The sequence below is a fragment of the Symphodus melops genome, assembly GCF_947650265.1.
Source record: "Symphodus melops genome assembly, chromosome: 3".
NCBI classification, from domain to species: Eukaryota; Metazoa; Chordata; class Actinopteri; order Labriformes; family Labridae; genus Symphodus; species Symphodus melops.
In genome coordinates, this window is record NC_136693.1 from 14,939,135 (window position 1) to 15,082,580 (window position 143,446).

At 40.1% G+C, this 143,446-nt stretch overlaps 7 protein-coding genes across 11 annotated transcripts; 5 read left to right on the forward strand and 2 right to left on the reverse strand.

Moving 5' to 3' along the window:
- Window positions 1–6,129: 6,129 nt before the first annotated feature.
- On the reverse strand, window positions 6,130–17,995 carry kif7 (kinesin family member 7). Of its 2 annotated transcripts, none has more exons than XM_079340111.1 (21): window positions 17,895–17,995; window positions 17,657–17,802; window positions 16,531–16,914; window positions 16,185–16,382; window positions 15,682–16,081; window positions 15,239–15,586; window positions 14,076–14,268; window positions 13,789–13,956; window positions 13,527–13,685; window positions 12,415–12,551; window positions 12,186–12,307; window positions 11,385–11,540; window positions 11,077–11,282; window positions 10,715–10,912; window positions 10,140–10,265; window positions 9,757–9,933; window positions 9,464–9,679; window positions 9,028–9,234; window positions 8,667–8,865; window positions 8,241–8,402; window positions 6,130–6,828 (listed from the first exon to the last, which is right to left on the reverse strand). In XM_079340111.1, exons 3-21 carry the CDS (start codon window positions 16,859–16,861, stop codon window positions 6,437–6,439), a joined length of 4,095 nt encoding a protein of 1,364 aa, XP_079196237.1. In that variant the 5' UTR covers window positions 16,862–16,914; window positions 17,657–17,802; window positions 17,895–17,995; the 3' UTR covers window positions 6,130–6,436. The 2 variants fall into 2 exon arrangements, with proteins under 2 accessions (XP_079196237.1, XP_079196238.1); XM_079340112.1 differs by having other exon boundaries at window positions 17,657–17,727; window positions 17,895–17,987.
- A 75-nt stretch (window positions 17,996–18,070) lies between these two features.
- Window positions 18,071–21,931, forward strand: LOC306821601 (arylamine N-acetyltransferase, pineal gland isozyme NAT-10-like). The gene is made up of 3 exons (XM_079340121.1): window positions 18,071–18,203; window positions 19,844–20,020; window positions 20,145–21,931. The coding sequence occupies exon 3, from the start codon at window positions 20,150–20,152 to the stop codon at window positions 21,020–21,022; it is 873 nt and encodes a 290-aa protein (XP_079196247.1). The 5' UTR covers window positions 18,071–18,203; window positions 19,844–20,020; window positions 20,145–20,149; the 3' UTR covers window positions 21,023–21,931.
- Window positions 21,932–22,070: 139 nt separating this feature from the next.
- cnep1r1 (CTD nuclear envelope phosphatase 1 regulatory subunit 1) lies at window positions 22,071–24,394 on the forward strand. Its single transcript, XM_079340122.1, has 6 exons — window positions 22,071–22,202; window positions 22,633–22,704; window positions 22,933–23,006; window positions 23,623–23,732; window positions 23,918–23,972; window positions 24,080–24,394. Exons 1-6 carry the CDS (start codon window positions 22,118–22,120, stop codon window positions 24,119–24,121), a joined length of 438 nt encoding a protein of 145 aa, XP_079196248.1. The 5' UTR covers window positions 22,071–22,117; the 3' UTR covers window positions 24,122–24,394.
- A 97-nt stretch (window positions 24,395–24,491) lies between these two features.
- heatr3 (HEAT repeat containing 3) lies at window positions 24,492–38,076 on the forward strand. Its single transcript, XM_079340119.1, has 15 exons — window positions 24,492–24,815; window positions 25,148–25,320; window positions 27,232–27,319; window positions 27,582–27,658; window positions 27,776–27,885; window positions 29,092–29,232; window positions 29,379–29,668; window positions 31,031–31,121; window positions 31,428–31,582; window positions 31,861–31,943; window positions 32,045–32,181; window positions 32,396–32,484; window positions 36,396–36,539; window positions 36,607–36,783; window positions 36,950–38,076. Exons 1-15 carry the CDS (start codon window positions 24,675–24,677, stop codon window positions 37,061–37,063), a joined length of 2,010 nt encoding a protein of 669 aa, XP_079196245.1. The 5' UTR covers window positions 24,492–24,674; the 3' UTR covers window positions 37,064–38,076.
- Window positions 38,077–38,810: 734 nt separating this feature from the next.
- tent4b (terminal nucleotidyltransferase 4B) lies at window positions 38,811–57,393 on the forward strand. Its single transcript, XM_079340118.1, has 12 exons — window positions 38,811–39,773; window positions 48,639–48,762; window positions 51,203–51,249; window positions 52,050–52,170; window positions 52,319–52,426; window positions 52,927–53,055; window positions 53,431–53,644; window positions 53,768–53,894; window positions 54,056–54,159; window positions 54,347–54,570; window positions 54,695–54,841; window positions 55,071–57,393. Exons 1-12 carry the CDS (start codon window positions 39,208–39,210, stop codon window positions 55,227–55,229), a joined length of 2,070 nt encoding a protein of 689 aa, XP_079196244.1. The 5' UTR covers window positions 38,811–39,207; the 3' UTR covers window positions 55,230–57,393.
- Window positions 57,394–57,481: 88 nt separating this feature from the next.
- On the forward strand, window positions 57,482–107,750 carry adcy7 (adenylate cyclase 7). Of its 4 annotated transcripts, none has more exons than XM_079340113.1 (27): window positions 57,482–57,674; window positions 79,521–80,288; window positions 85,374–85,571; window positions 85,971–86,135; window positions 86,493–86,642; window positions 92,007–92,167; window positions 94,376–94,487; window positions 94,626–94,753; window positions 95,163–95,321; window positions 95,977–96,109; window positions 96,731–96,910; window positions 97,274–97,317; window positions 97,561–97,620; window positions 98,538–98,615; window positions 99,400–99,469; window positions 99,575–99,672; window positions 99,761–99,845; window positions 100,955–101,092; window positions 101,233–101,340; window positions 102,321–102,520; window positions 102,687–102,798; window positions 103,141–103,299; window positions 103,486–103,632; window positions 103,765–103,872; window positions 104,037–104,151; window positions 106,191–106,315; window positions 106,678–107,750. In XM_079340113.1, the coding sequence occupies exons 2-27, from the start codon at window positions 80,124–80,126 to the stop codon at window positions 106,822–106,824; spliced, it is 3,345 nt and encodes a 1,114-aa protein (XP_079196239.1). In that variant the 5' UTR covers window positions 57,482–57,674; window positions 79,521–80,123; the 3' UTR covers window positions 106,825–107,750. The 4 variants fall into 4 exon arrangements, with proteins under 4 accessions (XP_079196239.1, XP_079196241.1, XP_079196242.1 ...); XM_079340115.1 differs by having other exon boundaries at window positions 79,624–80,288; XM_079340114.1 differs by lacking the exon at window positions 57,482–57,674 and adding an exon at window positions 57,689–57,821.
- Window positions 107,751–107,776: 26 nt separating this feature from the next.
- On the reverse strand, window positions 107,777–115,901 carry brd7 (bromodomain containing 7). The gene is made up of 17 exons (XM_079340120.1): window positions 115,762–115,901; window positions 115,203–115,396; window positions 115,031–115,118; window positions 114,883–114,940; window positions 114,621–114,765; window positions 114,005–114,115; window positions 112,899–113,071; window positions 112,092–112,206; window positions 111,748–111,823; window positions 111,210–111,317; window positions 110,995–111,130; window positions 110,240–110,351; window positions 110,083–110,127; window positions 109,272–109,359; window positions 108,653–108,796; window positions 108,043–108,183; window positions 107,777–107,949 (listed from the first exon to the last, which is right to left on the reverse strand). Exons 1-17 carry the CDS (start codon window positions 115,808–115,810, stop codon window positions 107,882–107,884), a joined length of 1,851 nt encoding a protein of 616 aa, XP_079196246.1. The 5' UTR covers window positions 115,811–115,901; the 3' UTR covers window positions 107,777–107,881.
- Between the last annotated feature and the right edge of the window lie 27,545 nt (window positions 115,902–143,446).

Genomic DNA, 143,446 nt, shown 5'->3' on the forward strand with positions numbered 1-143,446 from the left:
AAGACAGGCCTCTACAGATTAAGGCTAACATTAATATATTTTAGACTGACTCATAAATTTATTGGTTAAAGAAACAGCGTTGTTTTGTGTTTCTTCGTTGTTTTCTTTCTTTCTTTCTTTCTAGCACGTGTTACAATAACACGTGCTATTGAAGGCCGGATCTTTTGACCTCTAATACTGTCAAAATTAAATCTCAAAATAAAACGTCAGATCTAAGTTTGACTTTTTGATTGAAGGTGTTGTCGAAGACTGAAGTGTAGGCCTACTCTGAGGCTTTTTTGAAACAGGCACTTGTGTCTTTTTAGACTGCACCGCAAATAAGAGTGTTTTAATGATTTATGTTATTCCTGTACTAGGATGTGTTCAGTTATTTAATTTATAATAACACATTTAAGTAATGAACGTGTTTATTCATTTAATCATTTGTTTTTAACTGTCTAGCTTTTTTTAATCAATCATTTATATAATCGATTTTGGCATAACGGATTATTCAGTTTACTTTTGTCCAGAGAAAATGACATGTATCGCCTTCATTTTATTTTTTCATGCATTTGATACATTTACAATAATACTGGTTTAACAAGGATTTAAATGTTGGATATTATTTTTCATTGCTTTTATTTTTTCATGAAATCTTGCAGTTGATGTTTCTGTAAACTTGAGGTCATCAGACTGTCTGTATATGACATCCTTAGATTTCAGAGGTTTTCAGTTCTTAAGCTCCAGCTGCTTTGCTGTAATTGAATATCAGATCAACTACCACTTAATTGCTAAAGTTATCATTCTCTGTTGAACTGTACACATATGTTTCATGATTAAAGACCAGACAAATGGCAGTGATATGACTTCAGAGAAGAGCTGCAGGAGCACCAAGATGATGTGAATTGATGACAGATTGATGACAGTTTGACAAAAAACTAGAAATGGAACAATTAATGTCGTCACTTTGTGCCAACAACTATTTTACAGGCAGCAGGAGATTCTGGCAAGGTGGCCTCATCAAAAAGGAAAAGGAGTCTGCAAGAGCTTTTTCTATGCGTTTTTAACTCCTCCAAACTTGAACAAATAACAAACATGATCAGTCCGTAATAATCCTTGAATCTGCACATAACATTTGTGTAATTAAAATTGATTTTTTTCTTTAAAAAATGATTAATCGTTTAAATGAAACGTGAAAAAGCCATATATGTTTCATGTAAGTGTTTATCTGGAGGACAGGATGGAGAAACTCAGAGTCCACATCGACCGGATTCTTTTGCAAAGGCTGCTAAAGAGGAATACAATTTATTCATGTTCAATTTAAAAAAATAATAAAATAAAAAATAAATAAATGACGGACAAACTAATGATTTGAATTATTCAAATAAAGAGGTGGAAGTGCTTTAGATTCAGTGTTATCAAGGGACAATAGGCACACTAAGTGGGAGAATAATATTTAAAAGTTGAAGGTTTGATCTGACACTTCAGTGAAGAAACAACTCTTGAATGGTCTATTACCTTTTGAAATTCTCTTTTTATAAAGAGAAGCTGTCATCAAAACTCTTCATGTTTCATAGGGATGTGAAGTTAGTTGCTATTGCTATTTAACTCTTAAATGTGGTTAAAATATAGAGCAAAGAAAATATCAGAGCTTCTTTTCTGGCCTTTTAGTTGGGCAAACTGGACAGACTGAGTATATACAATTATTTCATTATAATAAGTAATAGTAGTAGTCAAACAATAATTATTATAACATAAGTTGATAACATTAAGAAACCAAATTAGATATTTAATACAACTGCAAACGTGTTTATTAAAGACACTGAAATTTTATGTGTATGATGCAAAGATTTTTATTTATTGATTGAGCGAAATAAGTAAAGATATTCCCAGAGCAAATATAATCAAGCTTGACTATATATATATATATATATATATATATATATATATATATATATATATATATATATATATATATATATATATATATATATGTACACACACACACACACAGTATCTTCCGATGCTGAACTGTCACCTCTTTTGACATATTTTGAGAAATGAAAACTTTTCAATTTTCCATAACCCACCTTTTTTGCATTTTTCGTTCGTTTCGAGTCTTGTCCATGCAGGCAGTAGAAGGTTTTGGAGTTAATTCCTACTTTCGGTTATCTAGCTTTATGACGGACAGTTAACACTCATACAGCTAGATAACCAAAGACAGGAACAGGCTCCAGTGTTTGCTGTGACAGCTGAAGGTAACTCTGAAGAAACCTGTAAAGAAAACAGCACATTTCCTTTTAGATTCTTATAAAACACTCACCAGTTTTGATGTTCTCAATATTTTTCCATCAAAATTTTAAATTTAATGATTTGTGTCACTCAAAAAGACTTTAAAGTCTACATATGTATTTAAGTAATCCCACTAACAGGCATACAACAGGCCCTCTAATTATTGTGAATGCTCACTGTATAGTTTATGGCTTTCGCCCTCATACCTTTGCAACTACCATAAAATCTTCCCCAAATATTATTTAATTTAACATTTTAACATGTAACCAGCTCAGCAGTATGTTTTTTCTATTTATTAAATTGTATACATTGTTCAGTTGTGTGACATAGTCTCTGTTACTCATGCCCTCTTTTATGTATTAAATCAGATTTTCTGTATTCTGTTTCACATTTACACAATGCTTTAATATTTTAATTTGATTGTTTGACCAAGATAGTCCTTTGGGGTCACTTAGATATTTTGTTAATTTTTTCCTTTAAGTACACTATGTCATATTTCAACAAGAAAACTGCTTTGTAAAACAAATAATATCCGTAGCTTTACTGTCTTTTTTTCTCATCTCTTATTAAACTAATAATTACCTAATGATGAAATCACGCTTGTCTTTGTCAGTGCGTCTGACGTCAGATGTTTTAATTGCGGAGTAGCTGCTCTGACAGGCTGTAAGTCACTTTCTCATAGGCCTATATGTGGGAGGAAATTGTCATATTTTACTGTGATTACCAGAACATTTTTTTAAATAACACAGAATCGTTTTCAGAGTTTGTCTGCAGCATGTATAGACGGTTACACAAGCAGTCCATAAATAGAGCTCTCATTAAAGGTGTGAACTCTACTATAGTGTCTCATTGCTAGAACTGTAAAGGCCTGTGCACACTGCACATTCAAGCTCATAAACTCACTTAACGATGTCTTTATCGAGAAGGTAAAAGCTCATTCAAGTATCCCATGTGCGATTTTAATATTAAAAAAAATAGCCCATATGATTTTTTAAATCGTAAGATATCCTATAATAAACCTTTTTAAATATCAGAGTTGAATGGGACACATTTAAATAAAGTCACACTGTTCACAACCCCCTCTTCATAAAATACAATTATGCCCTTGCATCTTCAGGATGACAATGGATGCACTTTACACATTCACACGTGTAGATGATACAAAACGCTCTGATCTTTGTAAACTAATAACTGAACCCAAAGCACTCACTATGACATTGTGTAAGGAGCCTCCTGCGACCATAGAGGCTGAACACATCCACATGGACGATCCGTAGCACGGTTCAGGCTCCAGATATGCACGAGGACACCCGAGTTTGTGTGCTGCTTCGCTCTCACTAACAGGTGAGCTTGCGTGGAACGGATCGATATATCCCACGCTTTCCACCTCAGGGCTTGGAGTCCGCGGGGTGCTGCGGTGGATGAAGTATCCTTGTTGAACAGTTGGTTTTTATCCGTGATGAGGAGGCTGCTGTTTCCAGCTTCAAGCACCTCCAGACGAGCAGAATGGCCTAAATGTGTGCTGAGCTCGTGAGGATGCGTGGTGTCCTCTTACTCAGCCTCCAGTGGTCTCCTCTCTCCTCCCTGCCGTTTTTCTAAACGCCTCATCCTCCCATCCGGATGTGATGACGTCATAGCGACGGCAAGATGCCCACAGCCAATCACATTGGGTCGTTGAGTTAACTAACGTGTATTTTTGGGGTTGTACAGAAGATACAAAGAAGTTACACTGTTTCGTTACAGTGTCAGTTATTTTTCTGACACTCATATGAAACTTGCACTGTTTTATGTTGGTATTTATTTATTCATAAGGAATAAGAACTCTTTTTTCAAATCATCAAAACATAAATTAGGCTTCAGTGCATAGTACAGATCAATGCATTAACTGTCCAGCATATCAATGTTGTAGGCCTACATAAGTTTTAAAATTGTTATTTTCTTTTAGTTTTTAGTTTTGACTAATGTATATATAAAAAAAACAGCAGTAAATTTTTGAAGTCAGCTTTTTTATTTTTATTTTTTTTTTACCACCAAGGCCTATCTGTAAAAAGTACATTAAAAAGGCTTTGCTGAACTGTTTTAATTGTCGGGTTTTGGCGCCTCCTTGCGGGTGATAAAAAAAATACAATGAATTTTAATCTGCGGAGTGTGCGTGGTCGAACCATGTTTTAAATGTTTAAAAGTTTTCTTTTTCCTTTTTGTTATCACATCCTGTCACTGGTTCGTATATTGCACACCATAGCAGCTGATGATTGTTTACATTACAGCCGTCCTGTTTGAGATAATGGATAAAACACGATATGGTGCTCTCAGAGCACTTGTTTTTAATGTCTCTGGAAGCTTGTTCATTAATGGCTAAAGCTAATCTTCTCACTGTACACAGTTGGTATATTTCTGCAGAAAGGAGATTAAAAATAACAGATATGCCTGACAGCTAGGCCAAAATAAAATAAATGTTTTCAAAATAATAAGTGTAGAGAGAGGTTGTGAAGAAGTTATTGTCCATAAATAAACAAAATGTCACTTGTTCTATGGACTATTTAAATCCAGATATATCATTATTACCTGTGCAGTCTCATCAAAACACTACGGATATAGCGCCCTCTGCTGCTCACAGTATATCCTGCAATGGCGCAAAGTCTTGTGCTCCACTGCAAGGAGAATGTGGGTTAAAGAAAAAAAAAATCAGTTTGATAAGGATTTTACTTTTATTAATTATATGTAACAGAACTGAGTGCACTATTTTCATTAGACAAAGAACCAGGGATATTTTGAAGCAACAAATGGAGGGAAAAAATGAAATGAGGCTTAACATAAATGCAGATGAGAAAGCCTGAGATAGAAGCGCATGTCAGAAAAAAAATCATTTGCTGTTCCAAAATGTCAATAATGATGTTCTGCTTTGACAGCTTGTTGCATTAGGTAGGCCTATGTTACAAATGTGGTAGTAACTGTCCATTTTATTCTTAGTCAAATTGAATTTAAATGTTAGAATTTGGCCAGCCCTATTTTTATAAACATAACTAAAGCTCTTAAAACTTGTGGACTTTGGGGATGTAAAAAAGTATTTTAAACTTGCCATGAGGTCAGCGAGTTGGCAGTGAGCTCGGTGCCCGTTTAAGAAAATAGGTTTAGTGCAAAAGCTAAGTCAGTTAAGCCTGAAATAAAGGAAACTCTGGATTTTCCGTTTCAAAGAGGAAGGTCACTAAACCCGAAAAATAGGCCTATTCAAGAGAGGGAGGTAGGCCTAACATTAGCTCTAAATCAGTTACTATGGTTACTAAAATATGAATAAACTAACTTTTTATGGCTATTGGTTGTGCTGGTAATAATAGGTTTACACCCATGACATAATATATCATAACACCATTAATTGTTACTAATTGTAGTAATGATGATGGTGGCAATAATGATAATGATATTGTGGATGAATGTTAATACAATTTTTTTAAATTAATTTTAATTGGGCATTATTTCTTTTCCTCTATCTCCCTATTCTCATTTTTGGCGCAATCCCCCCCGAACACGCCTGTCACACGGAGAGCCGACGGGGAGGGGGAGGTTGCGCGATTTCCGTCTACCAGTTGAGAAAACTGCTTTTAAAATATCTATACAATTATACAGAAATTTTATTTCACTTGTCTCTTTTAAACAGTTTATATATTATGCCCACAGAGGAAAGTGTGTATCACTACTTGGTTTCACTAATCTGACATGTTACAGCAGCTTTCACGCCTCTGTATACCATCCATCATCATAACATCCAACAATTGTTGAAGAAATTCGAGCCTCAGGTGAATATTTTTTTGAAAAACCACCTTTACTTGAATATTAACAGTAACACCAGTCAGATGAATATGAAAGGCAAAAATCTTTTTAATAAAAAAACATTGTTGAAGGTGAAACACTACATGATTAGAAAGCTAGAGAACCTCATTTTGTATCGATATCCGTCTTGGTGGGTAACACCACATACCTACTGAATACTGCATGAAATGGAGAAATAAACCTGACCTAATTCAAAGTGCTTCATGTAAAAATCAGTGGGTGTCCTTTTTTCATTAAAAAAAACAAAAACAAAAACATTATATACAAGTACAAAAACAAGCTAAAAGTGGATAAAAAACTTGAATGAACGCTTCAAAGAAACATAACAAATGTAGTTTCACACAGGGTTCTTCCGCACATCAATGAGTGCAGTGGTTGAAGTCAGTGGTCCGACGTTGAGGCTGGAGCGGCGGGATTCACGTCGAGATTTCACAACAGGCAGTGACATTGTCCCACTGAAGGACCCCCCAGTTTGAACCACACGGTTAGCTTGAACATCACCTGCTGCTTGAAGCCACAGCTCCTCCATGACAGCAGGTTCCTCTGTTGGCAGAGAGGAGCGTCTCCACGTGGATGGGAGAGGGGTGTTCACTAGTTCACGCATTTCCTCCCTGGATCTGGGAGGTTTGTCAGGCGTCCCTGACCTCCTGCCTCCTCCCAGGCTGTCCTCAGGGCAGCGGGCCAGCTTCTCCATGCTGCTCATCCCTGCTGGTTTATCTTCAGATGCAACTGGAAGACAATAGGACTTTTCAAACATTGGAAGATGAAGCCAGATGTCCAGGCATCTATGTGTGTGTGTGTTAAGGAGGGAGCAGGAAGACCCAGGGCAAAGGGAATTAAATGTACTGCTTGGTCATCATTTCCTGTTGGCAAAACTACTCTCTCTCATTCCATCTCTTAAGTTCATTTTACAAATCAAGCACCAGAAAAAATGTCCTAACGGTCCTATATAATGCTTTTTCTGTGTATACATACTCCTCTAACATCCTCCTGCAGTAGCATTAGCTGCATGAAACACTCGGTCCCTCGTGCCCCTTGCTAAAAATTGAAGTGTGATATCACACTGCGATGATGTCACTGATCCAAGCCTATTGTAGCTCATGTTGCTCCGCTCAGAGCAACAATCTGCATTCCCAATATGGTAAAAGGGGCGTTACATTAATGAGAACCGTGCGGAACAACTGATGAATTACAACAGAGCAGATCGGACAACTAATCAGATCAGACTTGGGTCTTGTGGGGACCAGGGTCCCCACGTACGATGAAACTGACTGCATGGAGCGGCAGTACACAAAAAGACTTTTGAGCATGTTATCACTTTGGACTTCATTCCCAAAAATCTTCTACAGATTTTTCTTTAAAGATTCCAAAGAAACGTTGTGTTGGATTCATGCTGTGTTCTAAAACAGCAGCATTGTTCACTCCTGTGTTCTTAAATGAATAAATGCCATCGTCTCAAAGTAAAGCTTATGCATATGAGCACAAATAAGACGTCAGAAGTCAAGAGACGTTTGGTATGCCCAAATCAAAATCTTTAAATGTTTGCATACTGGACAGCAATATACAAATACTGATATAGTGGATGAAATAGTACGTCATTTGATGATACATAGTAGTGTCAGTAGTGGATACAAATATACACAACAAACAAATCAGATTATATTCCTGGCTCCACAACCCAAGATCCAGAGGCTGTGGAGAATAGGTGGAGCCATCGTTTGGTACTTTAATGTACAAAGGGCAAATCAAATCTCTTGCAGAGTCTAACATCGCTACAGTGAGTAATGTAATGTTTTTAGTTAACTTTTTCCCCAGCTTGTTCATAATAGAAGTGTTCATAGATTTATTTTTATTGTTAACTGAGTGTATTTGGGCTTTAAACGAATATAAAATAATTGTTCTTTGCAGCTATAATGTGGTGTGGTTATCTCACGTTAGGTACAAATGTTTCCCTCTTCGTCAGCATTTTGTGTCGTTGTGTAAACATGATTTGCAAGGACACTTTCTCTGGCAAAAATCAAAGTATAGCTTTTTGACATGCCTTTCTAAAGAGACCTGGCTGCAAAATGTAAATAAAATGATCATACATACATCTCATAGATATAAAAAATAAAACAGTTTTGATCTGAATATAGATTTACCTTTAGTCGGCTCTTTTGGGTGGCTGACTGAACCACAGACCTCCCTCAGTCTGTAGCTCAGTTCCACATTTGCTGCCTTATAGTGGTTCAGCTCCTTGCTGAGGTTATGGATCCATCCCTCAAACTGCCGCTGCCTTCCTGCCAGACCCTCGTCAATTTGCTCTGAGGAGACAGGAGGACACAAACACATTACAGCATGCAAACACTTAAAAGGCTTATTTTCAAAATAATGTTATGCAAAACATGAAGTTAAAAGGACATGCTTGAGTTAAATCTATGTCCATATCAAGGGCCTACTTTTTGGTATTATTAACTTAAAACCACCTGTATTGTATCTGTAAACTATGAACGTACACAAATGAGTGAGATGCCACCTTTTAGTGTTGGGCGGTACTTTATTTCTAAAATAGTCCATGTGATAAGCACCTCTACACTGCTGCAGTAGGAGCTGAACGCTCCTCTCATGTTCCCTCTGCTGCTGTGTGAGCCGGCGATCTGTGTCGAGTTGTGTGCGATCGAGGGCGTTCTCCAACCACTGCACCAGCTTCTGCTGCTCATCCAGCTGCATCTCCAGCTCAGCCAGAGCGAGTTGTAGCTTCCGTTCTTCCTCACGCAGAGACACCACCTACAGGACAGTGCACAGTGTCAATCTTCAATGAAACGTGAGCGATAAAAAGCGTTCACACTGCTAAGCTTTCCTGTTGCTATAACTTAGAAAAAAATCACAAATACTTATTTCTGTTGCGTGGCCAAGTAGTTACAATCTTAAGTTGAGCATTGCACTTACCTTGTCAAAGTACTTGCACAGCAGAGCTCTGGTCTCAGAGGCAGAAAGGTAACTGAGTTTGGCCATCAGGTTCATCTCCCACTGAGAGAGCATACTGGCAGACGCTCTCAGCTGTCTCTGTCTCTGAGTGATGGCCTCGTTCTTGTACTCGATGGCCGCATCAAGAGCCTCGATCGCCTCGTCGAATTGGAAAAGTGTTCGCTCCTCCTGAAAATATCCGAGAACAGACGGAATCCAATCGCAAACGAAAGAATTTTAAGAGAAGACTTGACAAATACTCGGACGGTTGTGATCATTGCCATTTGAGAATTTAATCTCAGAACAGAAATATATCTGCTACTTTGAGATATTTGCCACAAAACAAGCCAGTCTATCCAGTGTTATAAAAACCCTAAAAAGACATCCAATATTTGTCATCTCCAGAGTAATATCTGACCTCAGGTGAGAGAAGGTTTCCCTGCCGCAGCTTATCGTCCAGCTCCACTCTCTGTTTCAGCAGGGAATCTTTTTCCTGACGCAGGTTGGAGATCTCCTGGCGAATCTGTTGTGAGTCTTGAGCACTGCCGCTGCGCAGTAGACCGTTCCTCTCACTGAGTTCTTGCTCAAGTGACTCTATGCGACCTGTTAGCATCACAAGGTCCTTACTCAGGGCCTTGTGGGGAAATGAAGACGCATTAGTATTTGCTGCTCTTCATCCCCTTGAGTTCAGGTGTTAGCTTTTGTTAGTACCTGACTGGAGCGTAGCCTCTTGGTCTCCAGTCCACTGCGTTCCTGTAGCAGGGCTTCTTTCTTGGCGAGTATTTCCTCTCGTTTAGTCAGCTCTCCCTCCAGATCTTCCAGCCCTTTCCTCTGCTCCAGCACCCGCTCCATTTCCTCATCCAGCCAACGTTTTTGCTCCTCAATCTTCTGCTCACACAGAGTTGAGACAAAAGCCCCAGAGAACATACAGAAAATAGAGAAAGACAAACATAGTGAGGCTGCAGGTAAGTGACTGTCCCACAAGGCAAATACATTCACCTTACAAAAATGACTGAATCTTACAGGGTTTAAAGGCAGTTTGTATCTGTGAATTATAGGTGGAAATAATTATATCCTTGAGGTCCTCATCCCACCTGTTGCTCTTCCAATGAGATGACGGAGCCGTTGCTGCCGCTGCGTCTTTGCCTCTGGAAGGCAGCAATCTCCTCCGTCTTTATTTTCAGGATCTTTTGCTGCTGCTCGTTCTTTATCTCCAGCTCCTACAGATCGGGAGAGGAGGACAAGGATAAATAGACAATCGAAAGACTTATATAGAGCAGAATTATCACCACCTTGGTGCTCATAGAGCATCGAGATGTGTGTTGTTTAAATCACTGCCAAAGACGTTTTGCTTTCGATGGGTAGCAGGAACATTACTTCAACTACTGCAAAAGACTTAAAGAGTCAATAGTTGCCTATGGCAAATTAAGATTGAGCTTTTCTTTATATGAAAAATCAAAGCGGCTCTTTGTAACAAACAACTTGACTTTGAATTCACTCATTTAGTGTCGACCTTTTTAAGATGAACACAAATCAAATGGAATTGAATGATGTCTTCGCTTCACTCATTTTCTAAGGGGAGACTTTAGTAGTATACTTAAGAGCTCCATCATTAAATATTTTTTGGCATACTGTATTGTTGGCGTCCTGCTGTATTGTGCTGAGGTACCTTGACCCTGTGGGTTCTACGCTGCATCTCGGTCTCCAGACGCCGTTTCTGCTGGCTCTCCTGCCGCAGACGCTTCTGCAGCTGCTCCTGCTGCTGCCTCATACTTTGAACACTTCGCTCCAGCTCCAACACACGTCGCTCACTCTGCGCTGGAAGGTTAGCCAGACGAGCAGTGTCCCTCTGACGCTGACTAAGAACCTAATAATGAAAAAAAAAGATGAAAGACTTTGTAAAGACATGAAGTAAGAACCAATGTGAAATAATGTCTTCTGCAAAAAAGTATTAGTTCAGATAAATCCGAATCACTGTTTATTCTGTTGTCTTTAAAATAAGGCAGATATTCAGAGGTGTAACAGTCTGACCTGAACTTTGCTCTGAGCAGCAGCTATCTTCCGGCGACACTCCTGTGCTCTGGTCTTGTCTGAGGCGCTGATCTCTCTCTCTTGCCTCTCCAGATCCTGCAGCTGCCGCTGAGCTTCCTGGAGCTCCTGGCGAGCCTGTGAAGCTTCACTCTCCAGAGCTGTGATCTTATGGCTGTACTGCTTGTTTAGGGCCTGAGCATCTTTACCTGGAGACAAAAGTCCAAACAAAAAGTTTACAAAAACAGAGGAGAAATCCTGCTTCTTGAACAGATGCAGTGAGGGAAGGCTAACTAGACGGAGTCTGCTACCTGTTTTGACTAGCTCTTTGATGAGTTCTTCCTTCATGCGGATGGTGACCGACAGCTCCCTGATCTTCTGCTGTGCCTGATGAAGTCCCCACTCAGTGACACCTTCAAAACTTTTCAGACTTTCCCGCACAGATGTTTCACCGGTGCTGGCATTGGCTGCACGAAGGTAAAAAAAGAGCACACAAGAGATTAATAAGCAAGTGGACAGCACCTCTAAAGACAAGTTAACCTCTAAGGTTAAAGCCCCCATGTTTGACCTTCCTAGAAAACCTGCTCTCACCCTGGATATGTGCATAAACCGGGTATATCAACAAAGGACCACAACATAAGGTGTTTGTTTGTTCTTTAAAATTAGATCCAAAGAGTTTTCTGTGTGAACAAAAATAATCCAGAGTGTCTCAAACCTGGAAACAGACATGCACTGTCTGGCAGAGGAATACACACACACACACAAAGCAAACAAACAACTTTTATATAAACAGAGGGTGAGTGTGACAAAAGAACATCCCAGCCTAAAACTCATTTCACTTATTCTATGAATTAGAATCACAGTGTGAATGTTTCTTTATGGGTGAACCATAACCAAAACATTTAATTCCATATATGTGTTAATGCATAGAAATCAATGGTTAAATGTTTCTAATGTGTAAAAAACACGTGTATAGACTTGATTAGCAGAGCCACAAAACAACTTCAATGACTTTTATGAATATTTGACCTTACTTAGCTTCTAAGCCATCACTTAAATCCTAATTCAATCTAGTTTTAGCATGTAGGAGCACATCTGGTTGTTTAACTTACATGCTTTTCTGGCTAAGCAGGGGTGCTGCTCTAGATCAGGCAGATGAGACATGAGGCCTCTACCAGCAGCTGTTAGTCCTCCTGACATCATGTCCCTCCTGGTCCAAGTCAGGTTATCCTGCCTGTAAGAAATATAACAAAAGAATCAGAAATGTTTTCGTTTGATAGGTCCGTGCTGTGTGCAGTTCCCCTGAATTAAACAAGCAGAGATTTTACAAACGTCACATACCTGCGCCTCTCCCGGCTCAGATTTGAGTGCCCTCCCTCTTCTTCCCTGTCCTGTGTTTCTGCTCCTCCTTGGAAACCGTGCTCCTCATAGAAGCCCCCATTCTGATCGCAAAGCCCAAGATAGCCAACGGGACTGACCTGTAAGTACACACATATGAACCCATTAAGACCAAACGTTTGAATGCTTAAACTCTTGACTTTAACTCTAAATTGAAATTGTCTTTGCACTTTAGGCCATTATTGTTATAAAAAAATATATAAAAAAATCATCAAAATAAAACAAGAGGGGAACGCAGGCGTTGCGTCACATCTTAAAGATAGAAGCACCGCAGCGTCTCATCGGCTCTAAATGAGTTATTACTCACTAGCAAACACTTTTAACTGACCTATCTTTATTAATATGTACATTTATATTTTGCCCATATTGGGAAGGACAGCTAAAGAGAGACAGGAGATGTTGGGGAGAGAGAGAGTGGGGAGATGACATGCAGCAAAGGGCTGGGGTCATATTTGAACCCATGGCCGCTGCAATGAGGACGACAACCTTCAACATAACCACAACCCCATATACGGTAGTTATATGTAGTTTTTGTACCTGTACCATTATAATACTGCCATCGTGACAAGCTCTGTTTATAATTAAAGTTATAATTAAAGTATTCTATTATTGTAGATAATTGTGTGTTTTTATTTTCTGTTTCCCATGCAATAAAGCCCTTTGGAAATGAACTGAACTGATATTATAGATAACATTTTGAATCCGATGCATCCACAACAAGTGACTGTGCTTGTTCTTTTGCAGAACTAATACTCTGGGTTTGATGCAATATTACTTCATGCTATAGTCCCATAAGACACAACCTTCCTTTCTGATATCTTTATTCCATTTCAAAAATATAATCTGCATCATCTGACTTTTTTTTATTCTCTCCCCAACACTCCGGGGCTTCGTGCCTTCAGAAGAAGCATTTAGGAATACAAAGACTTCTAGTATTTAAATGCAGCTTTAAACGAATAGTGAAGTTTGTTCTGACTTATGAGCTATTGGACACTCCTGAGTTTCAAAGGATGAATACAGTTTTTATCTATCTGTCTATAACACACTCTTGTTACCTGTCTGTGTGTGCCTCCATTCTGACTGTGTTGCATGGAGCCCATGGGTGCTGTGTGCGGGCGCAGTCTCAAGTTGAGTCCGAGGCCCATCATTCCTGGAGCAGGCAGGTGACACTGCAGCTCTGCTATCAGGTCCTGTTGCTCTTGCAGCTTATCACTCTGAAGAAAAACCCAGGAGGAGAACAATCACATGTCACGCTTGGAGGGACGAGTATCGTTTACGTTATCTTGAAACCCTTTGGTTGTGATTGCTGCATCTCACCTGCTGCTTGTATTGCTCCATAGCATCTTCAAGAGCAGCTAAGAAGTCGGTGTTCTCTCTCTCCAAACGCTGGATCTGTGCTTGAAGCTGAACACTACTATCCTCTTTTTCTCCATCTTTCTCACTGACATGCTCATGGCTCCACCTTTCCTCCGCAGCCTCTGGATCCTTGGGTGATACAACATGCAAAACAAACACTTTCATCAAACACAATCCCAAAATATCCCTGAAAACATTTCTAGATGTTTTTTTTTTTTTTGTTGTTCTTGAGTATTAAAGAGACGAACCTGGTTTCTCACAGAAGGCCTCCCTCTCCTTAAAGCGACACTGTCCTCGGTGGAGCTGTTCTCGATGCCGCTGTCGGGTCCTGAGGCTGTTGTGAGTCCGCTCCGTTCCTCCTCCACCGAGCACAGCCACTCCTTCACTCTCAGACTCTGTTCTGCAGTCAGAGCCCCTTCACACTGCAGCTCCCTCAGCAACCTGGGACATATCAGTGACAAGAAACTTAAAGAATATATCAATAATTGCTACCGTGAATCAGTACAGAAGCCCTCGGCCCGGTCTCCTGTGATAATTCCAGTTTTCTCTAGATCTTGGCAAGTTAATCTCATTATATCGAGGGGACAAAGCTTGATTCTCATGATGACAGGTCAATTTTCTCGTGATCCAGGAATCAAAACAATAGGTTTGGTCACTGCAATCAGCCAGACTACGACATACCATGCTGCCATTGCCCAAAAGTACGAGCTAAGTTAACCTATGTATCACTATGTTTGTTTTGTGCTTTTGTAATGAAAGGGGAAACTTCATAAACAAGTCAAGATCACTGAGAAAATAACTCAGAAATGAGTCGTTATCCCTGGAAAATGGAGTAAATAAACTGTATGGATGCATCTCTGCTGAAGGCTTCTGTAAATGAGAGCTGGTCAAGACCCTGCGGTAATTCCTAAAGCTTTGTGCTGACACACTCCTTTGTTTACCAGAGAGTGTGTCAAGTATTCTTCCCTGTTCCTTAAGTTAAAAAAACAAGTTTGAACACAGAGATGTGTTCTCAAGCATGACTTCTGTTCTGTTCTATACAGTTTACTCTGATTGGTTTAGATGATGAAGGTTCTCATGTTGTCAGATTTTATTTTATTTTAGTACTTGTTATTTTAGCCTTGTTTTATCTTTCGCACCAATACACCAAGATAAATTCCTTGTATATGTTCATGTACTTGGCAATAAAAAACGAGTCCGATTCTGATCATGAACTGACACAATGGAGGATAAGTGTCACGAACATAGATGCCTGGATTAATGCACATGGCACCAATAGCTTATACATAGCCCGTAACAAAGATTCAGAGTCGTATTTAATATAGCTGGTCATGGTAAAATGAATTCTAGCACCCTCACAGCACATTTAAAAATCCCGCAATCACAAGTGATTCACCCAATGCGCTCTTACCTGTAAGCAGTGTCGGTGCACGTCCTGTAGTGGGCGCTCTGTGCCTGCAGTCTGCTGATCTCTCCCTCTCCCAGGCGAGGTCTCCTGTTTGGATCAGCGTGAGAAATGATGCGCGTCTCTGAGCGCTGGCGGTTCTCCAGGGCCCTTCGGAGGGCATTGATTTGTTGCTCCAGCCCTTCTACCCGATCCGGCTCGCGCTTACAGTTGACTGTCGCCCGGTTCTGGATGTTTCTAGCCCTCGTCGCATAGTTGAGCGTATTGAGACTCTCATCAAAGTCCGAGGAGGACGGGCTGATGCAGGCAATCATGAGTGTTTTCGAATTTCCTCCTAAAGAGTCTTTAAGGATCCTGGGAAAACACAGATTCAATAATTAATCCAAACTAATATTACTCATTTATTGATAGACTGGTATATTTTAGATTTTTATATATAAAAAAAAAACCTTGTGATTTTAGAATCTCTGTATGGTATATGAGAGCCTTTCCTCTTGGGATCCCCCAGTGCCCCAATAACATTTCCCAGAGCCAGGAGACCGCTGTTAATCTGAATGCTCTCTTTCAGTCTCTCTCCAGTGTTCCCCGTCTTTAAGATGCGCTCTGACCCCGCCAGGTCCACAAAATGGAACTTGGAAGATAACATTTGTGGTCCAGAGCTCGTAGCTGTCCCATAAAGCCGAGAGCTTCCCCGGCGCTGGTCCATGTACACAGTGAAAATGGTGTGTGACCTGCTGGAGTTTGGATTCATCTGGGTCGAACCAGTGTGTCTGGCTGTGTTTCCCGACTCCAGCAAACTCAACACCTCATCAAGACCCTCCACCTCGCACTCCTTCACGCCAAACAAAACTAAAAAGTAGCACAGAAAGTGCAGATCATTAAATGCTGCTTAACATTTCACATCACAGACAGAAAGCATGCTTAAAGACCAATAAGGTTGTTAATTCCATACCTATGTTGCCTTTATCCTCCCTGATGTGGATGTCTTTGCTGGCTGTTTCCACCTCCAGTAGGTCTTTGAACTCCTCCTTGTATACTTCCAGATAGGAGACTCGAACAGAGAAGTCTGTGAGGTCATTTTCATCGAGCAGCCTGAAGATATCTGCGACAGCTCGGGGGATGATGCCGTGCTCCTCGTCTCTAAAGGAACCTTTGAAAACAAATAACACAATTAACTCACACATGCAACACTCGCACAGTACATAATACCACTGAGGTTTACAGCAGAAGCTATCTGATTACAACTCAAGTTCAAGAAAAGAAAGTGAAAGAGAGAATACATAACACACATGACTTACAAATGTTTGCTTCTCCAATGGTGTAAGTCTTGCCTGAGCCAGTCTGTCCATATGCAAAGACTGTGGCATTAAAACCTTGAAAGAAGGCGTCTATAAGCGGTAGTACAGACACCGAGTAGACCTCGTCTTGACAGCAGGTTTCCTCAAATAGGTAGTCGCAAAGAAAGTGTCTGTCATGGCCCAGGGTTACACGGCACAGCTGTGAGTCCACGGTGATACAGCTCTCGTGGCAGTGGAGGAGCTCTTTAGGCAGTAGGGGACGCACTCGAACAGCTACTTGCACCGCAGAAAAATCCCCTCTGGATTGGCCACTGGGCACTTTGGGAGACATTTCTGGTGCAGCGTTTGGTCTACTTCTGTTATGTGTGGATCATCTTCGGGCGGCTGGAGGAGGGAGAAAACAATCATTCAGCAAAAGATGTTAATTTCAAAGGACATGTGAGACCACTTTGTAGAACTGAAAGCTATAGCAGAAAGTTCAGGTTAAAAAACATACAATCAATGTATAATGCATAAATAACTAGAAAGGACTATCTGACTTCAGCCAAACAAAACAAATGTATTCAAATATCTTTAATAAAAAGAGCCTTTTTAATAATAATAATAATATTAATAATTTATAATAAGAGTACATTTTAAATACCAGGGGACATAAATGATCACACATGAATAAGACTTATCAAATATTACAACATCATGTTGTTTTTGTTACATATATTTAATAATGGCCCTTCAGACAGTAAAGTGTGCTCACTTTTAACATTTTAATAGTGTGAGAAGAACCAAATATATTATAAATGCAAATAAATATATATTATAAATTCTCAGCTGCAAAAGGGTTTGGATGCTTGCATAACTTGTTGAGTCAATCTTATATAGCTCTTTTATTCTTGAACTATCTAGCCTGTTTTTTTTCAGTAAAATATCTTATCCCTATAAAAAAACGTTTTAAACACAACAGTACTTTTAAATGGGGTATGCATTATCTCCACCATGTTAGCCACACGACGTTAGCTAGCCAACTTCACCGCTGTTACATCAGTAAAAGTCTTTGAGTAAGTTTTCTGTTTATTCCAAAGAAAACCTTCACATTTCTAAACACTTGTATAACAAAAGGTTTACTGACTTCCACGCGCCAGACTCTGTCGCCCGTTTCCAATAAATCCTCGGTTAAGCTAAAGTTAGCCTCCTAGCCATCTGCAGTCGGGACAACAAAATCAAAACATGAGGATGAGGTTTGATGTCGGTCTCAAGGAGAGATAAATCCTCTACCTGGAAGAAAAACACGAACTTTAAATGAAGTCTAATCACATGCAATGAGTGGTTGGATTCTTTTTAGTGATGTACACTGGAGAATAACGTACTTTAATACAGCAGAAGTTACACCATGGATTGGGAATAAATCTGGAGTGAGTTTGGAAGTTGAAGAGCAGTTCGGGGGAGGAGCCAGAAGAAAAGTTTGGGAAAGGGTTCCGCCCATAGAACCGGACGGCACATGTGGGAGGATCTGCAGGACATATGGTGCATTCAAAGACTGTCGGATTTACTTCCATAAACAAAACTCATAACAGAGACATTCATGGTCTTCGTTGCACCCATGCTTTTTTTTAGTTTTTTTTCTCCAAAGAGAAATCACGAGAACGCACTGAAGACGAACAGTGTTTTGTTTAAAGGTAAGAATGTCTTTATTAATTAAAATAGTGCACGTCAACATAGATATTTCATTTAGTTGTTGTCGACATTTGTGACCTAGGGAGTAGACGATTATTATTTTATAACATCAGAGTGGTATTTAACCCTTAAAACAAGCAAATTACGTTTGCTAAAGCAATATTTTAGACTGGTTAGAATTAAGCCTTGGTTAAAAAGTTAGGTAATGTTAAACATTCACTTTCCCATCTTGGAGAATTAATGCATTACTAGACCACTCAGATATCAATATGGAACATGCTATCAAGTTAAAAATATAAAATGCTATGTGGCACAGATGACGTAAACTTCATCTGAAAAGGTCTCAGTACAGCATGTATTTTGCGGTGTGTTTCCATGTGTGTACTTGATGACTTGACATAATGACCAAGCATGGTGCTTCAGAGTCGGTTTTTAGGTTATGGCCAAGTAGCCTACTTCTGCATTGACACATTCCTTGTTGCACTTGGCAATAATAACCGATTCTATAAACGATTGTGAAACACTACATGCTTGCTTACTTAAGACTTTGAATGGCACAACGTGTTTATTGTTGCTTTCAGAAATGGATGTGGTCATAAGTTTGTATTTGGATTGATAGCCAGTTCGTGTATTTTGTTGTTTTAGTCATATTTAGTTATCTTTATTTCATTATCTAAATTCTATGGTGAAATTCCCATTAGTGTCGTCAAACACGTTTTTAATGTTTTGCATTACACAATCTGCTTGCTAGTCATCTCTGGTCTTTGTCATTCATTTTCCTGTTTCCTGTAGCCTGTAGGCCTACTATGAGTACAGAAACATGCACACCTCATCTTGGTCTTCAGTTCAGCTTTCACTGGCTGTCTCATTCTCTTTCTTTGGACTCAAAAATGATCTTCATCTTATTTGTTTGGGTATTGTGGTTGATGGTTCCAGTGTCTTTTGTTGTTCACATTGGATATTCAATATTTTAAAGGGGACTCTTTAAGGGTACAGGAAATCCACATAACTAATTAATTCTTTGGTGTTTTTTATTTCTTTGCAAGTTGTTTTTAGCTGTCCCAATACTTCATGCAAAGCAAAATCAATATCAAGCTCCCAATTTGTTTCGCTGGGTCTAGGTGGGCATAATGTCCCAAAACATTCTGTTTAATATTTAGTCTGTTAAAAAGTACGAGTGCCTAAATATAATGATATACTGTGATCCTCCCTCCAAACACAAACAGAAACTTTAGTTCCATTGTAATTTTGGATTTTTAGCCTATCGGAGAAGCTGATGATACATAATTTCATAACTTGTGCTTCATACACACATTTTATAGTCCTAACTATCCATGACTGTAACTCATTCAGTTCTTTAGTCCTTTTCAAAGATTTAAAGTGTGCTTGTTAATTGAGATTAAATAAACTATGCAAAACAAATCGACAAAAGGTTTTTGTGCATGTAAATCAAGCTAACAATTCAAGCAAATTATAATTATTCAAGCAAAAATATTGTATATTATAATATTTTCGGGCTGAAACAGTGACAATACAGAAACCTTTCAACATTTGAACTGTGAAAACATCACAATAAACTAATAAGAGAAATATGAGAGGTGTTAAGTTTGTCATCTGCTGTTCCCTGTACTTTGTCCTACAGAAGAAAAGAACATCTACGACTGATTAACCAGTGACCTCCCGTCTGGTTTCATTTCCTGAAAAAATCCCTCCTCTTTTACTCTGAGTTGCCTTGGATAAACTTGCATAACCATTCCAGTGGAGACTTTGGCTATACGAGAAACTGCATCCTCAGAATACATTATTTCTCCAAGAAACGGTAAATTTAAACAATTTTAATGTTTAATTTGAGAAAGTGTATCTTGAAATTTAATTATGTGCTTTAACATATTGGACATCTGCTGATTAAGATATTCTTTTATGCAAAATGCTTAACTTTACAGGCAAGATGACTTTGGAGGAATACTTCAGAAGAATCGGTTTCCATGGTTCATTTGAAAAGCCAGATCTTGAAACACTAAAGTTGATCCACAAACAACACACCATGTCAGTGCCGTTTGAAAACCTGAGCATTCACTGTGGTGAGAGGATTGTCTTGGACCTGGAGGTCATCTTTGAAAAGATCGTGAGGAACAGCCGTGGGGGTTGGTGCATGGAGAGCAACTTCCTGTTTGGCTGGGTGCTGAGAGAAATGGGCTTTGACACTTTCACCTGTGGCTCCAGAGTTTTCAACAGTTCACTCAATGACTTTCAGACAATTGAATCTCATCTTATCCACATTGTCACCATTATGGGAAAGCGTTATTTAGCAGACGTAAGCTTTGGGGTGTCTTCCCAAATTTGGGAACCCCTGGAGCTTGTCTCTGGGAAGGATCAACCTCAAGCAGCGGGTGTGTTTTGTCTCAAAGAAAATGGGGGCTTTTGGGTGCTAGAGAAGACTGCAAGAAAACCAGAGGTTCTCAATATGGCCTTTGCTAAATCAAGCCTTGTGAACAAGACAAAAGTACATCTGATCTACGGCTTCAGACTGGAGCCTCGGGAGATCAATACTTTCTTTGAGACCAACAACAGTCTCCAGACCAACCCTGCTTCATTGTTCACCAATAAATCCATATGCTCTTTGCAAACTCCAACAGGATTCAGAGCACTTATTGGTTGGACATACAGTGAGGTCACCTATAAACCTGAGAAAGGTGTTGATGTCTTTGACATGAGAGACATAAAAGATGATGAGATCGAGCCACTTCTTAGGGAAAAGTTCAACATAAAACTGCTAAACAAACTGCAGCCTGCTTCAAAAAAGGCATCCTATACACTTTGAAAATAATCTCTCATAATGAGTAGAGACATACAAATAATCACCTCCCAATATTGATGTATTCTGTTTGCAGAATAAGAGTTGTGAGGTAAGCAAGTATGCTGTAATCAGAGCCTAAGATGAATAAAGCATGTACAAAAATATCCTTTGTACAACATTACATCACTTAATAACATCCAGATTAAATTAAATCACAGCGGATATGAAAAGGTGCCTCTTCAGCGGCATTTAAAACATCCCAAGGAGCTGCAGAGTGTATGTGTATGGGAAGAGAGTTCCAAAGTGTTGGAGCCACAAATGAAAATGATCACAAATTTGGTTTTCAGTCTAACATGAGTAACACAAGTAGACTGGTCAGAAGACCTAATTGGCCTATACCGCTGATTCAGGGATGGATCTGGACAGAGATATAAACAGGTGCCTGATCATGCAGGGCTTCATAACTAAAGCAAGAATTTCAAAATGAAGTCTGAGATAAAATGACTGTAATGTGGGCCTAATTAAAAATGTTTTATCTGCATTTTGAATCATTTGTAAACTGTTCAGGAAGGATTTCTTGAGGCAGGTGAAAAAGAGTTATTTTATTCATGTCTGACAGACACAAACCAGACGTAAAGAAATTATTTACTTTTAATAGTTGTTGACTTACAATGATCAAAATGTAATTTACACAACATTTTATGAACTATTATACACTGTTGTTTAATTAACTATTACCTTAACATTGCTAAGCATTATTCAACATATCAAGCATTGATGTGATTAGTCTAATATGGTTATATCAATCTGTATAACCCTGAATAAATGTATCCACAATAAAGATAAACATTTTTAATCTGTTAAGAGGACATGTTTAATGAGCACTAATGTTGCATTGCCCCCTTTTTATTTTAATAAACTAAGTGTATTCATTTCTGTTCGGATCTGTTCTTCAAAATGTTTGCCAGGGTCAGGTCAGGTTACCACGAAATCATGAATCCCTAAACCCGTCGGTACCAGGACGTCATTAGACAAGGTGCTAGGGGGCGGAGGTATTTATACCGCCCATCCCAGTCATTGTCTATTACCCAATCACGTTAAGGCTGAGCATAACAGCTAATGTGGATTGGTCAGTACGTCCTGTCTATCAGCCGAGGGGAAGCAGGAGCAGCAGACATCATGAACTCCTTGGAACAGGCCGAAGGTAACTAATACCAAAATAATCGTAATGTACCTCGTTATAAAAAAGACACTTCTCTGATGTGTGTTAGCCTCGCCGACACAATATCAAGCAGGATTCAAACAAATAATATTTGATTTCAAAGCTTGGTGGGGCAATGAATAAAGCTGGCTAACTGTCTGCTTAGCATGTTGGCTAGCTCAACAGAGATGAGAGCAGACATATTCAACCTCAACACATTATCTGTTTGTTTTATAATTCTCAGAGTGTTGCTAAAAAGTCAGCAATCTTCTTTGAGCTTATTGAAATTATTCCAAACGTGTGGGCATGAAACAGCAGCCAGACTGTCCTGTCTGCGTTTATCCTATCTGAGTATTTCACGTTAGTCAAGTTTACATTTTTTTATAATAGACTAAGTTCAAATGATTAATAAGGAGCCTGTTTTTTGTTTTAGACCTGAAGGCTTTTGAGAGAAGACTGACAGAGTATGTCTCCTGTTTGCAGCCTGCTACAGGCAGGTGGAGAAGTAAGTATCTGTTCATTTGAACATGTTAACTTTGTCAGGTATCAGGTAAACCCTCTGTTTATCTAAACTTAGAAGTCATACAAAGAATCATGAGTAGCTCTTACAGACATGAAAACAATGAGTCAGTTATAATCACCATTAAAGATTTGCAATATATTATCACAAATATTAATATAAAACTGTTGCATGTTTTTTTTTTTTTAACTACATTTTTTTCTCCTGTTTCAGTGATTCTGATTGTGGTGTCGGTGTGTACGGCCACTGGGGCTTGGAACTGGTTAATTGATCCAGACACTCAGAAGGCAAGTATTGGTGGTTAAATTACTTTAATCTTGTTGCTTCTGGTTAAAAATAAACTTGGTTTATCTTATCATTTAGTCATGTAGCCACCAGCAGTGCACATGATCTTGCACTAGAATCACATCATTGAGTCTTTTAATGACTTAATAAGCTGACACATAGTTTTTATATTCAGAGGGATAAAATGTACAAACAATCCAGTATTTGGCATAAATGTTTCTGTTTTTTAAAGTATCTGTCCATACAATTCATTGAAAGCACTTGTTAGGATTATCTTTTTAAATATAGTCTGGAAAAAAGATGATAGATGATTTTGGAAGCACTCTAAAAGGAAGTAAATCTGACAGATTTTGTGTCATATAAAACCAAATAATTTGTTTAGAGAATTTACGCTAGCTTGTAAGATATTAAATACTGTGATCATTCTTAATCCTTGATTTTTATTCTGTGGTAAAGTAGAGTGTGTGAAAGATGTGTCCTTTAAGGTTCGGTCTCCTATTAACCACATTTGTACTTGACACAGACACTTTAAAGATATATTAAACTTGCCTTTTGTCTTCCTTGCTAGTTTAACTGTAAATTGAATAATTCATGTTGCCTTTCTTCTGTTGCCTACAGGTTTCTTTCTTTTCATCACTCTGGAATCATCCCTTCTTTACCATCAGCTGCATCACTCTTATAGCTCTCTTCTTCGCTGGTATACACAAACGGGTCGTGGCACCATCAATGTATCCTTTTCTGCTGCTGTTGATATGAGGGAGTGTGTGGAAAGGTTTTGTCAGTCTGAGATAAATCATTTTAGCTGTTGACAGAAAACTGTAAGAACTTTGTTAAACTTTTTTGGTTTTAGTTGATTCCTTTATGTTACGGTTTTTATCTTTTCGGTCTACATCTTTAACCTCTGCTCCTTTAGTATTGCTGCTCGTTGTCGGACAGTTTTAGCAGAATACAACATGTCCTGTGATGATGTAAGTCAACACATTAAAATTGGGACTTTAACTCTGGTTAGTGTGTTTTTTTCTTCTTCTTTGTTTTTGTAAAAATCTTTAAACTTGTTTTGTCTTTCTTCTTACAGACTGGGAAACTTATTCTCAAGCCCAGACCAAACATCCAGTAACCAATAGCTTGAATGTGGAGGTCAGATAATGGACCTGCTTTTTGTCGGCCACTGGTCTGTCCGTGTCTATCATCCTTGAGGTGGTTCAAACAAGAGAAACCGAACTGAAGAAATGAACTGAAGGGGCCTTTTTAACTGTGTTGCTGGTGGATCGCACAGTGGCAGAAGCTCATCTGTTTTTGATATGTTTATTTCTGATGCTGAGCATGTATTTTATCAAAATGTTTCTATTTTTTAAAGTTATTTACCTAATAAATACTTAAAATGTGCAAACCTGTCCGATTTATCTCTACATGTTAACAAATTGTCTATGCTTATTGGGGGCTCCTTATAAAAATCCTCATGAGCTGAAATGTTCGTGTTTGGTTGTGCACTTAGTTGGTTTTGCGACAGCTTACGTGCTTTCTGTTAGAACCGATCACTTTACGGCAGGGTGCAATCTTCCACATGGCCTCCAACTAGACAGGAGCCGGAATGATCGTATGAGGTTTGGTCAGATAACTAAAAGAAAAATCACTGTATATGCGCAGCTAGCACTTTAAAATAGATAACGATGGGTAAAAGTAAAACGACTAAATTTAAACGTCCGCAATTTAATGCTGTCGGGCTGCCGGTGAACGCTGTGAAGGAGGAAGACCCTGCAGAGGAACAGCACGATGAAGACTGCTGTCCAGCTGCGGAGTTACTGGAGAAAGTATAAACACTGACTGATCCTTTTTTCAGTAGAAACACTGGCTGACATATTCTTTGTGTTTAACTTTATGGTAAAAAAAATATTTAGAGATAATAAGGGAGACACATGTCACACTCGTGCTCAAACGAAACTGTCCACGGGACTAGTAAGTCCTCTTATGAGGATTTAAAAATGTCTGTCAACTTTCAAGACTCGTGTCGTTTTGTTCAGAGCGATTCAGTCTAAATAGACTTCTTTGAGACATGCAGCATTATGGATATTTATTTCAAAGTGTAAATCAAACCTGTTTGTTGGAAAGTTGATGTTTATTTAGTCTACCTGTATTCTCATAGCTGCAGAGTCCCAGTGCAGACGTGCGAGAGTTTGCATGTGCCAGCATCTCTCGGGTGGTGCAGCAGAGTCAGACCATCCCAGGTTTCCTTCAGAGGGATGCTGTGAGGCGCCTCGGGCCCATGTTACTGGACAGTAGCCTGGCTGTCAGGGAGACTGCCACTGGGGCTCTCAGGTGAGTCTGTAGTGTCGTGGTGTGGACTGCACCCACAGATGCACTGTCGGCCACATGTTTGAATCAAAGCTGGATCATTCTTCCAAAACCATCTTGAGTCCTGTCCTCCGAAGTGAGTTTCACATATCCAGGGTCTCTTTGGGTGATCTGGCTTCACCAACACTGACATAAGAGATCGTGCTTCACCGTCCTACGAAGCTGTTTATCAACCTGATAGGTCAACCCAGAGTTGACAAGAGCACATTCACATTAAAAAGCAGACTTAGCTTTATTTAACCAATCACAATCATCACTGCGTCTGCCATCAGCAGACCTTCATATCTACAAACTCTGATGAAACTATATTAACAATACTTTTAAGACAAACAAGCTCCCAAAGAATAAAGTTGCACAGCTGTAAGAACAAATTATAATATAAAAATATAATATAAATATAAATATAAAAATACAATTTAAAGCCACAAGAAGATATTTGTAATTGTACATTTTCAACAAAAATGCTCCGTCGCTTTTTCAGTCTCTGTTGAAGGATGAAGGATGTCAGTGAAAAATAATCATTAACTTAACGGATCTAATGTAAAATCATGTGGGACACATGAATTGTCCTCTCCCTCTCGATCAGCTCTGGGAGCTCCATGATCTAAAGATCTGATTGGTCAGTAGGCGGAGATTTTCATAGTTTGATCTCTTATCTTCAGGTTATGTGTAAGTTACCATGCCAATATACCCAGGTGAGAAGTAAACGACCCCCGTAGGACTAAAAACCCACAGTTAGCCTAAAGCTGCTTCAGGCCCCTGGTTTCATCGTAGTATAAGTTCCTCTTTTAAAATGGCCCCCTGCCCACGACAGGTTTGTGGCAACGATGTATAGTTTGTGATTAACGTCATCAACATCTGTCTATGCCACTCTTTAAATTTAATAAACAGATTAATGGGCTACCTACTTGACAAACTGTGTTAATATTAAATAGATTCTTCTCACAACCAACATTTTGACCAGAGGATGTCACCAGAGCTCAGACACTGACCGAAATATTTTTAGCTTCTGGTCAAACAGCGGTATAAGAAGACAGCCTTGATGGTAACAGAGCTGACTAATATTATGTAGCTAATTGGAAACATGAAATATATCCAAAGCTGTCTTTTAGGTGTTAATTCAACCTGTGCAACTATCATGTAGGCAAACTTGTAATTTATTGTTCATACAGCTTGAAAGTGTTGGCAAAGATTCTGACATTACTTTCTGTATTTGTAATGACTAATGCCTAAAAGATGCTTGAGTCTCAATGTATACGTTTAGTTACCAGTAAAGTAAACTTTCATAGAGTTTAGATGCAGAGTAAATTATTTAAATTAGCTGTTTTTTTTGAGTGTAGGATGTTTTTGTTATTTTCCCATTTTGATTGAGCTCACACTATGTCTGTAGTAATACTGCATTATGGGGGTACAGAAGTATTTATGTGTCGCCCTAAAATGAAAGGTCTAACTGAAAGGAAAAAGGAGCTCGCATTTTGAGTCTTGTGTTATTGTACTATATTACTTACTGTAGACAATTCAATTTTTCATTCCTCATCTGCATCTTACGTTTGCTCCAGCCAAACCAAAACATTCCTATCCCCCTTCATATTAGAAGAATGTATTCGGTGCCAATGAAATTTGACAACAATTTAAACCTAATACAAGTTAGCGTTATCATCTTCCTTCTCTCAGTCAGTGGCTGTAAGTATGACTGACTGTTGTCCTCCAGTAAACCTTAAATCAACTTCCATCTCCATGTATCAAAATAAAACAGTCCCTCGCAGTTCTCCTTCAAGCTCTACCTCTCACACCCAAACAAGAATCATGTCCAGCGGCGAAACTGCCCAGACAATATGATGAGTGTGTCTGTCTCCTCCCCCTCCCCCCCTACAGGAATCTGAGTGCATGCGGCGGTCAGGAGGTGTGTGAGGACATGGTGAAGCACGACGTCATGACTCCTCTGACAGCACTGCTTAGAGAGGTGAGACTCTGCCACTGCTTTTAGCTCACTGCACCAATTCAAATTCTCCCTATCAGCAGTGCTTTTAGCTTTCTGCAGTCTTTATTCACAAGTCAGGCTTAATTGACAGGCACATAAACAGTATTTGCTATTAGGGAAAAATGTCTGCCTCTTTAACAAACAGCCCCACCAACTTCTTGCATCAAATTGAAGCTCAAAGTCGTCAGTGCTCGAGGCCTAAAGTTGTCATCGACCACAAACCCAGCATGTTACTGTCTTTCAGTGCTGTGCTGGATTTGAGAGCACCACCGCAGTTGACGATGTAGCTAACGAGGCTGTTAACCTATTGTGGAATCTATGGTAAGCCAATTCAACAGTGTTACTGCTACGATTTACCCAGGAATGTTTCAGATGAATAGATGATGCAGAATCTCTTTCTATGTGCATTTGTCTTGTGTGGTTCATGTTGTGTTCCAGTGAGAGCAGCAGCCATGCTCTGTCTGTGTTCAACAAGGCTGGTCTCCTTGATGTGGTTGTCCAGTGCATGGAGAAACACACACACAACATTCAACTGGCCATATCTGCTGGTAGGTTAAATTCATATATTGTCGACCAGTTTTGATACAGGGTTTTATAAAGGGTTGTCTGCATCTTGCTGGACAGGATGTATGGTTCATTGCAATTTATTTTTTGGTCCAAAAAGGAGTAATTGCACAAGGACTCAGAGTTTCAGTCCTTCTGGTTTATTTCCCATTGCCATAAAGTGATTTTTACCCCAAACAGCACCTACATTTAGACTCACAGAATTCTTCATGTGTACAGCATTTAAAGTTTCCTTTTGTAGGTCAATTGTGCGTTCATGTGGTATCGGACACATCGGAAAAATGAGTTTCCGATTTGTAAAATGCACATGAACACCTGCTCAAGTCAGAACAATAATTCAGAAACTGGGAAAGGAATTAGGGGCCTGACTTGACGTCAGAATCGTCATCAAATCGGAGGCAAAATATGGTTTGTGAACATACTTTTTTAATTCACGTATTGCGCATCAACTCTTTGCTCAAAGATAACTTTTAACAGTTACATTTCCAGATCTTCTTCGTAGCATCAGCTCTTTTTTCATGCTGTTGTTACAGCAGTCTGACTTTTTTCCGAACCGAAATCACTTGAACGCACTGAAGTTGGAGGAATGACTTCCTAACTCGTAAACTTGGACCACGCGAGCAGCACATGAATGCAGCAGATGACATGTACTGTAGTAGGGTCATGTCACAATATTCTTGAGATCAACAGGTGGCAGTATTGTTCAATTAAAAGCAGCGGTAACTGTAGACAGTCTGTCAAGAAAAGAGTAACCTTATGAACTCAAATATACACAATGCATTATTAAAGAGAACTTTAACAACAAAGTCAGTTTACATTCAGGGTCTGCCTCTAGCTAACAGTTGGAGTTAGTAACATGAGAGCGGTATTTATATTTTCATTTGACACTCATATAGCTTCAGAATTATGAACAATGATGGCAGGAAATAAAATCAGGAACTAGAAGAAAGCATAGGTGATCTATCTGCATGTGATAGAACTGTTAATACATAGTGTGTGGCCCTGCATAACTTTAGAAGGAATGACAATATGAAGCATAATAATTCTGATTTACAGAAATGTATTTAGACTTTACGATATGCCCTATAGTAGTTTTTTTACTGACTTGTTCAAAATTAAGATTTCAAAATACTGCACATATTGTTTTCTAAAAAGTATTTTAATTTTTCCTCCTCTTTGTGTTGGACCAGCACACTGTCTGCACACGGTGACTGAGGATAACCCAGAGCTGCTCTGCAGCTTGAACACTGCTGTGGTTGGAGTCCTGGAGAACGCACTGTTGTCATCTCAGCCAGGCATGGCACATGTCCTCTTCAGGACATTAGCTGCAGGTACTATTTGTCACTTGTCATTTAATCAAAACATTAAAAATGACAACTTGTTTCCATAACAAGTCTTATAAGCAACATAAAAAATGTCCTTTATGAAGCAGAGGTTGTCTTATTAAAGGGATGCAATCTGCCCACTGTTTCATCAGGGACTCTGTGGAACATGAAAGGAAGTCTGCCGGCTGCCCGTCAGGCTCAGACCCTCAACGCCGTGGTGGCCACCTTGTCACAGTGCCTGGACCTGGATTCGGGTACAGTGATACCTGAACTCAGACAAGCAGAAGATGTGCGTAGCAGAAGCACACCAGCTGCTGACTTGGAAGAGCAGGTGGCAGGAGAGCTGGCAGAGGATGACATGGAAGAGGAGGAGGAAGCACCGAAACACAAGAGGAACGGAAAAGCAGTGAGAGCTGATAACGACTTCTCCGACCTCTTGCCTGTAAGTGGTATTTCTTCTATGGTGCTACATTGGTCTGCTGCTGTTTATGAATGCGACATGTTCAGAGCCCTTCTTGCAATTCACATTGACCTTTGAACACAGTAAAATAATACCGGTACTTGTCCAAGAGATTATGAATCCTGTTTCACTGTTAGCAGCAGTGCTGTATAAGAAGGAGAACGTGTTAAGGGTTAGTTCAGTTAGTTCAGTAGTTTGTTCAGCAGAGAGCATTCAAAGATGATTATTATTATTATCATTACTATAATATTATATCCAAAAGGTCCTGTCTGGTACATATCATTGGAACAAAACTTTAAACAGGTTTTCTTAATATAAGATGTGTAATCATCTGAAGTATTCAATATTTACAAGTAATTATGTTTCCCCATTATTTTCACTTAACTATATTTTTAGCTCTAGTTAAAGAGTGGCCAAAAGAGTTTTATCTTTTATTATTAGCTAGTTTAATATCTTAATAATAATTATAACCTTCTTTATATTAACGCTTGTTGAGTTAATAGATTACATATCTATCCAAGTTTTTAAAGCAGGCACGACAGGACAACTTTGGAGGCTTACGTTTGGCTAAATCACAGCTTGACAGAGGACATAATGAACAGACATTATTAGAGCCCTTATTTCATACTTTGAAATCAGTGCCATGTGGCCTTTGACTTTCTTTTTCTTTTCCACTGAAGGCAAAGTTTAGATCAATTCTTTAGAAATCAAACCTGATCCAGATTTCTCAAGAGATGAACGAGCCACTTTAATCCAAGTTACATGCAAATTCTTAGATAGATTGATTAACATGGAAACATGGTTTGCCTGGCTGTTTTTGGAGAAATGTTACCCTTTGGTTTTTTGGTATTTTTAAGATAGCCTGGGTGTCCGACAGGGTAACAATCAACTTTTGTTTTTTGGAGGCATGCAGTTTTGCCTGGTGAAAGGGATGGTGCATTGGCCAGGGTTATGTGGGGTGCAGCTTTTGGCTTCCACCCACTCATAGTCCTCAGACCAGACCCCAGGAACGGGGAGCTGTCCCTCTTATACCAGTAAAGATTTCTGGTGACATTCCAACACAAACTTATATTATAGCTGAAAACACCAGGTACATTTGTGATCAACAGACTGACTGCTCCCCTTCTATTATGTTATTCAAACCTCATCTTTCTTCCACAAGAACCCTCCTGAAGCAGGTTCTGTGTGCATCACAATTCAAAGGTGGTACCGGTAAGTCTGAACATGTTGTGTAAAAGGAATCTCCACTGTGGCAGACAGCTGAACTCAGACTGGGTGACAACGGTGCTAACAGTCATCATTTTGGTAACTTGTTGACTCACATGGCTGCTTGTTTGTATCCAGAGGGACAAGGAGGAGCTGAGGGAGGCAACGGCCTTGCTGACAGCCCAGCAAACGTCCTTGGAGATCATTGTCAACATGTGCTGCTCTGATGGTGAGTGTTGCGGGCATGGACAGCAGTGCTGACCCCAGGCACTTTTCATCAACATTATGTCCTATGACACCCTACCCAGTATTTGTTTGCTTAGAAAAATGACTTTTATAACAAAATAAGCATGACACAAGTCATTTGAGTTCCTGTAACCCCTCTGTTATTTTTGTGTGTGTGTGTGTATATATATGTGTATGTGTATATATATATATATATATATATATATATATATATATATATATATATATAGTGTGTGTGTGTGTTGTATTTTGCTGATCTATTCTATTCTGTGTTTGTTTCCCTTTTCAGACCCATCTGACGATGAGTGGGAGGAGGAGTCGAGCAGCGATGAAAGCGACTTAGGTCCTGATGGTCTTTGTGACGGAGTGTCAAATCTAATGTCTCCACTGTGTTTGTCAGCTGAGGTTCACACAGCCCTAATCAACCAGAGCATCCCTGAAAAGGCAAAAACCTGTTTGTATCCTCTTAAGCATCTTTCACAAGTGCAGGGGGGGAACAGTTACGAAAGCATGTGAATGTGATTTTACTTTATCTTACTGTCTTTAATTACAAACAGGAAATGGGGTTCTGATTATGTGGTGAACCCCACCTATCTGTTAACACACAGGTTGGACTTATTCAGCGACTTAGACAGTTTGATAGAGCTCTCACATATTTGCTCTTAAACCCCACTTGGTGGTTTAAAGTTTTAGTTATACTTGTTTTTCTTTCTTTTCTTAAGGTCCTCAAAAAGAGTGGATTTCCCAGCAAGGAAGCTGTGGATGTGTGTAAGCAGAACCCTTCCTGGAGAAGCCTTATAAAAAAGTAATCTTTTGCTTTCATCCTTTATCTTTGATCAAAATGTGTTCATGGTCTAGTTCAGAAGGATTTTATCTTAAATGCCCATCTTTTCATCTTTCCCTCAGGATGAAGCGTGTTCAGTCCCGGGCGCTGACCTGCCTCCACAGCATCCTCTCCACCATGGACGCAGAGTCTCTGGGAGGAGCAGCCGCCTTGCAGGAGGCAGCACAGCACCTGTCAACACTCGTCTTTGGGGCACAAGGTTTGACATTTGTGTCAAATCACAATACAAGACAAATGCCACATTTAGAATTTCTCTCATAAGTTTAATTTTTCATTAAAATACACATACACAGGTGAAGGAGTTATCACTATAGATCACAGTAGACGGTGGAAGTGTATTGATAGAATGATAAGGTTTGCAGCATTTTTACATTTTTTAACAAAGAACAATTTCACTTTCTAATTTTTTTCAGAGATACCTAAAGATGAGGAGTTTCTCGAGGCCGTCATCAGTGCCATGCGCTCTCTTTTACAGATGATTGCCTCCAAAAATATCCCCCAGGTACAGAACACACCAGAGCTTCAAACTTTGTTCTGGTCATTTAAAACAAAGAGTTACCTAAAACTATTTGTGTTACATACAAGGTTCAAGGTTCAAGGTTCTTTATTTGTCAATTCCAAAATATGTCAGACATACAGTGAAATCGAAATTACGTTTCCCCCCTCCCCACTGTGCAATGTAGATAAAAAGGGTACGGTAAATAAAATAAGGTAAAAAAGATAAATAATATTTACATTAATAAACCTAAATGTGCAAAAGTACTAAGTTAAATAAAATGGAGTATAAAACAAGATTATAAGAAAAGTGAAACTTGTGCATGCGTGCAATGTGCAATAAGTGACCAGGGTTCTGTTTCAATGTTCAAACAGGAGGAGGTTCCAATGTTCAGTGTTCATGGGGGCAGAGGGGAGGGAAGGGAGGGGAGAGAGGGGAGAGAGTTCAGCTTCCTGACAGCTTGGTGGAAGAAGCTGTTTCTCAGTCTGGTAGAGCCGGCCCGCAGGCTGCGGTACCGTCTCCCCGATGGCAGGAGGCTGAAGAGGCTGTGTGAGGGGTGCAATGCGGGTTGCTTTGCGGGTGAGGCGGGTGCCGTGGAGGTCCAGAAGAGAGGGGAGCGGGACACCGATGATCCGTTCAGCCGCCTTCACTGTGCGCTGCGGGGTCTTGTGGTTGGCAGCAGTGCAGCTCCCCAGCCACACAGTGATGCAGCTGGTCAGGATGCTCTCGATGGTGCCTCTGTAGAAGGAGCACATGATGGGTGGGGGTGCTCGTGCTCTCTTCAGCTTACGGAGGAAGTAGAGGCGCTGCTGGGACTTCTTGGCCAGTGATGTGGTGTTGGCTGTCCAGGAGAGATCCTCACTGATGTGGACCCCCAGGAACTTGGTGCTGCTCACTCTCTCCACAGCAGCACCGTCGATGGTCAGGGGGAGTTTGGGAGTGGGGGCCCTCCGGAAGTCGACAACAACCTCCTTGGTCTTGTCGATATTCACCTTTGCACCACGTGGCCAGTTGGCCCACGTCCATCCTGTAGTGCGTCTCATCGTTGTTGGAGATGAGACCGACCACTGTTGTGTCGTCCGCAAACTTCACAATGTGGTTGCTGCTGAAGGATGGAGTGCAGTCGTGGGTCAGCAGCGTGAAGAGCAGGGGGCTGAACACACAGCCTTGGGGGGCCCCAGTGCTCAGTCTGAGGCCTCTCGCTGAGGAAGTCCAGCAGCCAGTTGCACAGGGAAGTGCTGAGCCCCAGCTGGTCCAGTTTGCCGATCAGCTGCTGAGGGATGATGGTGTTGAATGCTGAGCTGAAGTCTATGAACAGCATTCTGACGTATGAGTTTTTGGAGTCCAGGTGGGTGAGGGCTGGGTGAAGAGCAGAGCAGATTGCATCCTCGGTTGATCTGTTGCCCCGGTATGCAAACTGGTAGGGGTCCAGGGTGGAGGGAAGGGAGGATTTGATGTGGGCCATGACTAATCTTTCAAAGCACTTCATATTGATTGGGGTCAGTGCAACGGGTCTATAGTCATTTAAAGTGGATGGTGATGGCTTCTTTGGAATGGGTATGATGGTGGTCATTTTGAAGCATGTTGGAACAACAGTCTGCCTCAGAGAAGTGTTGAAAATGTCTGTGAAGACATCTTTGAGCTCCTCTGCACAGTCCTTCAGCACACGGCCAGGGATGTTGTCTGGACCTGCAGCCTTGTGGGTGTTGATGTTGGAGAAGGTTCTCTTCACGCTGGCTGCAGTCAGGCACAGGGTCTGGTCGTGGGGAGGAGGGGTGGTCTTCTGTGCGGGCATGCTATTGTTCGCTTCAAACCTGGCAAAGAAGCTGTTTAGGTCGTTCAGCAGAGAGGTGTTGTTGTCACAGGTCTGTGGCTTGGGTTTGTAGTCCGTGATGGTCTGGATACCACGCCACAGGCTCTGCGCGTCTCTGCTGTCCTTGAAGTGTCTGGTTACTTTAAGTGAGTAGCTGTGTTTAGCTTTCCTGATGCCACGGGACAGGTTGGCCCTCGCTGTTCTCAGGCCGACTGCATCCCCAGCTCTGAAGGCGATGTTCCTGGCCCTCAGTAGCCCGCGTACCTCTCCTGTCAGCCATGGCTTCTGGTTAGCCCGGGTGGTGATGGTTCTGGTGGTGGTGACATCATCAATGCATTTGCCGATGTAGGAGGTAACAGTGTCAGAGTACTCCTCAATGTCTGTGTGTTTGTTGTAGGTGGCTGCCTGCTTAAACATCTCCCAGTCTGTGGTTTCAAAGCAGTCCTGAAGTGCAGCAGAAGCCCCCTCTGGCCACACACATACCTGCTTCAGAACTGGTTTGGTGACTTTAACCCTGGGTCTGTAAGCTGGCATTAGCATTACACTGATGTGGTCAGAGTGGCCAATCTGGGGGCACCTTTAACAGATGTGTAAATCATGTCTAAGGTGTTACCTTCTCTTGTGGGGAAGTTCACGTGTTGGTGGAAGTGGGGTAAAACCGTCTTGATATTTGCATGGTTAAAATCCCCCGCGATGATGAAAAATTCGTCTGGGTAGGCTGTCTGTTGCTCACTGATGGCGTTGTAAAGTTCCCAAAGTGCATCGACTCCATCCGCGTTGTTGTTAGTAGGGGGGGATATACACAGCGACGAGCAGGGTCGCTGTAATCTCCCTCGGTTGATAGAAAGGACGGCACTTTACGATCATAAACTCCGCCAGCGGTGAACAGTGTTTACATACCACAGCTGCATCCCGACACCAAGCATCCCTGATGTAGACACAGACTCCACCACCTTTCTTCTTTCCTCCTTTTAATAAGGATTCTGTCCAAACGGTAGCATGTGAATTGTTCAAGCTGAACGGCGGAGTCCGGGATGCGTTCGTTCAGCCATGTCTCTGTGAATATGTACGCACAGCCGTCCCTAACGTGCTATAGTATAAAAGACTATAGCACCTTTAGGTAAAGGAACCTGATGCCATCATGATTGTTTAATAATTAAGTCTTTCAATGAACTTATCCAAAGAATAAATACCACTGTTTTTACACAGTACTGTAACTAGTTCTACCCAGGACAATTTAATGGAACTAGTGTAATATTAGCAGAGAAGCCCTTTAAGACATTTTCACGTTTGTTTACAATGGCTGCGTTTACATGGACACAAATAATCGTAATAACAGCCTGATCAGAATAAACATGCTGCATGTAAACATGTCAATCAGAACAGACTGAAACCTGAGGGGTGGTTTGTGCCGACCGTTGTTTGGATCAGGATCCATGTGCACGCTCGATCTGATCGGGTCTGCCTGACTGGGGTGAAAGGATCCTGACTGCGCAAGTCTACCCCACTAAAGTGACGCGTTTCCATCAGAGCCTCATGTTTACAGTCTATGATCAGAGCGCAGAACTTCATGAATGATTGTTGTGTCATTTGAAAGTTTAGTCTTCACTCTTGATCTGTGACGACTACCCTCTCTCACCAGCCTGGTTTGGATCATATTTGTGTTTTATGTATAAATGTACCTTATTCATGTCTTTCTTAGATACGGTTTCATACGACCTTATTTTATACAAATTACTTAGAGGTTAAAAAAAGTGTCCACTTTGGAGCGATATCTAGCACCTTTCACTTTCAGCTCAGTGAGAGCAGTCTGTGCATGTCAAAATGGTTTGATTATGATTTAATGCCGTTTTCTGAACACGCTTGGCATAATCTGAGCATTTTATTCAGCGTCCAATATAAACAGTAAAATTGGAATCCCCAATTGGAATGATTTTAATCGGATTGAATAAATAGTGCACATGTAAAAGTATCCATTGTGTCTGAGTAAATACAGAGGAAACAAAGAAGCTACACTTTTTATTAACTGCCATCTCACTGAATGCTGCTTAATGTGTATTTTGGAAAGCTTAATTTCTGCCTTGTTGCTTTTGTTTCCCGTTAGTGCATGACCCCCCAGCAGCTGATGAGCCTGAGCGAAGCAGCAACACGCTGTGAAGTTGTTAGTTTGAGGGTCAACGCTGTTGCCATTCTGGGCATCACTGGTAGCACATTAGCCAAAGAGAAAGGCACTGCTGAAACCCTTCAGGTATGATATTTCTCTTATCTTTTCTTTGAATATTGGTTTCATCCTCTAAGAATCTCTGCCTCTACAGATGATTGGAAACGCCTTACTTCAAGTTGCTATGAGGGATGCTGACCTGGTTGTGAATGGAGAAGCTCTGGATGCTTTGTTTGATGTTTTTGCTGATGGAGATGAGGCAGAGATTGCTGCTAAAAACATCCAGTTACTACCTGCATTGAAGGCACTTCAACCTGTCTTTAAGGCAAAGGTACCAAAGCAGTTTGAATTCCCCTTCTATGTTATGGCACAATATACATTGTAAATGAAATAAAATAATCTGTTTCTGTGTTAAGTTGATAAAAATGACAAACATTCTTGTTTTCAAAATGTGACATTTTACATGTGCAGTAAGAATGTATTTTTTTCCCTGTTAGATCCGTAAAGAAGGACGAGGAAAGTACAGCCCTCAGCAGCTGTGTGTGCTCGACAACATCAAAGTTAACCTGAGAAGATTCATTGGTTATCTGGAGAAGGCGGTGAAAAAATAAAGACTTAAAGCTCTTACCATCGGGATGAGTTAAACCTGTGTGGTTCAGAGACATGTTTTATCAGCAACACAACATGAGACACAGTACGGTTTTGAGACCATCAAGTATATCTTGGATGGTTTAGCCTTTGTTTTTGGATTGGTATGTTAATATTATCTATAATTATGTTTTATTTTACAAAGAGATGTGACTTTATGTGTTGTGAAGAAGACATAGTGGTATGACATATTAGTTTTAAGTTACTGCTAAATGCAGTAAAAACAGTTTTTTTCTGCTCTGGCTGATGTGTATCATTCATCTGAGTTGGAGTTGTATATTTTCATACATTTTGAAGTGATTGTTTGTAGAAAGCTGAAACCAGGTTTTGACGCATTTATCCTCACTTTTCCCTAATGCTTCCGTGGGCAAATCAAGTTGCTGCAATGTCAAAGAAGCAGAGCTAGTACAAATAGCAGAGCTAGTACAAATTACGAGCCCTCATGGGAATAAATTATGATTTCAGGTACTTATTGAAAAAGAAGATTTTGTTACAGATTAATTGTAGCAGACTGTTTTGCTGAGAAGGTTACTACGTCTTTTCAGTAATTTACTCATCTGAAAGGGTTTACACTGCCAAGGTTGTAACAGCATGGACATCTAATAAGACATATCTTTAGAAATGCACACATATTCTCTACATCTACCTCTGGGTTAATATTACTGCCCATCATTATGAGGTACCATCCAGAAATATAAATAAATAGGCGTCCCAAACGCAACAATCAATAACCATTAAAATCTCTGTTACAACTGACAGCTCTGTCCTTTGTAAAAGATCCATAATTATGACTGGAGTAACTTACAAAGTTTGCATATTGTGCCATTTTTAAACTTTTAGAATATGGTCTCTGGTTTCCCACAACATTTCTAGTACATATGTAAATGAAATATTGCTATCAAGTAAGAACATTTAGATGAGGATGAACGCATGTCTTAGTGATTCTTTAATAAATCCTGGTTTTTCACAAATTTCATGTCATTTTTCTTTTGCACTGGGTGTTGATGTATTGAAATAGATTTGTGTCCTACTCGGTATCTGAGCTCATACAAATTACATGGTGATAAGTCATGTGGACTGAATGGTTGATATGTCTGTAGATTTAGAGAAAAATCAAAGAACTTCAGGAAACTGATTACATTTTTTTTTTTAAAGTAATCAATTAATTTGAATTCTTTTAAGTCGGCCTGCTTGGTTGCTGTGATCACAGTTTATTTTCTTGTCTCTCTTCCTTATATTCGCTCTTTTTTCTGTTGTTGGCAGAGCTGACAGAAATGTCCATGTCTGTGCAGAACAGGTACTTACTTTCAAGTATATGTTCTATACTATGTCATGTGTTCGTGCTTGTACTGATTTTTTTTATGATTTTTGATTTCTTTCAAAAAATGCCTTTTTTTCTCTTAAGACAATCAAATAAATAGTATTAAAAAATAATAATAATGCCCTCGACCTAGCCTCTCAAATGTAAGAAAATACAGCTTATGTTACAGAATGTACAATTCCTCATCAAAATGACCGAATAGGCGGGTAAAATCGGGGGATATCGCCAATATAAATATCTAATTCAATCATGTGTTTAAATATACTATTGGGTAATAAATTGATTGGGTTGACTTGTACTAACACGTTGATGAGAGAAAGATAAATCAGACTTTGTTATGTAACCACAAACAGTTGTCTGTTGCGTAACACAAATATCAACCCCGCCCACTTTGACATGACGCATGCGCGTTAGCAGCGTACACTCCGCCATTGAGGGAGCCAGGATCAGGAGGAAAGGGTCAGTGAAGCAGCTGCTGCATGTGTGTACTGTCTACAACCTCGAGTTTGGACAGAGATACACATTTGAACACTAGCATTACTCGTGTCTTTTTTTCCTGTGGATGAATGTGGCCGACAGGTGTTCTTGTCGTCGCTGCTTAAGAACGTGTTTTTATTTTTTTACTGGATTGTAGAAGTAACGGAGAACCTCGGCTAGCGGCAGCTATAACGAGGCTATAGCAGGCTAGCTAACGCTAGCTAGCGACCTGGCTAGCCGCACACGAGCTGAGCACTGCTCGTTGGTGGGTTTTGGGGGTGGGGGGCGGTGTGCCTACAGTGTCGTTTGATGGATCCGAGAATCGCCTGGTTTCAACCAGAACAACGTGGACCAGCCAACAACCTGTGGATGCAGATTTGGGAGACGACACAGGGACTCGGGTACTTGCATGTAAATAACAGCTACAGTACTGGATCTCAGAGCACGGCGAGTTTGAAAGCGATCGTGAACGGGGCGTCGGGAGCCGTACTCACCGGCAGAAACGGAGTACTTGACGCAAACACCGGTAGCGGTGAAGCAAGGACTCGGGGGATGTCGACCTTAACGGGGGACGGAGAGATAACGGAACAACGGGACTTTATACCACTGGAAACCAATAGCAACCATAACAACCGATCCGCTGGCAGGGGCGGTGTGGTCGGAGGGGGGCAGCAGCAGGGCAGCGGGGTCGCTGTGCTGTGGAGGGGGCTGACAGACGGACACCCCAACAAAAGAAAAAGAGACAATAAAGCCAGCACTTTCGGATTCAATTCGAGCCTCTTGAACAGTGGCAGCAGCAGCTTGAACACAGGAAGCTGTGACGGCTTCACAGGGACGCCATGGAAAGTTAGGAACTACTCTGAAGGAATCATCGGGTAAGAAAGATTTACACACACACATGAGTCAGTCACTTTGATCCTGAACAGCAAACCTGTTAGAGATGACTTTTTTAAAAGCCCACACTGAAGAAGTGGCTACTCCCTCAGTGTCATCCCCACCCTCTCAATCCACTGTTGGATAACTTAATATAGTTATGTGCAGGGTTGGAGGCTCAATAGCATAAAGCAGATTTATTAAAGTACCACATTTCAATGACTTATTATGCTTTAATATTTCATAAAACTTCTGATACCATTTGAAATCAGAATTATATTCAAGATGAGACTTTTTCACACCACTTTGTGTGGGTGTTTTGTAATGACACGTTTTCTGGCTTGTGTTAATTGAGGATTCTGTAAGCACTCCGCTTCTTTTACTATCTAAAACCAACATTGTGTTTTATGGGGTATCTCTTGTCTGTCAAACCTTTCACAGACTTACTTCAAAAGGAATCATAGGATCATACGTGGTTTGTCCAACATTCACTTAAACGTATCAGGGAGGGCAGGGTATGACGTCAAAAGCAGGAAGTGGTGAAAAGCAACAAAATACCCAATATGAGGCTTTAATGGCAATGTGTGCCTTTTTATTAATATTTCCTTTCATTGGACACAATCACAATATAAAGGCGAAAGCCGATAAAGTAAAACACTGGTTAACAGAAAATATAACCAGGCTGTTATATTATTGGTGTGGAGGGAGCATGGTTATACTGTCTATGGTCTGCATAATATCCAACCCAAAATACTGACCACATCAAAAAAGTAAGGTTGGGAATGAGATAGTTAAGCCACAGTGGATATTTGAATTGTGTCCACTCAGAGTTTTCAGTTCATGAATGAGCTGTTTAATTCAGTGAGATGTTGAATTGAGTCACAAACTAGAGGCTTTATTCCAGTTTGATTCATTACAGAGCGTTCATCTGTGCTTGTCGCTCATTTCAGTCGTATTTAGTCACAAGGTAAATATAATGCAACATAATTACAATGTGAGCTCCTTTCCTCGCCATTTTTTTAAATAACATTATATTCAGAGGAAATAGTTGTGTGTTAAAGACCTTTAAGGTGCAGAGGTTTGCCCCCCCCCCTTGACATGTGTAGACACGCAGAGCACCAGAGAGTGCAGCACTGTGTTTGGCTGATCCACATTATAGTTATGAGGAAGCTCTGCGTTTGCATAAGGACATTCTTTAGTGATTAGCTCTGCTAATACCAGGACCTGAACCTCACAGCCTCGATCTCACTCGCTACCAAAGACTACTCTCTGTGTAACCACACCAAACATTCACAATGCCAAGCCGCTTTCACATATGAACTCCTGAGAATTTCAGCAGGACTACACCCGAAAATCCTCCTGATCTGGTTGTTTACACATGCAGCTCACAGCAGGAGACCATCCCTGTTGTGGGGGGGCGGGGACGGTCTTCTCCTAAATCAAGACGGGATGTAAAAAAGAACAACATGGAAGTAGATGATGTGGATGAGAGTCCACTATGTTGCCCTTTAACTTTACCAAATTTAAAACCATTTTACCTCCAACACAATGTAATGAAAACATTTAACTTAATCACATGATGTTAACTATATTAGCTAAGGAACTTGATTTATAAAGAACCAAGACACGAGGGAGGTAGAACACATATGCTTCTTACAAGCACGCCTGAGCCCACGGCCAGCCCTGTTCTGCCCGGAAACAACGGCAGGTGGACACGGGGCCTCTGCCGAAAATGTGTTTTGGCTTGGAAAGTGCGCAAGAAGGTGATACAGGAAGAAAGAGATGGTTAGGGAAAAACAAATGATGAATAAAAAACGATTTACGACAATGCCAGTAATAACAGAGTATGTGTAACATTAGCAGCAATGACAAAGTATGAAAATTGACTGAAAAGTTTAATATTAACAGAGAGTAAAAGTAGAGAGGTTTTCTGCCTCTTTGTCTCGTGTGGATAAAACACGTGACAAGTTTTACTGAAGAATTGTTATAGTCTATAAATTACTGAAATGATTAGAGATACACTGTTAAGGGAATCTCTTGACTCCATACTGCATATAAATAAATATATTTTTAGGATTAATGGTAAGATTTAAAAGGGTTAGAACAATGTGTGTTTCTTTATTAACCTCCCTACAGTCACATTTAAAAATGAGCAGGTTAGCCAAAACTGCGGTGTGGGAAATCTATCTGCATTTATAACAGGACAGTTGTTTGTTGCTTACTTTAGCGGAGGAGTCATGAGTTGTTTTTTTTGTATTTTACTCTCCTACAGTCTTTTTGAAACAGAACAAGCAGGCAACGCGCCTCATGATGGAAAGGGATCCGTGTTTACATGCTCCACACTTCCACAAAGTCGACCCTCTGAAAGAGACAGTTGAACTCTTCCAGTGTCCGTCCAGTCAGATTAGGAGTACTAAGGGACATTTTCACCGAAGTTTAGGTGGTGTGCAAGTTGTTCATCTTGTACGTATGGGCCAAAGGAAGCTGGAGTGGCCTTAAAACACAGTGTCGGTGGTGTCATCCTGTGTTCGGTTGTAGGTTTTCAGTTGTAGGATAGATGTTCTTCGCCTCTCCACTCACCAGTCGTAATAATGGAACGGAGAGTGAAATATCGCTATGTAACGGAGGGAGGTGATGATATCAGTGAGGTCCGGACCTCAGATTAATTTTTGCTTTTATTTATTATTATTAACTCATATATTTTCATGCATTATTTTCCTTGCACGCTGCTTGAGATGATGTCAGTGAGAGTGAGTAACCATGGCGACTGTCAGCGATGTCCCTCCATCTGTATGAATTAAACTCTTCTTTCAGTAAAACTTTCTTAGACCATGTGCCACTCTGGATCATGATTGAGTCTCCAAGCCAAACTGAAGTGGACCCGTGTCGTGTCATGAACAAATACGGTCTGCAGGGCTAAATAGCACAGACGACTGAAGTCCACATTTTTTTAATGGATGCATCACTGTGTGAAAACGTACCTGATGAACATTAACATGGATTTAAAGACACAAAACAGGACACGGTAATAAAGCATGAATTTGAAGTGGTGCAGAAAACTTTAAAATTGTTCATAAAAGTTGACGAGAAAGATAGAAAACAGAGAGGCAGACCTCCCCTCATGTCCTCACAAAGAGTGGCTGAAGATAAACACATTTTTCGAATATAATACACTCATTAGTTCAGTCGATGTGCTATGAAAAACATTATATAGGGAAATGAGTCTTAAAGGTCAGTCTGAAAAAGAATCTTGATAAAATCGTGATCCTGCCATAAAAAAATATATTTAATGTATTTTTCGATATCGCCCTCCACTACATTTTGAGTGTTGGTAGTTTTCTCACACTGTTCACTTCCTTTTTATTCCGAAGCGTTTAAGAACCTCTCTAGAGTGTCACTGTTGGGCCTGTGATTACTTCTGTAGTCGAACATAGTTTGGATTTCTTACTGTCGTGAAGAAATTAGCATCTTTGACCCAGAATGGAAGAAGTGGCAGGGTAAGGCTGAAGTTGAAAGATTAAAGCTAACAGCTAGTTTAGCTTGGTGAAGCACAACATCACTTGGAGGTAAGGATGTAACGGACAGTTGAAAATTGATAAACAAAAAGGGACAATTTAAATTGGTGAGATGAAAAATACATTAGGAATCCCTATTTTAAACAAACTGGAAGCTTTCTGCCTTTGACTTCACTAGTTGGAGGTCCTCACTTTTCCAGGCTCACGTTTTACAGACATGGCTTACATTCCTACAGGCAGGCTAATGACATCAGGTAATCGCTTACCTATAAAGTACCGCTGGCTCATGCTTTTATGGCCATTTCTTATCGCTGTCTTTTGTAGGTTTATGAATAGCAGTATGAGTACATAGATAGCACTTGTGTGACTGAGGCTCCATTATTAGACGTCTCTACTGCCTCCTCTCTCCGTCTAACCCTCGCTGCCTGCTGGTTGGCTCGAAGCCGAAGCATGTTAGCATGTGGAGAGTGAAGCCTTCATGCTGCTCAGTTGGACTTTAGGTGATACAGGCTCCCTCTGAACACGAGCACGTGGGGGGCAGCTCTCCATAACTCAGACCCCCCCCCCATGGAAATCCTTCCCAGGCAGCAGGCCAATGCATGACACACAACCTTTTTTTTTTTAGTGTGTAAGTCCAGACTGTGACCTTCTCAGCACGTGTTCAGTACAACAACACATTTGTAATGTTGTGGCTTTGTTGATTTTATTTGATTTTTGTGATGATGCACAAGTGTTGCCATGACATCAAGTATAACAACTTTTAGAGTTCTCTGAGTTTTAGAGATAAAACAAGGACAGCTACAAACAGTTTAGAAATTAGGAATGTACAAGGTGTCGTATACGTTTTATAAACTGTAAATGTTTTGGGCAATGCTTCACATTTTTATATGAATTTTAAAACAATAGAAAAAAAGTCATGTAGGGCTCAGAGAGTTTGTGCAAAATGTTCTGTGTCCAAAATAACTCCCGCCAAGCGACAAAATGCAGCTAGTTTTTCTGTTTGGTGAGTGTGGTAACCAAAGAACCAAAGAAACGAGGTCGTAGTCACCAGACAGATCCTGAAAAAGGGCAAACGAAATATCGCGTTTGTGTTTTGCTTCACTGTAGAGAGAATCAGAAGAAGAGTTTAAACGGGGAGCAGAGCAAATAAACAACGACACTTTAGACAACAAGCCCAAAAAAACACGACTGAAGATATTTGCAAGAGACGACAGAAAAACAAGCCCAAAGTCTTTCATCTAAAAACAAAAATTAAAAAAAGGGACGGAGGATTCAAATGTTACGACGTCTGTTCTCGGAGCGTCTTTGTCAGAATATATTAAGTTCCAGTCTTTCAACAAGTAGACCTGGCAACACTTGGTACATACTGTACCAACAGTAAAGTAACATCTTTGAGAGGTGGTTGAGCAACAGTACACAGAAGTAGTTGCTACACTGCTTGGTCGTTCCAACGAAAAGGAAAGCAGGATAGGACAAGAAGAATGTTGATAAACAGTTGTTGTGATCGGTCGGTCGACACTCGTAATACAGGTTGTGTACTTGTGAACAGAATAATGTCTGCCCTTGTCAGCCCTTGGCGCTTCTGTTTGTCAGTTTCGCTTAGCTGAGCAGCCAATCGGAGAGGTTCCTACCCCAACTGTGCCTAAATGGATATGGGTGTGTTAAATTTAACCAGAGCAGAAAAGGTAATGTTTAGTGCTTAACATTCAAAGTAGTGAAATCCATCATAGTTAAGTTACAACTTAAGTGTAATCAGCAGAAACCCATCATGTTCAACGATTGGAGTTAAGGATGATTGTTGTACACTGATTACCCAAAACAAAAGGTGTATCCTGACACTGGTGTGACACTGTTTGTTGTCTCAGGTGTTATCTCGTGTTGACCAGCGTTCTGTGCAGCATTACTCTACTCTGACCAATGCCAGCAGCAGCGTGTCTGTGTAACAGGAGCTGTGTTGTTTCAGTGGCCAAGACTTAACACACCCTCGATCAGTTCATTGATGAAACATTAATGAATCTGCCATCTGCGGGACGGGGACACCTCCGCTTGTGTTCATGCGGTCACTCGCTTCCCTTCCCGTCAACCTCGACGGATAAGTGTCCTGTAACACACTCTACCCTCTCATGTCACCGAAGTTCACCAGGCCCTCGATTTGAAAAGGCTTTGAGAAAAGTAGGGTAACGAAGTGGCGTCTTCTTCTTCTTCTTCTTTGGACAGTGGTCACTTGTTCTTTAGACCTTTTATTTATGAGCTTCAGTGTTTCAGGCAACTGCTTCTCAACACAAACACTGCTGTCTCCATCCAGCTGGATTTTTAGTATTTAGTTTGAAAGTTTTGCTGCACGAGCTTTGAGAGATCTTTTGGTGTCTGTCAGTAAATCGTGCTCAGTTTGATGCTTTCTGCTTCCTCCTACCCGACCTTAACAGATGGCCCCTCGTTCACATGAAGGCATCTCAGTGCCACACCCAATCATCCGTCCCTCCCTGTCTTTCATTCCTTTTCACCTTATTGTCAGTCCGGCCCCTCTATCATTTTCACGTGTGTCCCCCCCCCCCCCCCCCCCCCCCCTTGTCGCTGCTTTCCCTGCTTCTTTTCTTTCTCTTTTTGCCTTTGTGCTTTACATTTCCATTGTCTCATGCTTTCCTTTTGCAACCGTCGGCCCAGTCGAATGTTGATAAAGCCTCTGTGTTCTGTCTAAGAAGCCCCGGAAGGAATGACGCCCCGAGGTGTCGTGCATTGTGAAGCGATAATCAACAATTCAATATATACAAATGTATTTACTTAAACATTAAGCAACTATCACTGGAATATTGCAGGAATGACAATGTTGTGCAACATTTCAGTCAGGCCAGAATAATCATGTCCGTAGGAATTGTCAGGAAAGGAAGGGTTAAGGATGAGAAAGATCCTCTCTCTCTCTCTCTCTCTCTCTCTCTCTCTTTTTTTTTTGATTTCAAATCTCTTTGGAAACCTGTTCCCTGAGATTACATAACATTACAACGATGTATGCAATAAGGATTATCGGATAAGCAGTGCCAAGACTGCATGTGCCTCCCCAGGCACAAGCACAGAGCTGAGATGTAACCTGAGCCAAGGGGGCGGGGTGTGACGGGTGTTTTCTATGGTAGTCATGTGATGATAAGGGTGCAATGGAGTTTTGTTTGCTGTGAAATGAAACCTATCAGTGCTGCTGCTCTGGACTGAAAGCTCTCACTTGTCATGATGTAGATTGTACTAGTCTTTTTTTTTTCTTCTTTTTTTTACAGTTTATTATATAGCTTTGCGATAGAAGGCTTATCAAAAAGAAAATAATAGATTGTGTTTGAAACTGCATTGGGCCTAGAACCTGAATAGCATGCTCAAATACCTGAAGGTATAAAAGACACACAACATGAACTGAAAGCATTGCGATGCTTTAGGCTGAGGTGTTTGAATGATACAGGACTGAGCTCTCTTTGATATACAAACAAATGCAGACTGAAGAACTGTCTGAGTTTCATTTACCTTGAAATGGAAGAGAGCTCAGGCCCCACCTAAACATCCACCTAAACCTTTTTTTTTTTTTTCTTTCTCAGCAGCAGCTCAGTGGTTTTTAATGGGCAGAGGGCGTTGGATGAAAAGCGCAGTGCCCAGTGTCTTTTCAACAAGCGCTCTGCCGTTGTTGTGCCAGTCACTCAAAATGTAGACCTGTTGTCAGTTAACAGTCACAGTCTTAACTCCTGCATGAAGCGAAAGTCGACAACCTTGTATTTGTCCGTCTCACTGTTAATACTGCCAGATTAAACGCGTTTGTCGGTCTCAGACAAAACAGATCTATAGCATTTTGTTAAGAGAGCAATGTTTTATTTTGAAAAGTTGACATGGTCAGTGAAGCAACGACCCTTCAGTGTTGGGTCTCAATCCTCAGTTTCCTCTCTAAGTCCCTGAAATGAACACAGGTGAAATGTTTTACTCCGGTCAGCTTATATAAGAACTCTAAAAGAAGACGTGTGGTTCTCTTTCAGTCCAAACAGCCCTCTGTCTCTGTGTGTTGCTCGCTGTCGGGGTTTTTCTTGTCCAGTGTTTTGGGGTTGTACATGTAAATTAGAAATATGAGTTTTCTTTGTAACAGTTTGCTCAGGGGGAGTGTGTGTAGGTGTGCGTTTGGTGCTAATGTGCACTGTGCAGTTAGGTACAAGCCTGCATGTTTGTGTTCCTGTTTGTCCACCCACAGAGACTTGTCCCTGTGTGTTTGTGTGGACTGGTCAGTGAAAGGTCGGAGCATGTGGGCGAGGTGACCTGTCCCAAGGACAAACGCAGTGCCCTTGCTTAGCTTCCTTTTGTTTTGTGTGGTTTTTTTGTTTTTTTTACTGCCATAATACGTGGACACAGTCGAGCTTCCTGTTTTGATTTTGCTGGGCTCTGCTGCGTTCCTGAAAAGAAAAGGTGAATTCGGGGCAGACTGCTGCTGCTTCTGTTTGGCAAAATAAAACCTTGCCGTCATAAGAGACCTGTAAATGACAAGTCTACATCACTGTGTTTTCCCAATTTTTGTCGACACCTCTCTATTGACATCAAGAATGTTATTGCCCGAGTGCTCATAAGCAGCTCCAACATTCACGGAGGAAGAAAGAAAATAATAGAAGCATTCAGACAATGGGAGACGCCTGCTTTCTTTTAGAGACTTTCATTTACCAAGGAAAGTTTTTTCAGTATTCAGCTGCCTGACTTTTACAACAGATCTTAAATTCCCATTACGATTTCATAGTTTGGATTTTAAGTGAAAGGGAGTGAGGAGAAAAGTTATAATCTTGTTATTACATGCAGAAAGTCGAGTTTCCTGTGGTAATAACTGAGCCATTAGCGATATCCTGTCAGCCGGTGACATCTGCAGCTGTTGGCACCCAGTCCCTTGGCCTTGCAGATGATGTCTTGTTCTGCTTCGAGCAGGAAATGTGAGCAGATTGAACAACGAATGAGAGCACCTCTGGATTTGTTTCTTTTTGGTATATGTTGCAATGCTTGTATCTCTCAGTATCTGTGGATCTAATGTGAAGTGGCTAAACGTCTTCATTAATCGACACCCGTGTCTGACGGTTTGTGTTCTGTGTCTTGGTTCGTATGGACCACTCCCTTGCAGTAGAATTATAAGGAAGTGTGTGATGTACACATATTTGTACTTAATGTCTTTCTACATGTAAAATGTATATCAACGATCATGCATTCAATAAAGCTAATTCGTCTTCAACTGCCTGCAGTTTATCATCCTCATGAATATTATAGAAATGATCTGAACATTTTCTTTTAGGATTTACCATTGAAAGGAGATCATTCCTGACATAACACTGTCTTTTTTTTTTTTGTGCTTTGCAGGTTACACGAGGAGGTCAATGACTTCTATAAGTACATCTCCCCGCGGCCGGAGGAGGAGAAGATGAGGCTGGAGGTGGTGGACAGAATAAAGGGAGTCATCCATGACCTGTGGCCCAGTGCTGAGGTACACAGCTCCCCAAATCCTCACACCATTGTGTGTTTTGTTATTTTTGTTTGCATTTGATGTTAACAATTGACAGAGCTGATTTTATGAGAAAGAATTTTGGCTGTGATCTCTAGTCCATTTACATCAGTTTATATTTGGCAGGATAAAATGGATTAGTGGAAGATTACTGATCACTTATAAACACGTTTAGCTGTAAACATCTTTCAATTCATCGGCCAGGCCGACTGGGACTTGTTAATGAACTAGGCTCTATTTTATATCAAGCTGCATAGTGCTCTGTTTGGGTCAGGTTGTCAGCACCACCTCAGGCAGTCCTGATCGTGCCGACTTAGATCCCGCTGATGGAGCTGTGTGCTTCAAAGGATGTCTGCTCTGGGCTTAGCTGTTCCTAAAAAAAGGAGCATTTTGCTGCCTGCTGCCTGCTCTTACTGCTTTTCGACTGTGGGCGTGAGAAAGGCTAACCTAGTCATCCACTCAGTGTGATGCATCTTTAATTGATCTGCCTAGATATCCTGCTGACACCTGTAAAATTGTGCTTTTTGTATTTTGACCCGTGTATATTGAAGCTGCAACAAGGGACATTTCACAGGTCGTGAGTGTCTGTGATGGCTGCTTTATTGTGGTTTAGTTTAAGATTTTCCAATTCTGACGAGCGAAGTGTCAAGTTAAAAAGTAGCTCGCCTACCATGACCTCTCAAAGTGAACTCTAGGCTTTATACGCTCTCGTTCACAAACACGGCCCTGCAATCAGCTTAGCCCGCACATGTGACTGGGCTGTAAACCTGAGTTTACTCTACTTGTACGTGGGATGTCGGGAGAGGGTTCAAGGGAGTAAAGCGGGGTCAGGACTTAAATCTATTTTTGTTCGCACACCAATTTGTGCACCGGATGTGGATGTTGTAGTTTTTTCATGATCCTTATCCACATCATACATGAAGGGTAAGCGATCAGTTTTGTAAATCAACATCCTTGAATATTTTTTGGGCAAAGAAGAAACGTATTGATCAGGGCTCGACATTGTACCTTGTCCTGACTCCTCACACATGATGGAAAGAGTCTGGGCCAGCTGATTTTATGTTCCGCTGGCTCACTCTGTCAGTTTGGTACTGCCTTAAAAAAAAAACAGTAACATATAATTATTGATTTTAACATCCTGTGGTCTGATTCTTGTGGGATCATCTCTTTCATTACTCTTACAACATCAGTGTTCTGTTAGCACGCCACCAGCTTCACTGCTGTCTCTCCTGCATGCTGCATGCTCACTCTATTTACAAACCGCTTTTAGAAAAGGTTTTCATTACATAAGCTAGTATGGTAAAAAAAAAAAAAAAAAAAAAATCTTTTTAGAATCAAGGATGCCAGATGCCCAGGATTTATAGCCTGCGCGGCAGGAGGACGCCAAACCAGCCAACTGAGGTCGAGCTTCATGACAAACTTGATGAATCAAAGAAAGCTGAAGAGACAGACTTATTTGATTCACAGGAAGTTAATTGTCTTCATTTTGAGAGAGTTGAGCAGTGGTTCCCATCCCAGCCTTCTTTGGCTCAAAATGATTATACATCATATTTTTCAGTCCTGATTTTCTACTGTGTTGCAAGTCCAAATTAATGTCCGAGCTCATTATTTAGTGTATCATGTTGTGGACAGAGGCAGAAAAGCTTGGAGGAGATTGGTGCACAAAGTAAGTGTACAGCCAGGTGAGCGTTTATTAACAAGGCTGGAAATGAATGCTGGTCACATGACCCATGAGAGAGAGAGAGAGAGAGAGAGAGAGAGAGAGAGAGAGATTGCTTTTAGCATGGGCTTCGGCTCATATTGGCTCATGCTAAACTTGGATGGGGAGCATGCCTATGTTCCCAATTAGGCCCCATGTTCCCTAACCCTTGTGGGCCCATAGGGCCGACCCCACTGGATGACATCTTGTAGCTTTAATTCAGGAATAATGCTACAAGATATTTTTCATTGATCAATAATTTTAGGAGTAGCCATTTAAATTGGATTAAAAACAAACCCTTATGGGTTCTCGACCCCAAGGTTGGCAAAGGCTGGAGTAAAGTAATGTTCCAGAGGGGCCACAGGTCACAATGGTGTGGCCAAAAACATCACTTCATATCCACCTCTGTTGATTCATGTTTGCCAACCCTGGGTTTTACTTGAAATGCAACCTAAGTGTTTCACAGTTTCCTTTTACCCCTGACAGGTTGACTTGCACCACACCCCTGTGGTTTGTTTAGGCATGTCATCATGTCAAAGATGAGTTTAGCTGTACATTTATAATATTTGTACAGGTGTGAGAACAGGTTTTTGTTGTACTGAAGTGTGGGAACATCCGAGAGTGACATGCACACGTCTCCTCAGCCTGTTACTTACAGGGTCAAAACACGAACACATGACAATAATGTTCATAACTGTGTAACCATGTGCCTTGTTGCTACAGGTCCAAGTGTTTGGGAGTTTCAGCACTGGTCTTTATCTACCAACAAGGTAAGCCCCCCCCCCTTTAACATGGAGTTTTAAACGCATGTTTTCTTGATTTGTCTTTGCCCAAATGTAACTTCAAATTGGCTCTCTGCCAAAAATACCAGACTACGTGAAGGTGTCAGTTCTCTGCCAAACCAGTCGATCGTTTTTAGCATGGCTGATCCTGGATCTCCTTTTAATGCTTTATTCTGAGAGAGCACTGTGGCCGACACCCAGCCAGTCCACCTTGATTAGTGGACTCTTGACACCATACTGAGCACTAAAATAGGACTAAGCTGTTCGAGTGTGTGTGCGTGGTTGTCTGTTTACTTCTCCTAACCCACAAGCAAAATAGTTGGGCTTTTTTTTTTGCCTGTGTTTAAGCTACAATGATTTGATCCTTCATCTGTGAATGTGTATATCCCAGTGGACTTGTGTTTTTTAGTGGTTGCTTGTAAGTAATTGAACATACCACTAACATAGATGTGACTTGTAAATAAGATCACTTCCGTCAAAGGAGGAGAACATTGTAAGAACTCTTACACAGCGGTCACAGTTTATTTATTTGAATGTACAAAATAATAAATATAGAAGAGAATACTGTAAACAGTGTAAAGTATCTGGGGGGGGGGGGGGGGGGGGGTCCATTAGTCATTTCTTAAAGCTTCATAACGATCACTCTGAGTCAATGAAGTGTGTGGTTACCGGGAGAGTGCGTGTTAAAAATGAAGGACTTGTGTTTACACCATTTGGAGTCATCATTATGTCGTGGTGAAAAAAGAGAAATGCTACGTGTGACCTGTAATGTTGCTCCTTTCCATCAGTGACATTGACCTGGTAGTGTTTGGGAAGTGGGAGACCCTTCCCCTCTGGACGCTGGAAGAGGCTCTCCGGAAGAGGAACATTGCCGATGAGAACTCTATCAAAGTTTTGGACAAGGCCACGGTAAGACTCACTCACAATGGTTACTGTGTTGCAACTTCCAGTTTCAGTTTTTGGAATCATAAATCATGGATAGAAAGAAGTTTGATATCACTGATGAATGAACTTGCCTTGCCAGCGTCAGCTACTGATTTTAACGCGTGTGCTCCAGGTTCCCATCATCAAACTGACAGACTCCTTCACTGAGGTCAAAGTGGACATCAGCTTTAATGTGAAGAGTGGGGTTAAAGCCGCTCGACTCATCAAGGAATTCAAAGAGGTAAAGTTCTTAACACAAGATGTCTGTTTAGTGTTGAAGGTTGTGAAGAGTCATCAATTATTGAAATGTGAATTATTTTCTTTTAACATTAAAAACAACTCTTCTGTTTTTCTTTTCTATGTGTAGGTATACTGTGATCATATATAGACAGTTTATCTTAACAATCATGATGTAATATTTATTACACATACGTAACAGAAGGTCTATCGATGAAACGTGACTTTATAAAAAAAAAATATATATATATTTTGAGTAGATATTTGATAACTTACTTCAGGTTGCATAGGTCAAACGCAGGCTGAATTTACTTTTCTGATGTGACACTTTTAAAAGTTTAAAGTTAAATCATACATGTGGTGATCTGTGGTATCTGCAGAACAAGGTGAACTCCTGAACATCTTCGACTTTATATTCCTGTTGTCCTCTAGAGGGAGCTGTAGGCATCCCAAAGCTATTCCTATCATGTCCTCACAACATGTTGTTTGTCCTTTATCCTGTAGAAATATCCTGTGCTGCCTTACCTGGTCCTGGTGCTGAAGCAGTTCCTGCTGCAGAGGGACCTCAATGAGGTCTTTACCGGTGGAATTGGCTCCTACAGTCTGTTTCTCATGGCCGTCAGCTTCCTGCAGGTACGTTGCACATGCTCACAAACAAGAACTCTTAATGTTTATCAGTGATCTTTGTCCTTTTTTTTTTTTTTCTTTGTTAGAGTAGCAACAGCAGTGGCCAGACGCAGTGTGCTTTCAGGTTCATTTGTGAATTAATTCTTTAGTTATGCCAATATCCCACATGTGTCTAAAAGGTTCAAGTAATAAAAGAAGGAGATATGTGACATCATAATGTCCTGAAATAGCACTTTTCTGGGCAGTGTATCCATCCTGTTGTTTGGAGTGAAAGATGTCAGGAACTGTTGAAGATAATGTTTAAAATGGGAACAATTTTAGTTGGAAAATTTCACTCACTTAACCATTTACAGTAACTGACATGCACGTTGTATTTTCCAGCTTCACTACAGGGAGGATGTCTGCAGTCCAAACATCAACATCGGTGTCCTCCTCATCGAATTCTTTGAGCTCTATGGTCGCCACTTTAACTACCTGAAAACGGGTATCAGGATAAAAGATGGAGGATGCTATGTCGCCAAAGATGATGTTCAGAGGAACATGATGGATGGTTACAGGCCCTCCATGCTCTACATCGAGGACCCTCTGCAGCCAGGTAGAAACATTGAGCTCATAAAGAGCTAGCTTAGAGGGTTCTTAAAACTCCAATACTATCACAGCATTTATTGGCATCTTGCCTGGTTCACATATTTCTATAAATCTGTCTTGTGTCCAACAGACAACGATGTTGGCCGGAGTTCATATGGTGCCATGCAGGTGAAGCAGGCATTTGACTATGCCTATGTGGTGCTCAGCCACGCCGTGTCCCCAATCGCCAAGTACTACCCCAATAATGAGACGGAGAGGTAAGGAGCAAAGTTAGACACCTGTCTAATGAAAATGTTAGGTTTTTCAGTGTTTTCTCATCAAATGTATTATTTCATCATACTCGGAGCATCACATTGTTTCTGGTAACCTTTACTTTTATTCTGCTCATTTAACACGTCTGTTTTTTTTTTTTTTGCAGCATACTTGGCCGAATAATCCGGGTAACACAGGAGGTGGATGAATACAGGGAATGGATCAGAAAGAACTGGGGGAGCCCGACTCAGAATGAGCTGCAACTCAACAGTATGTTCAAACAAGAACAAAAACATTTTTTTAAGTCTTTAAAAAAAAAAAAGATGAAGAAAAGATGCAAAAGAGAGTGTTAAGCTGCATACTTCAGTCGAATCTGACCTGGCCTGGTACTAAAGCAACATCTGTATGAGCTTAACTCTGGAGTGTTAAGATAATTGTCCCTTTTCTGTCTCTTTAGGAAATGATGTCAAACTGTTTGAGTCTCAGCAGCTCGACGAACGCAACAACAACAACGTCCCTGATGATGATGACGACGATGACGACGTTGTTGTTCTGCCGTCGGCTCCCCACAGCAAAACCTCATCCAACTCCTCCTCGCCATCACCTTCACTGCGCTCCTCTCCCTCCTCGTCCCCGCTGTCGCCTTCTTCCACATCCTCAGCGTCCAGCTCGAGTGACGCGGTCAGTCTTGGATGCTTACACAAAGACACGCACAGTAACACACATGTGCAGCTTCATGAGTAAACCTTGTGAAAAAATGTTTTAGTCATACCATCTACTCCTCCATATTGTCTGTTCTCTACAGGACTCTGATGGCACACCATGTAAGACGGCCAAGCAGCAGCCCAGCCGGGGCTCCAGCAACCACAGAGAAAAGTCTGCTGCTGTCAACAATCACCGAACGCAGAGCCTCAAAACCAGCACTCCATCTGGAAACAACAAGGGAGGAAAGGTATGCTAGCTTTCACGCATACAACATAATGCATCACAAGGTTGAAAAGAAACGGAAACCATGAAATGTACAATCCTGAAAACAACACTTCAATTGACTTTGAACATATTTTCAGATTTTGTCCTGTGTTTTTCAAGACGTTTACCTGATGAAGGGTAATAAAGCAGTAAGCTTTAACTAAATTTCTGCAGGAACATTGAATATTTTTTTTCTGTGGTTCTTTCCCCAGGCCAGGGTGCCTCGCTCCCACCAAAAGAGTGGCCACCATGGGCAGCAGAGTGCCTCCTCAAGCACCAAAAGTCACCAGAGCAACAAACCACACCACCAAGGCAACAGCAAAAAGAGGAAAAATGTGCGGGACTCTACACAAGATGAACTCTGCAGATAGGAGTGACCTCGTCTGCCCCCTCCTTTTACCCCTCTTCCCCTTCCTTGTCTGCAACTGACTGACTGTCCTGTCCACTTCTGCTGCCAGACTCCAGCCTCAGGAGGTTGATAGAAGTATTAAGAGATCTGCAGTTTCTGTCTCTCAATCAAACCTTTGGGGATGACAAGCAACAATTTCTAGCAGAAAAAAAGAACAAAAAAAAAAACTGTTATAGGTAATGGGTTCTAATTTCTTGGAGCTGAACTGAAATCGCAAAGGATAAACCCACATTTGCTTCCCAAGAGCCTCTTTTATGGAGTGTTTGTTTTTCATTTTCACAGCCAGCAACTATGCATCACGGCTTTTGCGCCTCCTGCTGTACAGGAGTAGACATGCCGTGGGCTTGGAATTAACTTTACAGCAATACATGGGACTGCTGGCTGGAAAATAGGATCAAAAATGTTATCAAAAAAAAAATAAAAACGAAGAAATGGCTTAAAATGTACAAAAACAAAAATGTTGAACAACAGATGAATATCTACACAGATTTCTTTTTTTTTTTTTTTAAATGATAACTTCCAAATGCAATCAGTAAGAATGGGATATAACTTATGCATGACATTTTTTTCGTTGGTTGATTTTTCGTTTGTTTAATCTGTTTTGTTAAGTCTCAACAGGTTATACAAAGATTTGTAAAAAAAAAAAAAAAAAAAAAAGGAAGAAAAAAAAAACAAGTGGAAAAAAAACTTGAAAAAAGAATATAAGTAAGAAGAAAATGTTTCATATTACGTTTTTACAAGAGCTACCGATTGAAGACATGTAAACGTGCACATGTTGTGCCCCCAGATTTTTGGCCAAAGCTGAAAGCTGGTTTGGGTCCCATTGCCAACATAAATCATCAGCATCTACTTTTACTCCTGTGAGTGTGCTACAGTGTTAACAGTTAGCCTTTAGTGAGCCAGTGCTCACATACAGTCGTATAGATGTCTGGATGGAGCCCAATAGCACAGCCACAGTTTAGACGCTTTAAAGAATATTTTATAATGAGGAGGAATGATCATGGTTTTATTGAGAAATCCTACACTTGAAAAAAACGTGTTAACAATACAAACTGTGGGTGATAATCTGTTCCTTTGGTAATTTACCCAGAATCATTTGTATTTGTCAAATGTATTTATTTTTTATTAATTCTATGAATATAGTATGGATACATGTATGATTAACATTAGAGCCCATATCTATGAGTCCTATATTTGAAATATGAGTGTGAAGGTGTGGTGGGAAGATACATTTTCTGGTACAGTAATTATCTTCTTTTTTTTTTTTTTTCTTCAGTAACAGTTGATTGACCAAGTTACTTTGCAAAGTTTAAGAGACCGTTTTACTCCGCTGAAGAGTGAAACTATTGTTTTAATATGTGGCTGGTCTACTTACTTTAAAAGGGAGCTGATTTTATTTTATACAACTATCCTAGCAACAAACACTTGATGCCCCCTGCTCATCCTCTATTGGTGCAGTAAATCTACTAGCCTGTAGATGGAGTTATTGCTCCAAGTCTTTAGCCTACACAGTTTGGCCTTGTATACTGCATTTGGACTGTTGAAATCTCTGCGGGTTATTTTTTTGGGATTGATTGATATTTCAATTTAAAGACCAGCTGCACGCAAATAAACCCTTGAGTCGATTGCTTGTTGGAGAGGTTTACTCACCAAAGCACATCACAATCCCTTTTTATGGTCTCTCTCCGAAATGCTACAAAAAAAACCGCACACAATGAAACAAAACAGGAGCCGCTATAAAAAAACAAAACAGAAAAAAAAACATTATAAGATAACTTTACTCTACTGCACCTACAGAATGTCCTGCTCGCAGCTGACCAAGTTCAGTCTTCTGTGTTAAGATAGTAAAGCACATTTGATAAGTCAATGCTTAAACATACAGGCTACTACTGTTAAAGGTAGGATTTTTCCTACTCTCCCCATCTCTTAATGCTACAGTTGAGGTTTAAATGCAGTATATAAGCGCTGGTCTCGTGGCAGACGAAAAAGGAGAAAGAAAAGTTAGCCATCTAAAAGTCCACTGAGCATTTTCCTTCACTGCAGGAAGGCTTCAAACCCAACTGTATTCATCTGAAACATTGTTTCTCTGCAGCTACAAGTCATGCAATAAAATCTGTACAATTTAACCTCATGTTGAGACATTCTTTTCTTTTTTTTTTACACATGTATTTACACTGTGAATCCAACACATTGATGTTGACAGGACGGTATATGAAAAAAAGAGCGGGGCGCGCGCCTGAACGTGTGTGAGAGTAGATAGGGGAGGGGCTTCTATCTCACTGAGAGCAACGCGCGCGCACTGACTCTTGGAGAGGAATAGATCGGGGACCGCAGCACGCGCTCCTTGGGAGTGTACCTACAGGTTATCTTTGTACATTTCTGCACAAGGCGGATATAATTCTGTCAGGTAAGACACTAAAGCTTGTGTTTCTCTTACAAGTGTCCTGGTGAAACGTTAGACTGTGCACTATCATACCATGTGGCATTACACGACAGAGCGCGTAAAGAAGAGAGGTTCACTGCTACCTCGCTGAGAGACTTTAAAGACCGATTTGTGAGCTAAAGAAAAGTTTTTATTCTCTTTCAAAGCTTTTTGATGGAGTCGAAGCCTTTAAATTCTTTGACGTTAAGTTGTTGGGTTTTTTTTAATCTGTTTTTCTTTTCGCCCCTCACCTGGCTCCTCTTGTCATCCACAGTCTTAAATTGACGTTGCTGCGTTTTGGGTGACTTTAGAGAGGCTAGCGAGAAGGCTGCTTACTTTGGTTCACCTCAGTTTCCGTTATTTAAATGTCAATTTTGCATACGAGATACCTCAGCCATAATCTGACGTTTATTTTTGTTGACATCCTCTAGACAATTGTCCAATATTAATATCAGTTATTAAATGTGTTAATTTCATTTCATATTGTAATCCAGTGTAAAGAAGACTTGAGATGTAAAATACAGGATGGAGCAGAAATAATTTGTTAATATTCTGTCATAATGACTTCAAGCACCTTGCTTTATTGTGAAGCTTGGTTTTGGGTGGGATTAAAGACATAGTGCGTCGTTTTGTTTGAAGTATGAAGAAGTGGTCCAGACTTGAAAGAGTTTATCTCTTCATGATCACTTCCTTGAACATCGTGCTCGGGGGTTTAGCACTTTAGCAGTTCATGTTTTCAACAGTGCTGCTCCTTTACTGGTCTTCAGTGTCTGTCGGTATGCTTCACACATGACTTTCATGTTAAACAGAGGGGATTTTGCGCTACTGTGTTGTGTGCCATTATAGTTTTATATTAGTTGTTTGTAGACAACAAAGTGATTTGCTTTTACAGAATTCAAAATAACGCTCATTATGTTGCTCAATGGATTTTATTTGAATTACTTTGTTTTAAAGACTATTGTCTTAAATTGACTGGCTAACTTGAACGTGATCAGATCACAGCAGCTGTTTTGGCTAAAAGTAAATAGGCTACATTTATGTTGTTGGTGTTGTTGAGGTTAAAATGTAACTATAACTTCCATTTTATCAAACAATTTGTGCAAATGTAGTGCAGGTCAGTTTTTTTCCAGTGTGACTGCATGATTTTAACAACCCAATAATTTCAGTAGGATCTGGACAAGAAACAAAATACATCTTACATTGTTTTTATTCTGATGATAACACACTCCTCTCATAAAAAAAACAGCACAATATCTGAACAATTTATAAACACTTCCTTTACAGCTACGCTTTGCTGTATTGAATCATTTAGCTCCAGCGTGATAATGAATAATAAACACAACATTTACAGCTAATCAATCAATCACTGTAAGCCAATAAACAGCAAGTCCTCACATTTGAAAAATGCCGATGGATATTTTGCATTTTTCAGTTAAAAAATGACTTCAATGTATATTATGAAACTTCACTGTCAAGCTTTAAACAAACCTAGAGATGGGTAATGTGTAAATATTATCAACATGGGACATTTCATAATGCGTTGCAGACACTTTCAGTATTTCTTATCATGTTTTTGTCCATATGGATCATACAGTGTCACGATGGGCATAAGCATGATGATGGTGTGTGTGTGTGTGTGGGGTGCGTATCAGTGGGATGATTACATAAGTATTCTTTTGTTAATGCTGCCGTATTAAACAGAGGACGCTGCTGAATAGAGCCTCCGCATTATAATTATCTAGTCAGCGTAGGATTTTAAAGTCAGTGTACTTAAACTGTTAATAGAACAAAACAGTTATGTTAGATCAATGAAACCAGTGTGAAAAATCAAATGAGGGGGCAAGTGCTCTGTTGGTTTTGAAGTATGACGTTCAATTGTTCCAGCATAATGTACACACAGGAATAGAGAGCGCTTCCATAGGAGGCTGGGGATAAGTTCATGGTCATGGATCAGTGGATCAACGCTCTGCTGAGAGGCCTCTTCCATAAAAAAAGATTGTGACACCGTTCACTGGCATTTGCCTTTTGGTGTGCAATTATCCATGATCATGCTGTGATGTATCTCATTCTGACATGAGAACCCTGTTATAATTATGCGTTTTATGAGAATAAATGTACACTTTAATGAGTCCAGATAAGGCCTGTCTTATAGGCTGTGCAGCACAAACAAAACAGCAACCCTGCAGGAGTGATGTGTAATCTACTGTCTTTATTGTTTTTTGGTTTTCTTTTTGTAACGAGTCTCTTAATAACCAGTGGTGGAGTTGTTTTGTGTTTCTTTTTTTCCTATGTCATGCAGCATCATCTTGCTATGACAGCAGCTTGAAACAGTGGTTCTCAGAGTCAGGATTAAGTACTTTCAGGTCAGCTGGGGTTTTCCAAAAACACAACACTTATTCCAAAGAGTCTTAAATGAACTTCCTGTTGTCATTGATACACAGTGATTTGATTAATGTTGGCTTTTTGGGACTAATGCACATAGATGGATGCAGTGTGTATCCCTTACTTCACTGCTGATCTGACCACCCTTTTTTGCTCAGCTCCTGACTAAAAGGTGTTTTTCTTTTTTGAACCAATTCAAGAAGCAGTGTGGAATCTGTTTGCTTTTTCTCTTGAGTTTTGTCACTTTAAGGGCTGGTAAACAAAACAATATCTATATAAACATATAACTCAAATTAATTTCAATAAGTGAGATTATATTGATATTTTGACTTGGCACATTGGTTGGCGCTGTTGCCTTTTAGCAAGAAGGTTCCTGGTTTGAAATCTCTGGGCTTTTCTGAGAGGAGTTTGCATAGAGAGTGGCTGGTTGCTTGTCTCTGCATTTATACTTTCCCACTTGAACAAAACTCCTGAAAAAAATCCTGAAATGTCCAGGTTGAGCTGCCCGCGAGTAGTCAGCCATTTCTCATTCCAACTTCACCTCGGATTTTGCAGATGCGAGGGTGAATGCACGCTTCCCCTCTGAAGAGAATTGTTTTAGCTGCTGGTGGAGAGAGCACATTTCCACTGTAAAATGGTGAAAAAAGTGGATAGTGCTTAGAGGATGAAAGCCACAATGAGAGTGAACTCCCAGTATGCTCTTGTTAAAAGTCGAGGAAATTATTGACACCAAATTGTAACAGAATGTCATTTATAAGGACTTTATTTGCAGGCTGGTCAGCACCTGACATCCTGTGTCTGTATTCAAATTCATCTAATGAAGTGTCTGCTTTCTTCAGGCCTACTGAAGATCAGTACTAAGTGTATGTTTTTTTTGCAATATTTCCAAACACTAGTAGTAATATTCAAAATGAAACCCATCAGTTGCCAAATGTATGTTATGTTTGCATCATCCATCTGACGCTGAAGAAGTTGTGTGGCGAACCTGAAACATTCATGCAGCCGGCTCTGCATATAGTCTTAGTCTGTGCTTGACAAGGACAGTGACCTTAACAGGAAATATGGGGAACCTCCACAGGAAATGTAGATGCAAGACGTTGCAGGTTTTTCTTTAGAACTGTTGTGACACACTCTGTTCGGCAGACAGATGCATGCTCTCTGCTTTCAGTTTGAGCATCTTTGTTGTCCTCATTTAAGTTCAGCTCTAATTTCAGTTATTAAGAGCATTTAAAGATGATTTTTTCAAAACAATAATGATTAACTTAATAATACTAATTGTGTCCATCCAATACTGCAAAGTGGTTCACAAGGAACTCCATTAAACCAGACTGAACAGATAAAAGGACAATAGAATTAAAGACGAGAAAGCGAGCGATGTCAGGTGAATAAAAATGAAAACAGAAATGAAAGTGATCTTCCCTCTAAAGGTTTACTGGGGGTCTCTCTCTTCATGTCTTTTGTTTGTATAGAAATCTAATGGAGGTTTGACACACACACACACACACACACACACACACACACACACACACACACACACACATGTCGTGTCACATAACAGGCATTTTCTGTTTTCATTATACCCCATGATTTTTTTCCAAAGGCTTCTAGCCACTCATAAATCGGATCATTGCACCCATTGGTCCCTTCTCTCCCATTTTCCCCATCCTACCTCTCTTTTTCTCTCATCATGTTTCACCCCCCTCTTTCCAGCTGTCTCTCTCTCTCTCTCTCTCTCTCTCTCTCTCTCTCTCTCTCTCTCTCTCTCTCCTCTTTAGTCTGAAATGAGACGGGTTCCTCATGGTGGACAGTGTGCTAATCCCTGAGCACTCACAGGGGGCTAATCGCACTCATTAACTCTGACTCTGATGCTTCCAGCCAGAGATGAGCACTAATCCTCCTTCAGTGCAGCCTCTGCTGTGGATCTTATAAATGCTCTTCTCCTTTCCTGTGCTGCTTTATTCATTCAAGTTATGAACGATATCATCGTTTTCAGATGTATTTGAACTTTTTTGGATGTTTGGGTAACAAATATGAAAAGCCTTCGGTCTGGGAGTTATTTGTTTGTTGTTCCAATACCAGTGTTGTTGATGCCCCAGCTAAAGGCTCAAATACAGGCACTATGCATGCACTGTTTGATTTAGATGCCATACCTTTCTTATCTCAAATTAAGACAGCTGTTGAGCAAATCAGTCTGTCATCACTGCTCCAAATCTGTGCAACACAAAGACAACAAGTTGAGCTGTACTGTTGTTAAAAACAAGCCAGAAACAAGCAGCCTTCAAGAAGTCTTCGAAACTGCAGTAAAGACAGCGTGTCCTGAATGGATGTGTGTCAGTTTGCTGCTCGTCTTAACAGAAGGGTCTCTGGGCCCTGTCCTTGGGCAAGATGCTGAACCTTAGTTGCCCCCCCGCTGCTTCAGTGGCAGGTCAATGTGTGTGAATGGCAGTGTATGAGTAAATGAGACCTGCAGTGTCAAAGCGATTTGAGAAGTCAGAAGTTTAGAAACGCTCCAGTCCATTTCACGTGCCATTGACTACCTGTCAGACTCCACTGGAAAGTCTGGTTGATACCATATCATAAATATAGCTTATTATTATTAAACAATATGCATCATATCACATCATCAAGAGGGGATTTTTTTTTGCACCAAAAATGTGGTCATTTTTTTGTCTTCCTGCTGTTACAGAAAAAAAAAAATCACAGAACAGATCCCAACATATAACGTACTGATCCAAAAATGAATAATTTCCCACTTTGGCAGTGAAGGGTTAGTGGTAAAGGGGTTGTATTGTCTCCTGGTGCCATGCACCATGTGTTTCTCACGATCATGTTTCTGGTGTTATGTTTAAACTTATTGACTTTAGCTGGGTAAAAGGTCATAGAATGGAAATTCTGATGAATAAAACAGAATCTCGTCGTTTTCAGCTACTCAGCCCAGAAGAGAGGAGAAAAAGATGTTCCCTGTAATCAGGAATTTTAAGAAACCAGCCAAGCTCTCTTAAAGGACACCATGGTCCACGTTTAGCTTTGAATACCACCTTTATATTATTTTTTTTGCGATGTAATCATAATGCACTTAAACGGTATGTGTCACTTCAGACTATTGAACGTAGCAGGTTGTAAACACATCTCTCAAAGGAGAGTGAAAACATTGGTCATCAGGTCCTCGGTCAGTGATTCACACTGACTTACATGTCTGGATTGTTTTTACACCGGCTGAGCTTCTTTGATCTGTTTAAAGTGAAGCTAACCTCTGCTCAAAACACACACACACACACACACACACACACACACACACACTGGTGTAAGTGTGTGAGCCAGAAGTTAACGGCGGAGATAACTTTTAATGGATTTCCCCCCCATTATTGTGCTTTGAAACCAGGAAGCTTCCCCACTATACAAGGCTTAAAAGCTTCCTGTCATTTATGTTATCAATCTGTAGGAGAATGAATCTCAGTTTTTGACTGTCCACTATCATCTCTCTTTCTTACAATAAATATCTTTTTTTTTGATAAAAGTTCGATCAACCTGTAATTTGATTGGTTTGTAACTTGTCCCTATCTGTTGGTTTCTGTAGAAAACTCTAAATTGGTGTGTTTGAGTGTTAGCTATTTGTCTCTGTGTTCTCGTCCGCTGACGATGTGGATACTTGCTACCAACCTCTGATCAGACACTGTCGATGTATCTCCAGTGTCTGTATGTCTTGTCAGCTGTGTGTATGTATCCTGTTTTATATAGCAGTGACAATATAGATCTATTCTATATGATGCATCATGTCATATTATTTCCGATTCCCAACATAACGTCTGTGCTTCAGGTATACACAGGTGAATACTATCCATAGTTCGTATTAGTTTAAACTGCTGTCCTCTTCATGGAGTGACTGTAAAGCCAGTTTGCAGGTCTCGCTCCACCAGTTCCCCACCTTTGGTTTACTGGAGCAAAAAGTGTGTTTCCCTCACACATCTGACAAACGTAGTGTGTGAATCATCACGTTGGTGATTGACCTGAAAAACATGATGAATTACACTACAGCATGTACATAGTAAGTGTCTTTTTAGTAGCATAAATTTTCACGAAAACACTTTCACAGCTAACCAACAATAATGTCAACAACTTTGGTCCAAGACTCTTAATGTATCTTGCTTGTGAAAGCTCTTTAGAGGTCAGAGAAGGCCGTGCCCTGTCTTACTTCTGCTCTTCAGAGAAAGATCAAAACCACAGCAATGGGATGCTTTGGAGTTCCATTAGTGTTTACCTTCTTCACCTATTGTCAGCTACACCGTGTCATTCCCTGGACACAGACTCCAAACACTAATCACAGTCTAGCAGCGAAATGAAGTGATTCAAAGCACACGCTCAAAGCCGATCACTTGGATGTGAAAACATGTGGAATCGTTTGAATGCATTCAAATCTTTGACACAAGATGCCCATAATTCACGTGGGTAGGACAACGACTAAGCTTTAATGTTCTTTAAGCAGCATGTGGACCTTTATGATATAACCTTGTGTGGCTTACTTCCTCGTGCCTAACATTGAAATCCCCCTCAGCTGGTATGAAACGATGCAAGCCTCTTGTGAATGCTGATGCGAGTGTTGATGGTGCAGATGTGTGGGTGTCGTGTTCTGTCTCTTTTCCCCATTTCGATTTCACTGCGTTTTGTGCTTTGCTATAGTTCAAGGACATTATGTAATGCTTATGAGAGCACCCCATACGGAGAAGAGCCAATGAGACGCCAAGTTTTGCATAACTGACTTCGGAACTGGAAAATAGCATGACCTGTAAAAGACGTCGGTAACTGAGGACACAAAATGAAAAGAGAAATCTGCAGTAAAGCAGATAAACAGCCGTTAGTCAGGGAGGATCTTTGCAGCTCTGTGATGACACATTTTGAGGATTTGTCAGTTAATTGGTAAGTGTTAAAACATTTCTATCAATAGTATGTACCTCTTACATTAAGTAAAGATTGGTTGTGTTTAGTGGGGACCCAAGGGGTGCACGTTGTGACTGCTGTTTTGTAATGACACTCTTTCAGAAATGTTTATTTGACACGGGACTCTGGGGTCCTCAGCAGATCCAACAAGCCAGTCATTGTGCTTGGCTGCTTAATGAGTGGATTTGCCTGGTTTCGCTCTTTTATAGAGGACCTATCCAATGAAAACAGTGGAGACGGAGATATGCAACCAGGTAGAATCAATGGGAGCACTTCAAACCATTTCTATCTGATTGTGTGAAGAGATGTCCAGAGCCGATAAGGATCCCTCTTCTTTCTGATTATTCCCTTTTGAGGGTAGTCCCTCACATTGCACCATACATCAACATCTCAGCCTACACCCGTCCCACACAATTAAAAAAAAAAGCCTTAAAGGATGTTAGATCATCATTCAAGTAGAGGATTAAACTGTTTCAGAGAAGAGATGGACAACAAAGTTTTCATCGGTCAGTTAGTCCCAGGAAGCCCTTTTGCTCCAGCCAGAAGTTGCAGCTTGTTTCTCTGCGTGTTTGTCAAATCTATTGTGTAACTGGATTTGCATTCACACATACAATAATGACCGTGTGAGATGTAAATGCATTTTATGTAGTCTTGTTATTGAAAGTGAGTGTCTCTTTAATGATTAATCTAATAAATGTCACGACTATTGGGACACATTTTCTCATTCAGATGAAGGTTAAATTTAAATGCTGAAAAGATAAATGAGAAATATTTCAACACGTTATCCTGATTAATAGTTTTAATTACTGACAACGATCCAACGGTTGTTAGCTGTGAGCACGGCCGCCCATATATGGGATGAAGGGAAAATCTTTCTGGGGTCCAGTCAGCTGGGGCAGGTCGGTGAAGGGGAGCAAAGAAAACATCACAATTTAAACAAATATAATTTCCTTGAATTTCCCCCCGGGGGCCCTGACATAGAGGGACAATGTTAGAATCTCTTCAAATAAGTCAACATTACATTTAGTCTCCTCGCTAGTTTATTCAGTACATCCTGAATCTTTACTGCTGTTGTTGATCGCGTTATTGTTTACAGGCATCTCCTTGTTCGGTGTACAATACATTTAGAGTGCTCATTGTAAGGTTTTTGTATTTCTCAGTGATACTTTATAGCACCGTTTTTCCCATCAGTTTTGATGCTTTCTTAGTATTAACATATTCTCTTAAAATGACTGCTATAGTAGACTGAATGTGTGTGCCATTCGATCCCCCAGTAAGGCTCGGCAAATATGTTTTTGCACTGAAGACAATAATTTTTAGAGCAAGCTTTGCAGTGACAGCCAAGAATACAAACATACAGTCCTGGTGACCTTTAAGTCCTGTACTATTTTGTAGGTTTAAATGCTCTGTTCACAAAGGCTGCTGACAGGATAAATATGGCAGCGGCTGCTCAGGTTACACCCAACCTCAACTGTCAGCTACTCACATGAGTTTTGCTGGTCAGATGAAGCCTGTGCAGAACTTTACACTCTGTTGGGCGCTGTGTGTGTGTGTGTGTGTGTGTGTGTGTGTGTGTGTGTGTGTGTGTGTGTGTGTGTGTGTGTGTGTGTGTGTGTGTGTGTGTGTGTGTGTGTGTGTGTGTGTGTGTGTGTGTGTGTGTGTGTGTGTGTGTGTGTGTGTGTGTGTGTGTGTGTGTGTGTGTGTGTGTGTGTGTGTGTGTGTGTGTGTGTGTGTGTGTGTGTGTGTGTGTGTGTGTGTGTGTGTGTGTGTGTGTGTGTGTGTGTGTGTGTGTGTGAACACTTGGATGTAGCGCCTGTGCCGTGAGAGTGAAAGCGCTGGAAGTGTATCTTGCCTTTATGACAACAGTCTGTTGACAGTGGCTGCTGTATGACCAACACTGCTCTGTTGCTGTGTTTAATATTTTTTCCTTCACTATGTGTATCATAGGGAGGATGTTGTGTCTGGATGATCAGCTTAATCAGATCAGACACGGAGCAAGGACCCAACCTATCTTCAAGATGATTGGCTGATTGAAATAGTGCAACAGCGCTTTCTGAGGTGTCGTCAGGCTCTGAGCCTACACCTGGTGACTTTTAATGAAAGATGAACTAACACTTAGTATTTGATTTGACTTTTGAGGCTTTTTTTTTCCTTTTCATATTTTAGCAAAATTACAGCAACATAAATGTGTCTGTTGCTCATGCACATGTTTATCTTCCAGTGGCATCCACTGTTTTTAAAGATGGGTTTTGTTTGAGTATATCTTCTGCACCTACAGCAAACTACATGGGCAGGAGCCATATTCTTATCAATCAATACTTTCTTTCTTACTTCTTTTTTCTGTCTATCTGTCCTTATTAGATCAGTGTTTGACCTGACTTAACAAAAAGCGTCCATCTGTGTCTTATTACGCAGTGGTTGTGAGTTCCCTTTTTTTATTAAGCTGTCCTTGCTGCATTGCTAGGGAAATGAGTCACGGTTGCCAAGGAAGTGAGATGTTGTGTGCTCCACTACATGTGACAGGGCATGGTTGCCTTCACTTGAAAATGTCTCGGAGCTTAGAAAAACTTCAAGTTCTGTGGATGTTCAGAGAGGAATGTAAAAAAAGAGAGGCAGATGGATAACACTGAAGAACTTGAGTTTGTCTTTGTGTGTGATTCCTTTATTTATTACACTCTTACATTTTTGGATTTAAAAATCAGGTTGTCAGTCAATGGTTGTTAACAGCTGATAGCTTAAAGAAAACAAAAGGTAAAGTTAAAATTAGCTGGTGGGAGAAAGAATCCCTAAATGTGAGTTGAGAACATTGAGAAACGTTTATTGACACAGTTCCTGTTGTACACACTTTACATGTTAAGCAATCTTCACTGTATTTCTATTTAAACCTTTAAATATGTTTGCTTAACAGGTGCACATAAGATTCTTATATTTATTTCTACATTTTTCCTGGCTCAAAGTGAGGCGGTGGTTGCACCGCCTCACATATGTACTGTGCGCATACTGGCTGCACACTTCCACAAGCATCATTAGGAATGCTCATTTGAAATTTCAAGGACAAATCTCACAGTAAAACACGTGTTATACAAGTTATTGTGCCCTGTTTAATATTAAATTCATGACAACATAAAAGCTAAAGTATCCATCCCAGCGTTAAAGCAATGTTTTTGAACTTTGTTAAGCCTGGGGGGGTCTGGGGGTTTCCGCCTGGAAAACTTCAGCATCAAACCATCATTCTTGTATTCTGAGGGGGTTTTATGTGGCAAATATTTTGTATTTATTTTCCCTTTTCCTTTGTTAAAGGAAAATGAATAATAAATAAATGCATAACAAATATCTGGTACTTTCTGCATGCATGTCATATTTCTGTTTTCTAAGAGTTTTAAAGTGTCACCATTCACATGGTGTCTGATGATACATGAAAAACAGAGAGAAGTTATTCACCTGTGTTTTGCCCGTCACTTACTCACTCAACATTGTTCACTTCCTCCATTATTGTATTACTATTACTACTATTGTATTATTACTGTAGGTAGAAAGTTCTTTTGTAAATCTGTGGTATTTCTAAATCACATAGCTTACTGCAGGGTTATTGAGGCCACGCCCCCTACATGCACTGTGCACTCCTCCATCACATGCAGAGGTGGTTTCTAGAACCACTATTGAATCCACACATTTTAGCCTGTGGACTACATAAAGGGATGTTAGTTTGGATGATTTTAAAGGCTAAATCTGTTAAAATGTTTTTTTTTTTTTTTTTTATTGTGTTTTATTTTTCTTGAATGTCTGCTTAGGACAAAACATAATAATTATATTTATGCATGGATATCATACAGTTTAAATTACCCTCTATTTCCAGTTAATTCCCGTAAATTCCCATGGAAAGCGTCCGATTTGGAATATTTCCAAAATTCCGTAAATTTACCGGAAACGTTCCACCCCTTTGCACAGTGAGTTATGAAAAATTCACCAAGCGCTGCACCCTTCACACCTTGATGAGTGCTGGTGGCAGTATGAAATTAAGCGGAGGCGGCAACCTCCGAGTTTTTAATGCGGGGAAAAACCCTGTATTTTATTTGAATGAAATCATGAGTAAGCCTGGTGTTATCTTGTTAAAAAACAAGATGAATTGATCCAACAAGCAGGTGTGTACAACATCCAAAGTCAGATGTTGCTCAGTGCCATGCCATCCCTCCCTACACACATGCCTCATTGTCTATGAGGGGCATCTTGTTTCAATATTTTCCCCTTTACTCATCAGGCTGCTGTCTGTAACTCCATCCTGTTGAAGATGATTGTGCTTTTTAATCAACCTGAAACTTCTCTTTCAAGGTGAAAACGTTATTGTTTCTTTAATCCAGAACAATCTGTCAAGACAACAGCTGCATAGTTAATAACTAATCATGTTAAAATTCTGAATATTCATAGTAGTCCTTGCTAGGCTCATACCCGTACACACACACACACACACACACACACACACACACACACACACACACACCGAGACAGACAGACAGACAGACAGACAGACAGGATTAGCTTTTCCCACCCAGACTTCCTACAAGAAGCACAGAAAGAGACTTTGACTCATACAGTATTTGGGAGCGGCTACAGTGAAACTCCAGTCATCTCCAGCTCGTCCCTTTAAGAAATGAAGAGGGAGTAACCAAGCTTTCACCCGACTCAGCCAAAAACTCTCCTTCTCCCTCAGCCACAGAAACCACAAGAAGAGTGCTGTTGCCCACTGACACTGAGACATTCCTTACTTGAAGCTTTGAACAACAAGGCTTTTCCACACATTCCTTGACTGTCAGTGGCAAAACATGGGACAGCTTTCACGAAAAGTGTAACTCAAGCCGTACGCCATACTGTAGGATGGCATAGACGAGGCCTACTTTAAAAACCAGAGAAGACTAGCAGGCCACTGGAGAAGCCTGTTTTCAAGCCTCCAAGTCATTGAACGAAAGGCTCCTCTAAAGTTGTGCGCGCGTATGTATGAAAAGGCTGCACAGGACGACAAATGTTAAGTGTGCTAATGTAGACACTCAGTAATGAAGGATGCAATTAGATAAATCCTCAGACTCCATCCACTCCAGTCATCTATAGCTCTCAAGAGGCATTTGAGGTAATGAGATCTCTCAGTGCTCCTTATGCGTCACTCCCACCGTCTGACCTCTGTGCTGCTTCACAGCTATAATTGAAGGCTCAGCAGAATGTGCAATACCATGGAGCTCTTATAGCAGATGTATAGTCAGCATTTGTTTTCCCCGTCTTTTCCCCCCATCCACAATTCCACTTTCTGTGGTGACCAAGCAGAGATTGTGCTTGAGCAGCTGGATCTTAAATACTCGCCTTAAGTGAAACTTTTACACTTAATACTCTTATGGACTTCTTTGGGGAAAGGACTGTGGAAGATGGGACCAGTAGGGCTGGGATGATTTCTGCGATGACATCAAAAGTTGCCCGGACAGAATCACAGAATAAGACAATAAAAATGAAATCAACTGTAAAATGTGGAATTTGTTGAAATGTGGGTATGATTTATGAGGAAATTATATTTGTCCTACCAATCAAAGTGTCCTAGACTTTCTGCTACTTGGGCCTTGATTAAGTGCGGAACAGATGTCAATACCTGAAAGGAAAACATGGGAAGTGCTCATGGTAATGTACCACTGCGTCACCAATCTAAGTTATTTACTGATGGCTCGCAGCATCTTTGCAGGGGCTCTTAGGGTTTAAGTACTTAGCTGAAGGGCAAGTCATCAGTAGTTTTTGGAGGGATAGGAGAATGTGGCTTAATGCCTTGTCGGCTTGCTTCACCTCACCCCTCTTGTAATGGCACTTTTGGCTGCGATCACAGTCTGTGCCTGAACCATGAAGTTTAGCTCTGAACGGATGGTTTAGTGCAGCTAGGCACAAGAGTGTGTGCACAGGGTGTGTACTTGGCAATACTCACTGATTCTTTATGTTTAAACCACATCCATGCTGCTGTTATCCTGTCATATACAAACAATAATATATATATACACACACACACACACACCAAGAGAAAAGCAAAGAAGTACATTGCAAACAGCTTTTTCCAGTATTAAATAAAAGTATGTTTTTTTTTTGCAGGTACCAGATACATCCACAGACATCCACACGTCTCAGTTTTTCTCACACTCATGTAGTATTTTGTCTGACAAAATACGAGTGCATTTTTCCTGACTCTCCGCCCTCAAATGTCTGCAGCAGCTGTAGCAAAGAAAATAGGACTTCTAGCAAACATTAGCAAGGAGCAAGTTCAGACAGGCCCATGGTGACCGCAGTATCCAAAACACCATTTATTTAAGTCCCAAGTCCTGAAAAAAAGTTTACAAACTGCCTCAGAAGACAAGCCAAGAGGTGACGTTGTAAAGCGGATAAAGAGTGTGACGCTGACATTTGGCCAAATGTGTCAAAAGAATTGCAGCTTGTGTGTCAGTACACACTGCCTTATATTTCTTAAAAGCCTTGTTTTGCTCAATAAACATTCCCTCCCCCTTGTCCGAAGAATATTTAGTGCTGATTTATTTTTCGTTTATCTCACACAGCTGCTTGTTTGAGGTCTAACCTTGTTTTGCTACTTTACTTCCTAGCTATCAATGCTAACCTGAATCAGGTCTGTGTTGAAACATTTGACTATTTTTTATCAGCTTTATTTCCTTTGTCGACACTTGCCTAACGACAGTTTGTTCATAATGAACTAAATTCTGGAAAAGGCAATTGTTTGAGGCAGTAACATTTTGTGATGTTGCCTTTTATGACTCTCTAGTGACGGCTTTAGTCTTCTTTCAAGTTCTTTTATGTGTGCACAGTCAGTGACAGATTTGGCCTCGTGAGATGCAACCATTAAAGCAGCCGCTCTGATTATATTTTGTCACTGTATATGGCTTCTGATGAGAAGATGTCAGGAAGAGTTGGAAGCATGATGTGCATCAATCTTTGGGATGCCATTCCAGCCAAATCATCAGATGTATAAAAAAAACAAGAATGAAATAGTTAGAAACATTTTCCCTTTGGGAGATCCTCAAAAATCAGGCAGCATCCTACACACCGATGTGACTTCTGTCCTGGAGTTTATGTTTATGGATGAAGCTGTGTTAAAGATCGTTGCATTGTGCATGATATTCCTGTATTTCTCTGAGGTTAAGTAATTGGCCAAATAATTTACACTACAGGATGATTTGTTCATCAGTGCTGTCCATGAAGAGCCAACTTTTTTGAACACTGTTCACGTTTGATTCTAACTCGAATTTCTCTTTTCCTATACAAAGAAAGATTTATCATGTATATTACTTCACATTATTCAAAGAGCAATCGTGAAAATCAACTTCATGTTGAGTCAATATATATATATTGACTAACTTAGCTTAAAGTAGTCACACAATCTGGATCTTAATTTAAACTACGGCATAAATTAAATTCTTAATGAAAAGGCACACACACACACACACACACACACACACACACACACAGGTCTGCGGGTCAAGCGATTAGAGCACTCCAGAGACTGTCTCTCAGCTTAAGCCCTTTGGTGTGGCCTCTATTGTTGGTGCGTCCCATAGATAACAGAGAACATGTCTAATAAGGAGGACCATCATGGAACATGTTCCCCCTATAGTGCCCGACAGTCGTGTGTGGAGAACAGTTAATGCTCGCTTCTGCAGCACCAAAGGGCCGCTCACATTAACACCAGGCCAGCTTGTAAACCTTTTGTAAACACGTTGCAGTGTTAACCTATATCAGCTACCTGTTTAACAAAAGTGTTCCAGGGACAGTGAAGGTCAAACAGTGGAGTTAAAAGGTTGCAAGTCCAGTATAATCATGAAGAGTGAAACAAAAAAAAAGAACTCGTAATGACTGATTGATTTTAGAAAACATGAACCAGATGGCCCTGTCAGCAGCCAGGCCTCTATGGCAGCCAGGAAAATTACCATCATCAGGCTGATATGAAGCTGCCACCCATGACTGTGGTTCAGCTCTGCATGATGTCCACGTTAGGATTTGTTTTGCTCTGTAAACAGCTCTCCGCTGTGCTGCTTGCAGACGTTTCAGTTTCCCTTTGAACGGCTGAGCCGGCAGTAAACTGGCTGGCGTACTGAGGGGTAATTATGGTTTTCTTATTGGTGATTGTGGAAGGGGCCGGGCATGCAGAGGGGCCCTACTGCTCCACATGGAGCAGGATGGAGCAGGTCCAGTTATGAAACCTTAAATCAGGATGTGGCTGGCCACACCAGCTGGAAACAATGGTCTCTTTCACCGAAGCAGATTTCTTTCCTCCCTGTTTTTCTTCACAAGAGTGTTTCCAAATGATTTATCATTTGAGAAATAATCAGACAAAGACAAACAAAGCATGCCACAAAGCTCGTCTGTCAGTTTCTATGCTTGCGCATTAAAAATGAGTTTTATGCTAAAAAAAAAACCCCAGTCGTATTTCTAGAAAGAATAGTGTCCCCCCACTGCATTTAAGGTGAAGAAATACATGATGTGAGGTGGGTAACCATTTTAGTTTGAATCTGTTTTCATAGATAAAGAAACATCTCTCCCAGGTCTTGAGGGTTAAATTGCACGCTGTGAATTCACGGTTAAAAGTGCTCGACGCAGTTTAAGGGTTCAGAAAAAGTTCAGGTGCGGCGGAGCAACTTCAGCAAAATACTGGGTGGCACATAACTTTTGCGATTGCATTGTTATTGCTCTATGAGCCATAAACACATTGTGAAAGTCTGATTTTTATCACAATAATTGTAAAAAAAAAAAAAAAAAAACACTTTTAAAGTAGGCAAACAACCCTTTATCACTCAGTATACATTTACCTATTGAATGGATGCCTGGGTGTAATGGTGTTGCTTTCACACCATTTTGATGCAGCGAGCTTTAAAGCTTCACTCAGATGAATTATTATTGATTCAGAAGAAAGACAGAAACGTATCTGCACTCTTCGTTTATTGTTTATTTATCACTAAACTTAACGTGATGTGTTATCGTTCATCACAGTTGTCAAGCAGAACAATGGATGGTTTCACTTGTGGCTATGGGACTTAGCTCTCTTATGTGGAAGTACACTTCAGCATTAATGGCCAGCTACTGAGCATGTGGTATTGTTGCGTGCACTTCCTTTATTTATTAAAAGCTGTGGCATTTAAATCTTAAATCAGCACTGAGATAGCATCCTGTTAATATCATTAGCTTTCAGCAGCTCCTTCTGGCAAATGGGGCTAATTCAATACCAGTAGACAGTACTGGGAGAAGAGAAGGGAGATGGGAGAGGACAGGAGGCCTAATCTAATCAGCCATGTGCATTGCTGTACATACATAAGTCATCTGTTTATGGAAAGGCTCTGTGTAAGGGAAAGCTCCTGCACGATTACATAGTTGGCTTTCCCCTTGACCCAATACAGACGAGGAAAGAATTTGTCATTTGGACTCCCTGAATCAGATGTTCCTCAGCCTTGTCAAGCAAAATGTGTAAACTGTAAATGTGGTATGCTTTTCAAACTTGGTGACGTCAGTTTTCCAAGGCAGCCTACTTTTTATCAGACAAATACCATTTTTGTTTCATTTTCCGTGCACTGATTGGATTACAAGAGCCGCTCGCCTCTACACGACCTACATCGTGCCCTGTTCTGTCCCCAGGTAGAAGATCCCTGACGGATGAACCAGATTGATAAGTTCAGGGTTTTTCCTGGTGAAAAATGAGGCGAAGGTGCTACCTTTTACCCCGTGTACATACTGTGTAACTAATCTTACTGGCTCAACCAAACACTTTTACAAGACGCGTAAGGAATGGAATAAATTGTCAAATCAAAGCCTGTTTGGTTACACAAAAAAAAGAAGCCTCGTCAAAGCTAATTTGTTCATTCACAGGGTAAAAAAAAATGTTTTAAATTGACCCTGGGGGATATTCTTGCATACAAATTGTCAAAAGGCTTTTTTTTGGTAAAGGGAATCTCATTTAATTGAAGAAACATCTGGTACTTCATGCATTAACGTCAAATTGTACATTCTAGCAGATTTAAAGTGTCACCATTCACATGGTAGAAAAAACTCCCCTCCCTCAGCTGTACTCTCAACTTACAGCATTATAAATCAGACATTTGCTTAACGTACATTTTCTATATTTTTCTGTCTTTTTCAAAACCTCTCCAGGCCTGGAAAACAGTTGTGACAAACTGCTTCTAAGATTTAATGTTTAATGTCTAGCCAATCAGATAGTGTTGTGGTCTGGGAACATTTGGTCAGACAAAGTGGAGAGGGAAAGACAGGAGCAGTGAAGCCAAAGTTGTACACTTTTGATTTTAATTTCTTTTATTGGTGAAGAGTTGAAAAAAATGCTGATACAGCGAATTGGACGAACATCTTACTTACTTTCAGACTCCCACATCACCTCGGCACGTCGAAGCTTTTTAGTCAAATGCGAACACAGACCGAGAGCTTGCATACGTACAAACATTCAGTGAGCCTGTCGCTCTGTATATCACAGCTCTATCTGTGAAATGAATGAAATCCACTGCAGTCTAAGATCTCTGCTAACGATGACAATTCATTTTACACAATTCAAATTCATCTGACCCATCAAGTATCCTTACAATAAACAGAAGCCCAAATATGGCTAAGGCAAAGAGAGCCAGCATTCACAGAGGACTGAAAGTCAAATGGAGTACATTTAACACATCTCTTCCTTTTCTGTTTATGATGTATTTCTTTTGTACACAAATGGAGCCATCAAAGTTTGCTATGTAAAGGAGTGTTTTCGAGTGCTAAGGAACTACCAATGATTAACTTATCACACATGAATGTGTTCAGTTTGAGGTGAACACACATTTACAATACAGGTGTTGGATGTAGAAATGAAGTAGAGCCCAAAGCTTATCTCGGAGTATTTTGATGGGAGTTAGCAAACTCGACAGCGGATGTTCATGATTCTGTTCCTTTACTTTAAGCTGACCTTTAACCCTGGGCTGAGAAATACGATTCACTCTTTTCTTTTACAGAGGTCACTCTTTGTCCCCCTTTTCTTTTCTTTTTTTTTCTTATTTTTTTTGTCCAAGCGTATTGAATGCCAACACAAAGAGGGCCATAAAAGCGGAGTGATTTGCTGAGGAAAGAGCCCTGCCTGTTTGCTCTCACTGAAAAGGCTTTAAAGCTGGCCAAGTCACAAAGAAGATGTGACCAGATCTTTAAAAAAGATTTGTTTGTTACCTGTGAGGTGATTACATGGAAGACACTGGTTGACCATTCTGGTGCAGAATTCAAACAGAAAATTGACACTTTCTAAAATCATTTAGCACTTTATCAGACACACGTGACAGGTACATTCAGATTTACGGGCCCATGGTCAACACAATCTTAAGTACAAAGCCAAAACAACACAAACTGTGTTACCTTGGAAATAATATGGGTGGGCTGGATTGTATCCAGCTGAGTGACAGATCTCCCCCGTCTGCCTTGTTTCCTGCCAGGCGTCTGTCCATATTTTGACTGACTTTTATTTATATTTCATTGATTTGATTCTTTTCTAAACTTGGCCTAAGTGAAAGTGTAAAGACAGAGATAGGGCAGAGGGATTGAGGACAGCTCGAAATCACAAAAAAATGTGTTATTTCAAATATGACAAATGTCTGATGCTTGGGTTGTCAAGTTGTGCTAAATGTTACTGATCCATGCGGGTAAAAAAAAAAACCCTCCTGGATTAAAATGTGACTATATCTTGTGTCAGCCCATGCACAGCTTTTAACCATGTTAAAAAAACTACAACCTTTAAGCATTTTGTAGTAACAAAGTCAAGGTCTCAGTTCACCATGACACAAACATACGGACCAGGGGAAAGTTAGCCTAACCAGAAGTGGCCTAGCAACAGTTGCTATGAGAGGGGGCTCTCTGATTGGTGAGTAAGAGGACCAATCAGAGAGCCAATAATGGGCTCAATTAACCTCAGTGTGGTGAAACTCCCCTATGCATTGTTATACACACACACACACACACACACAGTTCCCAGTTTCTGTCACACTTCTCCTCTGTTCTTTGACATAAGGGCCTGCATGTTGGTTCCTGCATTCGTGCAGTGACGTCAGTGGGTTTTGTATGGCTGCTGTGCCAGGATTCAGTGACGCCAGTTTACAAGGCTGCTGTGTGATTCCCTACATTTCCAAGCTTTCAAAGTAAAAGAGCTGGCAGTCAGTGCGGCACAGTTTAAGCTATTCATCAACACTTGTTGAGAGACTTGTCTCTATTGAAGCATACATCCCTTTTTTCTGTGTTCAACTAAAACCACAGGTCTGACAGTGCTGCTTATTTGCCATGGTAACTGTAGGGGTAGAGCATAAAAAGCCTGTTCAGGGGAGGATGTTAAACATTGGGTAAATGAGAGTTATTGCTGTGTCAAATGACAGTCTAAAGACCAGACAAACCCTTTGAATTCCACTCACTGAGTACTCCTGATCAATTATCATTGGACAATTTGAGTAACCTTTTACTTCCTTGACATGTTGTAGTCATACCTTAAGTCCATGATTACACTTGGGCGTGCTTCCTAGTCATGTTCAGTGTTGTCACTGACTGCTTGATCTGTGTGCCAACAAACTTCTGAGACACAATGCAAATTCAGGCCTAAAGGTTAAGATAAAAAGCGTCTGCATTACTTCCATGTAGTTGTTCCTCCAAGTAGTAAAGAAGGGAGAAAGAAGTAACACTGTGGTCCACTGGTTACTATGGCTACGTTGTATTTATTGTCTCCCTATAAACTTTATGTACCATATCTACCTTACTTTTCTCTTCCTTCATTTATATAAAACATATGTTTTTCTATATGTTGCGTTCAGGATTCGATTTAAGATAACTTGACCTCAGCACTGCATACACAAGTTCCAAGGTTTAAGATTCAAACCTGGTATAATAGTTATTAGGAGTGAATCCTTCCCCCGGGGTAAACACCCACTTAGGGCTCCGTTCTTTCAGGTCGCAGATGGTTTGTATTCGTTAAGTAAAGGGAAAGTAAAAAGGTGTTGTAAACATTTGGGCAATGTTATAAAAATGCTTACTGTGGTTGGTGCGTTTTATCACTATGTGATGGAAGCATTCAAGCTTGTTATTCACTTGTAAACAATGTGACAGGTGTGTGTGTGTGTGTGTGTGTGAGAGGCCTTTCCTTTAGCTGCTCTAATCTGTAGTTTTTATGGCACACAGCATACGTTGCAGTTGCTATTTGAGAGACAAACACGAGGCAATAACTCGCACACACCGCACACAACGATATTAGCAACTAGAGGAAATTAGGTTTCTATTGACAGCAGTGCGAAGTTCACATTGTTTCTATTGAACTATAAACCAATAGAATATCTCCTCCATGGAAATGAATACCTTTTAGCTCTTATTTTCTGGAAAGGGGCAGCTGTACATTATCCCCTTCATTGTTTTGTTTTTTTACGGTGTCGAACCGTAACATTTTCCGAAGAATTTTAGCACAGTTTTCTTCACCGTGATGTTGGCCTTAGCTCACTGCATTCGCCCTGTGATGGATGGTGATTGTCAGGTCTGCAGCTCGGCTAAAGGGCTCTAATTGTTTAGAGAGATATCCACAGTGTATGCTTCCACAAAGCCTTCGTGGCATGGTCTTTCAGGCTCGGTACCGTAAAATACAACACTGGCAGAGAGAGGATAAACGGCTCACATTCCAGGTTTGGTTTTTTAATTACCGTTGCTTCCTATTCCTGATGATAAAGGCCAGAGTAATATGGATTATAAAACTTCATTGGGTTTGTGGTTTATCTGAAAATGAAGAACAGAAGACATTTGTTTGTGTAGTCTGTGACTGATTAGAAATTGATTGTCCTTAATAATAAGCAGACAATATGCATGTCATGACAATAAAGCCGATTATAAAACACTGTCTGATACGTACAGTTATGGATTGCTTATTCTTTCACCTGGATTCTTCTCGTGTATATATATTCTCAAAGGTCTTTTTCTGCATTTGTTGTCTCTTTTCATTGCTGTGCCCTCGGTTGAGGATCTGTCTCATTTGTCGGTTCAGCCGAGAAAGATTCAAGGGTTTTGTTGTGACTGTATAAAAGTTGGTTTCACAATGCTGTGTTGTTCAGCAAATGACCTAAAAAAAAAAAAAAAAGACACTGGCTCTCATTAGCAGTGCTGCCCATTATTATAACTGCTTTCTGTAAAAGTTCTGGCCAAAAACAGGCTGGACCCTAGGGAAAAAAAGACAAGAGGATTTCTGGATTTCTGGACATTTTATAGAGTTCAGGTATGAATAAGAGTAAGCTCATCCCTGGATCTGGACATTCATGTCACATTCCCACAGTATTCTCAGGTTGTCGTCACTGACTTGATTTGTAGTCTGCTTTTTATTGCCACTTTTTTAAAAAAGTGTTGTTATAATTGGATAATGATCTTTGTTCATTTTAAAGTTTGACCTCACACAGTGTCTGTTTTGTCAGGGTGTGCCTCTAAACCTTTCTCTTTCATGTCGTCTCATTCCAGGTGATTTGAAGAAGTGGAGCTGCTGACCTCCGCACTTTACGACAGCTACTGGGATCACTGATGACCTTTGTTTCGACCTTTACCAACTCTGATTTTCCTCCAGCTCTTCCTCCATATCCCTCTCCTCCTCTTTCTTAAAGTCCCCTCCCCTCCTCCCCTGCCTCTCTCAGTCCTGGGCTTATTACTCAAACCCAGTGAAGGGAGCAACACAGTAGCTGGCAAATGATGAAACGAGCCTGCCTGCCAACTCCAGACAGAGGATAGACAACACAAAAGGACCAGCGGAGGGAAGAGAAGTGGAGAGAGAGAGAGAGAGAGAGAGAGAGAGAGAGAGGCTCACACAGTAAGGTCTGGTGGGTAGAGCTGCAACATTCAAGATGTCATGCCGAAGGAAAAACAAAAGTTTAATTTGTGCGTCATGAGCTTTCTTTGGGTCCCTATCAGATCTTAAACTGTGGAGCTCTTACCAACAAACTATCGGCATCCCCCTCCACGACTCCATCCCCGCCACACACACACACATACACAAACTCAGAAGTTGTGGAGACATAAACGGCTCTCCAATGCTTAACACTTGATATGCCTCTGTAAGAAATCAGAGCCATGCCGGCTAAGGGGAAGTACCTGTTGAATGACCAGGAGCTGAAAAATGAGGCACTTTACCGCAAATTCTGCTGCATTAGCCAGTATCAGCCGCTGGTTCTCCTGCTGGGCCTCTCCATGCTGTCCTGTGTGATCCTCCTCATCATCTTTTTTGCACTTGGACTGGTGAGTCTTTACTTTCACAGGGGAAAAAATTAACATCTGTTTAAGATTCAACATTATTTACACATTGATTAATGTATGTAAGTGAGACATAAATCTATGATTATTTTGATTAACCATGACTCCTTAAAAACGTCAAAATGGACTAAAGTTTATTTAACATTACCCTAATAATTCCACAGCAAGGGAAACATGATCCATCAAGGCTTTGATTTTTAATTAACTCCAGCACCTACTTTTTCCAGAGAGACATGAAACAATAGCCTCCTAATTACACACATTTTCATCACATTGGATGAAGAGAGTCCTTGAATAACAATTCAATTCATTCATTTGTCACTTGGCTGTTATCAAAAATGAGTGACTAACTCTCTCTGTATATGGTAAAAAGGCCCAAAATGGACCATTCAAAGCTCAGCAAAGACATGTTCCTGAAAATAATGTGTACTTAACAACCCTCTCAATGTTTTGGACCTTACAATACATTGCAAAACAAGATGATAGCTAGTGAAAGCATCTGTTACAATAAAAAACAACATTTGTGGATGCTAATTTAGATTTTACCAACCACATTGACTTACCTTGTTACAATTACACATCTATCAACACACCTTCACTGGTGTTCTTCCACCATCTTGGATTCATGTCAACACAGTGTTGTAAATGTGAGTTGAATCCAAAGTGATTCTGATACAGCGCATCATGTGAAGGACTTTGTGAAACCGTGGACATAATTGGCGTCAGACTGTGCTCCGGCTTACAGGTCATGTAGACAGGTTTAAGATCAAGAAGTTAAAGTAACAGTGAAATAAGACATTAAAGGGATACTTTGTTACCCATTCATTATTTTCCAGAAGGATTCGGCATCTTAGAGATTCCTGGCATCAGACGGACTCTATGTCTGCGTCTATAGGCAAACAGTGAGAGCACTGACACCACCAGTCTGCTCCAGCTCCAGCCGGTCTGGGCAGCTCGTCCTCACCGCCGCAGACAGGCCGATGCAGCCCGGTGCAGCCGAGGCACGATACCCGCTATATTGAAAACCCAAATTTTGAAGTTGAAACATACTTTTTTCACCATTGTCGGTTCTTCTCACCTTTCTCCAGAGAGTCTGTTAGCATAGCTTCCTAGCAAGATGGCTAACATTGCTTTTATATTCTGGCAGTGAGGTCCCGCCCACTGATCTGTAATAGGTCTGTAGCTTAAGTGGGTCTAAAAAATGAGGAACCAGAGATGTAGTTTCACCCCCTCTAATCAAAGCAGCCTCCGATGACTCAAGAGGACTTCTTTTTAGAGAAGATAAAGAGCTTTTACGTCTATGGGGAAGATAAGGGCGCGATGCACGACCATTCAAAAATACTAGCAGGTTTCTAATGATACAAAGCTTAATGCAGATAGGTTAAAATCCCTTTAAGCACTATACATAAATGTGAATCAGCATTGCATAGAAACCAAGAATTACGTGATCAAATAGTTTTTAAGTCATCTTACTGATGTAGCGAGCCTCAGGTTCTCGACTTGTTTTGGTCCGCAGGTGAGCGACACAGAAACTAAAGGCTGTCTCACTCTGCTTGCTCTCTGAGTCTGCGAACAGCCAGTAAGCCTCCACCAGAGAACCCGAAGTCTCTGGATGCCTCATAGCGGACTACAAAATAAGATATTTTGGCCAGAGGTCATTTAGTGCTTTGTGTAAATGAAGCAGGATTTTCAAATCTATTGTTTGACTCACAGGGAGCCAGTATAGAGATGTGAGGACTGGTTTCATGTCTTCCACTTTCTTGGTGTTGGTGTGGACTTTGGCGGCAGGGTTCTGGACGAGCTGCAGCTGCATGATGGATTTTTAACAATCGTCGTCCACTCAACCTGCTTATGGGCTTTATTCATTTAAGCCTAAAAACAGAATTACTGTTGAAACGATGATATCAGGATGTTTGTCAGAAATGATTCATTCTTTTCTACAGAGCATGTGGTACGTTGTGTTTTTATTAAGATGATTAAGAAATGCATGTGTGTGACTTCAAGAAAATATATGTGAATTAAAAAGAAGTATTTTTCAAGAACACCGAGTGTGCTAAGTGGCATCACAACCCTGCAGTAAATGCTTTAATGGTGCAAAGTGGATTTTTTGAACTACATTATGAAAACTAATGTGATGCACGATGACGGCAGCACCAGCCTAATGTTCCAATAAGAATGCCACGAGATGGTCAGGTCGAATTCCCCAGGTTGCTTCTGAAAATGTGACAGAACAGCTACTTAAATAAAGCATTTAATGTAAGAGTCCCCCCCCCCCCCTTCACTGCCAGTGCAGCAAAGCCGAAATGAGTGAGTGATTGTGTAACAGGTTGCATGTGAAGGAGGACATCGCTGAGGTAGAGATGCAAATAGAGAATGCATTTTAATTTCCGAAGAGAAGTGGGTGAGGAGGCGGATAAGAAAGACAGCTGTGGAGGAACATAAGGCACATGTTAACCATTGCTACTTTGAATAAAGACATTGTCTTTGCTTTCCTTGCTACAGACCAGTAGCCCTGCAGCTGCACTAGCAGCGCTTCAATTTTTCTTCCAAAAAAAAATTAAAATTAAAACAATCAACAGAGGATGCTGACATGAGGAGAGAGATTCGATTCACAGTTTTTATCATGTTTTGTCACATGTTTGAAAGCTGAAAAGAAGACACAATGTAGCTGTGAAAGAGTTTAGAGTTTATTATGGTTCTGACAGGACAGGAACAGACATTGATTTAGACTGATGCAGTTGATTTTGGCAAGATGGCAGGCAGCAGATTGACCAGTCCGTTCTTACAATGAACTCGCAGTTGATCATCAGAGATTATTTTACTTTCCCCTGTTGAAAAAACCTTCTTAGCCTTCCGCCTATTGTGTTGTTACTGAGTCTCTGGCACACTCCCTCTCTCTCATCGTTGTACAATAAGATCTTTCACCCTCACAGAGCCCTTTTTGAATGGCTCAGTCCTTCATATATATACTTACACTTGTTTGTTTATGTGTATTTTTAGTCTCTAGCTCATAAAAAAAACATCCACAAACACACAGTTTCACTTGGAGAGTTATTCCTAGATTGTTAAGTGGGATGGTTTTATGCTAATTCCCTTCCACACTACTGCGGTTACTCCGACTCCCTGGACATATCATCCCCCACATCTTTCTTCTCAGATGTCTCCCAGCATACACAGTTGCCTGGGGTACAGGAGAGGTAGATGGAAAAAGTTGGCACACATATTGTATAAAGAAGATCTTAAATATAAAGAGAGGGCCGGAGTGTCAGAAAGTCACATTCAACTTCTATAACTCCTCCTCAAGTTCACGTTGGGTGAAGAGTTTTACTGAGAGGCTGAGCCGTCTGTCAGACTCTGACTGGATGCAGTGACGATGTTGAGCTGTCTGTTGTTTGGGTTATTAACATTTAATTTCAATTCAATGAGTCTTTGTACTACTAAGTAGCATGTCACAGAGTTTACATTCAAATTAGTCAACCTTTATTTTTGTGTAGCATTTAGTGTCAATGGAAATGGACCTGCACTACTTAGAGATCTATAGTAGTGTTTTAATGGAAGCAATACTTTCTTTCAGTTTGCACGACAATATATTGATATATAAATGGTTTACCCTATATTTGTAGTAATGAATGAAAGGAGGATGTTTGCAGATATTACATAGGAGTATACATTTGTGTCTGCACACATAGTCTTTAGCAGTCTTTTCTTTCTGAATAATTATTCTTTTTCCACCTACAAAAATCTTTTGTCAAGACTCACAGCAGTATAGGGAGTACAAAGTGCTTCAGTTGAGATCTGGCATTTTCCAATGCTGCCATGGTAACCAGAAACTCACCACACAATACAGAGATGGCCTTCTCTGCGCAGAGCTGTATTAACACTGACCTCGTGCATCCGTCTCACTCATGAGCGCTCTTTTAACCCCTTCTTTTCCCTTGTGTTTACCCTCAGACGCCCACTCGCAAACTGCACACCTCCCAAACATGCAGTTTGCAGTAATGCATTCATTAACAAGCACAACATAGCACTCAGTCTCTCACACATACACACACACACACACACACACACACACAGATGTGCAGACAAACATGCTTCCGCACATATACATGCACACAATCTCTTCCAGTAAGATGATGCCTCTCACCGTACAGTAACTCAATCAGGAAGATGGTGGCCTGGACTCTAACAGTGCATGGCGCTCAGACAAATGGAAGGAAGAAAATCCTGCAGAAGTATCACTGATCTGGCTAAAATATCAGCTACAGCATCAGGAGACTCTTTTACTTTCAAAACGTCAGATTTATTTGTTAATTGTATTGTACAAGATTCATCAGAAATACATGCATTAAACGTGAAATGGACAAAGACGTCTGTAGGCTTTTTATAATTTGGCAGTTCTTTCTATATATGAAGGTTAGGACTCAATAACAGATTTGTCCTGAATAAAGGTACACTATCCCAGTATGTTTTTTGAGACTTCTTCAGGTATTAATCAAAACCAATGTTTGTATCAGTGGGTGATCTTGTAGGGCAACTATCCTGCATGTTTTTTCAGTTTTCCTCGTCTTCATGCATCGCGTCATTTTTTCAACGTTTGCAATCGTTGTACCTGCAAGAATTTCATGGTTACTTTGTTCCTTTGCAAGGTGCACCAATTGTCTCAAAAACAAATTTATAAAATTAAATGACCACTGTTATATCAAAGCATTTATGCACATGTAAATAGAGGTGGTAAAAAAAATAGATTCAACTAAAAATCGAGATTCGTCTCGACTAAGATTTAAAATTGATTCATAATTTCCAAAAATGTATTTTATTTCGTTACCCCAAGAATCGAAATTCGAATCGTGAGACACCCATAGATTCCCAGCCCGCCTTGTAATATGACTTAAATACTGTACTTTACTGTACTATACTTTTGCATGAATTGCGTTAGCTGGGGAACTGCCTGTAGTATCAGCATCATCTGTATTTACATCATCCATATTTATAAGATCAGAGAAATTAGTATGACTGTACAACTGCAATAACGTCTCTTTATTGTTTCCCTCTCCTTTGCTGCTGGAGCAGAGTGCAGAAAAACACTGTGCCTTTGTGAGCGTGGTGAGCGGCAGCCTGTGTGTGTTCCTGGCAGTGTTTGTTGTGGTGTGCACAGAGATGCTCTCACAACAATGGAGGCGTCTGCTGGGCATGATTATCTGGGCCACACACCTCACCATGGCTTACACCTTTATCTTCAGTGGACCCATTATCCTGCCTTGGGACCAGGTAACCTGAACTTTTACAATATAACAAGAAAACTTGCAGACAAAGAAGTCCCACACAGCAAATACACTATTCACAGTTTAAAACAGTAAAACAAACTCTAAACAACTTTTTCATTTTTTTTGTTACATCTAAACTGTAGTTTGTAAACTAAATATTTTCCATCTCAAATGTGTGGATATTTATGTATGAGAAACTTGCATTGGTTCATCATAAAGTCCAGTGTGTAAGGCTATGATTGAGTGCTGTATTTGTCGATAATAGCTCTCCACAGTAGAAAGTATACATGGAACAGGTTATACGTAGACAACATTTTAAAAGATGTGCGACACACTTGAGATAGCATTGGTTTAACGTTACAACAGAGGACTTCTTGAAAATAATCAAACCTTTATTTTCCAGGTGCCTTTCTTCCTCTTCATCATTTTTACTGTGTACACCATGCTGCCGTTCCAGTTGTGGTACGCTGTAATGCTGAGCATCATCACCTCACTGTCCCACATCCTGGTCCTCACCCTGCGCCTCACTATTTCCAGCGATGAGTCCCCTCCATACCTAGCCAACCAGGTAAAACCAGAACAGAAAAAAAAGGAACATGTTGTGGAAATACTTCTGCAACACTTGTGTATTCTCGGCAGCTCTAAATTATGACTGTAAGCCAATATTGGTTATTTTATGGACAAGTGTGTCCTCTTTATAAATTACAGTTAAAACATATTGTGTAATATTGTTTATAATTCTTTGATTTTTTTAATACACTAATTTTATATTTTTAATAATGCATCTACATAGCAGACTTTTAAATCTGGATTTACGTTGACAAAAAGAAGCTTATTTTCTTAATTCCTACTTCACTTGGGACACACACTGATCCTATACCTGATTGTTTGTGTATATACTAAAGTCTGCTCTCTGTTTCTGTAGCTGCTGTCCAATGCAGTGGTATTTCTGTGTGGCAGTGTGGTGGGAGCCTTCCACAAGGTCCTGATGGAGAAAACCCTGAGGCAAACCTTTCAAGACACCTTGAGGTGCCTGAGCATGCGCATGAAGCTGGAGATAGAAAAGAGACAACAGGTAAGAGTACGGTGTGCGTGTGCGTGCGTGCGTGCGTGCAACAATGCATAGGGGAATTTCACTAAATACACTGAAACTGGTGGAAAAATTCTTAATTGAGCCATTACTGGTTCTCTAATTGGTCCTCTTACTAACCAATCAGAGAGCCCCCTCTCATAGCATGTGTATCCTAAAAATGAACATCTTTATATTCAACAACTAGAAATTAATTAAGAAAGATCACATGCAAGATAAATACATTTAATAAATAAATATAAGATACAACTACACTTAAAAGAAAATGGAGAAAACAAATAGTTGAGATGTATGTTATACACATCAGGGCATTTAAATACAGAAATGTATAATGTATGTTTAATTTTAGGAATTCTAAGTTGACCCCTCTGTTAAAACACATTTTGTTGAATTAGATCCTGATACCTTCATCAAACTCTCCTTTATTGAAGATCTTGAATTAGCTCTGGAATGAAAAAACAGGTTGTATTTAATCACATATTTAAAAAAAGGCATACCACAGTTTTATTAGGCATATGAAACGTTGACTGTCAAATCTAAACACATTTTGATGGCATCTTCTTTTTGTTTTTAGTAGCTTTGCCTGTTCAAACAAAACATTACAGACAAACACTGCAACAAGCTGTGTACTAACTGTTATTGCTATACTCTTAATCATTTGATTTCATCTTTAATCTCTGCCTTTGGCTGGCCTCATGTTGACTCTCTCATGGATGTTTTCATTGAGAGGAACAAATCCTTTTCAAATTACATTTTCCTGTGATGCCTTTTAAATTAAAAGCGTCTCTGCTCACTTGCTTTAACTTTGCAATAAATCTTCCTCCTTTAGTCATTTGTTATGGCTGTTGCTTAGTACGGTCATAAAATGTGCAGACAGGGTAGCTGTTGTGTTGCCGAGCAGGATACGAAGAATGGAATGACATCGTCGTTAACATTCAGACTTTTTGTTCTATTTGAATTGGGGCTGAAAGTGGAAGGCCGGTGCACAAAGTAAGCCAGAAAGAGAGAGCCGTCAGGGACATGAACAAAAAAAGAAGCGCCAATGAAGAATTCACGTTGTGTTCCCAAGTTGATTTCAGCAAGAGGAGTCATGTCTTTTAAAGTGTGAGACTAGAACATTGCCCTTTGGAGCCTATGCTTTAGTTTATTTGAAGAAGAGAAGAGATGCTTTTTTACCAGATTTAGCTAACTAGCTAGTTTCCATCTGTTGTCCCTGGGCAGGTGATGGCAAGAGTAAAATACAAATCAACCAGTTGTGTAAACAAACACACACACACACACACACACGCACACACACACACAAGAAAGAAAGAATACAGAAGTAAGACATAAGAATATATACAGACATTAAAATTTTCCCTGAGATGTAAATGAGATGATACATTAATGCTGACAAGACTGGTGACTTAAAATCAATTTTGTTGACTTTGCAGGTGAAAGTGCAGAAGTTTGTGCAAAGTTTAAGAGTAGTTGGAAGATTATTCCCTTCTTTAATGGCATTAAAAGAAAAAGAGATTGTGCTAATGCGGAGCCTCGTTTAGGAATACTGTAATCTCTGTTTGAACGTTTGGCGGACATCAGAATAAACAATTAATTTGTCAAAGCTTAGTATTTAATATTTATCAAGTACATCACAATAATGATACTGTTGTGGTTGCCTGTCCAGAGTTTTAAGGGCTTGTTTATGACGTGACCTTTTAGACAGTAATGTTTACTTGAGACTAACATGACATACAATAATCAAAGTAAGAAAAAAATCAAAGCATTCAAATACATTTTAAAAGCTTTGACTGTAAGTGAGTTGTTAATATGTCTAAAGTTGGCTATGTTATGTTTAACTTAATGGCACATCTTTTTAATATGACTCTTAAAATAAGGTTGTCGTCTCGAGTGACACCCAAGAACTTACACTCATTGAGTTTATTATCATTTTGCCCACCCACATTTATATTTGGAAAAAACATTTAGTGTTTAGTCAATATTAAGAGTCATGTATCGCTTAGTGTTTCCCACATGTACAGTAGGGCCGTGTCATCTGCATACATCAAGATCCCCACATAATTACACACAGAATGGAGATCATTGATGTATATGCTAAACAACAGCGGTCCTAATATGGAACCTTGTGGCACTCCCATAACTCAGGCTTTCAGTGATGATGTTTTATCATTTATTTCTTCTCCTCTTTAGATAGGGAAATGTGGTGTCTATGATTTCTAAACAGAAATAACAAATTGACTCATCAGAGACTGGACACAGAGTCAACAGTGTTTCTGGTTTAGAATTATATAGGGTTTCCTCTTTGCACGATACAGTCTGTGTTCACAGACAGTCATTTTGGGAAGTGTTCCTGCATCCATGAAGTGATCTCTGCTTCAGAATCATGTCTGTTTAATGCTGTGCCATCCTGAGGGACCAAAGATCATGGCCATCTAATATTTTTTATTTGGCCATTTCCCATTGTGTCCAGAGAGTTCTTCAAAATCTCTGAATCTTTTAATGAGATTATGTACTTTAGACAATGAAATCCCCAGATTCTTTGCAATTGTAAATTAAAAAACGATAATTCTGACATTCTTGAACAATTTCCCAGCACAACCTCTCAGAGTTCCTCCTCATCTGAACTCCATAAAGACCCAGCCTCTCTGGGATGCTCTTTTCAATCATGTTACCTGCCTGTTGCCAGTTAACCTTATTCACTTTGAAACTTTCAACCAGGTGTTTTTTTAAGCATTTTGCAACGTTTCCAGTTTGTGTTGCCACTGTTCCAACTATTTTGAAGTGTGTCATTCGTGTCATATTGGAAAGTGAAGCTTCAGGAAGGGAACTAGTGTGTTCGCTGGCACTCATAACTTGTTAAAAAGAGAATAACACAGATAAGTATTGAACGTGCGTAAATAAGTAAGTGACTGGCATAGCAGATGCATCGTGTTGCAACAGCATAGCACCGGTACCTGTATTGCTTGAATCTAACTTTAACTCAAAGGGCTCGTCAAGGCGTGAGGAGCACATTTAAGGAGAGTTTTAAACATCATCAAAAGCTTTTTGACAACAATCTGATCAATTTAAATTTCTCACTAAATCAAAGGGGTTACAACTACAGAGAACTTTTCACAAAACCCCTGTAATAACTTACAAAGAAGTCTGATGAATTTCTTCTTTGTAGTTAGAAAATTAATATTTTTCAATGGCCCCCATGTTGGCAGTTACAGGGGAAAACTTTAGCATGCCCAACCACCTTACACCGCCCCCTTTCTTGTTAATGTTATTTTCCAGAATCGTTTGAGGAGATCAAACTTAAGTCTTATCTGGTTTGTTGACTGAACACACCAGGAGATACACCTGAGCAGCACTGTTCATTTCATTAACAGGACCAACCTGAGTCAAGAACCTCCTTCAAAGATGAATCTTCTTGTTGTTGCTTGACAAACTCACTGCGAGAGATGGACAGTTGAGAAAACAGAAGCAACATCTTCTACACTCACTTTAACCTCCTGTTCCTCACAGGTTTGGGTTCTTGTTACAGCACAGGCTGGAAATACTTCTGTAACATTCTGCACAGTGTTGGCAAGCTCTCTTACCGCTGGCTTGGAGGACACAACTGGCAAAGGAGGAACTTCTTAGCTATTTCAACACTATTGCAACACTGCAAGACTTTATCATACATTTAAACAGGGTGTGTTCTATTCAAACAACTCTTAGCATTAGCCAGTCCAGGAAAACAATAGAAGAGTTTGATTTGCTTACTACAATTTAGCTCTAATTAGAACATTATAGACGGCACAAAATTAAGTTTCACGTCTTGCACTTTTCCACATCATATTTTCTCAGACTCAGAGAGGGGTACTTTTGTCTATTAGGGAAACTTAAAGGGTCATTTGAACCCTATAAGAGGTCCGCCACAGGGAATCAAAGCAGCTGAGGTTACAGCACAGTGGCTCATGTGCTCATTCACAAATTGATAGTCTGAACGATTCTCAAATAATCAAAATGAATCATACCTACACATGTATCAACACCTGGGGCCACGTTATGCGCATACTGTCTCATGTTTAAATGTTTTTTTTTGCCTTGAGTAATTCAGAATGTCAATTTCTATTTGTGTGTTGTTTTAGTTTTCATTAAAGAAAAGCTGGAATGTTCTGAGTCAAAACAAGTTCATCTCTTTGTGATAACACTCCAAATCAAATGAATATTCAATTTCATTATTTTTTGCCCTTGAGATATTTTTTTTGACAACCTGAAAAGGCTCCAGAAACCCTCTAGGGAAATAAAAGACTTGTGCAAGCTTTAACAGGAAGAGACTGACGGAAAATGATGACATGTTAATTCATGAGATCCTGTGGGCTGATTAAAGGTTATCTGAACGTTTGCTTTCCTCCAAAGCATCGTGTCCAATCAAACTTGAGCACAAGTTTATGGTTGTATAACACAACTTGCATACCTGCAATTGTGGTGGTGGACCAGATTCAGTGATAAGGGTAAAATATACTTGATTTGTTGCCAGTGTCTTTGATCAGCAAATCATCTGTATTGCAAGAGGACGATTACCTATAGTATATAGCCAAATGAACACATCAGTGGCTTAAAAAAGCTATATGACTGTCTTTGTATGGGCCAGTAGTTCAACTCCACTTTACAGAAGTTCATAGAATAAATAAATAGGCACGTCTTACATTTTTTTACACAGAAACACACAAAGTCAAAAAAAGTTACAGCCCTGCTTTTCTTTCTTACTGACACGCTGACACATCGGTGCACACACACACAAACACAGTGCTTTTGTTTCATCTCACCTTTACAGTACATTCGTCATTGGTCATCTCATGTCTGGTTTCCAGTTTACATCCTTTAGAGAAGTTTTGATTGCAGTGAGTGCATGTAAAAACAAAACTCACTACAGATCTTGACCATTGAACAGGCCTCTGGCTATTGTTGCAAAGACACCTTTATTAATGCAGTGTGAACCGTTCCTGGCAGAGTCTGTCAAATGATTCCACTATTTTGTGATTCTCACTGCTGGCTATGAAGACAGCATGATTTTATTGATACCAAACTTTTAACCCTGTAAACACATCTGGTCCATTTTTAACCACTAATGCTCTCAATTCTTCTGAAAAACATGAATATGGCCTTAATAGTAGAGCATGGTCTTGGTGCAAATACTACAGTATCACTACCATAGCTTTAAAGAAGAAGAAAACAAAATATTGAACTGTAAAATGTTCTGATAGTTTATTGAATAGGGAGAAGTTTATAGCAAAATATGAAAGAGTGAGATGTTGTTTGGGGGTCTGGGGGTCTGACTTTTTCAATGTTGACTCATGCTGCTTGTGTTTGTTTTTGCAGGAGAACCTGCTGCAGTCTGTGCTGCCGGTCTACATTTCCATGAAGATGAAGCTGGCAATCATGGAGCGCTTACAGGAGTGTAAGGACAAAGAAGAGCAACAGCGATTGGTCAAAGATAACAATTTTCATAGTCTTTACGTGAAGAGGCACGAGAATGTCAGGTAATTCAGCAAAACCACTTTTAATACCATAAAGGCCACAGAGTGCCATAAAGAGGCAGTGATAGTTATAAAGAAGTATGGCTTATTGATCAGCAATCAAGAAGACCGAGATTAGACACTTTGATGTCTCTCTTCACAATTAGGATTTTTTTTGTTCAAAATTGAAGGAAGTATTTTGACAGACCTGTTTGAGATTGTTAACATGATAGGTGAGTTTAGATTGATTCCAACTGATTGAAAGGAATATTTGACTGTAGAGGTTTACAATGTTTATAAATGCTTAAAGAAGAAGAAGTTTTACTTCACTAATCCAGAGACGGGAAACACATTGTGGATGTCTAAATGTGTAAGTTGGTGTGTGCTTTATTTCTAAAGCCTCATAAATGTCTTGTGTGAATGTGTCTTTAAAAAGTGCCTTTAATGATCAGACACATATTTGTTGTTTTGTTATTGTAATAATACTGTTTATACTTTGACTTCACATTGGATATGGCAGAAAGCAAAGACGTGCACACCAAAGTAGATTTTTCTGCTTCTGGTAATGATGGAGATTATTACTGTTACTGTCTGTCTGGGTTTTTTTTTTTTCCAGAGCAGTGACCCAGTTATAGCTCTTTGTTTTATGATTTAGAAAGTGCTGACAAATATTGGGTCAGCTCATACTGAACTTTGGCAGATGGCTCACCAGCTCATTTTGACTGATAATTGTGGACAAGATTCAGCCTCAGTTCGACATCAAAAAGGGAATTCCTATTGAGAGCTCCTCTCACGGGCACGGGAAAGACGGTCAGCTCTTCTTCATGGTTTCTCAATGCGAGTTGACTTGCCAATCAAGAGGTCATTGTGCAGGCAGCAGTCATCGTGTTTAGGAAGACCCATCCTAAGAAGGTGTGGAATGATAGGCTGCATCGCTGACCTCCCCCTATAATTACCCCAGTCAGATCAGTCATTAGCTCTGCTGTCTGTCTCATGAGGCACCTGGTAATCTGCAGCCAGGCAGGTGGAGTTTCAGGGTCCATCTGCTGGTCAGCAGACAGACAGTCATTCATGTCATGACTCAAGCTTTTGGCAGCTTGTAGATGTAGTGTGCCTTTATGTAGTGCACCACAGACACACACGGGTGGATACTGTAGTGTTTTCTTTCTGTATCCAGTGTTAAATGATGTGAACTCTACGAACGCTTGGATTTATATCAAACTGTTGCGAAAACAACATGTTAGTGTGATCCCATTGATTTCCAACCAAAAACATGTTCAATATTTCCCCTCATGGGGTGAACACTATGCTCACTGACATGTGCATGGTGTTCACAGAGACTCTCATAACAAGGGTTAGAGTTTCAGTTCCCATGCTAAGACTGAGCGGCAGGTCAGGTGCTCTCTCTGAGGGGTGAGGCTTTTGCCAAACTTCCAGCTGTTCTTCTTAGTGTTCTTTGGGTCAGAGGTCAGATGTGCCAGATATATATGTCCTTATATGGTCTACTGAGCAGCAACTTATAACTTACATGTCGAGGCCATCATTCATCTTAAAACCATGTAACATTTTGATTTTTTTATTCTCTGACCAGATCAACAATAGTGAAGGGGAGGTGGATCGAGAGGTTTTGGGGCTTTTTATGCCAGTACAAGAGTGACTGACAGGACAGTAGAGCCAGAAATCAGGTAGAGAGGGGTTGGGGAATGACGAGGGGAAAAGCCCGGCTGCTCATTTTAAGACTGTAGCCTCTGTGCACGAGTTGCGCATATCATCAGTCCTAATTCTGTGGTCATAACTGTCTTGTGGGTCATAATGGTAGGAGAGGCTGGTCAGAGAACTAGAAAGAATAGGAAGATACCATGTGTAATTGCCCATCAATACAGACGGAGCACAATTAAATCCTACCCACACTGGTGGAAAAAAAATAATGAGTCTTTGAGAGTATTGAATCTTTGAGAAGGAAAAAATGACCCCAGCAAAAAAGTCATGAGGCTTCAGGAGGGAGTATGGGAACACCAGGCATTTAAGCAGACAGACCATAGAGGTTCAGCCTCAGCCATGCAAGACCAAGTTTAGATATTTTATACATTAAATGATGATCTTACCTGGTGAGTTGATCCAAATGTTGAATGTTACAGTATTTAATGTCTGGCCCTTCAGAGGATTGTTCTGTGTATGGGGGTGTGATATTGTGATACTATTCTCACTGCTGTCGGTCTTTCTTTCTCTCAGTATTCTTTATGCCGACATTGTGGGCTTCACGCGATTGGCCAGCGACTGCTCTCCTAAGGAGCTTGTCATCATGCTCAATGAGTTATTCGGGAAGTTTGACCAAATTGCCAAGGTGAGTCATCATTTAAAATTGTATTATTGCTAACAGCAAACTCCCTTTAAGGCTGGAGCCTCACCTATTTGAACGACACGAGCGGTAATCATGTCCAGAGAGAAGTTGTGAGGTCTCTTGTGTTTTATTTTTATGTAGGAAAACGAATGCATGAGAATCAAGATCCTTGGAGACTGTTACTACTGCGTGTCCGGGCTGCCGGTCTCTCTGCCTAAACATGCAAAGAACTGCGTGAAAATGGGCCTGGACATGTGTGAAGCCATCAAGTGAGTTTGTGCCAACCATAACCCTTTACCCTTACAGTAACTGTCTCCAATGTTAGCAACGTTAGGAACATGGAGTTTTATCTGTTTAACACAATAGTATATCTAACTATGCTTAGTGTTTAAGAGGAGATGCAATATTAAAGAACAAATGGCAGCATTAGGAAAGTCTGAATAGATGTTGACTCTGCTCTAGCGGTTCATAGTTTAACCAGTTGTGAAAAAGCCCAGTAGCCACTTTTTTAACGGAAGTTAACGGAACTGAAATAGACGCACATGAAAACGACAGTGGACTCTGTTAGGTCATCATGTTTGTTCATCAGACTTTCATTGTACCTTGAAAAGACTGTTGTGCACAAAGAGACAACCTTGAATATCACTGAGCTACAGTATTGATGTGCAACTCCTCCAGGCAAGTCCAGGAGGCCACAGGAGTCGATATCAACATGAGAGTGGGCGTGCACTCAGGCAACGTGCTCTGTGGTGTGATTGGCCTTCGTAAGTGGCAATTTGATGTCTGGTCTCATGATGTCACACTGGCCAATCACATGGAGTCAGGAGGCCTTCCAGGGTAAGTGGCACTATTTCTATTCTTTCAATCTGATTGAAATAGTATTTTCAGGTTTAGTCAACCCTTGCTGTAAAACAATACAATTGCACACAACATTCATTTCTACTTGTCCGATGACAATCAGTGTAATCATCTAACTGGTTCCTATGAGCGTCAGACTCTCCTTGTTGGTTCTATTGAAATTTAGTTTAGTGCGATATCTTGAATATATATATATATATATTTTTTTTTTTTTTTTCATGTAAGAAAAACTGAAAGTTTGCTTTCTCTTGTGTTTTGTGTATTTACCAGTGGCTGGAGCACAATTCAAGTTGTACATTTGTTGACTCATTTTAAAGGTCAGAGGTTCATACAGTTGAATCCTGATAAAACTTTGTCACATATTAGCAATATCATCAACCAAAATCTCTTTTGGTACAAATAAAAAATCTGTAATACAAAGAGTATTCAATTCAGATTCAGACTCCATCAGCTACCTCTATAGTTCAGTTTCAATCATGTGACCGACAGTAAAAATGCCTCTGGAATAACGTATCAACTTTAATCTTTTTTCACTTTTATCTCAACAATCACAAACTTCATCAAGTCAGATCATCTTTTTACACGCCAAGTCAAGGATTTCATTGCTGGTTTCCACTGTTTCCGTCAATGTTAGGCGTGTCCACATCACAGAGGCCACACTCAAACATCTCAACAAGGCTTACGAAGTGGAAGAAGGCAACGGCCACTGCAGGGACTCCTACTTAAAAGAACTCAATATCAAAACCTACCTAGTCATTGATCCAAGGGTAAGTTCTGATTTCTTTATTGAAAACACACCTAGTTAGGTAGAGAGTGAGATAGAGGCTCTGACTCATAATTACTGATGTGACAATGTTGCATCATCATATCAATTAAAAGTTCATGTGTACAGACAACACATTGGGATTTTTATGATGCGGTTGAGCAATGAGGTTAAACAAATGTTGCTTTTCATTGAGATGAAGCATCTGGTCTACAGGTCTTCATGTGTGGGAGGAATCTGTCATCCCATTACTGCATACGCTTTTTTCTTTCATGTTTATACGCTTCTATTGGCAAGAAATCACTCTGTTAACATATTCCCGCCACTCCATACAACATTTAGGACATAAAACAACATTTGGATGACCTACGCCTGTTTACTCGGAGCAATCGTGCTCAACAAGTAGTTACAAAAGTCATCCACAACAAGATGCAGAGCAGGTTAGAAAGTCCCATTACTTAATCAAGAGGACTGCACAGCTTTGGTGAAAGCATTCTAACCACGCGTATTCTCTGATGACTTTTATGATGAGGCTTGTGCTCGCTAGTTTTCAGCCTTAAGAGCTTTAGCTAAATGCCCAAAGTGTCCTGTAAATGGAATATTGATTTTGTGTTTGTTTCTCAAGTCCAAGGACCCATCATTGAATAGTCGCAAACCTCGGGTGAACGACGGGCTGAAAATGAGGGCGTCTGTTCGTATGACCCGTTACCTGGAGTCGTGGGGGGCAGTCAAACCTTTTGCCCACCTTCAGAACCGAGAGGGCTTCACCCCAGACAGCATTGTCAACGGCAAGCCCCGCTGGAAGGTACACATATTTTTTTTAGTTATTTTAAAGGCAGCAGTTACTCATCTGCTGGAGACCAGGTCAAAGACTAGTGTGCAGATTCAAAGTAGAGTCTAGCTGTTGTGATTACAAAATAACAAAGTGTGTCTTTTAACTGTGTTTGTTCCTCTGTGCCTTTACACGGTCAGTCAAAAAAGAAAAAAAAAAGTATTATTTCATAATAAACATCGGCTTAGTTTTTGAGAGGTTTATCTAAGACAGGTGGAAGCCAGACAGTGACTTACAGTAGTTTAGTTAGATGTATTGAGCTGTGGTGGGTTTGGCTGTCAGGACTCGTATTTTCATGCATTCTTATTGTTTGAATGTTGTCCGTGTTTATTCCAGGACATCCCTCTACGATCAACCCCTGGCAACAAGATCCCTGAGAGGTAGGAACCTCGAAAGGCATTAATGATGATTTTACATATTTGGTCACTATTCAGAAGATATTCTGCATTTTAAAAGAGTGAATCTCAGCGTGCACATCAAATCTCCCTGCCCGAACTTTCCCATATGTTCATAAAATATTAACTGTCTTGTTTCGTGGGGTTGCATACTTAGATTTTAAAACATGATATTCAAGTTTTCATTTTCTTACTTTAAAACAATTTTCTATTGTTGGGCCCTGACAGCTTTGATGAGTCTCTAGAAGAACCGTTCTCCTTGTCCACAGCTCCATTCAGCAGCTATAAGTGAGTGGGGCCTTCATGGTCCACAAGGTCCACATGCGCTCAGGGCAGTAGTTCTCATCCTCTGGCCTTCTGACCCCAAAAAATGAACCCAAACTGCATGGAGCTTTCTAATATTCACTTTTTTTGTAAGAGAAAGGAGTCACTATAAATAACAGTCTTTGAGTTTTCATCTTTTTTTTAAACGACAGGTTAGCTCCCAGCAATGACTGCGCTTAAAACTAGTTCCAAAACATGAATTATTACACACATGTTGAAATTATTCCTTTTTTGTTATAGTTTTTTCTGATTTATTTGGAAAAGATAAAGACTTTCCACTAATACATACCTACCTTTTAAAAGATTGTCTGAGGGCCTCTCAGGGTGAGAACTACTGCCTTTGTGAACGGCCTTGTCGTTCCAACACTAACCTAAGAAGTGGTGTAATATTGGTCTTTTATCATTGATTCTCACTGCTACAGCCAACATGTGGGCCTCAAAGCCAACAGGAAACCTGTAACCTCTGTAATCACACTGACATGCTCTTATTAACACTGATCACTGACTGGGGCTTGTGTATATCTAGATCTGTGCATCTGTGAGAGTGTTTCCTTCCTGATAGGGTTGGGGGTTTCCAAGCAGAAGCACGGCAGAGAGACACTCCCGCTGAATCCTGCAGACAATGTCACATTTGCATCTGGCACATTCCCTCGAGGCAACTTTCTCACAGACACAAAACCTAAACTTTTTCTCACTAATGCTCAGAATTGCATTAACCAAGTTGCCCGTATGCACAGCTAACCTGGACACTAAGTAACCTGCATGACCTGATCTGCGTTTTGGTTTTTTTCAGGCATCTGTTCCAGTACTTTTGTGTGTTTTAGCCCCTCGCTCTGTGCTTTTTTTTTTTTTTCTCAGTGTGTCTGTTCTCTCCCTCGCAGGAACAAATCCCAGAAGAGTAAATTTGATGAAGAGCTGCACAATGAGATGACGACTACTATAGATGAGCTCAGCAGCAAGTACGCCAATGTTGACTTTGAAATCACATTTTGTGCCTGTGATGTATCTCTAAGCATTTTTACAAAGCAGAGAAAATCCAGCAAAACAGGTTTCACTTTGACGGTAAGAGGCATTATATTGCTGTGATCACTAATGACACAGAGAATAATTGAAAATGAAGATTAACCAGGAAGACAAAATTCAGGATTGAGGGGTTTAATGCCTGCTTTACATAAGCACGTTAGAATCGCCTTTTTAGCAAGTTACCTTACTGTAGTGAGCATTCAGCTCAAAGCACCCCTTTGATTAAATACAGCATCATTATGCAACAAGCATACCTGTAGACAGATAGTCTTAGTGCTTCAGATTTCTGTAAGAAAATCCACAAGCACACACATGTCTCTATTTTTCTTTAATATGCATATATTGGTTTCAATATTTAACTCTGAGGGAAAGGGGGCTAGACTGTCCTTCACATGAGATCTTAACATGTAAGGGAATGTGTAACTCATCATTAATAAGGCTAATGCAATATTCCCTTCATGATTTTTCAAACAAGGCTACTGGTTACTGTTACCGACATTGTTGCTGTATTGTTGCTTTTTGAAGTTATTGTTCTCATTGTTAATCCAAAGAGATTAGTGTCGCAGCTGTTTATTACCTGCGTGATCTTGAGCTGTATTCTATTTATAAGAAAACAAAACAACTCTCAATACACCGGAAATGTGAAGCCTTTTTTTCTTGTACCTTCTTTTCTTCCCTCTCTTCCATTATTTAATTGTTTCCTTCCTTCTTCTCTCTTAGGCAGTGGTCAAAGTCTGAAGAGACCGGCAGTCTAGCTCTCTGGTTTCCAAAGAAAGAGCTAGAAAAGCAGGTTGGTTGAAATCAAAGCTACACAATGATAATTGAAAAAAAATCTCATTGTTGTATATCTGTGATGCAGCATTCTGGTGTTCTCATCTGTGTTTCCTCCTCTTAGTACCGAGCCCTGGATCTGCCGATGTTCAAGCACTATGTAGGCTGTGCCACCTTCATCTTCCTTTGTATCTTTGTGGTTCAGATGTTTGTTACGAAAGAGTGAGTATGAAGACATTTGATCTGTTATTTCAGATCAAAACTACATCACAGAATTGTCATCTCTGACTCACCATTTGACTTTTTTCAGTCGACAGATGTTGGGGATCATATTTGGAGTGTTAGTTTGTGTGCTGCTGCTTACCATGGCTATCTGTTTTGCCAGTCACCTACAGGTCAGTATGAGTGGAGTCTTACATTGACCTTTGACTTTCTGATATTCAAGTGACTAAAGTGCAAGTTTCATCTGGTCCCAGCTAACATTTCATCATGTGGAAAAAGGAAAAGAAAAGGCCTCAGAGGCAAAGTAAACCTGTCATAGCTCTTACAGTCACCCACGCTGAATGTAGATCAGTGTAAATTTTCCACCTCGTATAATTGTGGCCTGGCCCTGAACTAAATAACTTGTGCATGACTCACATTTGTTTTTGCATATGATTGGTATTCATGAATGTGATTTCCTTCTACAGTAGAAGAGAAAAATAAATTTTTTGTCTTTAATTTGAAGGCCATGCATGAAAAAATGTTAAAAAGTTCAGAGAGCCTTGAGCAGAAGTGTACTCACTGTCAGTAGACTTCCTTAAACTCCCTCCTGAAATGTTTGTCCGTATTGTCATTAGAGCAGAGATTTCTAATCTGAAAAAAAAAAGTGTTAAACCTGAGATATTAAACTGGTACGACTGGTGGGGCTGGAGTAGATTTTTAATTTTAATTTTGTTTTAATCTAACATTTTATATTTTCTCCTATTTTAGAACATTTATTTTTGTCTCTAATTGTATTACATTTTCTTACTCACAAAACTAGCATTCTCGCATTCTTGACATAATGCTACGTTTAAAGGGAAGCCGTAAAAGACAACATCAAGGTGTTCTTTCCCTTCACTTGTTTTTCAGTTGTGAGCTATCCAGCATCACTGACACTTGTAAAAGGTTTGTAGATCAAAAATAGCACAAACATATTATAAATAGTAAGTGGTTGGTCAAAGAAAGACGCTGGGAAATAATGTGTATAGTGCACATTCAGAGCCAGAATTGGTCTGTCATGTCATGTAAGTCATCCCTTGTATTCACCTTCCTGTAGCTTTCTATAGCTAACCTTGGACTTCTGGATGACTTCTGACATTGGGTCCTTGACAGGCAGTGTTTGCTCCTCTCAGACAGATTCCTTCACTCAAAATAGCCAGCACTGAGTCTCTCCCACGTGATGTCTAAAGACTGAAAAGTCACATGCTCGCTCCTCATACCTTTTCCCTACTTTCTCCTCCCATCGCTTTATCTTCTGCAGCACTTGTTTCCAGAGAAGCTGTCAAGATGCCAGTGGCTCCCCGCTGTGTCGGAGGCGGTGGTAAAGCGGCCGTGTGTGCGCCTCCCTCTTGCTACTATCACTACTACGGTTATCATTGTCGTGGCAGTATTCAACCTGGTATGACCACACTCATGTTTAGTGATGAGAGGCTCATTATGTACTCTGTGCTATTTCTGGCTGTGCTACACTTAATAGCTGCCATGCTGGACTTCAAAGTGTTGCCTGTCAGTAAACTCAGTTTGATCCCCCCCTTGCAGTGCTTCGTCCAGAGTCGTGGGACAGAACGGCCGAGTGATAATGCCAACCTGTGTCCCACAAATGATTCCCGTAAGCAGGGATTAGAGGACGGCCTCTTCTGTCTGCCTGTGAGTGATGGATTTATTAAACCTCAACTGTGGTGACATTTCATTTTGTCTATTGGACTGGATTAAATAGCGTTTACAGACCTGTTCATGTGTCTGCTCAACTGAGAGAAAAAAAAAATTGGTACCATGAGGGTGGATTTGTGCATCATCTGATGTGCAAACAGTGGGTAGACTGGAACAGCAGAAAACCTGATCACACACATCACTTCGACAAAACCATACTAAAGTTCCTCACATAGACTGTATAAACCTGGATGTATTCTCAGTGGCTTCAAAAGGGCTGCTTGACCTCTCTGTTATTCTCATTGCTTCTTGGGCGGCTGTTGCTCAGTTGGTAAAGAAGGTCAAGGGTTCGATCCCCTGCTCCTGCAAGCAACATGCCATAGTGGAAAGCTCTCCCAAACTAACTTTGGGTCGTCCTCCTCACAGAAGAAGAACCTCCTGACATACAGCTGCTACGCCCCCATCCATCAGTCACATCTCCTATTATGAATATCTCCTATCCTTCATAAAATAATGGGGCCTTTGGTGTCTTAAATTGTATATGTACATATTAAAATACTCAATTTGCAGCAATGATTGTATGAAATACCTTATGGTTATAAAAAACAATAGTTTATAATGAATGCAATCATTGAACTACGAGAAGTAAAGGTCATTTATTTTAATATATTATAGTTTTTAAATAGCAATGTGACCCACAAGTAAGACTCAAAGACGTTCACCAAGGGACTGTACCTTTAAGAGAGAGGTGTCCCGCTTTAGAGGACGTTGTGTGGTGGTTTTGACCTCACTCGCTGCACAGTGGGATTTACATGTTGAAGTGGAGAGTAAAGTGACTGCACACGTCTCCCTCTCTTGTCTCCTCACTTATTGCACTCCACACACTGACGCTATTGAAATAAATGCTAACGACAGTGGTTGTTGTTGCTGTCATACGAGCCCGTTCTAACTCCATCCCTCTCCTCTGTCTTCCTCAGTACTCAGTTTACTGCTGTATCCTCTCACTCATTGCATGTGGAGTCTTCCTCCGGGTGAGCTTTGAGCTCAAGGTGCTCTTCGTCAGCCTGGCCTCTGCAGCATACTACAGCATCATCCTCAGTATCAGGTGGAAACTCTTCGAGGACTACGAAAATGTCCTCTGCGGTCCGCTAGGATCCGACTGCTGTAACTGCAACAGGTGGGACTTAAATAGAGTCTATCAATTCAACACAGCGGTTTAGTGAGAACCACTTTTTAAGCTCCGTTCCATGTAGGGATATTACATGTAGACATTTGGTTTCGATAGGAATTATAATTTATGTGTAGACATGTAATGGATCTGAACGTTCATGTTTGCTCTACAGCACTGAGGCAGGATCTGTGCTGAGATGTTTGGGGCTGGTAAAGCACCCGCAGGTGATGAGCTGCATTTATATCACCCTGTTCCTGGTCACTATGCTCATCATCTCACAGCAGGTAAAGTCAACCTTGACCTCTCGGTCATTCTCATTGCTTCTACAATGTGTCTCCCATTCATCACAAACCCCCCATTTCAAACCACGACTAAAAGATCATTGAAACACACAAATGAGACCTTTTTAATCTCTTTCATTAATTCAACTTTGTCTTTCTAATATTTGCCTTTTTGTTCTTTACAATTATTGTACAATGGGAAATGCTCCAAAGCTGACATATCTGATTTAAAAAAAAACACCTTAAAACGTCTTAACCTGCATGTTGGCTTGCATCTCAGTTGGGAGCACGAGAAGCGAGGAAAGAAGGCAAGAACTCTAAACTCTCTGTGTTCCTTCATACTAGAATGAGTCGTGCTTTCGCCAGGACTTCCTGCTAAAGTACAAGAACCGCACAGAGCAGGACGAGATTGAGACCAGGGAGAACCTGAACCGGCTGCTGCTGGAGAACGTGCTGCCTGCCCACGTGGCAGCACTTTTTGTCGGGGAGAATAAAAAGAACGAGGTGAGAAAAAAAAAAAAGCATATTTCATGACTCATATTTACTTTGCACTGTATGATCTGGGACAAAAAGAAAATAGTAAGTTGCATATTTATGAACATGTATGATTATGTAAGTATTATCGATAGTTTGTTTTATAGATGGTAACGGTTTAATATTATTCACTTTTATGTTTTTCTCCCCAAACAGGACCTGTACTACAAGTCCTATAACTGTGTGTGTGTTATGTTCGCCTCGGTTCCTGATTTCAAAGAGTTTTACACCGAGTGTGATATAAATAAAGACGGACTAGAATGCTTGAGACTCCTGAACGAGATCATCGCGGATTTTGACGAGGTGAGGAATCCAAAGGAGGGGGAAGACGAAGCACAGTCTTGTTATTTAAGTTCAGGAATAAGAGAAGACTCAGAATGATGAAATGAGGAATTCCCACACATCTAACACTCGAGTTTGTTCTCTGACTAACAGCTGCTGTCAAAGCCCAAATTCAGCGGTGTGGAGAAGATCAAGACAATTGGCAGCACGTACATGGCTGCTGCAGGGCTCAGTGGGACGCCTGGTCAGGAGAACAATCAGGTGGAGTAGCTGCTGCCTCAGACCAGGTTCAGGCCTGGGTCACAGCGACCGTGTTGACTCGATTCTTTGCAAAGAACCATCACAATTTTTTATTTTTTTTTTTACTTGTCAGACAGACATGAACGTTTTGTGATGAAATCTGTTGAATGAACTTTTCTGTTCAGGACAAAGAGCGACAGCAGGCGCAGATCGGGATCATGGTGGAGTTTGCCATCGCTCTGATTGGCAAGTTGGACGGCATCAACAGACATTCCTTCAATAGCTTCAGGCTGCGTGTGGGTGAGTGTGCTCAGCTGTTTGGCAGCTTGAGCAGGAACCTTTCATTGATGACTGCTGTACTGCACTGTAGGCAGCTTGCACGATCAGGCGGCAGGTTTCCCTGGTTACACTGTGCGAGACGCGACTGGCTATTGTGTTAGTTCTTCCTTCCAGCAACCTTTTAACTGTACTTTCTCATTTGACGGACGTGTATAGCCTGTGCTTTATGTCTGACTGTCAGGTTGAGGATCCTGGAGCTGATTGTAAAAGATAATGATTTTAAATAATGTTTCAGTGGCTTTTAGAGTTGAGACAGAAGTCAGCAGAAAAGGATCTGATGTTGTCTCTGTAGTCTGGACAGACTGCCGCAAAGCTGATCTGGATAGAGTTTTTGTTGAAGAGAAAAACTTCCATGAGACATAAAAGCTCAAGCTTTGCAGAGTGCAGCAGAACACGTTCCTTATGATCGACTAGTCTCCACACTGTCAGACTTTTGAAGCCAAATTCTCAAACTCAAAGAGGTCTACTTTTTGAATTCAGGTCTATAAGAAAGAAAAGCTTTTCTGTGACCAGTGTGGAGAAACGTTTGTTTTCTCTGCAGTCAGGTTCATTTGGCTTTGAAGTATAAATAGGATATGCTCTTTAAGTTCTATTATTTGCTTTAAAACTCAGGTTAGAACTGCTCTGCACCTTTTAGAAAAGACTGAAAGTAAACGGTTCTTCAGCCCTACCACTGCACCCAAAGGTGACAATTACAGCACAAAAATAAAGGGACATTATGTAAGAGCAGTGCAACAACAAGCTGAGTTGAAACAGAGAACATGACTGTGCACTTTATGCTCAATGTTAGGGAAGTGTGCGGCTTCTTGAGTGGTCCTTGTTATGTTTGATATAAATAATAACATGACAATGATTCAGCTAAATTAAGTTTTAAAAAAAATCTTTGGTTTATGTTTGAATATGTTTGAATTTAAAGAAATCTAATCGTAGCCCGCGATGTCTTTGAACTTCCTTTTTTGTGTCTCTCTGCAGGATGTTTTTTGTTTTTCTGACTCACTCCGTGTCGAGTGTTTTGTCGGTGACTTTTGGTTTTATTTATTTGAAGTGTTTGAATGTGAACTCAGCCTCATGCCCTGGGCAGCATTGAGCTGGTTCTCTCCTACTCTGCTCTATTTTGGTCTCTTACTTTGTGTTCACATTGTTTCCACTTCTCACTGTTTTATTTCATGTTGGTTTTGTTGTCTCATCATCTATATTAACCTTTTGGGCTCATCTCAGTGCACACAATGTACTGTGAGGCACCATAACACTGTGACACACCCAGGAGGGCTCATAGACCACATCCTGCTTCCCCCATATCTCACCAGCAATATTTCATTCAGCTAACATTAGCTACCAAAAGCTAGCTCCTATACACAAGAAAGTACAAATGTAGCTGATTAACCTCTGAATACAATAAGCTATGTTTTGTTTTTATTTATAAAAACAATTGTATTTGTTTTTGTCTTTCACATTTTTTGCTGTGTTGCCCTGTGACGTCATCACGGTTGTGAGGCTTACGAATAAAGTGTTAAATGGATTTCTGTAATTCAGTATTACTCGAATTCAAGTTAAGCAAACCCAGAGAATTATAGATAGATAGATAGATAGATAGATAGATAGATAGATAGATAGATAGATAGATAGATAGATAGATAGATAGATACTTTATTGATCCAGAGGGGATTTCAAGTATGCTGTGAAGCAGATATTTCTTCTAGTGTTAAAACTCAAACATCTTAACAGATGCAGTGGCTCCTCAGGGAAACTTTGGATTTAGTTTGCAGATGTCCTCTCTGTCTCTCCAGGTAGCTATGGTGTTAGTTTTTACTTAAGCAAACAGAGAATGTCCTTGAACATTGAATCATGGACTGTACAGCAACAGAATTGCATTAATAATTGAAAGCATTTTCTTAAGGTTGTCCATTCTAGCTTATATGTTTCAGCCTGAGCTCTTAAGATGACTCTTCCATCTGATATTTCATCCTGTCCTCCCTTTTTTTTTTCTTCATTCTTTTCAGGCATAAATCATGGCCCCGTGATAGCTGGAGTGATCGGGGCGAGGAAACCTCAGTATGACATCTGGGGCAACACAGTCAACGTGGCCAGCAGGATGGAGAGCACCGGGGAGCTGGGAAAGATCCAGGTACAGAGCTGTAACACTTCACCTGTTGCTTAAACAGGTCCCACAGTGTCACAAACACGCTGTGTGTCGAAGATCTCTTCACTCTCTGGCTCTATTTTAATTTGTATCTACTCGGAGCAGGGATGAAAATTCTTTCAACAGCAAGTCAAATTAATACTGTCATCACACGGAATATTTTCTTCTTTGCTTTGTTTCACATTCACTGTAGCTCCAAAGAAAGTCATATTTCTTCCTTTCTCTTTCAGAGGTGTTTAAGAAGTGTTCATTTTATCGCAGGGAACTTCTCAACACGTCCCCTGATGGGCTTTTAAATCAGACTGTTGTGTTTTCTTAGCAGTAGTTAAGCGTTCTTTGTCTTCCAGGTCACCGAGGAAACAACGAAGGTGCTGAAGAAGCTGGGCTACTCCTGCGAGTGTCGAGGACTCATTAATGTGAAGGGCAAAGGGGAGCTGAAAACCTTCTTTGTGTGTACAGACATGAGCAAGCAACAGGGCATGGGGATGAGTTGAGGCCAGGTTGCTGAAGAAAGCCGAAATGGAGCCAGATTTGTGTAGGAGTGGGGTCGGAGTTCAAACGCTCCTGGACAGCACAAAGTGACTGATGCAGCTGGCTTCTTGTGATGTCAAAACGAATCAACACTTGAAACTCTGGACCTTTCAGACGGATCAGGATGGTGGAGAGGTGGTCAGAAAGTACAATCCTCTTCTTTTCCTTTCACAAACAGATATATGTCTCGTGGTCAGTCCCTTTTGTACTTCTTTTGTCTTTAACTTGTTTATCGGTAGTTAAAATATGTATTTTACCACTGCCACCTTGAGTCGTTCATTTGTAAGACCTCATTGGTCCTTAAAAACTAAACATTGGATTCTGTTTGGATCATCTTTTGAAACTGAAGTCTTGACCCACTGCTCTGTTACTGTGTAATGAGCATTATCAGAAATAGATTTAAAAAATCTTCTTTCAAGCCTTCACCAGAGATATCCATATTAAAAACATGTTCTTCACTAAACCTTTAATGGAGGTCCAGCTGTGTATTAAAAGCAGAATAAAAAGTCTCAAATTTCTTACAGAATATTTGATGCTTTCCAAGAAACAGTCACAAATCCATGTGCTGTATGTTTGAGTGCTGCTGCTTGTCTGCGTATATGCTGCAAAGAGGGAAACCTGTGATGCTCTTTAGTCTGTGACATAACATGCCTGCTGTGAAGTTTTCTCTGAACTCAGCTCAGACTGTCTCCTGAACTGATCCGAATCGCTCCGTGTGCGTCTCTGAAAACTTGATCTGTCTCGTGGCCTTATCTTTTTGAGACCATCATGTTTCTGTAATTGTTGTTACATAAGAATAATAATTTTAAAGTATTGACCTTTATGTGAATAAAAGTGGATATTGACTTTTGTACAGTTACAGAATGTAATAAATGTTTTCCTAAGTCTGCATTCAGTATTTAACAGGAGCCAAAGTTTTTTATAAAAAGAAGTTTATTAAATGAAATGCATAAAAATGACACAAAAACACACGTTCTACAAAAACTAAGTGACCAAACTGTGACTGTGGTTAAAGTCAAATCATACAGCCATGATTGCAGCTGTGTCCTGACAACTGGACATCTCCATTGGTTCAGCCGTGTCCCGCACTGAAAACATTGAAGTATAAACTAGATGTTAATGACATTTTGAAACATTTATTGAAGTTTCAAACAGCATTCATTAAGTTTCATGTTGTCCACCTGTAGTGAGGTCAATGAATGTCTCAGGCAGTCCGGGAGGTAAAGCGACGCCCATGGCCCTCCTGATGCCGTACACGCTGCTGACATCACACGGGGCCACCTGACCTGTTAACTCAGCCAGGTTCCCAGTCACCTTCTCAGCTGCAGACAGAGACATGGAAAAGAAACAAGACATTAAGAAATATATATTTTTTTCTAATTTATTTACTTTTAAGAAAAAATCATCACAATGCTCTTTGGCAAAAAAAAAACATTTAAATACAATTATCTGTGGAGCCTGTCCAATTATGCCTTTTGGTCAATTTGTTTAGCTATAGGTTCACCAGGAAATAACTGTAGCTTCAGATTTCCCACATCAGTAATAAAGACTGGTAGCTATAGCCAGCGTTGTTCTTTACAGAACTGTCACAGGAAGTTATTTGCAGGAAAAGGTCCCTGTGGGTGAGGGTTGTTTATTTGAAACAGAGATCCATCTATCTCTGATCTTAAACTAAAGACGAACAATATGCGCAAAAAGGCAACTCAAGATTTAACTGGGGTGTTGGTAACCTTCAGCTGTGACCGTGGTTATAATTCAGAACAAAGAGGTCTGCGACTGAAAGGTTCTTACCCAGCTCGAGCTCCTTGGCAGTCGGAGCGAGCAGGCAGATCATGTTTGGCGGCTGCTTGGTGCTCAGGCGCTCTTTCTGAGCTTCCTGCAGGTCTCGCAGGAGCTCTGTAGTCTCGTCTAGTTTCACCTGGAAGTGCAGGGCCTCTGTGACAGAAAGAAAGAGAGCACACATTCACTTATTACTTTTTTTTTTCTTCTCTGAGTTCCTCATGTTACTTGGTCGGAAATCCCACCTGTCCTCTGTGTTGCACAGTACATCCTTTGTTCCTTACTGTAACATTACTGTGAGGACAGAGAGAAAAACTCTGATGGGCTGTTAGAAAGATCTGAGAGGACTCTTAATGGGGGCGCTGAATGGATAAAAGGCTCGTCTGCTTTTAGACAGTTATGAAATTCTTTGTTCACATATTGAGGTGCTGACCAAATCTGTGTTCAGCTCACGTCTCCCGTGAGAGTGGGGAGTGAATAATCTGTAAATGACGCCATTTACATTTTGGGGGAAAAACATTCTTTGTGTACACTTCAGTAACAGCTTTAAAGTTAATTCAGTTTAGTATTTGAAAACCTGCAGATACCCAGATGTATGATGAAAATGATCTTTATGTTACAGGACTTTTACCCTGTGAGAGTTCTGAAGCTTCTTGCAGGCCTGCAGCAGACTGTAGGATGTTTGGCCTGTTGCTGATTGGTGCTTCAGGTTCAGCTACCTACAAGACAAAAAAGAGAGAGGGGGGGGGCATGTTGAGTGATATTAAAAGAAAAAAAAATGCATGCCAACGCAGACAGCTGACGCTTCAAGAGAACATCCAGGCCTTTAGAAGTCTCTTTAGTCACGCTGCTTCCTCGCTGATACAACTTGAAACCTAATGAAAAGCTGCAACACCCGGCCAGGGGGATGAGAGTAAACTGGAGAGCGGCCAAGAACAGCAAACGGGCAGCACAGAGGGTTGCTGTGTGACTGGTGGGGGGGGGGGGGGGGGGGGGGGGGGGGGGGGGGATGTGCTTTGGTTTCCTGCGACACTCTGAGGAGTAATTCAGCTCCAGCCCAGCCAGCAGGCGCTGGAAGAAAACATGGGCCTCTTCAAATTCTTCAACAGCGAGTTATGAGCGAGTCGCACCGCTGCCTTTTGAAGGGAAATGTTCTTTCCATGTGTGGATGGATCATGGCTAAAGGCGAGCCCCTGTTGTGTTGACACAGCTGGTTGATGCAGCAATCGTCTGCAGAGGCCGACTTCAATGCCAAATTGAAAAGAAGTATCCACACGAGGTAAAATACAAGAATATGAGCTGTGCAGCAGGAGCTCCTCTTCCCAACATTACATAAGCACACCATGGTTATTTTATTAATACTGCATGGAAAGGCACAGATGCTGTTTATCAGAGGACAGCTTTTTGGTGGGCATCAGCTCCGGATTTCTCCCAACACTCACCTCCATGTCATCCTTCTCTGGGGTATTCGTTACCTTCTCCACATGCTGATCGGGCAATAAAGAGAGAGAGAATATAACATTCAGAAGCACTCTTCATTTCTATCCTGTGCTTTTTAACTTCACCTGGATCAGGTTCAATGTCACATGAGGTGCTTACTTGGTCTGTCTCCTCGAGGGTTTTTGAATGCTCTCCATTCGTCACTGCGTCCAGGATGTTATCTGCCAGTTTGTAAACGTACTCGTCGGATTTGGCCAAAAACTCCGACAAACTGTCAAACACACAAACATAATAACTCAAAAGCTACGGGTTTTTCTTTTAAGCAGAGGGATGAAAAACACGATCACTTCATTGGAAAAGAGTAATGAGAGGTTGATGTCAATTTGTCAAATGATTGCGCAGGAATGAACCTGAACCTCCTGAAATCTGTTCATGAAGAGAAATAAAGGCTCAGACATTGAGTGTGTATGAAGGGATTTCACTCCAGTTGTAGTAAAACACTAATGACAGCAATCACAGATACTCAGTGCAAACTGTAAACAATCCTTAATAAAGTATCCAAGCTTTTTACATGTTTATAACATTAAAGGTCATTTGTAGATGTTCACACACACTAAACATCCAGTCACCTTCAATGTTTAGTCTGGATACACACACTCAAAGTAACTCAGCGGGGTTTCTGGGGGAGATACAGTAAACTGATGCTGTCATTAGCGTGCCGTGGGATGATTTATACAAATGAAACCAGAGAGTAAGAAGTCAAGATGAGACTCAGTCTGCAGCTCCGAATTTGAGCAGGATGAGCTCAGTGCAAAAGAGAAACATCTGGAGAGTAATCAGCCAGGAATGCCTCCAGTGACATTCTGTGTGAATAGCACAGAGCTGGAGTGCGTCTGTGGTCGTGCTGCACATACCTGTCTGAGCCCTGCATGCTGGACTCCTCGCCGTACGATGAGTAGATCAGGTCAGTGTCCTCTTTGCTGACGTTGGCAAAGCTCGAGTCATAGGTGGGGGCGTAGGAGGTGAACGGGCCGTAGCTGACGTAGGACACTGTGGAGATTGTCACATGAGTTCCGACACCGACAAGGGGGAGGTCTCTGATTGCATCAATGTGCAGACAATGATGTACCTGGAGTGATTCTGTTCCTCTTGTCCTCCCTGAAGCCCTGCAGGGAGTTTATGCCGCTCTGCAGCCGATTGGACATCATGCCCAGTTTGACAGGACAGTAACCAACATCTGCAACGGAAACGCTTGAACATTTCACCGACCGCCACAATGATAGATATATTTGCATCCTCAGATCTAAGAGGTTTCCAACAAGGTGCATTTTTTTATGTCCTAGCAGCTCTCCTTAAATCTATAAGCAATAAGCCGACACATGAGAAAACAAGTCCACCTCACATGTCAGAGCTTGAACCAGTGAATGATTGATGTTTTCATTTCAATGTCGTGGACTGCACCAAACCAGAAGTAGATACTAATCAAACTAACCAGATGTATGAACATCTATACCCAAGCCTTTAATAGACAAAATCTGTATGTTCAAAATGACTCAAGTGTTTGTAGTGGATGTATTCTTGTGTAACACATACATTATCTAATGTAGGTGTTAAGGTGGTATGAAGGATTCAAGAATGAATACATGATTTGTTTCAGGTGAACTGACCTCCAACTGATGGATCTGCTGGGTTGAGGATCGCCAGAGTGGTGGAGCCATCCGACTTCCGTCGTGCAAAATCCAGCTTTGCAACAAATATATTATAATTATCAGAAGTCAGAGAAGTGGCCTTCATGTGTCTCAACATGGATTACGCAATATGAAGAATTACACATTTCCACCCCAAAAAAAACCAAAATCCTCCATTATACTGAACAAGAATGGAGACGATCTCCACCAAGGTCTGTTAACATCCCAACACTTCTCTCTTTTTATGTCGTCAACTTAGAACTGGAGTTGTATCGTATTGTCTGTTTGAAAAAGGAAAGAAATCATTTGTTCAGTGTTCTCACATCACTCTGCAGCATCCTGTTGGACAGCTTTCCACCAGACTCTTCGATGACCTTGCGAATTTCCTCAAGCTCTTTCTCTGCCTTTGCTGCTTCGTCCTTGGAGTCCTTGTCGTGTCTGTAAATGAATCACAAATTGAAAGGCTGCGGAAGAAACACACTGAACATGAATGATGAAGCTTTTTTTTTTTAAAGTGGGGATAAAAAGCTTGCACACTGCAGCTAAACACCTGAATGAGTGACATCAAACTTCTACGTTCATTAAACGTAATTCATTAGATAATCTACGTGTGAGGGCCTTGCTGACGTCAATAGATGCCATGAAGATCTCATACGCAGTATCATCTGATGTAAACCAGACGGAGGGAAGCAGCTGAATAAAAAGAAAAACCTTAAAGTGAAGGTTTCTCTGACGGTGAGTCATATCCGATACGGCTACGCGACTAATCGCAACAACACTGATTTCAAAGATTCACAGCCATGAAAAAAAAAAAAACAAGACCCTGCATGCTGGGAGGCATTCCTCAGATTCTCTGCCTGCAGCTCCACTGCTGGAAATGTATTTCATGTGGTGTCAGGTGAAAGCAAACCCACAGATCTCACACAGGAGAGAACCGTTTCCACCAACATGCTGACATCTATACGATCATCTCAAGCTTAAACATCATGACGTGAGGCCAGTTGTTACTTAATATATTTTATATTAAGACTTATACATTTATATGTGATTATGTTATTACTCTGAGCTTGAGAGGCATACGGCTGTGACTACAGGAAAGAGAAGCATCTGATAGCAGCAGGGTGAAGGACCTGGGTGTGCCGGGTGTACGAGAGCTCTCGCTGCTGTCTGTGGCAGTGCTGGGTCTCTCTCCGCTCTGGTCCACTCCAAACGCTCCCTGCTCCTTGGACTGTGCCAGCTGCTTGGCAGAGGGATCTAGGCCAGACATGAACTCTATGCTTTGCTTCAGGCTCTCCAGCCTCTCCTGCAGACAGATGATTGGGAGAGAGAGGACCTGACTGTTAATGACTCTGAAGCGATCTACTACCCCCATGTGTTTTAAATAATCATTTAAAAAAAAAAACATCAGTACAGGAAGTAAAATAATGACATTCTGTCAGAGAATGAGAGAGGAACTGGACTTCAGGTGAGGACTGAATTTGCAGTAGTAATTCTATTGTGATCCTGTAAGTTAGTCGTGTCTCACTAAATCTCTGCAACCTACATGGTTTTTGATTATTTACAGAATATTCAATGTCATTAATAAGCCTAGTCCACACGCAGATCACAACAAACCTGCCGGGAACATTTCCTGCCGGGAAGTTGTTGTGTTGAGGGAACTTCATTGTTGATGAGAACGGTCAAAAAGCAGTGTAACTGCAGTGTTTGTGTGTTAAACACACCCACAGCAGTCTTTCTCACTCTACAATATTTATAAAAAGAAGTTTAGCCATATTTGATCTTTTCAAACTGCCTGCCCTGTGACTAACTGCATACTCAGCGGTTATAACTGAGGTCCCAGAACATGTATAAAGTTATATAATGAAACTAAAAAACAAGCTGCTGCCATTTAATCATTCATATCACTAACTCTGAATCTTTTCATGGACATTCTGCTCTAATGCACTTCTGGTCTGTGAGCTGTTAAATCTGCCATGTAACACTGATTCAGCGGCAGTGATGACGACATTTAAATACAAATACTGAAATAATCCATATTCTTTGGACGGTCTGGTTTGCTTTTATGGGTCACATGAAGGCATCAGCATTATGTTTAGTCTGTTACGGATACCAGATTACTTCCTGTATGTTTGTCCTTCAGAGCAACCCCCCCCCCCTCAAAGAAGAGAACCTGGAATACACTGTATATCATATAATCAGAGATAACCCAAACAAGAGGACAAGACTATGTTCACACCTGGCTCAAGATCTTCATTCCCGAGTGTAACAGTTTCCGAGCTGCTTTGTGGTAGATGGTCTCAGGTTTGTTGTAAATCATGGCGTTCTCGCACATAATCCTGAAATCCACCTGCATCAGGGACACAAAATCATCAAACACTGGACAAAAACAAGCGATTCATATTAAGTGTCTTTATTTAATCTCACACTTAAAGGGATACCCTGACCCGTTTTTATGGTCCTGATTTTAGTCCTTTAATATTTGAGTCTGATTGGTCACTTCCTGATACTGAACTGTTAATGAAGATTAATCTTGTATATCACTTTATAATTTTAAGCCATGACAACATGTACAGGGAAAATTCAAGGGTGAACTTTGAGTGTGAAAATGGCTCTGTTCAGCACTGCTGTCAGTAGGTTTACTTGTTGTTGTTGCAGGATCAAGCATTCTTTGTCTTCTTAACAATGTTTTACAATATACAGTCGCTTGCAGAGAACACAAACATGACAACTTGGCATCAAGTCACTCAAAGAACTCTACGGAGAGCAGATATGAACTGATGCTGTTTGCTAAATTAACAGCAAAAAAAAAAGAGAGACATTGCGGGCTGAAAATGTTGTGTACATGTAGATACCGTAAGTTCATCCAACGACTGGTAGCACTCTTTCTTTACTCTTTCCTTCATGGTGCTGAAGTCCATGGGCCGCTTGATTACGGCGGAGTAGCCAGGAGCGATGAGGTCTGTGACCGGGAACGAGAAGAATGCACTGGGGTCTTTCCTACAGAGAAAACGCACACGTTGTTTTACACATAAAATGACTTTAACAGTAATGAACTCTAAAGGAGGTGGGTGGAGGTTCAGTTAGCTCTATCTTAATACTTGAATGAGGCGGCACCTTTGGAGCTGCCTGATGAGCTGGTTCAAAGCTTCCTGCAGAGGTGTCTGTTCTTTTTCTGCAAGTGACATAAAGACATAGAATTACTAAAAACAAAGGACAAACGATGTTGGTATGAACTTGCAAACAAGAGGAAACAGGAGATTACCTTCCAGTTTATCCAGCTCTGATCGGATGGGAGTTCTGCTGCGGTCGTCATCTCCACCTGCGTCTTGTGCTTTCTTCTTCTTTGTCATCTAACATTAAATACAAGGAGATTAAAAACTAACAGGTTATTACACACTAGTCGATGTAGACTAAAAAGGGTTTAGTAATATCACCTTTTTCTTTCCTCTGTCATCTTCAGGCGACCCAAAGCTCCTGTCTTTATCCTTTTTCTTTTTCTTCTTCTTGTCTTTTGGTTTGTCGAAGTCCGCCGGCTGCTCGTCATAAAAAGTGTCCCGGCTTGAACTTCCTGTCGTCACTTCATTTCCAGACACTTTGAGCACAAGCTTCAGAGGTCTCTCTCCGTACTCTGCACACATCAAAACAACAGCACACATCAAAACAACAATCAAAATAAAAACAACAAGGCTAGTATCGTGCTAAAAAGTGTTGACACCAACACATAGTTCACATATTGGTAGTTGTAATAAAGCTAAAGTAGCAGCTAACGTTGTATTACAAACAAAGGTTGGCTTTGGGCAGAAGTATACTGTAGATAGAGGTCATTATTACTCTCTGAAGCATGTGTAAAAAGACAGGCTAACAGTTAGCTAGGTTAGCACTATCTTGCTAAAGCAACAAACAACAGCCGAACCTGAATTTATTGATTTAATTAAAATAACAAACAGCTAACTATATAATTCAATGCATGCTTTTAAAATATGCTGATTATACCTTCATATCCATGTTTTTCGGACTTGTGTTTTTTGTGCTTCTTGCCCATTGTTTGTATTTTTATCAGGAACCGGTCGCTCTCTGTTCCCAGTGATAGCGGAAGCACTACTGTTGCGAACAGGCCGACAGCGCCACCTGTCGTAGTGGCGGTGATAGCGCCACCTGAAACCATCACCTCCTTCATCGGTAGATGGCGAAGTCAGCCTAGTTTTAAACTTACTTAACCTATGGAAAGCTAAACGTTCTACTTTATTGAGAGTCCTTTTGACTCAATTGTTTAGTCAGTCAGTCTGCCATCATGTACCATTTAGAGAGACACATATTTAGCCTACTTTATAATATTGACATTTCTATTTCTGTTCTACTTTAACCAGATCTTTCCCAAATTAACCTCCAAAGGTTTTGCAATGTTGCTTAGTTATTAGTCTGAACAACTGGAGCTTTCCCGTATTGCAGAGCGGTAATGCTCCTTTAAATCGACACATATTGTACCAGCTGATGAATGACAGATGTTTTCATCATTGAGGAAAGATAGTGTGCATTCTTTGAGGCACACTCCAGGTTTTATGACGAGGGTTCAGGACGGGGGAAGAAGGTTTGTACAAAATGAAGATTGACTGAGTCCATTTCAGCCATCCATGTTGTCAGATGAAGAGGTGACTCTGACACTGTTAATATTTGAGTCTTCTGATTGAAACCATCCACAACAAATTATCATATGATGTAATTCCAGAAATACCAGCCCTGTACTACATCTTTCACAAACTGTTCACATTTTTAGATAAAGTTCAGATATTAAGAAGGGTTCAGCTACCACGCCCAAAAACTTTTTTTTAATAGAGGAATTTTAAAAGTCACAGAAATGTTGTGCTTATATATGCCTGTAACCCAATGTTATATAAATACAAACATTGCATTTCAATACATTTGGCTAAATATTGCTTGCTACATCAGCAGATCGTGTTACTATACAAACATTTCAGGCTTTGATTTTTGCTTTTATACCTTGACTGACCAGGTGAGGTTTACATGAAGTGTGATAGAATATTTTTTTGACAACTATTTGAGTTTGTAATGGAAAACCACAAATAAAATGTTTCTTATCCATCAAATTTGATACATCTGTAGCGTTTTGAAAAGAAAAAATAATTCTCGTATGATCTGAGTTGGTGTAAGAATGTGTTGGATACTTGAAATGTGGGACTTCTGTTTCCATCGGAGAGTAAATCCCAGAAGGTGAGGAATAGTTTAACTCACACTACAGCATTTAGCAGATGTATAGCAACTCAGGAAGAACATAACAGGTGTTTGAGTTGAAAAAGCAATTTCATTACAAGAAAATGATTATGATAACAGTGATCAAATGTAATCTTCCTCAGTACTCTCTGTCTTAAGCTCCAAAGCTCTCAAAAAAGTCAAGGAAACATGTTGGCCCAAGCCAGGCCTGCTGCAGCCCCAGAGAGGCCGTGGGATCCATCTGCTTCAGTCCAGCTGTGGAGCTGCACACATGTTGGAAGTCCACAGATTAAAAGGAGATCAGTTACACCAAACATGCTAACAAATGGCAGATGCTGTGAATTTTATTATCTTCTGTCACAACAGAGGGGTCGAGGGGACCCAGAGACCGTTTCCACATGAAAGCGACATCCCAGCAGAACCATGGGAAACTGCCTACCACTCTGTTGATGTGATGGAAAAGGGGTGTTTGGTCACTCCATGTGAACACAACAATAATACAAACAGCTTATCTATTTCACATGTCTCAGCTGAACCAGCAATGGAGATACAAACAGGCTGATTTAACAATAGAGAACTAGCACTTAAGGTTGTTTTACATTTTTACATCTTACATTCAAGGTTGACTTGCAGTCAAATCACAGCTGTTATCATAAACATAGGTTACCATTGTTTATCCTTACTTGAACTTCAAGTTAATGCTCCTGTGAGAACATTTTAGCTGGTTATAAAAAAGAATGATAGAAAATACCAATATGTCTTTATAAGATACAATTGCAAAAAAAAAAGCATAAAGATTGATTGTTGTTAAATGGTTATTTGGTGGTAACACTGATAATGCATGATAATATTTGAGAGTACGTTAGCAAGGAGATAAGAAGTAGCATTATACTTAACTAAATCACATTATACCACTAATCATGCACGTACACAAACAAGTGTATTGGAAATAAACAGGATTCTGACTTTGCCCACTAGAGGTGCAAAATCAACCCCAACTGAAAGTTCTTTACAGAAACAATGATTAAAAATAGAAATTATTGCCTGAATGTATTATTAAGTTAAAAACAAAGAAATGTTTCTGCTACATTTACATTCTCTCATTGTTTCGTAGCCCTGACACCCAGCCTTTCTCCACTGTGTAAAATGTTGGATTTGAAAGTGATGAGGTTGGGGGATAATCAACTTTAAAGCCTGTGATAAATGCAAATTAATAACTTAAAGAGAGATGTAAGAATATGGCATGAAGTTTGGTCACAGAAGTAATCTCTTTTTCACTTGAAGTTGTCAAGGCGCTGTTCAGATATGACAGATGAAATGTTTGGGGTCATTACAACTGTCATCGCAGCATGGGTTTGAAGATGTAACCAGCCATCACAAGCAAGTCAGACGCAAACATCAAAGTGGGGAAGCCAATCATTCTGCTTCACTGTTTTTCTCCTTCCTGACATTCTGTCATGGTAAAATCTTTGAGCATCAGTCAGTCATCCCTGTCAAATCCTTGTGTGATGGTGACTATTTTTATCTGTGACCACGACACCTCTTCTGAGTAGCTTTGATTATAATTTTTTTACAGTCCACCACTGTTGCTAAGATGTTGCCGTTCTTTGGTTGTCTTATATCCAGCCCAGGTCTCTGAATGAAGGTGTGGACCAATCGTGTGCTTCCAAAATGTTCGAGTTTTTATGAAGTAAGGCTGTAAATCCTACCTTACCTACAGATTCTAAGACAATACTGGGGATGATTATATTTTTTTAAAATTTAAAAGTCAATAAGTGATAAAAAAAAAAAAAAAGATAACGACAGCATCCTCAAACTATGAAATCATGCATTCGCTGTCAGCATCTTGGATGACACCCTGTTGAAGTTATTTGAAGTTGCTCGTCTTAGCATCTGCCGCCCCCAATTGCAAGCCACAATCTTCTCTGATCCAATTACTCTAATGTATATTTCATTGGGATTACTTAATCCTTTTGTAGTTTAGCATCACCCTCTGCTTTAAGGTACTTAATGCATTATTCTGTTTTCAAAACTCCACTATAATGGAGGGTTTTTTGTAAGGAGGCTAGTCTGATGTTTGATTCTGCAGGGGATGGTTGTTGGCAGCTGTCTGTGTGTGCATTTTCATAGAGCACACACATCAAAATGCTTACATGGGCCATACATTTGCAAGTCTGTGTTTGTGTTACGGGAAGAAGGAGGAGTAAGAAAGGAAGGGTGGGGGAGCGAGGGTGGAGGTGGATGTCGATCTGTGCCTTTCTTCTCCGTCTGCCTCCGAAGACAGTGGTCCTGGGGTTGGAAATGTACAAAGGAGTGCTGTGTGTTTAAAGCCTGTGAGCTTGGTGACGATCTATTGTCAGATCTTAAGCCATTTGAAAAGTTTATATAAACTGAAAGACAGCCACTGGAAAATGGTCTTTCTAAATTTAATGAGAATTTCTCATTTCTACCCAGGAAGTGGCACAATTTGAGGTGCTGCCTCTTATCTAGCGCTCCCTGACAAGCCACCATCCCAGAAAAACAGATTACTCTAGAAAATGTCACAAGTGGCTGTTTCTGCAACATGCTATTAAGTGCCTCATGTGACACCTTCCCCCATAGCGGCAGATACAAAAATTCAAATAACTGTAGAAATAGTCAAAGGTCTGAGAGACTGTTATGTTGATCTCTTTATTTCGATTAAACATTTAAAACAACCTTGGTTGACCAAAGTGCTGAACAAGCAAAAAAAAGCACACTACAAAAACAACAAAAGTGAAACACAATATAAATTGTATTTTTGTACCCTGAATACAGAAGTAAAGCCAGTGTAGTAAGTGTATTTCTTTTTTTGTTGTAAAGCAAACCTTTAGCTGCTGGTGTCTGGTTTTTCTGCAGTCTAGTTCAGCCTTTAACAGAAAAACTTAGTCTCCTAAACTCATGAACAATCAAATCCTTCCCACTGGTTTGGCATAAAAAGACCCACATGACAGTGATTTCAGGGGCCTTGGAAAAGCGGGGAGAAACCGGAGATCACTGTGAGGGGATGACAATAATTGTGTCAGTTAGAGACTGATGCCCACAGGTAAGAGTAATTACGGAGGAACCATTATTACCCCCTGCCTGTGGGTGTATGTGTTTGTATGCTGCAGAGTCCAGTAAACCAGGCAGGGCCCAGCAGCAGATTACAAAGGTGTGGCTTTCACGTGACATCCAAATGTGACTCATAAAAGACAAAAGTGTGGATCACAGAGGGTGTCTCAGCCCCATTCCGCTACTTTGCCATCAGTCTGACAGATGGCATGGGCCCGTCTGAGGCCCTGGCAATGAGGAGTGCAACGGCTTCAAAGGCCCTCTGTAATCTGCAGAAACATCACAGGCTGGGAGAAAGTGACTGTCTCCCAGACACCCGCCCCACTAAGAGGGCGAGCGACACGCTAATGAAAGGCAGATAAAGGGATCGACGCACAGACAGTGTCTCATGAAAAAACAAGAGAAAACATTAGGTAGGCTTGCCTTTTTTCTTTGCCTTTCTTTTCTTTTTTAAAAATCTACAGACAAACGGTCCAGTCGGTATTTTTGTGCTCGCAGAACAGCAACACAGATAAAGAGGCATTTTCAAAGCTTTCCTCCCCTGTAGAGAGTGACTCAATTCAAACTAAATTGTCAGGGCTGAGTGTGGGGTAAAGCTAGTGAGGATGGAGGAAAGATGAAGATTGTGCTTTTTTTGTAAGAAATGCCACCAGTTCCCTGTGTTTGTGGCGGCTTTGATGTGGCAGTCAAGCCTGGCGCTCGCTGACAGCCGCAACATTAATCAGAGGAACTCAGTTCTTTTCTCACACTTTTATGCAGTAATTAACACCCAGGAAGGAGACACCAACTCATTTTAGACTCATCAATTCCTGATTTTTAGTGACATTGTCTTTGCACTGCAAGTTCACATGACTTTAACACTGATGCCTGCAGAATCTGTATCTATCTATCTATCTATCTATCTATCTATCTATCTATCTATCTATCTATCTATCTATCTATCTATCTATCTATCTATCTATCTATCTATCTATCTATCTATCTATCTATCTATCTATCTATCTATCTATCTATCTATCTATCTATCTATCTATCTATCTATCTATCTATCTATCTATCTATCTATCTATCTTGTTTCATCGCTGAGGTGGGTCTTAGGGCTAATTGAAAAGAAGGTAGGCATATTGTCATTATTATTATTATGTTTGGGGTTGAAAGCTCTTGGAGCTCTCTCTCTTCTGTCCAGAAGCATCTGGATATTATGCAGGTCCTCAGAGTAAACCAGAGAAGGGTGCAGTAAATCAAAAATGTAACTGTCAACAAATATGTTAACTTCAACATCAGTTAATTTGTTTTTTCTGTTCATATTATAAATTACACGTTACATGATGAAAATATTTTCAACATGTACCTTCTTCATTCATTAACTCCCTGTTTTATCTATGTGACTCTCACATTGCTGGAGAGCTTTGGTTTTTTGTAACTCTGACTGCGTAAACCATTACAAGATCCAACCAACACAGCAGCCACAATCTACGCTTCTGTCAGACCACTGACAAACAAACAAACATGTCTTTCTGATGTATATTTCTTCACCCAGACATTTTGAATGAAACTTCATTTGACCAATCAGGACATTCCATTCACAGTTCCTAGGCTACTATTGCCAATAATTGCCATTAAGGAGACTTTCTTTCTCTCCCCGGCCAGAGCAGCAGTCACGTCTCTTCAGAGAGTCAGGGGCAGGTGAGGTCAGCTGACCTGAGTTGGAGAAAATAAATACAAGTAACCAAAATTAATTAACTAAAACCAAATTTAACTGAAGTTGTCATGATTGTGTTATGATTTCCCGTCTTGTTTTAGTTCTCACTTTTTCCCTAGTATGTTTCCCTGTGTGTTAGTGTTTCTTAGTTTAGTCTTAGGTGTTCCTTGTGTTTTCAGTGTCAGGTTTTACTTTGTGGTTGTCCTCAAGTGTTCTGGTCTTGTGTTCTTTGCGCCTTCTAAGTTTCCCACCTGTCTGATTGCGCTGATTGTCCTCCTGTGTTTGATTACCTCTGTCTATTTAGTCTCTGTGTTTCTTTCCCTCTGTGACAGTTCATTGTGTGTTTGTCTTTGGTAACATGTAGCATGTCGTTTGTCTCCCTTGCTCCTGTGAGTCACTTCATTTTTGTCCTCATGTTTTTTTTGGACATTTTGGATTTAATATTTGAGTTAGTTTGTTTTTGCCTTTTGTTTAAACAAGTCTTTTTTTTATCTGCAATTGGGTCCTCCCTCCCTGTTTTCAACCTGTGTCTGTGACAAGTTACATGTTTTGTTTATCAGTTTTCAGAATGAAAGAATAAAAAGTGAAAACTATCATTAAATGCATTAGTGGACCAGTGTCCAGCTATGATTTTAACTTTGTAAATGTAGCCATTGTAGCAAAAGTCATCTCTAGTCTGCTCATAATACAATTCTGAAGATTTGACATTTGGTCGAAGATAACGTGGATAAAACGGACTCAACCTTTCCTGAGACAGGGTACACATAATTTTGTTTTTACCGAAGCAACAATTCATCTAATCTGTGTTTCTGTTTTAAACAAATGATCTGTCACATTAAACTCTTTACCTTGTTCCCCTCCCTCTCCCCCCAATGCACAGGCTTGCTGACAAAATGTGTCGGTAAATATGGACAGTCTTTGGAGACATTCACACGTTTTCATGGAGATGTACACAATATGGATGAATTCAGTGGAGCGAGCAGGGATCTGTCATAGTCTGCAGACTCCAACTCAAGTCCTGCGCCGAGGGGATTTGTTAGCTGCTCTCAGAGTAACCTCAACACTTTTCTTTTCAACACAATTGCCTTTTCTTGACAAGCCACTGGACTGTGTAGGCCTGTCAAACTGGTGATTTCCACAAAACACATACAGCCTATGTTATCTGCCCTTTCATTGTGTAAAAAAACACAATGTTGAGGTGTTTAGTGAAGTTTAAAACACCATCTAACAGACTAAAGAATAGAAAACCATTCATTTGTATGAGATGGTCGATAGACTTTGTATTTGACAGGTTCTCTTTGCACCAATACAGAATTTTTTCTTGGTGACATGTCTGTTTTAATTAATGGTATTCAGACTCTGATATGGATTAACCTTCTGTGTCAGTGCTGAATCCTCTTACAGTGAAATGCCTCAGATGCTGCTGCTTAGACATGAGTGACAGGAAATGTCATTTTTGTGCATCTATTTTAAAAAGTATTTTTTTATGTTCATAACAGCTGTTGATATTGCTGATGTTTAAAAAAATAACAAAAGCTAAACTAAATTTAACAACATCTTAAAATGTTAATCACTAGAATAAGGACAAAAAGAACCAGAAATGGGTCCAGCGTCAGAGTAGTATGTTCTCCACAGGGATATTGGAAGGGCGACCATGGCTGCTAGCTAATTCTAAATGTTGTTCTTTCACTTGCGTCAACAGTGCTTATGCACAGATTTAGAGATTAATAAGAGTGGCTGTGGCTCAGAGGTAATGATCCACCAGCCCTGTAGTTCACATGTCAAAACCCCCACTTTGGCCCACACAGAAATACATAAAGAAAACCAAAACAAATAATGCATTGCCCATAAATTACAAACAATGTAGTTTAAGATAGGAGTTCAAGTGAGCAAAGATCCAGACAGAGGAGTTGTTATCAGGGAACAAAGACAGGGTGGTTAGTAACATAGTCCCAAATCAAACTTGAGGGAGGAAATGGAACATTATAGGTTGCGTAATTCATCACTAGGGCATAGGGGCATAATTGGGACGAGGGGTTAGAGTAACATAATAGCCCCATGATCAAAATGAATGTCCAAAAACTAAACAAAAACATTTAGCTAAGCTCAGATATCACAAACTTCCCTGAACCAGCAGCAGCCTGAAGTCGCTGCAGATGTGTGTTGTGTCCATTGAGGTCTGGTTTTATGTTATAGCAGTGTACAATGTCTGGATGTCAGCTGTGGTTTCACGTTTAGCACTGCCAGATTCCTCCTCCCTATGCACAGCTGGGAATACGAAAGCCATTTAAAAGTCGGTAATTAACTGACTATAATTAAAGGAAGCTGGACAGAAAAAAAACCCAGACAAAAAGGAAAAATAAAAATACCTTTTAAAAACTGAAATGCTTAATTAGCCAGGTATCACTATTCAGGGACCTCATTCACATGGAGAACCTTGATATTCTGATGAGCTTCTATATTTGAAATGTAACAAAAGAAAACCCTCTCAGACTGACAAATTGCATCACATGAATTTGTAGTTTGTACTCTATGTAGGTTGTCACACCTGACTGTATATCACATTCATGATTTTGTGATTGAACCTAAACAAAAACCTTTCTCACATTTCATGATCTCAATTAGTACTATGAACCAAAATAGCCTATAACAAGGACCACATTTATTGGACGATGTAGTTTGCATACCTAAAATGTTGTCCAAACAGAGAAAGTTTCACCTTTGGTGACTCGCTGATGATTAATACAATATAAGAAAGGGAGCTTTTTTTTTAACCTCAGTAGAGCTAATTGCCCCAGAGGGAGTTCAACAGCAAGCTGTTTTGTCCTTGTCATCACTGGACTGATGGCAAACTGGTGGAAAGCAATTTTATTGGAGTCTGTAATGATCCTCATTTCTTTACTTGAGTTTTCAACAAGAACAAGATAAAGTAGACATTTTTATTGATTTGAAAAGATTGATAAACAATATTTTCCTTTAACTCTGAAAGTCTTGGGTTGACTGTCTTCACAATCACCTAACAAAGAGTTAAGAGACCATTGTAATGTGTTTCACATAATTACTCTAACTTAAAGAGTAATGGAAAGATTGTTTAAAACATGAATACAACAAAGAATGCAGTGAATCCTGTAAGTGAATACAATAGTGAAGACGCATGAGCATAATTCTGTGAGTTTTGGTGCAAATTTTCAGAGAACTTCCTACTGTGAAAAGATGCAGTGAGCACCAAAAAGAACGGTAATGACTGAAAAATAAAAATCCCCTCATCATTTCAGAGGACATGATATCGTCCTGTAAAAATCAGTCTGGCACACACTTAGGATGGAATAATAAGACTGCCTCCCTCCAATTAAACTAATTTAGAAATCACAACTTGAAATAAATGATGGAAACATGACTACCACCTGCATGTTTAATGAGTTATATCTCTGCCAAACCTTTTGATGAGGCTGGAGTGTAATCAGACCGTTTTAGCAGATAATTTGGTAATTTGAGCTGAATAGCAACTTTCAAATATTTAATTGTAAACTATATTGATGTATGCCAACATTTCCATTTCAAGAAACAAATCATAACTAATCCCCCAATTGCTTTAGCATTTTTTACATTATTTTAAAAGAAATATTGCTGAACCAGCAGTGGATAATCACATTATGACCCAGAACAGAACAAAGTCAATGCAATTAAAAGGAATGTGATTCACATTAGACTGTGAAAGTGACATTTACAACCTGACAAATTCATCAGGGTGAGGGTGAGTTAAATGCAGCAACTCTTGAGCACTTTCCTCTGTGTGAAATAGGAAAAAAACCCATCAAGTCTGGAACTGCTGCTCCTTCAAAGCAGCCTCCTTTATGGAGAAGCTAGCATGACCTTGTTTCCTTGGGAGTAAAAGATACTGAAAGCTGGAGGGGCTGGGCGTGCAAGAGGAGGGGTGGAGGAAGAAGGGTGCTGAGGTTGTGCAAGGGGGAAGAGGGGTGGCATAGTGGAAGAGGTGGGGTAACTTCAAAACCCACATCAAAAGGAATAAATAATTGTCTCTGCTGGTTTTGTTGTTGTGATACGGATCGGCGAAGCAGCAAGTGGCGAGCTGGAAGCTTTGATTTGAGGCAGCCTTCCTGGAGAGGGCTCCTTCTGTCGGAAGCTGAGCAGAGGGAAGAGGGGCCCACTGATTAAAGTCCTGTTTGTTTTAATCTGGTCTTTTACCCAGGGGGAGGCCCACAGAGACGCACAGATCATGCTAGGGGGTGGGACGTACTTCTCCTCTGAGGATGTGGCGACATGCGCAGCATTAAGACACAGTCTGAGGAGAAGGAGTGAAAGGAATTGGGTTGGAAGGTTCAGGATGGGGATTCAGGTTAATTGGAAATTGCAGATAATTTAGATGATGCTTAATTTTTGAGCTACTTTTCTTAAACATTGAAACATCTCTGTGATAAGTTAATGACATTCACTAAAATTCCTTCATGCACAGCTCCATTGTTTCTCTGAAGCCTTTTGCACACATGCAATCTTGAATATTTCTTGAACATCTCAGTAAAGGCCGCCCCTTAAACATTCCTGACTTGCATGTTCACATGTGAAGACTTCCCTTCCCTTCACTGTTGGACAGGAAGGGAGTGTAGGAAGGGGGGCTCTCGGGATGCAGCACATGACTTAAAAAGGACACGAGACGATGAATCAACAGCAGCCAATTCTAATGACAGTTTCTGCCTACATGTTGTTGAAGGTATTTGCAGTATCACTGAGTGAGTGAAAAGAATATACCAGCAAGTAGAGAAGGCATCCCATCAGTTTTATATATTGTGTCAGCCCTGCCTGCCGGCTTTTAGTTCATGTTTTCATGAATATTTCCTGCTGCACTCACACGATGATCACAACAATGCGGACATTTAACAAGGGGGCTGGCAGAAGAATCTGTGTAAAATCAGGGTGCCCTCACACGTGCGTCTAACCCTGACATTTTGTTCTGAAATTTCAGTAGTTTTTTTACATGTGTAAATACAATCCAAGTAATATTATTATCCCTATGGTATATTGCAACTAAGTAACTGAAAAGGATTTAATTTATAGACTGCGATATTGAAAAAAACAAGTAATAAAGACACTGCAGCATTAGAGGCAATGTGTGCATGTGAATTATGCAAAGATGAAAAGCAGATGTGTTTTACTTGGATAAACAAATGTATTGTAGATGCCAAATGACAAAGAAATGAAAGGTATGATTTTGTTTGATCTTGTTTGAAGACCTAACATCCCTCATGTGCTCATTATTAAATTTCTAACTTTGGACATTGTGACCTCGCCATAAAAATCTGATCAAAATGAATCATTTTTCAAAACACTGTTCTGTGTGACCACATGAGATTAAGCTATTGCTGTTATTTCTGTTGGAATTAACATGATCACGATTGGACATACGATATGTCTTGAGGCAGCTGCCGGTACAACACTATATACCAGAATGCAAACATGCAAACCTTTATTGCTTACTGATTTAAAGTTGTTGTGTATGGAGTTGCAGATATGACCTCCTGTTGACAGCTTCTGTGAAAACTAGCAGATTTAAAGGCTTACGTTGACATAGGTCTAAGGTCATCAAGTATAAGACAGCAGAGCGGTGGGGGGTTGCATGTTAAATGTCAGCGTTTTGGGGAATGAGAGCTGTTCACAGAGGAATCCCAACAGATGAGAAGATTTGCACGCATACCCAAATGTGAACATATTTACACACATGCTGGAGCTTTATGAACCATCCAATCGCATGATGGTAACATGATTAGTAGTGACACATGACATGCGAGGGAGAAAAGGGTGCACAATTGTTATTTAAATGCATTCAGAGTAATAGGTTCAAAATGCTTCTTCTTCTTCAAAAAAAGAGGTGAAATGCATATTTTTACTTGTATTTCTGTTATTTGTGTAATTTCTCTGTATATAATCTTTGCCACAGTAATTAACAAACAAATTGTTTGAATGGATCAGGTTAAGGTTAAGTTTCATTTGTACTCACGGGCAGAGTTGGTTTACAGTGAGTGAGTCAGTCTCCTTCACTCAATCAACAGCACAACATACTGTAAGATGTTACACAAAGTGAAGACAGTGCTCAATGATAAAAGGGTAACCATTTGCAAAACAAGCTATAAAAATAGCCATCAGTAAAAACAAGATGAATAACAACACAAAAATAAAATATACAATCAATAAGCTAAAACACAGCACATTAAAGAAGTGCCACCAGCAAAAATGAGATAAAAGAAAACAGGTTAATGTTGGAGAAATGGTCTATGAATAATACAGAATTTGGCATCTATAGCATCGTCTCTGAGCTTTTATTCAAACAAAATAGTCTCATTGTTCCTGTCGGCATACGCAGAAACAATGGAAGACAGCGTTTTCCATGTCTGACAGTAAACAGCCGCTCCGTCCACAGGCATGTCAGTGTTAGAGACAGAGCTTGTTAAGAGCTGACATCAAACGCTTACAGAGACCGATGATTTAAATATTGAATCAATTGGCGGCGGCAGGCAGATGGAGGAGAGCTGGTATGTGCTGACACTGAGAGAGATGTATATTTTAGCAGCCGTTTCGCAGTTAAACTGCCTAATGGCCTTGAGGGTGACGGAGATGAAAGTCAGACCTGCAGATCTGCTGGGATGTCTCCAGGGTTTGTTGTACAGTAAATGGTGAAGACCCTCAAATTTCCCCTTGAACCTCCCTCTGTCCCTGACCACTCCGCCCCCCCTTCACTCTGAGTAGGATCAGAGGAGAGGTTCCCCAAACTGTGGCCCCTCACCAGGCCCCAGGCAACGGGGACACTAACAAGCCCTAATGATCTCCAGCTAGGCCTGTCTCTCTGCTGTTCCTCTGCTCACTCATAACACAACCTGCAGAACATGCCTCCGAGCAGACAGACAGACAGACAGACAGACAGACAGACAGACAGACAGACAGACAGACAGACAGACAGACAGACACATTGTACTGAACCCACTGCCACCAGTATTGCACGTACGTCTCCTCTTGTTCAGCTATTGGATGATGTTGCACTGATAGGCTAACACGGTTGGTTAAAATGATTGTTTACTGCAATAAAAAAAAACTCACTGACCCCCTTTTCTTTTGGCACTTCTAGGTTGCAGACTTTTGTTGGCACTCTTCTCTCCAAGGGAGAACCAGATGTGAGGCACTGCAGGGATCGAAGATAATTCGAAAAATATTTTAGTCTGCTTCTTATCTTAATGTATCCAAGTGTATGTTATCTATTAAAGACCAAAGAAGAGGAGAAAACACTGCTCTCCCACATGACCATAGCAAGGCACAAGGGCAGGTTTTAAATGCATAAACCTTTATCTGAAGGCCATAAAACAACTCCAAGAAATTAAATGTCCACCCTAAAACCTAAAAAAACCAAGAGATTTAAGTTCATTTTGTTTTATTCCCATTACATTGAGTTATTTTCAGAGCAGCTAATGGTGTTGAATGGCACATCATTTTCCAGTTATCTTAATCATCAACCCTAAATGTCAGGTTTGAGTTTAATCCAGTTAAAACTTCAGAGAATAGTCTCAACTATGCACTTTTGTTTCATTACTGGCAGAGAGTAATCTAAAGTAAATATTGCAAAACACAAGATATGTTTAAAGCAAACTGACCTCCAAACACAAACCGCCAAGTTCTCAGCAATGTCTTTTTTAAGCAATAAGTAATCATTATCAATATTCTTTCATTTACAAAAGAACTATCACAAGTGTTAGTGTTAACATATTATCATGAACACATCACAAGTATAGTTTTGAATATAGTCAAATGACTCTCCCTTTACATTTGTTTGCTGAAGTATAAGAAGTAACAACTTCAAATCGTCCACATTCAGTCATCTCCTCCACTTACATGTAGTAAAAGAAAAAAGAAATTGTCGTTAAAGAAGCAGACAGACACTACACTTAAGAATTATTGACACTGGTCATCTAGCTGAGCTATCGTTACTGACTGAGGCTGAAAAAAACGTACCCTTTAATGTTAAATCTGATGCTGGCATACATGAGATTGAATGAATTACATTTAAATTAAATGCGTATGTCATGATTTTATCCTCGAGCAGTATTGGGCTGCTTGTTTTTGTTCTTTTTAAGTTCAGCATGGATAAAACATACAGCGATAAGACTTTGAAACAGATAAAAAAAGAATCGAAACCAGGGAATTTCTTAGATCTTTTAATGCTTTAGAAACACATTGTCAATTTGAGGTATAAAAATATGTAAGACGACGTACAAGAACACTTTGTGCAGTGCTCTGTCTTCTACAAGTCAGTGTCCTCTTTTATTACTGAGTTCATTCTCCTCGAGGAATAATGAGCATGAGACGATCAGACAGCAAAGCCGGTTTCACCCTCTGAAGTTTGTGCCAGAAACACACATCCTCGTTAGACTGGTCCACAGCTACTGGGAACAGAAAGTTCCCGACTTTGGCTTTTGTGATCCATTGTGTCTGCTTCACTCTCCAACCCTCAAAACTTCAAGTGTATAATTGAGCGGTTACAGAATATTTTCATTAAGTCAGAAGTCACTGTCCAGCTCTGGCAAGCAGCACAACCCTGCTCTCAGCTTAGTCAACTTCAAAGTTCTCTTGAAACTTAGCTCCATGTTTATTTCTGTCAGTCCTGAAGCCCGTGTAATCAACGGGGAATTGGCTTGAAGGTCTTAAAGGGTCCACTTTGAAATAGGTCAGCGCTCGCTTACATCCATCCCTCACCCTTCATATAAGAGGTGTAGACATAAATTTCACATTGGACAGCGAATAAACTGATTATGAATTTTCAACATTTTGATCTGAGCATTGGTAGCAGATAAAAGGCGCAGTCCAAAGTGCATCTGAAAAAGGAGCTTAAAATTTCTATAATATTAAACCCAAGTCAGCCTTTGATCTTCTAATCCTGTGCTCATAAGGTTGTGAGATAAGCAGGCATGACTAACATCTCTTTCTAATAGTCAAGAAAGAGAAGCTCCTACATAACGAGCTCTTTGACTCCTTTTGAAGACAAATTGGACAGAAATTCCATATTTAATGGATCTTCCTTTCAATAGAGTCCTGTTTAAGTCAAGAGAGATACACAGTCATGTTAATAGTGCTGTTTAAACAAACTGTCAAGGGGGGGCCTGGAGGGAGGGAGGTTACGACCCCTGAAATATCATTGGCCAGCCGAGTGGCCCCCTAGATCTGATGGGTAGATGGTTATTTAATTGAAACTCTAACTCCAAAGTGTCAGTGAAAGCAGCATGAGATGGTGCAGAAGTGCTTTTTAAAAAAACAGGGAAAATCTCCAAATCTTTCAGGTTTAATAAATCGATGACTGCGCTATTGTCAGTAGTCTACCTCACAGGATATTTTAGTCATCACGGGTCCCATCCATAACATACATATTTGAAATGGAAACAGCTCATCACAGATTTTTGTCAGTGGACATTTTATTTCACGTCATTATTTCACTAAACAGTTAATTACTGTAAGACACCATCACAACATTTTCTCCAGGATTAATCAGCAACCAAAAACATGAATAGCTGAAAATGAAAAAAAAAGTAATGTAATGCAGGTTATTAAAATCTTGACAATCTGTCTATATGGTTTAAAATCATTTTTTAAATCTGGTTAATTTTTTTAGCTGAACACCCTAATTGTTATTCTGACCTTTGGCTTTCAAAATACACAAATATTAGTTGACCCTATTAGCCTTTGAGCAGCATAGCGGGGCATCTAATCAGGTTTAAAGATTAGAGCCGTCTGTGCTTAGCTTTGTAACTACAGATGGGTAATACTTTCTCTCTGGCTCTCCCACAGGCTGCGCTGAACCTTTAATTAGGTGACACACATTCCTGTTGCTCTCTTTCTCTGTCTGTCTTTATCTCGGCGTCTGTTTCACAAACAAAGTTATTTAAATCGCTCTAACACTTTCATCTCATATTCTCTTTGTGCCATTGTTATGGTACCACATGGACCCAGATGTGAAAAGACTCAAAATGAGGGGATTTTTTTTTTTTTTATAAATTCTATTCATTTTATCTCTTCAACATATCTTGTATTCTCTCCAGACTAAAATACACCGGATATAAAGTGTTGGAGGTGGGTGTTTGGGGGTAGACATGGTTCAACAAGGCCAATTTGTTTAAAGGCTAGTCTTCAGTCCCAGAGAGCATAGAGCTATATTCATATATATGTTTTTACACTTCAGACGGTCGCAATGTGGCTGTTTTCATCTACTTTTGATGCTGGTTAAAGGAGAAGGCAGTCATTGTCCTCTGCTGCCCGCAGGCATGTTTTTAGCTACACAGAGCGAATCAATGTAGAGTCGGGGGCTGGCTAAATGTCAGGCCTACATGGCTACACTTGCATAGCTTAATGCAGGCCTGTGTCAGGCCCTTGTCCTTGTCCCCCTCTGACTCTGTGTGTCTTTATCCCTCTGTCTCCAGCTTCTCTCTCTGTCTCAGATGTACATGCCATCTGGTCTGGCTCCACATCTGTGGATATCCTGCCTACAAAGCCCAGACAGCAGCGCTCTTTGTGCAGCCACTCTTTGCGCTCTGAGGCACCTGCTATGGCTTAAATCACTTTACCCATGCAGAAGAGGCAAGTCCATTACTTGTGTCCACTGCTAAATGTGGCATGTTGTGAAGCACTTGCTTGAGTATCGTTTATAGCTGCAGGCTAGGTTGTGGATTGGCTTGGGAATACTTTCACATCACTGTAGAGGATGTTCATTAGCAAATCTTTAAGCAGCCTGTGAGGCTACCAAATATACATCACAACAATGTTACCACTTTGGAAAAAGATGGAAATGTGCCAGGAGCTATAGAGAGGGTAAAAAAATATCAACACCTTAAATCTTTCATCTATTACTCTGCTGGCTTCAAACACTGAATGAAAAGAAAAAAATGAAGTTTGGCCTTGGCAGCACTTAACTCTGCAGATGTGTTCAATATGGGAGCAGTCACAGCACATATGTATGTCTCAGGAATGAACAGCTATGTGCCATGCATGCTTCCCCCCGAGACGAGGCAGTAGATGTTTGATTTATCATACAACACTGCAATATTCAAAATTGATTGTCTAAGATAAGTCTGTTTTGTCTGTGAATGTCTCGTGTAGTCGACGCATTTTTGTGAGTTCTTTAAGACCTTCATCAGAGTAAATTCTGCAAATATAGTATTGTTTTAGGCCATGCACCCTGGTTTGAAAAGAACATCAAAAGAAGCTGACACCCATAACGATGTTTAATTCATCAAATGTTTTGACATGTACAAAGCACAATGGATTGCAAATCCCAATGTTCCTCATGTGTCATCAAAGGCCCAGTGAGTATTAATTGTTTAACACTAACATTGCAGATTACTCATACGCATGATGGACCAAAATAACATTGCAATTTATGATCCATGTAAATAAGCTCTGACATATTTGTATTGTATTTGTTTTGGATTGTTTTCTGAAATGCTCTGGACAAAAATATGTCACCAAAATTTCATGATCATAAGCTTCTTCTCTCTCTCTACAATAAGGCTGTTTTACTTTAATTCAAGTGATGAGAATAAACATGACAACAGCCATTTGACTAAAGACCTTTGACATCTTCCAGCATTCTTCCACATTTTAACAAAATGCATATTTGACATTGTATATAAATGTTGTTTTTCTAAAATATATACGATTCCGAATGAAAATGAAATGAATAGGCATAGAGTCGCCCCATAAAAGCAACACAAATTAGGAGATGAGAAATGAATCATTTGTCATTTGTATGTGCCTGGAGAGCTTAAACACAATTTAATACTTACATATGAGGAAAATGAAAAACTAAAAACTTTTAATATTGTGGAATGGTGCATTAAATAGTTTCTGTCATTAACTCTATGTGTCAGAATAGTTTAAACCGTGTATAGCACATACTGTATGTCTAATAGGCCAAGAATAACTAGGAATTTTTAAAATATATTTATGTTTTGTATTCAGTGCTTTTTTTTGGTGCCAAGAATTACCTATGTGTGGCTCAAACAAACTATGCTATTAGTGAAGGCACAGTACTTCTCTTCCCTCTTGGAGCAGGTTCTGCTTTCCATCGTACTAAAAGGACATGAGCACAGCCCACTCTTCCAAACATGAATCCAAGGACAGATTAGTTTACAACCTAACAGTTCAAACATGTCAGGAAGATAGAAATGATGGGTTCTGAGCCCATATTTAAGGGCATTAAGTGAGTTAAGTGTATAAGTTAGTGTGTAATCCAAAGCATGACCATCCAGTCAGCATGTTGAGCCACTTACCTTTTTTGGTTGGATCTGTCTGCTTATGTAGATATATAAGTGTGAGTTTGCCAAGATCTGATCCAAAGCTGGAGTGGAGGGGTGTTTTCTTCTAGTATAAATACCACAGGACACACCCAACCCTTGCGTATCTGACAAAAATACTGCATACTACATTTTCAACACATCCTTTTTGGGCAGAAAAATACGTGTGTACACACTTGCACTTGAGTGGCAGAAAAGTGCTTCATTGGAAGATTCAGCTCTGCTGTTTTCTTTATGATATTATTCTCAAAAGTTAAACACATCTGGAATCAGAGCACCAAAGTGACAACACTGGGTCCCTCTCAGCAGTTTGATGGTGGTGCTGATGTCCTTTGGAAGAGGCAGGGTGGTAATACCAACTGGCTAAAAAGCAATCATAATGATAGTTATTGCACAGTTAATCAGTGCTTTTTAAGTACATTTGAGAGCTGCAGGCACCAACAAAACATTGTACTGTAATCTTGGTCTTGCATTTCCTTCAAACGGGCTGAGCCGTGAGAGACTGTGATCACAGTGAGCAGTGTTCTCTCTGATAATGCTTTCAGACCCTCTGCAGGCTCACACAGGCGTTTCATATGTGTTATTTATGTAATTATTATGCTTATGAATTGCGGATTGTCAACAGTAGTTTGAAGATGAAGCACTCTGTCAATTAAAGTGATCCGCATTTGAAGTTAGCATCATCCACCACTACAGAGGCAGTAGCTTCTCTGATGTGCAGGCATGAATACAAGCAAATGCATGTGATTAAATATTGTTTCCTATTATTGTTTACTTGCAGATTCCTCTGAAGTTAATTCTGAAAGTATTTCATATTGAATCACTTTGAGTCGCACATCAGAGAGAGAACTTGAAATCAAATGCTTTTGGTTTTTGAGCTTTCTCATGGAAAGTTGTTTGAGAGATTTATTTCAAACAGTTACCCTTGTCAGGCTGATCTAAAGCTTTGGAATTTTAGAAATGTGTGATTCTCTCCAGAGCCATCATCAAACCAGACTGAACTCAAACTTTCCACAACATGTGTTCAGTCAAACACGTTGGCTGTACAGGATTTCTCTCTACAGTGGACATGTGCTCCTGTAATGGATATGAGAAGTTAAAATGACTATGATAGTACATGTTAAACATAAAAGTGTCTTTCTACAATGTTTTGCTAAATATTATTTAGAAAACCACTAAAAAGCTAGTGTTATCAGTTGATGTTAATTAATTTAGCAAAAGTTAAGTTTAAAATCATATCTGTAATGGAACGGTTTGGTCTGTAGCATTATCTTATACTGGTTTTACGTCACGAGGAGGAGGGTGTTGTCTGAGCCTCAAACATTACCCCATTTGTCTTAGTTTTCTTTCTTTTTAATTTCTATCCTGACAGTCAAGAATACTCATTAAAAGTAAATGAAACTATGTACAGATGTTTTATACGTTTTTCAGAACAAGTTTTTGATAGGCTAGGTATATAGTAATTTAAGTATGTTTATTGAAGGTCTAAAGTATGAATGGGTTTGCTGTGATGAGCATGCCTGAATGCGAGCTTGATTCATACAGACAGAGTGTGCTAGATACATGTGTAGTGTGTCTCAAAGCATGTTATTATTTTCAATTCTACATTTCACTTAGCAGACATCGTAAAAACAACACAAGCAAAGGATCTAGAGAAGAGGAAACAATGTCAGTAAGAGCAAGCGAACAGCTTTGAGTCCAATTGGACACTCAGCTGCTGAGTCAAAGCACAACATTGACGGCTGTTCTTCAGAGCTCTAATCAGGATAGAAACCATCCTAAATCATTGTCACCACACAAAACCATAGTTATTACTATCATCATCATCAATAATATCAACCCCTGTCATCATCTTTATAGGTTGTCATGAAACAGCTGGGTCTTTAGCTTTTTCTTAAAGGTGCAAAGGGACTCTGCAGGATGAACGGAGTTTGGAAGTTTGTTCCATCAAAAGAGGAGAAGAGTCTAGTTAGCGTCTTAGGACCTTGTTGTGATGGTTGGATAAGACGCCTTTCATTGGCATAGCAATATGTGGTGACATGCTCTTTTAAGTAGATTGAAGACCAGTCATGCTTTTGCATTTTGTATCATCTGCAGGGGTTTGATAGTACCTGCCAGTACCCTGTCAACACACCCATGCAGGGCCCATGTGGGTCAGATATGAGCAGGTGAATGGGCCTCATCTGGGCAGCCCAGCTGGGGTCCCGGTTAATTTTGTCCAGGGGTTCCATGGTGGCCCCATGTGGGCAAGCCCAGATGGGCTAAAAGGTGGGCATTACCTAGGCCCTAGCTTAGACCCACATGGGTTTCTCCCACCTGGGGCTCAAACTAGCTGGGCTTGCTATGGGTACCTGATGGTACCCATAAGGGTAGTAACCATTATTATTATGGGTACTGATCCCAGAACAGCCTTCCTATGTTTTACTTATCCCAGATTAATCTACATTTGTGTTACTGATCCCAGAACAGTCTATATTTGTGTTCCTGATCCCAGAACAGTCTATATTTGTGTTCCTGATCCCAGAACAGTCTATTTGTGTTCCTGATCCCAGAACAGTCTATTTGTGTTCCTGATCCCAGAACAGTCTAGCTTTGTTCCAGCAAACACGCAGAGTTGGGGCACATATGGCCATATGAGGGTTATGGTTAGCTTTTCCTTCAGGGTTGCGCTCTGCAGTCTGATCAGCTCCGTGTGAAATTCATGTTCTTCAACTAAGTAAACTCAGTTAAACGATTTTTTAAAAACGAATTGAAGGAAGCATTTTATTGATGCTCTGCGGCTAGACTAGGGTTTTTTTTTAACCCTGAAGTTTTTTCCTATGTTCAGAACAAGCAGTTGTAATGTGTACGTTTTCTTAAGTATACAATTAAAAACATAAATAAATGAAGTAGCTCTTTTGTCTGCCTTAAATTAACAAAACTAAATAAGAAATATTGATTGAATTGTCATAATATAATTAGTCATGAAGAACAGGTAACACTTTACAGTAAGGTACACATTGCATACTTAATGAGAAACAAATGGGAAACTAACCCCTAGGTAACTACTAAGTGGCAATGTGCTGTATATGGGCGCCTCGGCCAAATGTTTACCGTCATTAGATTCTGTATATCACTGTGCATTAAGATTTGTGACTGGACGCTGCACTCATCACTGTGACTTGTACACTAAATCTGATTGGTCATCCTTGAAGGTGGAAGGTATTTACACTGGCTGAGTCTGATTTTATAAAGCTCTTATTATTATTTATGTTCATTCCTTCAAAGAAGCAGGAGCCACTATGCCTTGCATTCCTGTGATGTTCTTAAACGTTCTGTTCTTCATGTCAGCACTGAGCTTGGAAAAAGAGCATTCCGTTTTAATGCTCCCTCTGCTTGGAACTTTCTCTAATATCACTTGAAAATGGCCGACCTGATTTTACTTGAAGCCTTTGGCTAAAACTTAAAGACAAAACAACACGAGACAATGGGAAAGTGCCTGTCTTTCTGAATTGTAATCTGTCATCACGACTATACACTTTATCTGTAAACGGATCTGCACATTGCAATCTTTTAAGATTTCTCTTAACTTATTGTCTGTAACTTGTTTCTTAATCATGTACTATTTATTAAGCCATGTGCTACTGCCCTCCAGGTCACCCATGTGAAAGCGATTTTGATGGGTTAATTATCTGTTTAAATAAACAAAAATAAAAAAATGGTTTAACCACAAATAGTAAGTTAACTACTACTTCACTGTGATTTTATTTAATGGCATGACCCTGAAAAGAAACACTTCTCCTTGGGATTTCCTTGCATTAACATCATGATACAGATTTGTAAAAAAGGTACCATTTAAACAACATTGTTAATCCCACATGATCAGATGAAGTAGCACTCTGCTGTTTTAAGCTTTGTTATTTTCACATCACATTTGGATATGAAACACATACACGTATTGATATAGTGTTGTCTTTTCAGGAGATTAATGTTTTTGATCATTTGTTTCAAGAACACAAAATCTGAGGGTTTTAAGAACCCTGAAACAAAATTCAATCCCCATGCAACCAATAACATCACAACCGCCAAAGTAATTAACAATAAACATTGCATAGAATCTCCACTCCTGCTGGCTTAAAATATGCTATTAAATAGGAGTTGGGCACTGATTGAAGAACTTTTTAGGTTTCAGAAAACAAACTTTGACAGGCATTCTTCAGACCTCTTTCAGCCAAGTTTGAATCAAAGCAAGCAGACAATCTTTCCTTTCATCTCTCTGAGGCTGTGAAGGAATGGACTGTGTCGTGCCATAGCTGTGAACTTGTACAGCTTAGCACTGTGAAGGCCACTTTTTTCTTCTTCTTCAGAGGGTCGCCCATTGAGTGAATTTTTTTCTCTCTCTAACCTTTTGATCTAAATCTTCTTAACTTTAAATGAAGTGCTTCAGCCTCATGAAGATTCAGCGCTTTCATGTCACTGTTTGTCTTGAGATGTAAATCTTCTTGGCGACGTGATGATTTGATCGTGCTGAACATGTCAGGCGTCTTAAGTATGAACACTCAGTCTTTCTGACGGGCTTTTGTTTTCAATGAACATTGAGAAAAGATAATGCGACTCTACTTTTAGGTTGGACATTAAATCAGATTTGACATTTTTTCACATTTCTTTTTGACATGCACTTACTATATCAATGTATGTTAAGTATGTTTTTCCTCTTGAAACATGTAACTTTTGGCTTCATGCTCTAAACCTTTAGGGTTATGTTCAGTTGATTGTTTATTAATGAAAACCAAAGATTTTTCTCATTTATGTATTACTTTGTTGCAACTCCAAATAATACTGCATCAGATGAGGCTAACTTAATCTCAATAAACTCTATCAAATTAAAGCTTGCTTGTTAGAACTGTAAATGGCCAAGCATCAAAACATGTCTTATTTCTATATATTGCTTCAATCATCCATCATGAATGCACATCTAAACCACTGTACATTAGTTCAGTTCAACTCTTGGCCATATTATAGCACATAATAAAACACAGTGCAATATACACACACAGATACATATCGTCACTCGAATCTTTACCAGTTTCTCTTTCCAGCCCCTTAGTACTTTGTCTTCAGGAGATTTCAGCTTAAGTGAGTGGGAGGGTTGGTGAAGTTTATATCCGTAAGCGATGGTTTGTCCACCACTTTAACATTGTTCTTTTTACATAATTTCTTGCCTTTGGAGAATCCCGTCCTCCTCCCATCCAACAGCCAATAGTTTCCAGCTGTGAGGTGCACATTTTAACAACGAGATCAGGAGAATTTCAGGAGCAGTCCTGCTGAAATTATCTAGAATTTTTCCGGACTGCATATGTGAACACAGCTAGAGTATATAGGGTATCAGTTTATTTGAGAAATTGGACAACTACAAAGTAGTCCAGTGAAGAGTCTTTTCTTTGTTAATCCTTTGGTTTGTATCAGCCACATGTTTCTACATGTAAGTTAAGCCTACTTGTTGAATCCTCTTATACCAAAATATATTTGTTCATTTGTAGTAACACACCATAAAGAAGTGTGTCGACTTCAAAGATTTGAAATGTTTAAGATTTTTTTTGATAGCGTCAAGTGATGAAATTATCTAACCCTAGCATGATCTCCTTATTTTACTTAAGTAGCAGGGACATGATGGTCAGGTGGTAACATAAGAACACTCAGTATTTTTCTGTTAATGTACAGTATGGAAAGGAAAAAACATTCCTGCACCCAAGTCTATCCTGTGTTACTGCAACCGGCCAGAGGAATAAGCAAAATCCCTGGTGCTCTGTGCTTAGTGCTGCTAAACAGGCTTTTGAATGTGATACACAATACTCCATCACTGGCACTTTGGACGGCATGAGGGCTCTGCTGCTAAGGGAGCTCCTAGCTGTTGTTCTTTTCATCTAAGTTAAGCCACTTGGCTCACAGCAGAATGGACACAGAGAAGAAAGGACAAGAAGGGAGGCTTGTGGGAGATGGCTGGATTTCTCCCTGTCTCCCTCTGGGACACATTTCTCCTGCATTTTATCCTTGCACCCTTGGTCTGATTCACCATGAATTCTTTGGAAGACTTTGGTACCGCTTAATTTACATGTATGCCAACAGGCTTTTAATGTATTTAAAACTTGGATGATGTTCAAAGGACGTTATAATTCCTCTGAAATAGTCCTTTTGAAGGCTTTATCTTGTTCTTTCTCTTCTGGCTAATCTTGGAGCCCCTCCGTATGCCAGGGCAATTTTTCTAATGCCAATTAAGCTTGACATTAGCATAAACCAGCTTTCAAAGTTTTGTTTTTCTTTTTGAATGAAAGGGATGTTAAATGGACACTTATTTACACTCCAATAATCTGTCTTTGGAGTTTCAATACTGAGCAACCTCAGTAAAATAAAGTAGTCAGGTCTTTGTTTCTATTCTCTTGGTATAAGCAGATGGGAATATTAAAGCCAATAAATCCCTTTAAAGCAACTCACCAAGTTTTTTGATCAGCAAATTAACAGTCCCTGTTGTACAACATCATACTGCTTTTTGTCCAAATGAAGGTTATGCTATTAATGCAGAACATGTTGGCAGTCTCTTTCATTTCTCCCAAGAACTGTGGTAATTGCCACAGAGAACTATGAATCAATTATCATTAGGGTTTCATTTAAGAACACAGTGAAACAGCACAAATGGTTCTTCATTAGCCACAAATGTGCAAATGTAACCCAGGGGGAAAACATGAATTCTTAGCATACTTCTTGCATTTTTTAATGGACATTTAAAGTTGTTCTTTCTCCTCATGGAGAGCTGGGGCAAATTCCACTCCCAAGAAAATAAGTGGCAGTCCCTCTAAGGGAGCGCTCTGGGAAAACTCAAGATGTTGTCCTAATGAGTTCCTGTTTGTCAGAGAGTGGTGATAAATGAATCTGCAGTATATGGTTGGGTTTATTTTCTGTGTTGTTGTATGTTTATATTATGTTAAACAGCCTAATTTCTAACAAAATCCCTGAAGCAAATTTGTTTATTCAATCAATTTCATGAAGTTATAGAGTCAACTAAAAAGCACATTAAACCAGAATAGATGCAAAAAAGAAACAAAGTAGAACAACGTTTAACCTGTTTATTAAATTTTCTATTGCCAAAGATAATACATTTTGTTTTGCTCAGGTTCAATGACAGCTTATTAATGTCAAACTACTTCTTTTTAATTGTTCATTCTTGTTCCACTGTATTCAAGGCCTGCTCAATATCTTCTCCAGAGCAGTACAGACTAGTGCCGTCCATTAGACAGTAGACAGTGTGGTGGTGAAGCAAAATGTAAATTGAAACAAAAGTGCTCATGTGGTATCTTAAGACATCAGAAGAAAAGAAAGTGAGCAGAAGTATGATCAATTGCTGCATGAACACAAGACCCATTGTATGGTGAAACTGGCTTTTACTGATGCCCAACATGCTCTGCCACAGTGGTTTTCATTTTTCCAAAGTAAAATCATTTTGAAATTGGTCAATAGATTAAAGTATAATACCATACATGATACACTTCTCCAATTCATCTTTTACATACTTTCCATTACGGTTTTTATTTATCTATGAATGCATCAAACTGTTATTAATAAGGTTTTTAGTCAAAGGTAAAATAATAATACTTTGTTTGTCTCCAGGTGGGAAATTCAAAAGATCTTTATATGAATATGCACAAAGGATCAAAGGACAAGATATGAGGTGCTCTGGTTTTGGTGTGTAGTCTGAGTAGTATTACCCACTAACCTTAAAGCCTAATTATCAGCTTTAACCTTAATAATTATCAGTCTACTCATCAAAACTGGTGTTACTCGTTACATTACAGACCCAAACAGCTGATCGGTGTGCTTCAGGAGGATAAACACATTATGATTTTCTTAAGCTTTATCAGCAGTTTATCTTACTGAAATAAGCTAACAGCCCATCTGTAAAGCTGTATTTTTATTTAATTTTAATTAACCTTAGATTACAAAGAACTTAGCCTTCCTATTTTAGAAAGGCAGCAGCACAGCAAGCCAAGTTTCTAACAAACAATGAGCAGCCATACACAACAAAGTTAGCAAATTTAAAAAACAAATATTTTTAAAGATAGCCCACAACCATAAATGTATCAGGGTTTCACGTCTTTTTGTTGTCTGTTCCAAGTAAAAGGAGCAGCAAACTAACACCTTGTCCCCCAGCTCAGTTCTGACTTTTGAAACAGAGAGCAAGAAAAGGTCCTTGGACAGAAGATTATTAGGTATGATCAATCAGAAGAGATGCAGGATTTCATAAAAACAAAAAAACAAAAAAACTGTTTCACCAGCAATACCCAGTATATACAAGCCTCTGTGCTTTCACTCTGGCTGCTCTCTCAATAAAGGGGCCATCTCCTGTGGCTAATAAACTTTGGATTGTCAAATATCTCAAATAACACCACTTCGACAATACCAAACCTTCCAATTAAAAGCTGATTTTGATTGGAGTAGTCTTGCCTTGGGAGCAGGACTTGTTTCTACAACAAGAAAACGCCCATGACCTGAAACTTTAATGGTATCAGCGAAATAGGAAATTTGCCGAATCCATCATTAAGAATCAGAAATACTTTATTAATCCAAGGAAGAAATTTGGTTGTTACCATTGCTCTAAAACATAGTACAGAAGTACACAAATAATTTAGACTGTTAAATAAAATAGAATAGAGATACTAAAATAAACAATAAGTACCAGATAGGAATGAAATAAGTTATGTACAAGCGCAAATGACTTAAAGATGGGACATAAAATATAATATTTACAGTTACTACTTACTAGTATGTATGTTGGTTATCACTGTGGGTATTGCACATTGTGGACAATGGAGAACAATTTACAGTATCTGCAGTTGTGTTACACAGTCATTTTCTGTTCTTTTTTACACTAAAGGTTGTTAAAAGGGTTTAATTCCAAAATGTGACTGACCCCCGTGAGTATCATTATACTAAGCGTGTTATCAAATTTGCAGTGTGGCTTAAGTGTAAAGATTTTGCTCTACTGGCGCAAATAAAAGTAAACTGAGACGGCGAGCTAATCCACCATTCATAAAGGAAGCTGGACATGAGAGTTGTGCTGGCAGGGAACAGGTTTCCAAGTACAGAGGCTTTGAGATCACCTTTGAAGAGTCTGTAAACTTGTCTCCCAACACTCCCTTGTGTTTCTATCAGCTCGTCAGATTCTTTAATCACATATCTTTTACTTTGTAATGCCGATGTGACAGTGCTTCGCTGCTGTCAGCTCACAGTGACTATGTGTACCGTTCCAAGCTGATCTGCTGCCTAAGAACAGAGCAGCCAGAATCAGAGCAAGAGAGTCTTT

Excerpts from the sequence above, each read along its gene's own strand:
- kif7 (XM_079340111.1), bottom strand. The coding sequence starts at position 16,861 with ATGTCTCCCAAAGTGCCCAGTGGCCAATCCAGAGGGGATTTTTCTGCG. Across the intron at positions 10,913-11,076 it reads CTGCTCAGAGCAAAGTTCAG|GTTCTTAGTCAGCGTCAGAG; the intron begins GTCAGACTGTTA and ends TTTCATTATTAG. Across the intron at positions 9,235-9,463 it reads GAAACCTTCTCTCACCTGAG|GAGGAGCGAACACTTTTCCA; the intron begins GTCAGATATTAC and ends GGATATTTTCAG.
- LOC306821601 (XM_079340121.1), top strand. The coding sequence starts at position 20,150 with ATGACTTTGGAGGAATACTTCAGAAGAATCGGTTTCCATGGTTCATTT.
- cnep1r1 (XM_079340122.1), top strand. The coding sequence starts at position 22,118 with ATGTGGATTGGTCAGTACGTCCTGTCTATCAGCCGAGGGGAAGCAGGA. Across the intron at positions 22,705-22,932 it reads TGCTACAGGCAGGTGGAGAA|TGATTCTGATTGTGGTGTCG; the intron begins GTAAGTATCTGT and ends CTCCTGTTTCAG. Across the intron at positions 23,007-23,622 it reads TTGATCCAGACACTCAGAAG|GTTTCTTTCTTTTCATCACT; the intron begins GCAAGTATTGGT and ends TGTTGCCTACAG.
- heatr3 (XM_079340119.1), top strand. The coding sequence starts at position 24,675 with ATGGGTAAAAGTAAAACGACTAAATTTAAACGTCCGCAATTTAATGCT. Across the intron at positions 27,659-27,775 it reads AACCTATTGTGGAATCTATG|TGAGAGCAGCAGCCATGCTC; the intron begins GTAAGCCAATTC and ends GTTGTGTTCCAG. Across the intron at positions 29,233-29,378 it reads CTTCAGGACATTAGCTGCAG|GGACTCTGTGGAACATGAAA; the intron begins GTACTATTTGTC and ends CTGTTTCATCAG.
- tent4b (XM_079340118.1), top strand. The coding sequence starts at position 39,208 with ATGGATCCGAGAATCGCCTGGTTTCAACCAGAACAACGTGGACCAGCC. Across the intron at positions 39,774-48,638 it reads TACTCTGAAGGAATCATCGG|GTTACACGAGGAGGTCAATG; the intron begins GTAAGAAAGATT and ends TGTGCTTTGCAG. Across the intron at positions 48,763-51,202 it reads ACCTGTGGCCCAGTGCTGAG|GTCCAAGTGTTTGGGAGTTT; the intron begins GTACACAGCTCC and ends TTGTTGCTACAG.
- adcy7 (XM_079340113.1), top strand. The coding sequence starts at position 80,124 with ATGCCGGCTAAGGGGAAGTACCTGTTGAATGACCAGGAGCTGAAAAAT. Across the intron at positions 86,136-86,492 it reads CTCCATACCTAGCCAACCAG|CTGCTGTCCAATGCAGTGGT; the intron begins GTAAAACCAGAA and ends CTGTTTCTGTAG. Across the intron at positions 86,643-92,006 it reads AGATAGAAAAGAGACAACAG|GAGAACCTGCTGCAGTCTGT; the intron begins GTAAGAGTACGG and ends TTGTTTTTGCAG.
- brd7 (XM_079340120.1), bottom strand. The coding sequence starts at position 115,810 with ATGGGCAAGAAGCACAAAAAACACAAGTCCGAAAAACATGGATATGAA. Across the intron at positions 115,397-115,761 it reads CGAAAAACATGGATATGAAG|AGTACGGAGAGAGACCTCTG; the intron begins GTATAATCAGCA and ends TGATGTGTGCAG. Across the intron at positions 107,950-108,042 it reads ATTCATTGACCTCACTACAG|TGCGGGACACGGCTGAACCA; the intron begins GTGGACAACATG and ends CAATGTTTTCAG.